We start from the raw sequence: 101,945 nt of genomic DNA, 5'->3' as shown, positions 1-101,945 counted from the left end.
AATTCCATCATTTGTGTTCCTGTTCCTCCCAAACTATTCACATCTTTGTCAGTTCTGTATAATTTCCATTGGTGTCTGAGTTGGGCAGGTTGCCTCTAATTATCCACCAAAGCTACCTTACATATGGCATATGGCATGGATGTGCCATCCGACGAACAGCGCAGGAACTTCTGTCCCAAAGTAGTTAAAGGAAAATCAGCTGTAGGCTGATAGAAGCATCAGCTCTGAACTACTGAGGTGTCAGTCTGATCATTAAATGATGTTTTATTTATAAAGGGTTAAAAAAAAACTGCTGTAAAGATATTTTGAATAAAACTTCCAAACTGTCTATTTAGATTTATTATTTTCTGGTTTTATTAATTGTGAAATAAAGTATTATTCAAAAGTCTGAATACTTTTTCAATGTACAGTTACGTTTGTTTGTCTTCTCTAGCATAAACTCCATGTGGTGGCGCTGTGTCTATTTGTCATGTCATTCAATTCCCACAATACAAGAGAAAGTGCTGAACATAGTTAAAAATAATAAAATACAAAACGATAAAATACAGCATAAAAATATAAAAAAGGCAATAATAAAAATTTGTTTTAGCTTAATAATCAAGGTCACAACAACTAAGTCCTGCCAGTGTTAAAAGCCAGCGAATAAAGATACGTTTTGAGCCTGTTTTAAAATTTGGTAGTGAAGGATCCTCCCAATGTGCAGCAGGAGGTTGTTCCATAAACGAGGAGAAGGCTCCTCTGAGCTTCCTCTGAAACCTTTTGGCTCCTGCAGCAATTTTTAATCCCCTGTTAGGAAAAATTAGGATGACTAAAATGCTGAGGACAAAAAAATGACTGACTCCGTTTGAAGACTGGCTGTTCATGGGAAAAATATTTATTTGAAAGAGATTTCCTAATTGTGGGTGTGTGGTGTTTTACCAAACCAGAAAAATTCTATTCTATTCAGTGTATTTCTATAGCTCCAATTCACATCATGTCATCTCAGGTCACTTTCCAGTTCACCAGATCATCCAGTCAGATTGATTCAAAGTTTTCTATCTAAGGAAAACCAGCTGATTGCATCGACTCATTGACTCTTCAGCAATCCCTCACACTAAGCATGCTTGTAGCGACAGTGGAGAGGAAAAACTCCCTTTGAACAGGAAGAAACCTCCAGCAGAATCAGGCTCAGTGTGAGCGGCCATCTGCTGAGGCCCACTGGGGTTCAAGGAGACAGAAGCAGACATAGAAAAAGAAGCATAGATACAAAAGGCAACTGTCAACCAGCTCCACAGGCGGCCCCGTCCAGGAAACACACAGCCAGGCAGACGAGCTCCGAGCCAGCTCCCATGTCAGAGGATGAAGAGAGCACATCCAGTTAGTCACAGTCAGAGAAACAGGACTACACTGGAAAACAGGCCAAGCTCCAACATCTAGAAACAAAGGTGTTGATGGCAGCAGCACAGCTGATATTTCTCTCCAGGATGGAGTCACAGCCAAACAGGAACAGACCAGATGAAGCTACTATGAGAAAAAGCAGAGAGAGCAGAACGTTAGAGATTGAACTAACAGATTCTGCAGAGTGGGAGAATAGAGATAGAATGAAGCAGAATGATGAAAAAGGGGTTCCTATGTCCTCCAGCAGTCTAAGCCTATAGCAGCATAACTGCTAAATGATATTTTTTTTACCAAAGTTGCTCCTCAATCCGAGGAACAATCTTCTAAATGTTGCTGATGATCCACATCATAAACTGGAGGAAGTAATTTCATGAAGGATTCTTTAACATTATTTGGCAAAAAAGCCGTTCCCCCCTGAACCAGAGGGTGGCAGCAGTGAGTATTGGCAGCCTCAGTATCAGACTCAAAAAGTCAGGAAGTATTAAACTGAAGACAGAAACACAGGAAAGGGGAGCCATGCTTTGCAGAGTGAACAAAGGAGGTGAGAACAGAACAAACACCAGAGGCTGCAGCCTCACACACTGGGCCCTATTTAGAAACAAATGATTTGAAAAGATTGTTACTTAAGTTAAACCTCACGCCAAGGAACATTTCATTAGCATTTGGCAATGATCCAGATTGTGTGAGTTTTAGCTGCATCTGTAACAATAAGGGGCTGAATTTGCTGCTTGGAGGAGGTCCGCGCTCTTAGGGGGGTTTTCTGGTTTTAAATACAACTTTGGATCCAATTAAAGCCTGTTTGTTGTTGCCATGACGCAGATGACTGAGCATTTACACAATCGCTGATTTCATATCTGTCTAAACTGGACATGAACCAAGAGTAGTGATTTATGAAATCAGTTGTTTAAGACTTCTGCTGATAAATTTCTTTATAATTCAACTCTTGGTTTCATTCCTTATTTAAAGCTGCTTGGGCTCCCCCTACTGGTGGCTCATGGAGGAGACTCCCCCATCTTAAATGTTTTATTCATCTTTATTTTTGTTTTTTTGGATCATTGCTCAGGCTGATTGTCGCAGTTTAACCAGTTACTCCAATCGGCCTTTCAGTAACAGGCAGCCATTTATCCAATCCAACTTTATTTATAAAGCACTTTAAAATTTCTCAAAGGACCAGTGAAACAAAATAACACCATCACACAAAAACAAAACATAAAATAAAAGACTAAATTAAAATCAGCACTATGAAATTTATAATAAAATAAAAGTAATTTAAAATAATGTTTCACAGACTAAAACCAACATCTCACACAGTTTAGAAAGCAAAGGCAAAGAGATCAGACAAAGATGTAGAACATTTAAAGTCGTAGGGAAGTCATCTTTAAATGTCAAATCATTCTGGCTTAAACATGTATATACATTTTCTCTTTATCAGAGGATATTGTCCCAAAAGTAAAAAAATTTCTATGAAAAAAAAAAAACCTGTCTAAAATCTGTGTTTTTTCCCTTATCTTCTGCAGGCCAGTTAGTTCTCCGTCAGCCTGAACACCTAAATTCGGCCAATCATATATCAACGGTCATCTGTCAATCAAATGTTTTCGGTCATAGCATCTTGATTCATGTGTCGCAGCTAATATACGCAACGGTTGAAATCAGAATCCTTTCCTTTCCCATTGAGTTGCGTCCCAGTGTTCACGGGGATGGACGTCTGTGTCTTCGGCAGGCGTAGAGCTAACAGAACTGGCAGCGTTGCGAGGCAAGGGCTCAAACATGTACGGCTGGAAGCCTTCTACACCAAACCAAGCTTCTGCCGCCCTGGCGTCCTCTTCCACAACATCTTCATCCCCGCTTTCCTCCTCTAAATAAAAAATGGATGACGGAGGAGACTCATCCACGACCTCCGACACTAAACTCTCCTCCTCTTGCGTGTTTCCGCTGTCCATAGCGTTCCTTGACAGCGTCGTTTCTAAGTCAGCAATTTAGTGCTACTTGGTCCCAATGGAATTTCCCATTGGGAACCTGCTAGCACTAAGATGCTAACTGGTTAGCAAGATGCTTCCCACAAACCGGCCACAACCAAAATGCTTGCGAACCTTCCGCCACAACAATCCCGCCCCCTTGATAATCGACCAATCACATTCACTTTATTCACTCGTGTAAAGTTGGGCACCACTCGGGAGAATTCCGAACTGCAACGGTTGGAACAGCCGCTTCCCTACGACTTTAATTTGCAATGGAAGGTCGTCCAGCTGCCACAGAGAAAGCATGACGCCCCCTAAGCTTCCCTTTAGTTTTTGGCTCCTGAAGAAGCAGCTGATTGGCTCCGTCTCCTTTCAATGGAGCGCTCATAGAGCTCAGAGTGTTAATTTAAAGATTCTCTTTTCTGTTGCTGTTGTTTAATAAAAGTATGTTTTAAGGTCATTTGAGGTGAGAATATTATTCTTTAAGCTTCACTATATGGCCCATTTACCGATTTAATGCGTAATTTAAAAAAATGACTGAAGTAGAATGGACCGCAGCAACCAGCGGACCTCACAGCCAGGGCTAACATTAGCCCGCCTGCTGCAGCCAAAATGTTCAGTTTATCTGACTGTGTTCATTATTGTTCCCCCACTAAATGAAAAAAGTCAGAATTTATTATTATTATTATTATCATCTAGAGATTATATATATATATATATATATATATATATTTCTTTTTTTTTGCCTGCACAATTTGCAAATAGGAAAATACTACAGCATTAGCAGACATGTACTTGTAATTCAGTCTTAATGTGAAATCTTGTTATATTTAAGATGTAATTACCATAACAATGTCATCAATACATTTATATTCCTTGTAAATCCTCAATTTAGCGCTTCTGGCTCATCTGTATTATTCTGCTCCATTAACACATTAATTTTATTGTGATGGATTGTATAATATGTTATATTACCTGATTTATAGACTTCATTGACTTCATAATGACTCTGCAATGTAATGGGCCAATTTATTTATTCTAAGTTAAAGTTAATCTACTGATGCTATGAAACAGCCAGTCTGTGTCAAAGTGATGAATTTATCTTTATTTTAAAAGTCTTAAGTCCAATCCAATCCACTTTATTTATATAGCATGATTTAAATAAACACAAGGTTTCCAAAGTGCTGCACAAAAAAGATAAAATAAATAAAAGTAAATTAAATAAAATAAAAGCACTGCCCCCGCACAGGATAAAAATATGCATGTATGTACATTAAATCAACACTCTACATGGTGTCAAAAGCCAAAGAAAAGAGGTGGGTTTTAAGAAGAGTTTTAAAATGAGACAGAATGGATTGCCGCCTGTGCAGCGGCAATCCATTCCAAAGTTTTGGAGCTGCAACAGAAAACGCTCGATCCCCTCGGAGCTTAAGCCTTGCTTTAGGCACTGTCAGGACCAGCTGATCAGCTGACCTGAGAGATCGGTTGGGAGTGTAGGGGTGCAGCAGCTCAGAGAGGTAAATTGGGGCAAGGCCATTCAAGGCTTTAATAGTAAATAAAAGAATTTTAAAATGAATCCTAAGATGGACGGGCAACCAGTGGGAGTGAAGCTAAAATAGGTGAAATGTGCTCGTACTTGCGTGTGCCAGTTAGAAGACGTGCAGCAGCATTAATCACCTTGAAATGAGAACATCGTTATTCGATGCCGTAGCATACATATTGTTAAAGTTGGGACCGGTCTGACTAGGGAGTACCAATATGGCGGCCGGTGGCTTCACTTCACCCCTGTACAACCAGTGCTCATGAGCAGCTGAATCCAGCAGGACGCCACATGTCATGACTACACTGAATGAGTTAAATTAAAGGTTAATGCTGGAAACTGGTTGCGGCATATAAAGCGATTATAGATGTTGCAACTTTGTGTTGCACATGTTTAGTCCTTGTTATCATCGGTTGCTACTGCAGTGAATCACAAACAGTTTAAACCTTATGCAATGTGATCTGTACAATTAAACATGGATAATAACTAGGTCTAAGGCAATGTTTGTTGGATTTAGGCTCATCTGTTTACAATCTCTACACGTTTTTTGCTCTTCACTCATTTGTATTACGGCATTTAATTGAAACATGGCTCAGATTAGCAGAAGCTCATTAAAACACGACACTCAGTCTGCTTTTGCAAGCCTAAACTTTCCCCCCCAGGTGTTTTACTCACAGCCCACCTGGCTTCCTGTTCCTCATTATTCTCCCTCCGGCTCTGCAGGACTTTGGCTTTAACATCGATTTATCCCTGGTTGCCTTGAAATAATTTCACACACTGAGCACACAGTGAGCTACGGGACGTTTGTTTATTTTAAGTTAGGCAGAGCATCAAACAGAAGCATACACAAAGCTTAAAATATAAAGAACCAGCAAAAACAGAATTTGGAAGCATAGAAAATATCAACATAAATACAAAATAAATTATATTTATAGCAGAAAGCTAAATAAGGTCATTTCGTTTTTAATTAACCTTTTAAGGCAAGCGTATCAAATCTGAAAAATGAGCGGTTGAGACATCTGCATCATCAGTGCATCATCAAACCCTGATTCACACAGACAGACACCTATAGTGAATAGTTGGAATGAATCAAAATTGATGCAAAATATGATCTAATTTAACTGTTATTTTTCAGGAAGTTATAGTTCTAAGTTCAAAATTAGAAAAAAATATTTTCTGTCAATTATTTCATGGTTCGGGCTCTAAAGTGTTAATGCTGGTGATAAATACGTTTAAGAAAAGAAAAAAAGTGTTTTAAAGATGATAAAAACATTAAAAACTATCATATTTTAACCTTCGCAATTCATTTTTCTCATCATCAGTTAAAATAGTAGCTTTGATCATTTATGAAAATGAGCTTGTACTTTGGTTTCCTGCTCCTTTTAGTTGCGTCTCTGCTTTAAGACAACTGAGTCCAAAAATCAGGTCATTCGGACTCTGGAGGACTTGACTGCATGTTGAGGAGAAAGTTCAGCCACTTCATTCAGCTGTGAAATCATCTAAAAGCTGCAGGACACTAAACCTTAAGGACCATCTGCTCTTCCTGATGCTCGTTAGGAACAGGTTTTAAAGGAAAAGTCCGGTCAGCACGGAATAATCAATGGATCATTATTTATACCTAAAACTGTCAGGGTTGGGTTGAGGTTTTGTGGACCCAAATGCAGAGGTGGGGAGGCAGAGGATGATGATGAATGAAGCACTCAAGGCAGGAAAAAATCCAACATAACAAAGACAGAAAAACTAGAAGCTTGGAGACATCAGGGAAAACATAGATGCAGAGCCAGGAAAAGATGAGGAATCAGCCCTGAGGAACTGCACAGGGAGAGTATATACGGGAGACTGAACACAGAGAGGACTAATGAGCTGATTGGGAGCAGGTGGCAACAGAGGAGTCTAGAAGGGAGCTAGGGGAAAGAAGACCAGCACAAGAGGGCAATCAAGAAATGCCTAAGAACTTAAATACATCAGGAAAAAAAAACACAAAATAGGAATTAAACCAATAAAACTAAAAAACAAATAAAAACATGGATCAAAGTGAAACTGAACAATCAAAATAAAACTAAACCAGAAACAAAACCATGACAAAAACTAATACTGATTTAATTATGTAGCGTTAATCACTAAAAAAAAACAATATAATTTTAATCGCAATCACTGAGTCTGGGAGCGGCCATTTTTGCCCATATATAGTAGCCCCTCCCTCCTGCCATCTTCCAGCAGTGACGTCACGGTGCGGTAAGCCTAGCGCCATTCTCCCCGCTTTCCAAGCTAAATCAATGGGAACTACTAGACACATCTGCAATCAACAACAATTATTGAAGATTTCCAGAGGACTTCACCATTGAAATTCACCAGAGCTATAGTGAAACTGACAAAGCCCATGTGCATGGCAGCTGGATGCTGGAATACATCGGGTAAAAGTGAAAAAAAGAGTTATTCCACCTTTCTGATTCCTGATGCTCCACGGACGGGTTGGTCGTTGGATCGCCAACTTGAAGAGGGAGGATTTGCCATCGAACTTCTGGCCAGAGAAAAAACCCGTAATATGTAGCCAACATTTGGAAGAAGAATGTTTTCAAGATGACTTGGATAATAGCGCGTTGTGACAAACACCAGATACAGCACTGGGACTTGATCAACAGCCGATACCGCACCGTGACGTCACTAACCAGTAGGTGGCAGTAGTGTTCTTTGACAAACATGGATGCCTCCAGTAAAGCACATTCACATGAAAATTACTCTGAATTAAAAACACTGATCATTTATTGAACAGGATGTACTTAAAGTACTGACCGGACTTTGAAACATGGATTCACGTCCGATGACAATGAAAACTTTCCAGTTTGTTTCCCGTTTTCATTTCCAAGGCAACCTCACGGTCTCTGCGTTCCTCATGATGTAGTATATCCTTAAAAGGAATAATCATTCTAACTGCTTTCTTGGCTTCCTGTGCTGGGAATGAACATCCCGTGAAGGTCCATGTGGACGGGGACTGGGACGGAGGCCCGGGCGATCTCCTCAAAGGTCCTGGCATTTAGGACGAGCAGAAAAGGTGAAACGTTCGGATCCGAAGACACGACGGAAGACAGAATGACTCCTAGACAAAGAAGCCGTGATCAGAAAGAGAAAAGCAGGTGGTGATAACAATAATCCGTCTGGTTCGTTCAGTTTGCCCTCACCATCGTCTTCCTCCACGGCTCCTGGAGACGCCACAAACGCGGGCTCTGAAGGGTAGCAGTTCTCCTGCTGCCACTCGATATGCGTTCTGGTGACGATGTCGACCTTGGCGATCTATTGGATCATTTTAAGCCATCAGTGTAAGAAGACTGAACCTGATCGACAAACTTATCGAATATAATAGGTCTTCATTAAATAGCAGTAATAAACACATGCTTGATAAGAGGCATGTCTCATTGTTTTACATTTAGGCTACGTTAAAATCGCAGCCTGAAGTGACCTAAATCTGATTTTTTTTGCCCATATGCGACCTGGATCCGATCTTTTTATTTCAGCTGAACAAATCAGATCCGATTTTTTTCCAATGCGTCCCAGGCCACATGGCTCTGTGGTCCTGAATCCGATCTTTTCAAATGCGACCTGTGTCTGAACGGCCAGGTCGGACTCATCCGACCTGAACGTCATTAATACCCGACAAAGGTCACTATTCTGCGTCTTGCTACGCAGAAGCGGCATGAAAAACACCAACCATAGCAGACGATGATGCGGAGAGCAGTATTTAAGTTTGAACATATTGAAAAGATTGTTTTTATGGTTGGAAAAAATCCCTAAATGCGCGCCGGCACTGCCATCCATGTTTACTTCCGTTAACACAGAGCATGCTGGCCTGTGACGTCATTGCGTCGTCTACTGCGCATGCGGGACACTTGCGTTGTATGACTGCAGTTCACACAGGAGATCACAATACAAGTCGCATATATTTGGAAATATGAACGTCAACGCGAAAAAAATCAGATTTCACAAAAACATCGGAATTGAGCATCAAGGCCTGCAGTGTGAACGAATCATTATTCTGCATCATGTCAACCAAATAGAATAAAGATAATAAAGTTGTAACATAATGATATATGACATATATGTTTTTGGACTTTTGCTTCTGTTACTCCTTTTTCTTATTAAATTGCAAGAAACCACTTCATCTTCAGTGTTTGCATTTAGGTCCTGTTAAATCTTCACACTACCAAGACACTATAAATACACCATAAATAATATATATACCATAAAAAATTAGATCCACATAATCACCAACAATCATTGACATACCTTGTTAGGATGAGGAGACCACTCCAGCCTGGAGCCATAGAAGTATCTGTACTTTCTGGCGTTGAAGTTGTAATTAATCCCTGGCAGCTCCATTCCTGGGAAAATGTCTCAATCATTAGATTTGCTGGATATCGTGGTTTTCTTACACATCATTAAGTGTATCTGACCAACCTTTAAAGATGGTGTCAGGTTTGCAGTAGATGGAGCCGTCGTCCTGCATCACCGCCTGCGCTGTCGCGTCCGTCAAAGTCACGAGGTTGGTTCCTTTGGGGGAATCCTGTAACGCGTTGAAGCGACAATGACGGAATGAACCGAGGCTTTCATCCATCGCTGAGACCTGAGTCTTACCTTCTGGATGCTGAGAGGCAAGATGAACCTCTGGCAGAAGGGCGGGGAGAACTCCTTGTTGGCGTTGATGAAGTTGTCCGTCTCGTCTGTCATGTTGTGAAGGTAGAACATGTTGTACAGGTTGCTGTCCTTGTAGGTGATGATGTCGAACACCACGTGGCCGTCCTCCTCGTAGGCATTGATGTGATGGAAGACCACCAGAGCATCAGTGTAGTACTTAAAGGATGTTGCTTTCCTCGTCTTTATATCGATGACATGAAAGAACGTCTGCAGCGAGAGAATATCGGAACGTTACCCAGATATCGGATTTACTTTAGCTAAATGTTGGTAATAATGAAATACAGAGAAAAATTGAAAGTATCAGGAGAGGAATATGCTGGTGAAGATTCTCAGTCATCCAGGTCATAGTTGTTCCATAGTGTCAAGAAGAGTTTGAGGCTTTAAACGGTAGCCCAACAAAGCCTTGTTTTTGCTAAGAAAACATGCAAATACGGACAAACGGGTCCACCCCTTTGGAATGGGGGTCGTTTGCAATCTATATTTCACTTCCAGAATATTCACATTTTTGACAAAGAAGACAGGTGGTTTGAAAGGGGCGTAAAGGAAGCCAAAAATGTACAACACAGCAATTGAGTTGATTCCTTCCCGTTATCATCGTTGCCCCAACCCCTTTATGGGAGAACAGAAGACCTGCCTATTCAGCCAGGCCAACAATTCCCTCTAACAACCCCCTTTCAGAGACAAAGACAGGTATGGGGCATTGCAGGCTAACAAAGAACCCAAACGACCCCCATTCCAAAGGGGGGGACCCGTTCATCCATTTCTATTTGCATGTTTTCTAAACTAAAACCAGGCTTTGTTGGGCTGCTGGATAAAACCTGGAACTAAACGCTATTTCTGACATTTTCAATTGAAAAAGCTTCCTGGATGGAAGAGAAACGTCTTCAAACTTGCATTGTTTTTTTGGAATATCAGAAGAGGAGAACAACAATCAGGTTATGTTTGTTTCTTGTGAAGTGAAATCTTTACCAAACAAGTAAAGAAATCCCCAAATTTATTGTCTACAAAACATTTTCTCTAACTCGACGTCTGCGTGTTTCAAACATAACGATCCCGTTCTGTGAAAATATGTTAAGACTTTTAGGACTTGCATTTTCTTTCTCATCGAACTTGAGGCAGCTGCCCCAGTTGACTCCTCTGAAATAAGCCGTCGCCAGTTTGATGATGTCCAGTTTGAAGGACTGCTCCACAAACACAATGTAGTTCTCAGTCATGCCGAAGCTGTGGAAGTAGCTGGGATAGAGAGTGGATCGGAAAGGAATGGAACACATCTGCTGGACTTTTCTCAGCGCAGGCTTTTTGGGGTCTTTATCTACAAAAAAAGACAGAAAAATAGGATTATAACATATTTACTTAAGACATTTAGGCATTAATGACTGATCAGAGTTTTTATTTGATCATTTTTGACTAGAATGTTACTTTTTATTCTGTCTCGCCTCCTTTTTCTTTATAATAAAGAGTTGATTTGAAGGACCAAAGTATCAATTGATTGCCACGATTGCGAAGCATTACTTTATCTGCTATCAAACAATCAAACGATCACATTGTAGCTATTTAAAGTTTATAATTGATAGTAAAAATCTCTGCTGTTCGTCATGTTTGCCTCTGTGCCAAATAAACTGAAACGAATCTCTGATTACAGCATCATAAATCACTAAACTGGATCTAAACTAGAATCTTATCCAAACGTGCTAGCATTGTTTATGGTTCCTTTATCACTGAGCTTTAATTTCCAGGATGATGTTCCCCTCTGACGTGCTTTAAAATCGAAGCTGAGGATTTATTGTTGAACATCAACCCGTCATGCGCTCGCTGTTATTAAGTAATGGTCTTTCCTGCATTTATGGAACCATAGAGGTGTCGGTGAAGATTCTCAGTCATCCAGATAAATTACTGCAAATTCCTTCACGCCCCTCTCAAACCACCTGTCTTCTTTGTCCAATATGTGAACATTCTGGAGGTGAAAAAACCCCCGACACAATACTGTCAAAGTCGTAGGGAAGCGGCTGTTCCATCCGTTGCATTTCCGAATTCTCCCGAATGGTGCCCGACTTTACACGAGTTAATAAAGTGAATGTGATTGGTCATTTATCAAGGGGGTGGGATTGTTGTGGCAGAAGGTTCGCAAGCAAGTTTGGTTGTGGCCGGTTTGTCGGAAGCATCTTGCTAACCAGTTAGCAACTTAGTGCTAGCAGGTCCCCAATGGGAAATTCCATTGGGACCAAGTAGCACTAAATTGGTTACTTAGAAACGACGCTGTCAAGGAACGCTATGGACAGAGGAAACATGCAAGAGGAGGAGAGTTTAGTGTCGGAGGTCGTGGATGAGTCTCCTCCGTCATCCATTTTTTATTTAGAGGAGGAAAGCGGGGACGAAGATGTTGTGGAAGAGGACGCCAGGGCGGCAGAAGCTTGGTTTGGTGTAGAAGGCTTCCAGCCGTACATGTTTGAGCCCTTGCCTCGCAACGCTGCCAGTTCTGTTAGCTCTACGCCTGCCGAAGACACAGACGTCCATCCCCGTGAACACTGGGACGCAACTCAATGGGAAAGGAAAGGATTCTGGTTTCAACCGTTGCGTATATTAGCTGCGACATATGAATCAAGATGCTATGACCGAAAACATTTGATTGACAGATGACCATTGATATTAGCCTCGTGAGACCATCCTGATCTCGCGAGCTTTCAAGGTTTCACTCGCAGATCAGTCTGGAGACTCTCCGTTAAAGAAAATTTGGAGCCGTTCACCAAACGAACGTCCAATCAGCGTTGGCTTTGAGGCGGGTTGAGGTGTGACGCAACGAGAAGCGCGACAGTTCAGTCTAAAGAACATGGCGGCTTCAGCCGAAGAAACTAGCGTTAGCGTGGCTATCGAGCAAGTTTTATCGGAATTTCAGAGTATTTCTTCACTGAAAGAAGAGCAAAACACTGCTCTGGAGGCTTTTCTCAGAGGAAAAGATGTTTTTGCTCTTCTCCCGACTGGTTTCGGCAAGAGTTTGATCTATCAATTGGCTCCTCTTCGTCGTCGCTCTGTTAGTACGTCATATGCTTCATTGATCTGATTGGTTTATTTGGCCCGTCTATCACCAACATAGGCCAATCAGCTAACCAGTATTTTCGCCCCTTCCCAAAATTACTTCAACGGAAGGTTTCCAGATGGATATGGCAGAGTCAGGTTACGTTGATATATGATTGGCCGAATTTAGGTGTTCAGGCTGACGTAGAACTAACTGGCCTGCAGAAGATAACGGAAAAAAAAAAACACAGTTTCTAAGACAGGATTTTTTTTTTAAATGCAAATGTTTTAAATTTTGGGACAATATGATCTGATAAAAAGTACATTTATATACATGTTTAAGCCAGAATGATTTGACATTTAAATATGACTTCCCTACAACTTTAAAGACATACCTGAAGCATTTCCCGGTACTTTGAAAATGACATACTTTGGGCGTCCGAGGCCAATAATGGCGGTGCCCATGTTGAAGGTGTTCCCTTCTCTGTCGTAGTGAGGGTGAGCCGTAGCCAGGTTTACAGCTATGTGGTTCCTGTAGTTTTCCTGGAGATTCCCAGAAATGATGCACATCAGCATCATGACATAGTTGGAGGATCTTCTACCGATGGATGATGGAGAAACTCACCCTGCTCACAGTTTCCAGGGAGTTTGGGTCCACTTGGTTGATGTAGTTGACCTCGGAGGAGGCGTAGTAGTCCTTACCATAACGGATGATGTTGATCAGGTTGTTGTCTGTGAAATCCGGGATGATGTTGCGGAAATGTGTCATCGCCCTGAAGACGGAGGTTAGAAAACACAATGAGAGGGTGAATCTGTCACAGACTTGGAAACTAGAACTAAAACTGCTGCTCCTCTGCGGCATTTTTAAATGCGGCATAAGAAATCATGCTAATAAATAAAGTTAAGCCGTTAAGCTCTATTTGTAAAGGGGATGTAGTTGATGACAAACACTAACTTGCCCTATAAAGGGTAAAAGATTCAGATTAATTTATAAAAGGTTACTGTGCAGACTTGTATCTGAACGCGTTAAAGTGACTTTAACGTTTTCTCAGCGTCTCTGATGTTTTTCGTCTGGGCGAAGTTCACCTGGCAAAGATGTTTTTGCAGGGATCGGGATAAACCATGGTCCCAAACTCAGACACCACGATCCTGTCGGCCTTGATGTTCCTCTTATACGTCTCGCTCTTCAGATATTTGCTTCTGTAAGTCACCTCCCCTGAAACGGCGACATTTATAGAGTATTGCAGTGAAACGGCGATCCGCCATGGTTACAGCATCCCGGCGGAGACTCACCGCCGCTGAAGGTGAAGCTGTGAATCAGCGACAGACCGTCAAACCAGTGGTTGTACTCGGAGTTTCCCACTGAGAAAAGCCCGGGGCCGTTCCTCAGCAACGTGCCCTGGAGCCACGAGGGGACGCTTCCTGCAGGTCAAAGGTCAGAGACACTGTTTTCACATATCTTTTTATTAATCTTGAAATTGTTAATGAATCTTGTTGTTGTTGCTGACTGGAGTCAAAGAAACGTTGAACTTCTTGTTTTTTCATAAAACCGAATCCACAGGTGCAATAATTTCCTCCTGGAGTGATGACCTCGTTTTTATGTCAGATATCAGCCAAAATGAGGATATTTGCTCATCTTTTTTCTACATCTGCGTCTTAAATGACTCCCCGTACAGTAGCAGCCATTCAAAATGGCCGCCCCAGCCGAATGGCAGCCCACTTCCCTGCAACTCCCAGCAAAATCCCCTCCAACTTCCGGCCGCTATATTTATCTACTCTGACTCCACCCTTTCACTGAATTACAGGGTCTGACCAGCAGATGGCGCTTCTCTTTACATCTTATTGTCCACAAATCATGACAGAAAGAACATTTTTGTACAAAGATTGATGTTTAAAAAGGAAATGAAGGTAGACCAGCCAAGGACCAGCAAAGATCATTTTTGCAGTGTGCTACACTGGCGCATTATTTAGCTTAAAATAAGCAATTTTTCACCTAAAACACAATTTTTTTTCTTATTTTTTTAGAGGGCATTTTTTGCTGTGACGAGTGAAAGAAACAGATTTTATTTTGGTCCAACTTAACCTTAGAGGCATTAATGCTGATACTGGCACTTACATTTTTTTAGTTTATAAACCTAAAAATAAATGTTAACTAGACTAATTCACCCTTTAACTTTACCTTAATTTTTCAATTAGCTTTTAACCTTCTTTTCTTGACTTAACTTTTTATTTTCAACTTAATTTACAGCACACTGGAAAAAATCTAAATCTAGATAAGTAATTTGTTCTTGGATTGAGGACTTAAGAGACATTTTGCCAATTGAACAAAACAATTTACATTTAAAATAAGAAAAAAAAACAATTGCATTGTCTTATGTCAAGTGCATATTTTTAATTATCTTATTTTAAGAGTAAAAATCCTCATTCCATTGGCAAATCATCACATTTACCTACTCAACATAAGGGTAAATAAACTTAATTTAAGTAATTTTTTACTAATTTATAGATTGTTTTAGCAGTGCAAATGTGGGCCTTAGAAAGATATATAAGAATAACATCAAAGTGAAGAGTTCACTTGAAAAAGGATAAGAAATAAGTAAAAGTAAAAATTTTGGGGCTCAGGTTATCCTAGCTATGCTGCTATAGGCTTAGACTGCTGGAGGACATAGGGACCCCTTTTTCATCATTCTGCTTCATTCTATCTCTATTCTCCCACTCTGCAGAATCTGTTAGTTCAATCTCTAACATTCTGATCTCTCTGCTTTACCTTTATCTGGTCTGTTCCCTGGAAAACAACCTAAAAAATAAGTCAAAATGTCTTAAATTAAGTGTATTTGTCCTTAATTTCAGTAGGTAAACTATATAGTTTGCTAATGGAATGAGTATTTTTACTCTTAAAATAAAATATTTAGATCAAATGCACTTGAAATAAGACACTGCAATTGTGTTTTCTTATTTTAAATGTAAATTGTCTTGTTCCATTGGTAAAATGTCTCATTTATCTGCTCAATTCAAGAATAAATGATCTAGATTTAGATTTTTTCCAGTGCATCATCCATCAGGATCCATCAGACACCTGAATCTGCATCCTGACCTCAGGTGACGGTTTGAGGACCAACTCCTGATCTCCTTCCCCCCCTGCATCCTGCAGCTGTACCTTCATCAGCGCTCTGTCTGCTTCCATCCTCAGCTGAACACCTGAGCTGGAGCCTAAAATCTTCACTTCACCGTTTAATAGTTAAATAAACATCATATAAACTCTTAGAACTTAGGGATTAAATCCAGCATGACAGCTCAGACGGAGCTCTCCTCTAAAACCCGACTTGTTCTGACCTTTAACTTCTGCCTTCACAGGCTCTGGAGTCTCCAACCCGTTCCGTGAAATAATCGACTGCATGTTTTGTGTTTGATCTCCCCTGAAGAAAGGAACCCAGGCGCTGGGCAGCCGGCTTCATTTATGCTGCCTTCCTCAGGCTACGTGGTTCGCTTCAAGTCGACATAATCCTGCATTACGTAAGTGGGGCAGATGTGGACTTTGGTCCCATTTTCACTCTAAGAATCTGTTTTCTGCAATAAAACCTGTAATATCGATGAAAGAGGAGAAAAGAAGCAGAAAGTGACTAAAAATGCTGTATTTATACATGATGGATGGTTTTATTTAAATAAGAACATTAGATGTTTTGGTGGATCTTTGAACTTCAATGTGAAAAAGTTATCTGCTCCTCATCATGAAGCCTCTCTCTCTTATCTCTTATCTAAATAAGGAATAACAGGCGGCCTGCTGTAAAACCAGATAATGCTGTTGACTTGACCCAGATGCATCCATTAAATTAGTCGGCATTTTTATTAGATAAACTACATTCTGGTGCTTCCATGTCTTTGTTTCTCCTGCTGATCTGTTTCTACGGCGACCAGCATTCGGGAAAGCGTCCTTTTCTTGGCAGGTTTTTGAGGTTTTAAAGTTGTTTTTCTCCTGCTGGTGTCCGGATGTGAACCTGACACCTGGAATTGGCTGAATGGGTTTATTGCTTCAAAGCTGCTCCACGTCAGATCTTATCCCCGCACAGATTACTCAACCTTAACCCAGAGCCAAGCAGGCGGACTCAAGCAGGAAGTGAAATACTTAAAACAAAAAATCAAAATTTCAGCCAATAGTTTTATTGGAATCCAGGATAAGAACTTATTACCTTTGCAAGGTAAAAAAAATAAGGATATTTTGATGGAAAAATGAAAACAAGAACTTTCCCAAATATATTAAGAAAAATAACCAAAGTGCTTCTACACTGCAAAAAATGTAAATCTAAATAAGTATGTTTTTCTTTAAAGAAGTGCATTTTTTCTTGCATTGAGGAGGAAACTAACACACTTTGCCAATGGAACAAGACAATTTACATTTAAAATAAGAATAAACAACTGTATTATCGTATTTCAAGTCCATATTATCTTATTATCTTATTTTAAGAGTAGAAAATACTATTTCCATTGGCAAATAGTTTTATTTACCTGCTGAAATTAAGAATAAATACACTTGATTTAATAAGTTTTTACTTATTTCTAAATCATTTTTTGCAGTGTAGAAGAAATTCATGAAAAACACTCAAAGAAAGAAACACGTTTTATTTTGTTCCAACATTAATGCTGATACTAATTGTTAACGAGGATTATTCACTTTTTAAATAACTTTTTAACATTTCAATTAGATTTTTACCTTTTTTCTTAAAAATCAAAATCTAAATAAGTCATTTTTTCTTAAAATAAGTGCATTTGTTCTTGAATTATGAAGGTAAAAGAGACATTTTGCCAATGGAACAAGATCATTTACACTTAAAATGATAAAATTAAAATTATTTCAAGAGCATTTTATCTAAATATCTTATTTTAAGAGTAAAAATCCTCATTCCATTGGCAAATCATCTCATTAACCTGCTCAAATTAAGGGTAAATACACTTGATTTAAGGAATTTTACTTGTTTTTGTATCATTTTTTTCAGTGTAGGAAATATATCATTCAAGGCTCATCTTTTAACTCCTCAATCCAAGAACAAATGCACTTATTTTAAGAAAAAAAGACTTATCTCGATTTCAATTTTTTGCAGTACTGCAAAAACCATCTAAAAATGAGAAAAAAAAGTCTTAAATGAAGTGTATTTACCATTAATTTGAGTAGGTAAATAAAATAGTTTGCCAATGGAATGAGTATTTTTTACTCTTAAAATGAGATAATTAGATAAAATGCAATTGAAATAAGACAATGCAATTGTGTTTTCTTATTTTAGATGTAAATTGTCTTGCTCCATTGGCAAAATTGATCTTTTATCTCCTCAATCCAAGAAAAAATTCCCTTATTTTAAGAAAAAAACTTCTTATCTAGCTTTCAATTGTTTCCAGTGTGTAGAAGAAATTCATGTAAAACGCTCAGAGAGAAAGAAACACATTTTATTTTGGTCCAACATAACCTTAGAGGCATCAATGCTGATACTGGAACTGACAGTTTTTAGTTTATAAATCTAAATAGAATCGTTAACTAGGATCATTCACTTTGTAAAATTACTTTTTAGCATTTCAATTAGATTTTTACCTTTTAAAAAAAAATCAAAATCTAAATAAGTCCTTTTTTCTTAAAAATAAGTGCATTTGTTCTTGAATTATGACGGTAAAAGAGACATTTTGCCAAAGGAACAAGATCTTTTACACTTAAAATAATAATAAAAAAATGCATTTTCTTATTTTTCATTTTTTCAGTGTAGGAAATATGTCATTCAAAGCTCATCTTTTAACTCCTCAATCCAAGAACAAATGCACTTATTTTAAGAAAAACTGACTTATCTTGATTTAAATTTTTTTGCAGCACTGCAAAAACCATCTAAAAATGAGAGAAAAAATTCTTAAATTAAGTGTATCACCATTAATATCAGTAGGTAAATAAGATAATTTGCCAATGGAATGAGTATCTTTAGTCTTAAAATAAGATAATTAGATAATATTCACTTGAAATAAGACGATGCAATTGAGTTTTCTTATTTTAAATGTAAATATTCTTGTTCCATTGGTAAAATGTCTCTTTTACCTCCTCAATTCAAGGAAAATTCACTTATTGCAAAAAAAAAAGACTTATTCAGATTTAAATTTTTTGCAGTGCATGACTGGGAGAACGGTGCAGAGATAAAATAAGGAAGTCTGTCACCAGTTGGAGCTGGGAGGAGGGCATCTACTCTCCACCCCACAGCTGGTCAGCACAGGTCACTGGAAAAAAACTAAAGTTAGATTAGTCATTTTTTCTTAAAATAAGTGCCTTTGTTCTTGAATTGAAGAGATAAAAGAGACATTTTGCCAATGAAACAAGATAATTTAGATTTAAAATAAGAACAAGTAATTATATTGTCTTATTTCAAGTGAATATTATCTAATTTTCTTATTTAAAGAGTAAAAATCCTCATTCCAGTAGCAAATAATCTAATTTACCTGCTCAAATTAAGGCTAATAAACTTAATTTAAGACATTTTCTGGTTTTTGCATCAGTTCTACAAGCAGAGGTAATAAAACAAACAGGAGACGACGAGAAGTTTCGGATGAAAAATGAAGTTTATTACAAACGACAACAGAGAGCTGTTAGTAGCCGGTTAGCAGCTGTTAGTTCTGTACAAATAACACTGTTTGATTGGTTAGTAGAGTTTGCCAGGCGGCACCAAGGCGGGGTCTCAAACAGCACCCTCCGCCCTCCCAAAGCTTTTCAGGGGTTCCCCTCCTGACCTGCAGCCTTCATCGTGTGCTATCTTCAACCTAACGCCCTCCAGGAGGCGCTACCTAGCGCTCTGTTTCTTTAAATATTGTGCAACGTTTAATGAAAACCAGCCCTTAGTTTAGTCCTAAACTCTTTTAAAGGGCTTCGGTTTCCATCTTAAACTCTTCATAGTGCACTGCTCTTCTCCTCTCAGGGTGCACTGCTGCCATCTAGTGCCCTTCGTAGTGCACTACAACGCCCCCTGCCTGTGCACTCCGAGTTCAGCTAGCGTTAAATGTCTTGGTTTGGGGCTCTCCTGTTTAAATATTTTTGCATCAACAATCTTGACACCGACATAAAAAACACACAAAGTCATTCTCTAATTCTGAACAGGCAACGGGCTTGTTGGTTCCGGGGCCTCAATAGACGGCAGAGTTCAGGCCGTGTGGGAGTCAGTCTGAAACTTCTTCACTTCCTCATAAGATTTTTTTTTTTTTTAGCTCAGATTAAATCATTAGCTTCCGTTTGAGATAAAATAAAAACTCCTACAGAACTTGAACTCAGCGTTGAACCACATTGAAGTGCATCACACATGACATCATCAACCCGTGGTTTTTTTTATGTCATTCCTTTTTTTACAGTTTGATCGCTAAACCTTTTGAAGCAGGTTGAAATTATTTTGGAGTGGTGATAAAGTCCGATGTTAGAAACGCAGCGTTTGTTGGTTCATTCAACAGTTTTTTTGGCTCTAAGAAAAAAATCTAGTTGCATAAAAGGGGTCGTCTAGCTGCAGCCGCTGGAATGTGATCAACTCCGGATGCTTTTTTTTCTTTGGACAGTCGGATTTTTCAAGTCTATTTTCCACCTTTGCATCAAAAGAGGATTTTTTTGAATTTACAGTCATCAGTTTTAATCTAATGTATTTTATCCGTTTCCTAAACTTCCTGTTGAAAGCAGCCGACATGGTTTATCATCCCTCCTTAAAAGCTTTCCTCCTTTAATTAGCTGGATGAAGGTAGCTTGGATAACACAGGTTGAAAGAACCTGTCCATGATGAGCAAGCATGAAGCGACAGTGGAGAGGAAAAACTCCAAATAGGGAACAAACCTCTGGCATAACTAGATTCAACATGGCGGACTTCTGCCGGACCGGTTAAGATGAGACAGGGAACGCACACTGCAAAAAATCAAAACCTTGAATGGTCATTTTTTCTTAAAATAAGTGCATTTGTTCTTGAATTGAGGAGATAAAAGAGACATCTTGCCAATGGAACAAGATAATTTAGATTTAAAATAAGAAAACACATTCGCATTCTCTTATTTGAAGTGAATGTTATCTAATTATCTTATTTTAAGAGTAAAAATACTCATTCCATTGGCAAACTATCTCATTTACCTACTCAAATCAAGGGTAAATACACTTAATTTAAGATATTTTTACTTATTTCTCGGTCGAGTCCAGGAGGAATGAGGCTTTGATAAAGCTTTAGCTATCTTTGGGTAGCAGACAAGATGAACTCTGGATGCTGATTGGGCTTCGTGGAGGTGCGGGTCGAAGCTGATTAACCTTTATCTCTATTCTCCCACTCTGCAGAATCTGTTAGTTCAATCTCTAACGTTCTGCTCTCTCTGCTTTTTCTCATAGTAGCTTCATCTGGTCTGTTCCTGTTTGGCTGTGACTCCATCCTGGAGAGAAATATCAGCTGTGCTGCTGCCATCAACACCTTTGTTTCTAGATGTTGGAGCTTGGCCTGTTTTCCAGTGTAGTCCTGTTTCTCTGACTGTGACTAACTGATTAATCTATCTCTGTTACAGGGATATGTACCAAAGGCTTTTAAGGTTGCTGGAATTAAACCTCTGCTTAAGAAACCGTCTCTTGACCCAGATGGCTTGGTCAATTATAGACCTATATCCAATCTTCCTTTCTGATCTAAAATCCTTGAGAAAGTAGTTGCCAAACAAGTGTGCGATCACTTCCACCATAATGAACTTTTTGAAGACTTTCAGTCTGGCTTTGTATCTATGCTTCTTTTTCTATGTCTGCTTCTGTCTCCTTGAACCCCAGTGGGCCTCAGCAGATGGCCGCTCACACTGAGCCTGGTTCTGCTGGAGGTTTCTTCCTGTTCAAAGGGAGTTTTTCCTCTCCACTGTCGCTACAAGCATGCTTAGTGTGAGGGATTGCTGAAGAGTCAATGAGTCGATGCAATCAGCTGGTTTTCCTTAGATAGAAAACTTTGAATCAATCTGACTGGATGATCTGGTGAACTGGAAAGTGACCTGAGATGACATGATGTGAATTGGAGCTATAGAAATAAACTGAATAGAAAATACATTCTTCTAATTGTTTTTTCCTATATAAATATTAGCTGTGAGTCGTTGAAAGTGATCTGCAGGAACTACAAAAAAATTACGGATGAGTTATTAGAGGTAACTTAGCTCTCAGAGCTGCAAGTCCCTGAAAAAGTAACCTCTAAGTGTCAGTTGACGTATTTTAGTGGAGGAAAACACCAAAAAAGTTCCCTTTATGTTCTAGAAAGTATCCTATGAGTTAAATGGAACCTGTTGGCCACATTGAAGGAAAATCACAGGCGCTAATATATATGATTGATCAGTTTTTAACATTAAAACAGGTTTAATCTCTGCGTTAAAATAGACTTGAAAAGAATCCGATCCGCCTGCTAAACATTCTGCTCTGCTCACAGGGCGACCTGCGGTAAAACCAACAGGCTGCCAAGCTCCTTAAGGACCGGGGTGTTGTCTGAGAATGGCACCAGAGAAACCGAGAGAGAGAGACGGAGAGAGGGGGGGGGGAGTTCCAAAAAAAAGTTAAAAATCAATCCACTGGACTTTGTTTCCAAGTTTGCAGACGTTTCTCTTCCATCCAGGAAACTTTTTCAATTCAAAATGTCAGAAATAGCGTTTAGTTCCAGGTTTTATATAGTAGCCCATCAAATATTAAATAGCCTCAAACTCAAAAGTAGAGGCTATATAAACGGGAAGGAATAGCTTTGATTCGAGGCTTAATACAGTAGCCCAACAAATATATACTATATAGCTTCTAACTCAATGCTAATTCTGCCATTTTTAATGGAAAAATCTTCCTGGATGGGAAGAGAAACGTCTGCAAACTTGGAAACAAAAGTCCGGCGGATTGTTTTTTAACTTTTTTGTGGAAAGACTGAGAATGTTCCCCAGCAGAGGGAGGTAGAGAGAGAGAAAGGAGGAGGGAGAGAAGGTTACTGCTTCTGGGTTGTTTCCGACGGATGAGGGACAGATGACCTCCACGCAGCGTGGAGTAGCTTTTTCTGGACGTCTGCTCTATTTACAGAGAGGAGGGGATGCATAATCAGAATATCTCAGAATATCCAAACCGACCGAAGCTCAGGCCCGCCATCGCTGCCGGAGCGGAGAGGCGGCGGCGGCGGTTCTCTAAAAAAAAACCCTCCAAAAATCAACGCTAAAAACGGCGTCACCGTAAACACGTCGTCATGGCTACGCTACAGCGGGACACCGATAGTTTCTGTGGAAAAGCACGCCCTCTCTCTCTCTCTCTCACACACACACTCGGTCTCTCTCACACTGATATTAAGACAAACAGCTCCTCTCGTTTGTTTTCTCTACTGAGGTGGAAAACAGAATCTAAATCTCATAATTATGTGGTAATAATCTCCATCCTAGCAGAGGTGTGTGCATGTGTGAGTCCTCAGTCTTTATACACACTATAAACATGGCCACAGCTCAGTTCTGATTGGCTGACGGCTCTTTACATCTCCTTCCATTGGAGGCTTCTCTTCTTCTGTAGATACAGTCCCCGGTTGCCAGGCAACGGCAGCTTCCTGCAGCCCCACCCCCGGCGGAGTTTGCGATGACGACACCTCCCAGCGAGCCCCCCCGAAAGGAAACAGTTTGTGACGGTATCCCAGAGATGGAAGGTGATTGGTCGCTCCGGCTTTGGGGGCGGCGTCTGATTGGACGGTTTTTGCTGTAGTTTGAAGCACCAGGAAGTGGGAGGGAGGCTAACGGTGTTTGGGGATCCGCCCCCCCCCCCAGTGAAGGTGAAGCCTGAAGGACGGCGATGTCGACGGAAGGCCTTCGATTCAGTAAACCCACAGACGCTAACGCTCGCCTACGGAAGAGCATTAGGGCCACGGAAAAAGTTTAAATATTATTTCAGTTTAATATTAAAAAAAAAGTCAGAATAATGAGATTAGAGTCAGAGTTCTGAGAAAAAAGTCGATATTTTGACTTTTTTTTCATATCATACCGAAATAAAATAAAAAAATCAGTAAAATTTTTCAATATTTCAGTGGCCCTAACTGTCTTCTGTAGATTTCCTGCTTTTCTTTGCGTTTTATCCCATGTTCTACCTAAAACATCCGGGAAAACAACTCGCTTTAACCTAAAATACTTTTGAATTCAGGAAAATTTTGTTTGGAATCCAGAAAGAATATAAAAAAAAATATAACTGGAACCAAATCTAATTTACAAAAAATAAAAATCAAGATGCTTCAGACGCAACAATCAGGTTTATATAGAAAAAAATGGCAAAAATAAATTATTTTCTCTCTTTAAGGTTAAATTAATTCTAATAACTAAAGAACTAAGGCACATGTGAGGAAAAGTAAACCGTTTTTATCTGCACTGATGTAATAAAATAAAGCTGAAATAAGGATGAAAGGCGCGCGGCATGGCCGCCTTCAGGCTTCTCGCTGAGTTTCCCTCGGAGCCGGTGACCCTGTCGGCCTGCGGCGGTGTAGAAATCGTAAACCAGATAGTGACGTCATAGTCTGCATTAACGCGCGTCAGTGCGTTTTGAGCACGCTCCGTGGCACCCAGCCCTCCGCCGCCGGCGACTCGCTGTTGGCCGGCCGATAAACCAGGCTCTGACCCTGCTGGTTGGACGACAGGATCTGGACTTTCTCTCCTCGGAACACGGAGATCTCGTCCTCCCGAACCGCCACGAAGTCCTGCAGCACCAGAACCAGCTCCTGAAAGGACAGCGGCGCCTTTAGAGGCAGTTTGACTCAACGGTCACAGAAAACGCAGGAAAGCGTCCAGACCTGGTCGTCCTGTTCGCTGTCGGGAGGAGGCTGCGCCGCGTGGCCGTTAGGAGTGGGCGGGGCCGACGGTGGTCGCCCGGACGACAGGGGGCGAGTCACGGAGATCCCGCCCTCTTTCCTCTGGTACTCAATAGGCGACTGGAGAGCTGAGATTAAAGCAGAGATATTTGATATGAAGGAAATGATCGTTAGAGTAGATCAACTGGATCAGAGCTTCTCCTGTAGAAAAACATAAATAGAATATGACGTCATTTCAAAAACAGTTATAAATCAATCAACTTTGTTTCAGAGTCTGAAGACGTTTCTCTTCCATCCAGAAGGCTTTTTCAATTCAAAATGTCAGAAATAGCGTTTAGTTCCAGGTTTTATAGCAGAGGTCACCGATTAGCGGACTGGAAAAATATTTTTAATTTCAAAATTCAATGTATAACATGGATGCATTTTTATTTCAGTGTTTAACTCTATTTAATGGATTATAATTAAAAATGTCTTCAGATCTTTACTGGTTGATGATTTTCCTCATTCAGACTCGGCTGGTTTTAACTAGTAACCCCGGGTCTATAGAGTGGACCAAAAAACCTGAAAATTGAACCTGAAGAACGGGTCCCCCCCTTTGGAATGGGGGCCGTTTTGCTTCTTTGTTAGCCTGCAATGCCCCATACCTGTCTATGTCTCTGAAAGGGGGGTCATTAGAGGGAATAGTTGGCCTGGCTGAATAGGGGGGGGGAGTATTGCAGGCTAACAAAGAAGCCAAACGACCCCCCCCCCCTTCCAAACAAAAACTAGGCTTTGTTTTTGGTCCATTCTTAAAAACAGAGAGAAAATGCTTCATGATATGAATATGATAAGAGATTTACTGTAAAGCCAAAGGAAAAGGAGAAGTTTTTCAAAATAAAAGACTTTTAACAAATGTTAACATCTGAGGAGACGTTATATTAAGATCTGATTAACTAAAAACTAAATAAAGTTTTATCAAATCAAAGTAAATAAACCGGACCAATGGTTTAACAGTTTGGAACCCAAATCTTCTCCAAATACCTGAGAAAGTTCAGGAGATTAGAAATTATTTAGCAGTTAAAATAAAAGTGATGTTTAAGGAGGTTTGAGAAATATTTCTGACATTTTGAATTGAAAAAGTTTCCTAGATGGGAAGAGAAACGTCTCCAACTCGGAAACAAAGTCCAGTGGATTGTTTTTTACTTTTTTTTGGAACGACTGTGACCTGGATGACTGAGAATATTCACCAATATGACATCATCAACATATCAGGAAGTACCGTATTTTCACGACTATAAGGCGCACTTAAACGTCTTTTTTTTCCCTCAAAATGTGCGGTGCGCCCTATGGTGCGGTGCGCCTTATGTGTGTTGTAACTGCGACTTTTGAGACCACCTCATTGAGGAGATGATGAAAGAGTGGCTGAATGTAAGGAGACCAGGTGTTTTTTTTCCACTCATCACCATCGCTGTTAATATGTAACTCCATGCGTGCCCATCTCACAGCTGATGTGAAAAACATGGGGAAAAAAATTAACGCTGCTCGACATCGGTGTGAACCGGACCCAGCAGGTGCAGCAGAAGCAGCGAGTTTACATGCAAAGTCAATGGTTGACGCGCATATAGGTGCAGCAAAAGGTCCCGCAGCGCATTTTGGTGCAGCAGGTCGGGAGCGTTTAAGCATCTGAAGCGCCGCGCTTCTGCTGCTCGAGATGGAAAAATGGAAGTTTTGCTGCTGGACGCGCCGCATCAACCAATCAGAGAAGCTGATCTGGGAGCTGCCAGCGAGACAGACACAGCGCTCTGATGACATATGATATTAACGCAAATGGAAAAGGCTGGATGGATGCGTGGCTGAGGCAGGTGTATGTGAGAAGACTAGGTGGTTTTTTCCACCCATCACCATCGCTGCGTGCCCATCTCACAGCCGATGTGAAAAAAAGGTGAATCAATGAACGCTGTGCTCGCCGTTATCCCGGGGGTCTGACAAAGGAGCTTCAACCGCTCGACATCGGTGTGAAGCAGCCGTTCAAAGTAAGGCTGCAAGCGGCGTGGGAGCGATGGATGACCGACGGAGACCACAGTTTCAGGATAAGAAGGCAGCGCCGGGCAAGTTACGCCACCGTTTGCGGATGGATTGTAGATGGACTAACGTGTCTGCTGGCTCTGTTGTTCAAGCTTTCGCAAAAGCCGGCATTATTTCTGAGGAGCTGCGCTGCACGGAAAGTGACTGACAGCGAAGAAGGGGAAACTGGCATGTCTGATTTAGCGCAGCTGTTTTATTCAGAAACAGAGGATGATGACTTTGATGGGTTTGATTAATACTTTGTAATAAATACATGAATAAAGCACAATCATTCTCAGTTTTGCTCCCGCTCTATTTTTCTACCTGAAAACTTAATTCAACAGCAGCCTCCGGGCCGGGTCTCCTCCTCTTCACCGCGGTGGCTGGCAGGTGTTTTTTCATCTAAATAATCTAAATCTTGCAGCTATATTTGCTGTGATCAGTGGGAATAAAGTAGTTTTAATATGTTTTTAAGTGAGAAAGTCCACCTGAAAACTTAATAATTGCAGTCAGTTCATCCAGATTATCTATTTCTGTCGGAGGCGCTCAGACCCCCACATACCAGCGGTGCGCTGACAGCAGAAATCTCTTCATCAGCAGCCTGTAGGCTGGGCAGCCTGGGGTTCACCGCGGCTGCTGGCAGGTGTTTTTCATCTAAATAATTTAAACTGCAGGCACCAGGATACCGGCAATAAAAGCGAACATATTCCGTCGGCAGGTTTCAGGATTTTAAGTTAATTTAGGAGTGATCACAGCGCTGTGTCATCTGCGATGTCTCTGTCTCACGGCCAGCTGCCAGGTTTGATTAATACTTTGTAATAAATACATGAATAAAGCACAGTCATACTCAGTTTTGCCCCCGCTGTATTTTTAAATACGCAGTAGAGGTATTTAAAGGTAGTAGAGGACTTGTACCTGTATATAAAAAACACGCCCTATAGTCCGGTGCGCCTTATGTGTGTGTTAAATACAGAAATGGGACACATAACTGAGACTGCGCCTTTTAGTCCGGTGCGCCTTATGGTCGTGAAAATACGGTACCAAACATTTCTGATTTCACACCAAACCCGAGCAAAGTTATCTATTCCGGTTAAAAGGAAAACATTGGGATTTATTGAATTATATTTACATGTTATTGCAGTTTAATATAGATTAATATTTCCACAAATATTTCAAAAAGTTGAGGAAAAAAACTTTAGATACTGGGATTTAAAATAAGAAAATCTCTGGAAGTTTTATGATTTTCTTTTTATTTAGATTCTAGAATACATTTTTTATCATTCCTGTTAAATAAATATATAAAAAAACTAAGATTTTTGGATCCTTTTAAGGAGATAAAAATAAATATTTAGGGTTTTTATGGCTTAAAGATGTTCTCTGAACATCAATAACTTTTTTAAAAGAGTTTTTGAACTAAGACTTTTTTTTGGCTTTTCAGGAAAAAAACTGAAATCAGAGATATTTAATCCCTCAGATATTTAATCCCTCATATCCGTTGAGGGAAATTGGGCTACCTGACAGGAAGTTGTTCTGGGCGTCCAGCAGGGCGGCGATGGTCTCCACCCAGGTCATCTTGATGCTGGCGGAGGACGCCTGCAGCGTGAAGCGTTCTGCTGACCCGCGAGACCACAAGACGAACTTACAGGGATCTCCGTCCACGCTGTCCTGCATGGCCAGGTAACTCACCTGTTGGCGCACAAACGGTTAATGGGCTCTGATGTCATAAACTGGCTGCACGTCCTCCCAGTCGGGCCTGGCCTCACCTTTATGCTGTTCTTGAACTGGTAGCCAGGGTTGTTGGAGCCTTTCCGCAGCAGTTCGCTGAAGATGACGACCTGCTCGAACAGGAAAACTCGGCGCTCTTTGCTGCGCGATAAAACGCCGCCGTCCTGCTCCCAAACGCAGAAGGTTTCCTGCTGCAGCAGCTTCCCCTGAGACGTCAGCTTCCCCTGGGAGAGAGGAGCATGAGGAGTCAGAAAAACCTCACCTTCCAAACATCACCTGCATTCAAGGTACATAATAATTGGAAAAAACACACAAAAAAAGTAATATTTTACTTCTCAATTTTGATTAGTTTATTAAAAATTCTGCTTAAAAATAGATGAAATATCTGACTTTTCTCAGATATCCGACTTTAATCTTAGAATTCCGACTTAAATCTCAGAATTCCGACTTGACTCTCAGAATTCCGACTTTAATCTCAGAATTCCGACTTTAATCTCAGAATTCCGACTTGACTCTCAGAATTCCGACTTTTATCAGAATTTCCGACTTTTATCAGAATTCCGACTTGAATCTCAGAATTCCAACTTTAATCTCAGAATTCCAACTTTAATCTCAGAATTCCGACTTGAATCTCAGAATTCCGACTTTAATCTCAGAATTCCGACTTTAATCTCAGAATTCCGACTTTAATCTGAGAATTCCGACTTTAATCTCAGAATTCTGACTTTAATCTTCGAAATTGTGACAGCTAACAAACATGTTAGCATGCAGCCGTAGCCATGTCTGTTTTAGAGACTAGCTCTCTTGTTTTAATCACCTTCTGCTCTTCCATTAATCAAATAGCATCAGCAGGGACCCTCAGGGACGGAAAAAGTCGCCTAATTCTGAGATTAAACTCATTTAATTCTGACCTTTTTTCCCATATTAAACTGAAGTAGTATTTAAAAATCAGTTACCTTTTTTTTATTTTTTCAGTGGCCCTAATCCTCTCCTGTAAATATTAGATTAATGATGCAGCATCTTTTAAAAGCTGCACCTACTGTGTTATGCCACTAGGGGGCAGACATCCTTTAACAAATCTTATAACTGGATAACAGCACACAATAAATCATAACTTTTTTGGGGCGTTGATTTTTTATGTTTTATGTTTATTTTTCATAATTAGATAAATTCTTCTGTAACCATAAAGTGTTTTAGGCCACAGGGGGGCGCTGCAGGCCTCATGGCGTACCTCATAACCCTGCAGGCGTCCCAGGTTCATCATGTCGTTACAGCGCTTAGGAACCAGCGAGATTAGCTCCACGGCTTTCTGCAAACAAAAACACAAACCGCCTGTTAAATATTGCAGAGGTGGGCGATTCTCCGCCGGCTGATGATTCACCGAATGAATCATTTATTATCTTCCTCACAATGCCGCCTCTTTGTCTTCATCACAGCTTTGAAAATGAGATAAAAGCAAACGTCAGCGCACTTCCTCATGTCTGCGCTCTGAACAAGTGCAAAGCATTTTACACTGCAAAAAATATAAGTCATTTTTTCTTAAAATAAGAGCATTTTTTTCTTGGATTAAGGAGGAAAAACAGACACTTTGCCAAAAGAACAAGACAAATTACATTTAAAATGAGAAAAAAAACAATTGCCTTGTCTTGTTTTAAGTGTAGGTACAAATGCTGAATTAAAATGTTTGATTATTAAAGATCAAACTGATATAAAAGGAAAAGCAGGAAAATTACCATAAGGTGAGAAAACCTCTTAAAGATCATGAGGCAGTTAATATGAGAATAAAACCGTTTATTTGAAACACCAACCGGTCAGCAGAGGGCGAAGCAGATCCATCTCTGGGTTTAAGATTATTTTTAGTAAAATAGTGCAAAAATGAGCAGAATTAAAGAAACGGCTGCAGGATTCACCTCAATCTCCTCACAGTCCAGACCAGCTTTACTCGTATACTTCAGGAAATCCTGAAAGATAAAAAAAAAAAACAATCTGATTTAATCACAGTGTCAGAAAAATCATTATTATTATTTATATATTTCTATTTGATGGGAACGTGCTGAAGATTTTTAAGATTTTTAAATCTCTCTAACAGATCAATCCTTCCTGAAACCAGACAGGGAGTCATAAGGACTTTGTTTTCTTATCTGCAGCTTATTTTCTTTATCTTCAACATTATTAAAAATTCAAGAAAATGCTCAATTTTAGGCACAATTTAATGATTTAATCAAAAAATAAAGACTTAAAGAAGTTAGATTTATTTTAGCTTCCAGTGTTCAATATTGTAGTTTTTATGGATATGAACTCTGGAAAAAAAAAATAAATCTAGATAAGTCAGTTTTTCTAAAATTTGTGCATTTGTTCTTTAATTGAGGAGATAAGATAGACACTTTGGCAATGGAACATTTACATTTGAAATAAGAAAAACAATCTATTTTGTTGTCTTATTTCAATTTATATTATCTAAAATAAAAATACTTGTTCCAGTGCACTGGAAAAACGATCGAGAAAAAAGTCAAAATGTCTTAAATTACTTGTATTTATCCTTAATTTGAGCAGGTAAATAAGATGATTTGCCGCTGCACTGCAAAAAATATAAATCTCAATAAGTTATTTTTTCTTAAAATAAGTGTGTTTTTCCTTGATTTGAGGAGATAAGTAAGACACTTTGCCAATGGAACAAGACAATTTCCTTTTAAAATAAGAAAAAACTATTTTATCGTCTTATTTCAAGTAAATATTATCTAACTATCTTATTTTAAGAGTGAAAATACTCATTCCATTGGCAAATCATCTTATTTACCTGCTCAAATTAAGGCTAAATATACTTAATTTAAGCCATTTTTTACTTATTTCTGGATTGTTTTTGCAGTGTGGAATGAGGATTCTACTATTAAAATAAGATAATTAGATCAAATGCACTTGAAATAAGACCAAGCAATCGTGTTTCCTTATTTTAAGTGTAAATTATCTTGTTCCATTGACAAAATGTCTCTTTTATCTCCTCAATCCAAGAAAAAAATGACTCATCTAGATTTCGATTTTTTCTACAAAACAATTTTTCAACAAAAAAATGAACATTATACAAAAGGACCAAGTTAAAACCAGCAAGTACCTCAGATTTCTAAAAAAATAAATAAAATAAAATACTAAACAACAGCAAATTTTCAAAATAAAAAACTTTTTACAAATATCAACTAAAAGAGACATTATAATAAGATCCGCTTAACAAAAACTAAATAAAGTTTTATCATATGAAGTCAAATCAAAATAATTAAACTGTATTGAAAAAGCTTCAAACTCTGAAATAAAGTCCAGTGGATTTTTTTTTAACTTTTTTTGGAACGACTGTGACCTGGATGACTGAGACTCTTCACCAATATGACATCATCAACATATCAGGAAGAAACGGATGTTAAAAAAACACGTTAAAACCAGCAGGTACCTCTTATTTCTAAAAAAATAAAATAAAATCCAATTGAACTAAAAATCTGTAAAATTTAAATTTCTACCAATAAATTTTACATCTATTCTTTTATTCACATAAATGTCCAAAAGTCCAAACTGACCTTGAGCAGCAGCTGGTATTTAGTGATTCTCTGGATGGGTTTGATCAGATAATCACTAATCGACATCCTGCAGCTGATTTCATGCTGGATCTCCTGCAAAAATGAACATCCAGGTCAATTCAATCACTTTACACTGCAAAAAAAAAATCATTTTTTCATAAAATAACTGCATTTGTTCTTGAATGGAGGAGATTTAAGAGACATTTTACCAATGAAACAAGACTATTTAGATTTTAAATAAGAAAACACAAATGGATTGTCTTATTTCAAGTGCTTCTTATCTAATTATCTTATTTTAACAGTAAAAATACTGATTCCATTGGCAAACTATCTCATTTACCTGCTCAAATTAAGGGCAAATACACTTAATTTAAGAAATGTTTACTTATTTCTAGATCGTTTTTGTAGTGTAGTTAAGAAAGTTTATTATCAAACTCATCACACTGGAACAACAATCTACAAAAAATTCAAAATGTCTTAAATTAAGTGTATTTAGCCTCAATATGAGCAGGTAAATAAGATGATTTGCCACTGGGTTTAGGATTTTTACTCTTAAAATAAGATAATTAGATAATGTAAACTTGAAATAATGACAATGATATAGTTTTTTTCTTATTTTACATGTAAATTGTCTTGTTCCATTTGCAAAATGTCTCACTTATCTCCTCAAGTCAAGAAAAAATGCACTTATTTTAAGAAAAAATGACTTAATTAGATTGACCTTTTTTTCCATTGTGTTTCGTGTCTAAATTTTAATCAGGAAAAACATCTAATAATGTTTGAAGAAATGAAAGAATAAAACATGTTAAATTACCTCAAAGAAGGTTTCGTACTCTATTACAATGAACTCTGACCTCGGCTTGTTCTGGCAGTAAACTATGTACATATGCAGTCGCCGCTCCTGGAAAACAAGACAAACAGGATTTAGGAAACGATTGACAGAAAATCTCCAAATCTTTGATCGTTTGCTGTTAAAACGCAACAGTGGCGAATTATCGGTTTGGTGTAGAAGGCTTCCAGCCGTACATGTTTGAGCCCTTGCCTCGCAACGCTGCCAGTTCTGTTAGCTCTACGCCTGCCGAAGACACAGACGTCCATCCTCTGTAATTCCGATAAAACTTGCTCGATAGCCACGCTAACGCTAGTTTCATCGGCTGAAGCCGCCATGTTCTTTAGACTGAACTGTCGCGCTTCTCGTTGCGTCACACCTCAACCCGCCTCAAAGCCAACGCTGATTGGACGTTCGTTTGGTGAACGGCTCCAAATTTTCTTTAACGGAGAGTCTCTAGACTGATCTGCGAGTGAAATGTTGAAAGATCGCGAGATCAGGATGGTCTCACGAGGCTACGTTGATATATGATTGGCTGAATTTAGGTGTTCAGGCTGACGTAGAACTAACTGGCCTGAAGAAGATAACGAAAAAAAAACACAGATTTTAAGACAGGATTTTTTTTTTAAATACAAATGTTTTAAATATTGGGACAATATGGTCTAATAAAGAGTCCAGTTATATACATGTTTAAGCCAGAATAATTTAAAATTTAAATATGATTTCCCTACGACTTTAAAGAAACAGGTGTAATACAGTTTGTCCGAGTGGAGTTGCCATATGTTGATGTCATAAGAAGGGGGCGGAGCCCTGAGCAGATCTGGTACCTACATCGGCTTAAACATAAAGCTTGGATTGGACGCCAACAAACCTTCAAACCGAGAACATGGAGCCGTGTTTACGGTCCACATCAACCTGACACGCTGAGGGTCATCAGAACGATCTGGGATGAGGTTGCAGGTAATGAGGGTCATTTTGGCGAGGAGCGTTCCAATGATTTAAGCTTAGATAAAGTCTGGTTGTTACTCAGGAACGTCCTCATTGAACAGTCTGGGTTCAGATCTTACATGTCGAATGAAGAGGTCGGCCAGCAGGTCGTGGTTCTGGACGCAGCGCTCCAACTCCACCAAGAAGAAGCTGAAACAGAAAGCAGACGTCAGCGGCCGGTCTCTGAGCGACGTGTCAGAAAACACGGCTACATGGTGTTTCTCCTGAGGGACTGACTCTCTGTGCCAGTCGTAGATCTGCTGGATGTTCCCGAAGACGATCTTGTCTTTGCCCGTCATGTCTTCTGGGATCCCTCTGACCTCCAGCCTGGACATGAAGCCCTGATAGGTCCAAAGAAATCAGCACAGGTTTAACTTTTTGGCTCTTTTGTCTTTTTTAAATGATGGTTTCCCTGATCAGGTCTTCACCTCAACGATCACACCCAAGTCCTTCACATAGTCCTTCTCTGACTGGACCATCTCGTTAACAACAAACCTGTTCCAAAAGCATCGGTTAGAGGTTATCTATAACCATGGTTACGGTCAGAGTTCTGCTTTTCTTACATTCGTCCCCTCAGCGCTTTATTTCTCTGCTCCGAGTCCGACTCATTGGATCCCTGATCCGAATCCAAACCCTGAGGAGAAGCTAACATCAGTACGGCTGCCATAGCAACGACAGGATGGGTGAAAAACGAAAGTGTTTCTCACCTCAGGGTTGTTGGGGTCTTTGATGATTTGCATAGGAGGCGGCAGAGGGGTGTGGCTTTCTTCCTCAGGCTCCTCCTCCCCGCCACTTTGCACAGCTTCGTCCTTCTTCGCCTTCTTAACCAACAAAACACAAACGTTGTTGCTTTGAGTCGGAGAATTCTGCAAACGTGGATAGAATACGTTTAAGGATGTGGTTACAGACCGTCTGTGCGTTCCCGGTGAGGGGCGTGGTCACATCAGGCCTGTTGTCCCGCCTCCTGGTTCTGATCGGAGGCTTTTTCTGTCCGTCAGCTTTTCCTTGACTCAGTCTTCGGACCGGACTCGTCAACCAGCGCTGCAACAGACAGTTAACCGTCAGTCTGAGTGCACCACCCTTTCCCCCCCTCTGCTGAGGTGGAGCTACTAACAGCTGCCAGATGTTACCTTCAGAGTGTTTCCGGTTCCAGAACCGGTGCGTTTGGGACCTGGAGATCCCGCAGCACCGCCTGCAGGTCCACCGACACCACCTACTGTAGGAGAAGTTACACCTGATAGAAATCAGAACCAGTCAGAGATGAAAGTTCGGTTTTTGTTGCTGTGATCATTCAGAGGAACGTTTTCTCACTTTGGTTGCTGGTTTGAATCTGAAGTCCTGAACCGTCAGAACCGTACAGACTGGACTCTGAACAAAGAGAAACAAAATATATAAATTTATCTGGCAAACAGACTGACAGTGGAAACAAACATCAATTAAATGACTCATAATGGAAGTAACTAAAGTAACAAATGCATCATTATATGAATATGATAAAAGCTTCACTTTAAAGTCAAAGAGTCATGATTGCAGAGAAAATTTTCAAAATAAAAGACTTTAAAAAAATATTATCTAAAAGAGACGTTATAATAAGATCCCCTTAACAAAAACTAAATAAAATTTTATCAGATGAAGTCAAAGCAACACAAATAAACCGGAGCAATGGTTCAGTTTGGAACCCAAATCTTCTCCAAACACATGAGAAAGTTCAGGAGCTTAGAAGTTATTTAGCAGTAAAAATAAAATTTCAGGAGGTTCAAGAAATATTTGTGGTTGAGATTCTCAGTCATCCAGGTCAGCGTAGTTCCAAGGAGAGTTAAAAACAATCCACTTGACTTTGTTTCCAAGTTTAAAGACGTTTCTCTTCCATCCAGGGAGATTTTTCAATATAAAATGTCAGAAATAGTGTTGAGTTCCAGGTTTTATCCAGCAGCCCAACAAAGAACATGCAAATTGAAACGGAGGAATGGGTCCACCCCTTTGGAATGGAATGTTAGGGGCTTCTTTTGTTAGTCTGTAATACCTTATACTGGTCTATGCCTCTGAAAGGGAGGTTGTTAGAGGGAATTTTTGGCCTGGCTGAATAGGGGAGGTCTTCTATACTATATAGTATACGACTATTTTGAATTTATAGCCCCCCCTTGAGAAAACTCCAGCAGCTGGCACTGGTCAGACCCGTTCATCCGTTTCTATTTGCATGTTTTCTAAACTAAAACCAGGCTTTGTTGGGCTACTGTATAAAACCTGGAACTCAACGCTATTTCTCACATTTTGAATTTAAAAAGCTTCCTGGATGGAAGAGAAACGTCTTCAAACTTGGAAACAAAGTCCAGTGGATTGATTTTATTGTTTGTTGTTTTTTTTTTACTTTTTTTGGAGGTTAAAGAAAGAAAACCAAAGAGAGAGGAAGTTCTACAGAAGCAGCAGGAATCATTTTAAAAGATGATATAAAACTGAAATACATATTCTAAAACATTTTGAATCTGATATTTTATCCTCTGCTGCATTAGACATTAGATTATCTTAATGACAAAATAACTTTTACTTCTGATTGTTTCTTTTTGAGACAAATCGAAGCTAAACTTTATCCCTAAGTCAGCGGTTATTCTTAGCTTTAGAGAGCGTCCTGTACCTTTTATATTCTTATGTAATAGTTACAGAGCGTTTATTGATCTGTTAAAGGCAGATAAAACAGCAGGTAGGCGTTTCTTTCAGCAGAAATAGGATCAGCAAAGCTTTACGGAAACAAACATACGGATATTTGGCTTAATTTTCAGCATCAAATGTTGCTGTGGAGAAACATTTAAAGGTGGAAGCAGAGATGAGTCAAGAATCCAAACAAAAGTAGCGTTTTGAGTTTTCCATCCCCAACAGGACGTCCTGTCTTCCCGTCTGACAGACCAATCCTCTCTGAAAGCTGTCCGTCCGGTTCTCACTCCAACCTTCAAGTCGTCGTCTTTAGGAATGTTGCAGAAACCAGTGGAGTGACCCTCAGTCGTTCATTAACCAGCACTCACAGCCTCTCAGGTCTCCAACCTTCACCATCAGCTCTCTCTATATGAAACCCACCTCGCTCGTCCCTTCCCACAATCCATCCCAACGCGCCTGAGCAATCCCAGCATGCACCTCTGCCTCGCCGCATGCTTCCAGTCCATTCAGGAGAAGAAAAATAAGAAGAGATGCAGCAGAACTCAGAGAGACGCTCCGTCAGGACTGAATGAAACTACCGGAATGTCAGGGCTGGGGCAGCCGGGGGGCGTGGCTTTAAAAGCAGTGGGCGGGGCTTATGACACCTGTCCATATGAATTATTTATGCCCAACAAATGAATCCAAAGTTTTTATACCGTTTAAAATTAACAACAATAATCAAAGATTTTTTTTTCATTAATTTGATACAAATTAGTTTGACTAAATAAGACAGCAAAATAAGAAAAAATGAAATTATAAAGACATTTCAAACTAATATAGATGAAGAAAAAATAATATGAAGATTAAAAAAAAATTAAAAATTAAAGAGTGAAAAGAAAAGGGAAAAGAAAATTAAACTACAAGTTCATAATTTGAAAATATATTTTTATTTATACATATATGTTTTTGTTTCCTGAGGGTGTAAAAAAACAAACAAAACAAAACAATAGTAGAATAAATCAGATATAGAAAAAGTAAACAGGAGGGCAGATCTGAGACCAGCTGCAGCTCTTCTTGTTTTAGCAGCAGGTGAACATTTACACCAACACACACTTTAACACACACTTTAACACACACTCTGAAACACACACTCTGAAACACACACTCTGAAACACACTTTAACACACACACTAAAACACACTTTAACACACACTCTGAAACACACACTCTGAAACACACACTCTGAAACACACTTTAACACACACACTAAAACACACTTTAACACACACTCTGAAATACACACTCTGAAACACACTTTAACACACACACTAAAACACACTTTAACACACACTTTAACACACACTCTGAAACACACACTCTGAAACACCCTTTAACAAACACACTAAAACACACTTTAACACACACTCTGAAACACACACTCTGAAACACACACTCTGAAACACACACTCTGAAACACACACTTTAACACACACTTTAACACACACTCTGAAACACACACTCTGAAACACACACTCTGAAACACACTCTAACACACACTCTGAAACACACACTCTGAAACACACTTTAACACACACACTAAAACACACTTTAACACACACTCTGAAACACACACTCTGAAACACACACTCTGAAACACACTCTAACACACACTCTGAAACACACACTCTGAAACACACTCTAACACACACTCTGAAACACACTCTGAAACACACTTTAACACACACACTAAAACACACTTTAACACACACTCTAACACACACTCTAAAACACACTCTGAAACACACACTCTGAAACACACACTCTGAAACACACTTTAACACACACACTAAAACACACTTTAACACACACTCTAACACACACTCTGAAACACACTCTAACACACACTCTGAAACACACACTCTGAAACACACTCTAACACACACTCTGAAACACACACTCTGAAACACACTTTAACACACACACTAACACACACTTTAACACACACTCTAACACACACTCTAAAACACACTCTAACACACACTCTGAAACACACACTCTGAAACACACACTCTGAAACACACACTCTGAAACACACACTCTGAAACACACACTCTGAAACACACTTTAACACACACACTAAAACACACTTTAACACACACTTTAACACACACTGTGAAACACACACTCTGAAACACACTTTAACACACACTCTAAAACACACTTTAACACACACTCTAACACACACTCTAAAACACACTCTAACACACACTCTGAAACACACACTCTGAAACACACACTCCGAAACACACTTTAACACACACACTAAAACACACTTTAACACACACTTTAACACACACTCTGAAACACACACTCTGAAACACACTTTAACACACACTCTAACACACACTCTAAAACACACTCTAACACACACTCTGAAACACACTTTAACACACACTTTAACACACACTCTGAAACACACACTAAAACACACTTTAACACACACTCTAACACACACTCTGAAACACACACTCTGAAACACACTTTAACACACACTCTAAAACACACTCTAACACACACTCTGAAACACACTTTAACACACACTTTAACACACACTCTGAAACACACACTAAAACACACTTTAACACACACTCTAACACACACTCTGAAACACACACTTTAACACACACTTTAACACACACTCTGAAACACACACTGAAACACACACTCTGAAACACACACTTTAACACACACTCTGAAACACACACTCTGAAACACACTCTAACACACTCTGAAACACACACTCTGAAACAAACTTTAACACACACACTAAAATACACTTTAACACACACTCTGAAACACACACTCTGAAACACACTCTAACACACACTCTGAAACACACACTCTGAAACACACACTCTGAAACACACACTCTGAAACACACTCTAACACACACTCTGAAACACACACTCTGAAACACACTTTAACACACACTCTAACACACACTCTGAAACACACACTCTGAAACACACTTTAACACACACTTTAACACACACTCTGAAACACACACTCTGAAACACACACTCTGAAACACACTTTAACACACACACTAAAACACACTTTAACACACACTCTAACACACACTCTGAAACACCCTCTAACACACACTCTGAAACACACACTCTGAAACACACTCTAACACACACTCTGAAACACACACTCTGAAACACACACTCTGAAACACACTTTAACACACACACTAAAACACACTTTAACACACACTCTAACACACACTCTAAAACACACACTAACACACACTCTGAAACACACACTCTGAAACACACACTCTGAAACACACACTCTGAAACACACTTTAACACACACACTAAAACACACTTTAACACACACTCTAACACACACTCTGAAACACACTCTAACACACACTCTGAAACACACACTCTGAAATACACTCTAACACACACTCTGAAACACACACTCTGAAACACACTTCAACACACACACTAAAACACACTTTAACACACACTGAAACACACACTCTGAAACACACTTTAACACACACTCTAAAACACACTTTAACACACACTCTAAAACACACTTTAACACACACTCTAACACACACTCTGAAACACACTCTAACACACACTCTGAAACACACTTTAACACACACTCTAAAACACACTCTAAAACACACTCTAACACACACTCTGAAACACACTTTAACACACACTTTAACACACTCTGAAACACACACTAAAACACACTTTAACACACTCTAACACACACTCTGAAACACACACTCTGAAACACACTCTAACACACACTCTGAAACACACTCTAACACACACTCTGAAACACACTTTAACACACACTTTAACACACACTCTGAAACACACTTTTACACACACTCTGAAACACACTTTAACACACACTCTGAAACACACTTTAACACACACTTTAACACACACTCTGAAACACACTTTAACACACACTCTAACACACACTCTGAAACACACACTCTGAAACACACTCTAACACACACTCTGAAACACACTCTAACACACACTCTAAAACACACTCTAACACACACTCTGAAACACACTCTAACACACACTCTGAAACACACTTTAACACACACTTTAACACACACTCTGAAACACACACTAAAACACACTTTAACACACACTCTGAAACACACACTCTGAAACACACTCTAACACACACTCTGAAACACACTTTAACACACACACTAAAACACACTTTAACACACACTTTAACACACACTCTGAAACACACTCTAACACACACTCTGAAACACACTTTAACACACACACTAAAACACACTTTAACACACACTCTAACACACACTCTGAAACACACTTTAACACACACACTAAAACACACTTTAACACACACTTTAACACACACTCTGAAACACACACTAAAACACACTTTAACACACACTCTAACACACACTCTGAAACACACACTCTGAAACACACTCTAACACACACTCTAAAACACACTCTAACACACACTCTGAAACACACTTTAACACACACTTTAACACACACTCTGAAACACACACTAAAACACACTTTAACACACACTCTAACACACACTCTGAAACACACACTCTGAAACACACTTTAACACACACACTAAAACACACTTTAACACACACTTTAACACACACTCTGAAACACACACTAAAACACATTCTAACATACACACCAACACACCCTAACACACACACACACTTTAACACACACCCAAACACACGCACTCTAACTCCCCCACAGACAGGATGTTGAACGGCAGGTTCCTGTAGGAGAATTGCTCCTTCAGGTTAAAGTTTAACCCGGCAGCAGTGTGACCTTTGAACCCTGTGGAACAAACCAGCAGCGATGCAGTTAAAGTTCCTGCGTCGCTGCAGGACTTTTCGTTTTCTCAGAAGATTTTATTTCAAACTCATATTTCCTGTTTTTTTATCATTCCTAAAAACAAACACCTTGAAGTGGAAAAAAAACAACAACTTTTAGATGTTTATTTATTTTACACGACATGTTTAAAAAAAGCTTCTGTTTTGTATTTAACACGGATTTTTCTGTCTGAAATATTAGATCCTGTTTGTCTGTGTGAATGATTAATGGGAGACATAGTTTGAAACTTTTAGTTTGTTGACGTTTGTTTTAATAAGTTTGTTGTAAAAGTTTTCATTACCTGAGGGATGAAAGGATAATAAGTTAATTATCTCAGTTAACATCAGAAAGACAGTTTAAATTTAAAATAAAAAAAACACAATTACATTGTCTTATTTCAAGTGTATTTTATCTAATTATCTTTTTTTAAGAGTAAAATATTCATTCCATTGGCAAACTATGTCATTTACGAACCCAAACTAAGGTTAAATACATTTAAGACAACTTTACTTATTTCTAGATTGTTTTTGCAGTGAATTAATGAGAAGGACCTCGCTGCAGCAAACAGAAAGGGGCGGGGACGGACCTTTCCGTCAGTCCCATACCTTATTTGGAAATGGGACTATTGCATTCCGGAAATGAAGGGGGCGCTATTTTCATAATCACTAGTATAAATGCCTTAAAGATGCGGGGTTAAGAGGAAAGGAAGAAGAAAGAAAGAAGTTTGAAAAGTTTTTGCACTGGTGTTCGGCACACGATCCATAATGCAAAACCCACAAAATCAACAAAAGGTAATTTTACCTTCTTAAAATTTGTTTCACATAGTAAATTAATACGCTTTTCTAGATTCAGTTTTTTAAGAAAACCTTCAATTTGTCCTTTTTAAAAGGTCCAGAGAAGAACTACAAAAGGAGAGAAAGCGGAAAAAAGTTGATGAGAGGGCAAAATGTGAGGTAAGCTGTAGCTAAAATTCATCACTTTGTTGTTTTAAGTCATAGAATTTGTATTATGTCCATTCACAGTGTACTTTTGTTCTATGCTTATTTTTTTAAGTCTGAAAGAAAATCAGGATAGAAGAATTAAAAGGGTTGAAGCAGTTTTGATGTTATTTTGACTTGCATTCATCTTTCACTTAGAACATATCTGTATTTTTACAGACTCTGTGTGCTGATGACCACACCTATGCCAAAGGAGCCGAGGCACAAATTGAGGTTCATTTTTTAAATTTACACATAACTAGTAATTTTGATTTGTGTATCTTTATGTGCAAATGAGACTAAAACCCTAAATGATTTTTTTTTAATTAAAATTCATTATTTGGACAACTTTTTTTATATCATTAGAGATGAAAGGATAAGATACTGAGAGATATAAAGTATTAATTATTGTTTAATGCTCTTCACCATGCAGGTAGAAAGGATACCGCCAGTCTTACAGGTAAGATTCATTCATAATCATATGTATCATCCATTCTTCCTGTATGACAGTCTTGCAATGCACCTGTTTTTTATTTTGTTTGTTTTTTTATTTTTTTATTGTCAGATGCGGAGGAGAGGAGAGTACCCTCGTTACTACTGTGATGGCATACCTGGACTTTGCCCTGAGTGCCAACATTGAATTCAAAGAAAATAAAAGTTGCTTTCCACAATCTGTCACATATTGTTAGTTTTTTTTGTGACATGCCATTTGAAATCGTTACTGATAAAGAATATTTACCTTTTGACTTGTGCAGTCCTCCTTTTTCATAATGTGTTCTTTCAATATTATTTACATTTTTTAAAGTTCCTTTTGTTGTAGCTCAGTTGATTTACATCATTTAGTTTTCATAGAAATGGTGTCGTTTCCACAAAGTTACATTGTGGCTGTAATTTGTTGGAGAGACAGTAGAACCAATAAAGTAGTTGTAAATATATTGTAACAGCGTTGTTTAACAATTGGAAAATTTTAAATGCAAGCAAAGCTAATAACTTGCAATATACAATGTTTCCTATACATTTTTGAACAGTGACTGGAATCAATACAAACTTTCTTTACAAACCTGACATACAGACAAGTTGTTTATGTTTTAACAGTTAGAATCAACTTGTTTTATGTAATAAAAAATAAGTTGCAGAAACATATTGTTCAGATACAAACATAAGATTAAACGAGCAAAGCGAAGGTGTAATCAGGGTGGAGGTGATGGAAGCTCAGGTGAGGAGCAGTTGCACACATCAAGCTGGACTTTATGAAGGGTGAAGGACTTGAGACCGGCGCCATTAGGCTGGGAGGGAGGCACCTGAGCAGGTGATTGGCTGAGCAGGTGAGATGAAGACAGACTTTATTCAAAAAGGTTTTCATGTAGAAAAAAGATAATTCTCTGGTGGTTACCAGTACAGTGTCTACTGCCGGGATCAGAAAGTTGAAGATTATTGTCAAATGAACTTTCTAAAACCTACTTTCTGTGCGAGTCTTTCCAGGTTGAAGCTACATTTAAGGTTTTAATTAATCACTTTGGGTTTTGCTACAATTGGATATTCATGTTTTTGGAGTGCAGTTCATGAATTTATTGCAATTGATAAAATTACTATGGTATTTCTAAATGGAATAGTGGGACACCAATCAGTTTACTAGTTGAGCTGGAGTCCTTATAGGAGACATTATGGTCAATAATGATAATAATTGAGCCAGGTCACCTGCAACCAAGTATATTCTAGTTACCGAATGGCACTTGTTAAAAGTTCAAAAGTCCTTTGGTTTGTTTGTAAATTATATTCACAATGAGAATAATAAGAAAAAATATTTGGCAAATAAACAACAAAAGTGCACCGTGAATGGACGTACTAAGTTGGCCAAAATTGTCGACTAAATGTTTTACAGACCAAACCTCTTTTCCATCTAGTTCTTATTAAATAAGCCAAAGGCTATTATATTTTAGATTTTAACTTATTTATTTTAAGAGTACCATTCACAACATCAAAATATATTATTTGAACTTCAGCACCAGCATGTATTTGTTTATATCTGTTTTCTTAATCAGCGATGGACTGGGGATCTGTCCAGGGTCAGCAGCCTTCATGACCCCACTTGAGGATAATTCATAAAAATTAATGGGTGGATAAATGTGCTCTTAATATAATGTACATTTGTCTCCAAAATATTGATTTTATTTCTCCATAATGATTCCTTATTGTTGCTTATTTTAGATTGTTTGTTACTAATATAATTTTAAATAAAGATTTCAAAATAAAAAAGGGACATACCACGTGACAGACATGCCACGTGACATATCACGTTTTGTAGCCATTTCTTTACTGTTTAATTAGTATTTTTAATGTTGAAAGTGTTCTTGGGTGTTTTGAAAGGCGTTGTCAAATAAAATACGTTATTATTATAATTATTATGAAACGGTCGGTACAGGAAATAGTGTCACTAGCGCCCCCGTCAGTTCCGGAATGAAATGGTCCCATTTCCATATAAGGTATGAGACTGACAGTGGTCCGTCCCCGCCCCTTTCTGTTTGCTGCAGCGAAGTGTACTTCGAATTAATATATACTCAATATACACTGGAAAAAATCAAAATCTAGATAATTCATTTTTTTCTTAAAATAATTGTATTTGTTCCTGGAAGAACTAACTAGAAATCATTAAAAATGTCTTAAATTAAGTGTATTTACCCTTAATTTGAGCAGGTAAATGAGATAGTTTGCCAATGGAATGAGGATTTTAACTCTTAAAATAAGGTAATTAGATAAAAAGCACTTGAAATAAGACAAAGTAATTGTGTTTTCTTATTTTAAATGTAAATTATCTTCTTGGCAAAATGTCTTATCTCTTCAATCCAAGAACAAATGACTTATTTTAAGAAAAAAAGTCTTATATAGACTGAGATGTTTTCCAGTGCAGTTACTGTAACCGTGGTTGTAATCAGATTACTCACCCCTGCCGGCGCTCACAGTGGAGGAGGAGTTGGAGGAAGGCGCGGTGCTGCTGGCGGTGGTGGAGGAGGAGGAGTTGCAGACAGAGGAGGCGGCGGCGACGCCGGAGGAGGTGGCGCTGGGGGAGGTGGTGGAGGCCGGGACCAGCCCCTCCATGTCGGCCGCGCTGTGGGAGTGCGACAGGCAGAGGGCGCTCATGGGCAGCAAGCCCTCCTGTGAGGAAACGGCATCCGATGAAGAACCGGCGGGTCGTCGGCAGCGACGGGGATGTTTCCGGTCGGATCCCTTACCTGCTGAGGCGACTGATCCGTGGTTCTGACCAGGCACCAGCCGGGTCGGTCGGCCGAGCGCTCCACCAGCTCCACCGTCTGACTGCAGCGGACGCTGAGTTCCCCGGGCCCCGCAGAGGTGAAATCCAGCAGGACCACCACTAACTCACAGCCTCCAGACAGCTGCAGACACACAGAGAGGCGTGTTAGTGTCAGCGTGGATCCCCGCCATCAAACCGCATCATCTGATGATGCTCCTCAGCTGATGGACACAGAGAGGCGTGTTAGTGTCAGCGTGGATCCCCGCCATCAAACCGCATCATCTGATGATGCTCCTCAGCTGATGGACACAGAGAGGCGTGTTAGTGTCAGCGTGGATCCCCGCCATCAAACCGCATCATCTGATGATGCTCCTCAGCTGATGGACACAGAGAGGCGTGTTAGTGTCAGCGTGGATCCCCGCCATCAAACCGCATCATCTGATGATGCTCCTCAGCTGATGGACACAGAGAGGCGTGTTAGTGTCAGCGTGGATCCCCGCCATCAAACCGCATCATCTGATGATGCTCCTCAGCTGATGGACACAGAGAGGCGTGTTAGTGTCAGCGTGGATCCCCGCCATCAAACCGCATCATCTGATGATGCTCCTCAGCTGATGGACACAGAGAGGCGTGTTAGTGTCAGCGTGGATCCCCGCCATCAAACCGCATCATCTGATGATGCTCCTCAGCTGATGGACACAGAGAGGCGTGTTAGTGTCAGCGTGGATCCCCGCCATCAAACCGCATCATCTGATGATGCTCCTCAGCTGATGGACACAGAGAGGCGTGTTAGTGTCAGCGTGGATCCCCGCCATCAAACCGCATCATCTGATGATGCTCCTCAGCTGATGGACACAGAGAGGCGTGTTAGTGTCAGCGTGGATCCCCGCCATCAAACCGCATCATCTGATGATGCTCCTCAGCTGATGGACACAGAGAGGCGTGTTAGTGTCAGCGTGGATCCCCGCCATCAAACCGCATCATTTGATGATGCTCCTCAGCTGATGGACACAGAGAGGCGTGTTAGTGTCAGCGTGGATCCCCGCCATCAAACCGCATCATTTGATGATGCTCCTCAGCTGATGGACACAGAGAGGCGTGTTAGTGTCAGCGTGGATCCCCGCCATCAAATCGCATCCTCAGCTGATGGACTCTAACTGAAGGTCAATGACCTCACTGATGCTGGAGGCAGATCTGACAAGAAAGTCTGGAGATCCGACACCATTAGGCCAAATACTGACACCAACAACCATGCAGTGGAAAATGAAACAACATACTGAATAACTTCTAACCATTTAAGATCTATAACTGAATCAATCCAAGATCAGCAGTGATTTCAACGATTCTCTGCTCTTAGTGGTCTTTGGACGCTATCATGCAATGATGGATCACCTTTGACCTCAGAACATGGAGGAGAAATGGGGGAAGGTGTGGTGTATAAAATTATAGGAACACTGGAAATAATGAATACCTAGATAAGTAATTTGGAAAAAAAAATAAGTGCATTTTTTCTTGAATTCAGGAGATAGAAGAGACATTTTGCCAATGGAACAATATAATTTATACTTAAAATAATAAAACACTATTGCATTGTCGTATATATTATTTAATTATCTTATTTTAAGAGTAAATACACTTAATTTTTACTTATTTCTAGATCGTTTTTCCAGTGCTGAACTCAATGCACTGCAATAATGATCTAGAAATAAGTAAAAAATGTCTTAAATTAAGTGTATTTACCCTTAATTTGAGTAGATAAACGCGATAGTTTGCCAATGAAATCAGTATTTTTTACTCTTAAAGTTATATAATTAGATAAAATGCTCTTGATATAAGACAATGCAGTTCTGTTTTCTTATTTTAAATGTAAATTGTATTTTTCCATTGGCAAAATGTCTCACTTCCTCAATTGATGAAAAATTGCACTTATAAAAAAAAAAAAAAGACATATGGAGATTTCCATTTTTTTGCAGTGTAATTCGAGCAGGTAGATAAGATGACTGAATGAGGAATTTTATTCTTAAAATAAGATAATTAGTGTCACAGTCTTGGTTCTGTTTAAGTTTTCTTTTGAGTTTTCAGTTTCATGGTTTTTCTTTGTTTTCTAGTTTTATTGGTTTAATTCCTATTTTGCCTTGTTTTTCCTGGATGTATTTGAGTTTTTAGGTATTTTTTGTTTGCCCTCTGCTGCCCTCTTGTGTTGGTCTCTTTTTCCCTCGCTCCCTTCTAGACTCCTCTGTCCAAAGCTGCTCCCAATCAGCTCATCAGTCCTGTTTCTGTTCAGTCTCCCATATACAGGTGCTGGTCATAAAATTAGAATATCATGAAAAAGTAGATTGATTTCAGTAATTCCATTTAAAAAGTGAAACTTGTATATTATATTCATACATTACATACAAACTCATATATTTCAGATGTTTATTTTGTTTAATTTTGATGATTACAAATGACAACAAATGAAAATCTCAAATTCATCATATCAGAAAATTAGAATATTGTGAAAAGGTTCAAAATGGATGGCCCCTGGTGCCACACTCTAATCAGCTAATTAACTCAAACCACCTGCAAAAGCCTTTAAATGGTCTTTCAGTCTAGTTCTATAGGCTACACAATCATGGGGAAGACTGCTGACTTGACAGTTGTCCAAAAGACGACCATCGACACCTTGCACAAGGAGGGCAAGACACAAAAGGTCATCGCTAAAGAGGCTGGCTGTTCACAGAGCTCAGTGTCCAAGCACATTAATAGAGAGGCGAAGGGAAGGAAAAGATGTGGTCGAAAAAAGTGTACAAGCAAGAGAGATAACCGCACCCTGGAGAGGATTGTGAAACAAAACCCATTCAAAAATGTGGGGGAGATTCACAAAGAGTGGACTGCAGCTGGAGTGAGTGCTTCAAGAACCACCACACACAGACGTATGAAAGACATGGGTTTCTGCTGTCGCATTCCTTGTGTCAAGCCACTCTTGAACCACAGACAGCGTCAGAAGCGTCTTGCCTGGGCTAAAGAGAAACAGGACTGGACTGCTGGTGAGTGGTCCAAAGTCATGTTCTCTGATGAAAGTAAATTTTGCATTTCCTTTGGAAATCAAGGTCCCAGAGTCTGGAGGAAAAGAAGAGAGGCACTTCATCCACGTTGCTTGAAGTCCAGTGTAAAGTTTCCACAGTCAGTGATGGTTTGGGGTGCCATGTCATCTGCTGGTGTTGGTCCATTGTGTTTTCTGAGGTCCAGGGTCAACGCAGCCACATACCAGGAAGTTTTAGAGCACTTCATGCTTCCTGCAGCTGACCAACTTTTTGGAGATGCAGATTTCATTTTCCAACAGGACTTGGCACCTGCACACAGTGCCAAAGCTACCAGTACCTGGTTGAAGGACCATGGTATCCCTGTTCTTAATTGGCCAGCAAACTCTCCTGACCTTAACCCCATAGAAAATCTATGGGGTATTGTGAAGAAGAAGATGCAATACACCAGACCCAACAATTCAGAAGAGCTAAAAGCCACTATTAGAGCAACCTGGGCTATCATAACACCTGAGCAGTGCCACAGACTGATCGACTCCATGCCACGCGGCATTGCTGCAGTAATACAGGCCAAAGGAGGCCCAACTAAATACTGAGTGCTGTACATGCTCATACTTTTCAGTTGGCCAACATTTCTATAAATCCTTTGTTTTTATTGGTCTTCAGTAATATTCAAATTTTCTGATATGATGAATTTGAGATTTTCATTTGTTGTCATTTGTAATCATCAAAATTAAACAAAATAAACATCTGAAATATATGAGTTTGTATGTAATGTATGAATATAATATACAAGTTTCACTTTTTAAATGGAATTACTGAAATCAATCTACTTTTTCATGATATTCTAATTTTATGACCAGCACCTGTATACTCTCCCTGTGCAGTTCATCATTGCTGGTTCCTCGTCGTTTCCTGGCTCACCACGTGAGTTTTCCCCTGAAGTTTTCTGATTTTTGGTTCCATGTATCGTGTATTTTAGTTTTTAGATTATAAACTAAATCTATAAAACTCTTCTCTGCCTCCTCGCTTCTGCATTTGGGTCCTCAAAACCTCAACCTAACCCTGACAATGAGATAATATGCACTTATCTAAGACGATGCAACTGTGTTTTTTCTTATTTTACATGGAAATTATCAGGTTCCATTGGTTAAATGTCTCACTTGCCTCCTCAATAAAAGAAAAAATGACTTATTTTAAGAAAAAAATTACTTTAAAGTAGATTTCCTTTTTTTTTTTTTTTTTGCAGTGCATGAATGTGAGAATGGTGAACTGCAAAAACGATCTAGAAATGAGAGAAAATGTCTTAAATTAAGTGCATTTACCATTAATTTGAGCAGGTAAATAAGATAATTTGCCAATGGAATTTGTATTTTTATTCTTAAAATAAGATTTTTAGATAATATGCACTTGAAATAAGACCATGCAATTGTATTTTCTTATTTTAAAGGTAAATTGTATTGCTCCATTGGCAAAGTGTCTCACTTACCTCCTCAGTTCAAGAAAAAATGACTTAATTTTTTGCAGTGTGCAAAGATAATGTAACACTGCAAAAACATTCAAGAAATAAGTGAACATGTCTTAAATAAAGTGTATTTAATCCTAATTTAAGTAGGTAAATTAGATGATTTGTCAATGGAATTAGTGTTTTTATTTTTAACATGAGATAATTAGATAAAATGCACTTTAAATAAGCTGTGCAATTATTTTATTTTAAATGTAAATTGTCTTTTTCCATTGGCAAAGTGTCTCACTTGCCTCCTAAATTCAAGAAACGATGCATTTATCTTAAAAAATTACTTATTTAGATTTTTTTTGCAGTGTTATGCTTGTAACTTTGTCAGTTTTACATTTTATAAAAACTATATATATTCTTCACTGCAAAAACGTTCTGAAAATAAGATAAACAATTCTTAAAATAAGTGTATTTAACCTTAACTTGAGCATTTTTACCCTTGAAATAAAAACATTAGATAAAATGCACTTAAAATAAGAGACTGCAGCTGTTTTTTTCTTATTTTAAATGTAAATAGTCTTATTCCATTGGCAAGTTGTCGCACTTTTTTGCTCAATTCAAATAAAAATGCACTTAATTTAAGAAAAAATGTTTCACTTATGTATAATTTTACCAGCTGTTTCTGTTTAGTATTTGGTTTTTACCATACCATACCAACTTTATTTATAGAGCACTTTAAAACAACCAAAGTTGATACAAAGTGCTGTACAATTTAAGAACACAACATAATAAAGTAATTTAAAAACAGTTTAAAAAAACAAAAACATACAATTTAAAACTAGATCTCACTGGTGTTGAAAGCCAAGTAAAATAGATGGGTTTTAAGACGAGCTTTAAAAATGGGCAAAGAAGGGGCCTCTCTGACCTGGAAAGGTAAGTCATTCCATAATTTGGGGCCCATAACAGATAACATTCTGTCTGTATTTTATCTTTTTATTTCTATTTTCCATGTTTCTGGTATAAAATAATGTCATTAAAAACCGCTTAGTGTTAGATTGTTTCTATGCAGCAGATTAAACACATGACTGATGAGCGACATATGAGCCATGCTCAGCCCACACCCACGCTCTGATTGGTCCGAAAACATGACGAGAGCTATAGGTTGAGGTCACCATGGTTACGGCTGCCACTGTGTTGAGTAACCGGAGCACATGGGCTCCAGCTGGGGAGGAAACACTTTCCCTGTCAGGCTCCACAGGGAGCGGAGGGGAGTTCCCGGATTAAATGCAACCCAGCTGTGATCCGCTCAGAGACGCAGACGGAAAACAGGCGAGGAGCGGCGGTGAGCTGACAGAGAAACGCTTTGCACTGCAGGAAATCTGAGGAGGCGACTCTAAATAATCTGGAAACTATTCAATATTTAATGCCATTACATTTATATTTCATATTAACCCTTTTAGACACAAACTTTAACTTTAAATTCTGTTTTCTTGCTCCTCTATTATAAATTATTCAACTTTAGATTTTAAAAGTAAATAAAGTAAACCACGACATCCACAGCTGTAAAAGCTGCTATTAGCATACATGTAAACAGAGTTTACATGTATGGTTAATACAACTATTCCCAATTTGTGCACATTAATTATGTTTTAAATATGTGTGTCTTAGCCTGCTGGGAATCAGATTATTATTGGATTATTATCAGGATTATTTTAAATGTAAAACAAACAAGATAATCAGCTGAATACCTGCAGCTTGTTTCTGTCGTCCCTCTCAGCCTCTACTCGCTCACCTTTCCGTCCCTGAACACAACCAAAGGACCGCGTCCTGCCGGGTCACGGTGTCAGAGGTCACGACCCTAACCCCACCCGTGCCAAACCCTCAGTAGGTCCCAAAATCAAACGTACCTCATCAGCTGAGCAGAGAGCGTCTCAACAAGAAGTGCGAACTGTGGAAAACCCCTCAGACTCCCACCCTTACCCTCACACCCAGCCAGCTGCGGCAGCGATGAGGTCATAGCTCTGCTCCGCACGCCGCCCCTCTCCGGGTCTGATGTGTGTTTCTACCTTGTCGCTGTCGGCGGTGTTCTGGGATGTCCGGGACGCGATGGAGACGGTGTCGGGCTGACTGCTGGCGTCGCCCAGGCTGTCTGCGTCCTCGCTGGTTTCCCTGACGAACACAAGGTTGTTTCCTTTAGTACAGAGTTATTACATGCCTTTAATAATTAGTTTAAAGCATTTTCTCCTCATTTAGGAGATTATTTAATCCCATCTTACTTTCTTTTATGTTCCTAACAGAGAACTTTGCTCTTAATCTGACACCCTGTCCACTTTTAAGGCGAGGCTTAGACCTTCTGATGGCCTCTTCGTTCCTTTATCAATATTCTAATCCTTTTATTTTCCCCTAAACTCTCCTTATAGCAGCTTTTCGGCGTTTCAACCAGCAGAGCCTCATAAAACGTGACGGATGATTTAATAACTGATTACAGAGAAGAAGCTGAGATTAAATCTAGAGATTCAGATGAAGGTTTTAATTTAAGGTCTGACCTGCGGGTGATGCTGCGCTGTCGTACCAGCGTTGGGTTGGGGGTCTTGGGGAGGGGGATGGGCTCCCTCAGCGCCCCCCGCAGGTGACCCCGCCTCTCCTGGATGACCTGGCGGATGCTGCGAACCCACTCCTGCTTCAGCTCCAGCGATGCAGCCTGAAAGGTCATGGATAGAACATCAGAAAGCGTTGATAGGTTCGCTCTGGGTGAGGCCCCGCCTTCCAGGGCGGGTGGAGGCGTACCTTCAGGACCGTCTTGTTGTCGGATGTTGGCGTTCTTCCAACCCACAGGGCGAATTTACAGGGATCGCCCTCGATGTGCTCCGTGACCCCCAGCTCTGAGGTCTGACACACATCACGGTTTTCCTTCGTTAGTTAAAAGGTTCATCTCCAAAATTTAAAAACTGTTAATAATAGATCAACCAATAATAAAGAAACAGATCTGAGATTAGTTGGTTTCTTTCAAAAGGATTTAGTCTAAGAGGATAAAATTAATAAAATGGCTGCTTCTACTGTTAAAACCTTAAAATACCACACACTGTAAAAAATCGACATCTAGAGAAGTCGTTTTTTCTAGAATTGAGCAGATTTGAGTCACTTTGCCAGCAGAATAAGACAATTTACAATTAAAATAAGAAAAAAAACAACTGCAGCCTCTTACACTGCAAAAACCATCTAGAAATAAGTACAACATTTCTTAAAATAAGTGGATTTACCCTTAATTTTAATTTGTAAATAAGTATTTCTACTCCTAAAATAAGACAATTAGATAATATTCACTTGAAATAAGACAATGCAATTGTTTGTTTCTTATTTTAAATGTAAATTGTTCGATATTTCAACATCAATCTCATTATATTGGAAAAAACAGAAGTTATTTCATCTCTTAAAAATCAATTTTACTAAATTTTCATGAACTTCTTCTTGACTTAATGAGGCTGAAATGATGTTTACCCTCAGCCGGCTCTTGTAGAGATATTTGGTGCGTCCCGATGAGTCTTTGATCTCCTTGCTGAAGATGAGCGACAGCTCGAACAGAAACAGGTGTCGGTCTCGACCCTTTCGGATCAGAGACTTGGGCTCCCAGACCAGGAAGGTGTCCTGCAGGAGGAGCTCTCCCTGCACCTCCAGACCTTCCTCCAGACCTGCAGCGTGCATCGCATTAAAACTCATTCAAAGAAAGAACTTTGAGTCAAAGGTCACGCCTCACCTTCCAGCATGCTAACATGCATAGCGTCGTTAGCTCTCTTCGGGACGCTCAGCATCACATCCAGGCCTTCTTTGATCTCCCCTTTGCCTTCCTCGCAGCAGGCCAGCAACTCCTGCACACACAGGAACACACACATGAACAGGGACCCCGGGGCCTCTGAAGGAGAAACGGGCCCCTGCTGATGTCTGGAGCTAAAATAAAATGTGATCTTAGTCTCATCAGGAGTTCGTTATTTTGTCGTCATTAGTTTTACTCCTCTATATTCCTACTTAAGTTCTTTTACATCCCATTTGTTCTCTCTGGTTATTCTCTGCTGCCCCCTAGTGTCCTTTCTTTTCCCACGTAGCTCCTTCTAGGTACGTCTGTCTCCACCTGCTCCCTATTATCTGCTGCCCCCTAGTGTCTAGTGTGTTTATTTCTTCCTAGTCTCTCCTAGTTTTTTTGGTTCCAGATGTTTGCTGGATATGTTTTGGGCTAAAATTAAATGTGATCTAAGTCTCATCAAAGCTAAAAGCTCCATAGGATTTCATTGGAACATCATCTTTATGTTGAGATAGTAGGACATTGACTCCTTCCTGGTGTCCCTCCCATTCCGCTGTCATCCACATAGCGTCCGATGGTTGTCATGGAAACCCGGTAGCTCCAAGATGCCCGTGTTTGCTGCAGTTTTCTAAATTCTTTACCCTGTTACAAACCCTGGTTCCCTGCTCTGAAGTCTATATGATTATAAAGTAGTGAATCTGAATCTATTTATCTATTTTTATTGTATTTTGAAAAGGCTCAAAGCTTTTTTGACCCAAAAACATTTCCCAGCAGCCCCAGTTTAAAATCCCTTCCCTGCTGGGCTGCATCCAATCTACCTGCTTCCAGGCAAAGATGGCGTCCTACAGCGAGCTTTTATTTGCTTTATTTGATACAGTGATGGAAGAATTTCCGACCTGATTTGTCTCGTTGTCGCTCTGAAGGAACACGTGTTTCTGGAGCTGCAGTCATCGACACAGATGTTCGGTTGCATGTTTTCCCAACAGAAACAACATTCAGCAGCAAAACATAATTCAGATTCTAACTGATTTCTAACCAGCTGGATGGGAAAATATGTTCTTAACCCCTTAAGAGATACTTAATTTAAGAATTTTTTACTTATTTCTAGATCGTTTTTGCAGTGTAAAACAGCAGTACACTGGAAAAACAATCTAGAAAAAATAATTAAGTGTATTTACCCTTAATTTAAGTAGATAAATGAGATAGTTTGCCAATGGAATTAATATTTTTACTCTTAAAATAAGATATTTTTCTTATTTTAGATGTAAATTGTCTTGTTCTATTTGCAAAATATCTTTTTCCTCTTCAGCTGAAGAACAAATGCGCTTATTTTTAGAAAATAAGACTTATCTAGCTGTAGATTTCTTCCTGTGTATCGACTCCTCCTGCCTTTCTCTGCAGCTGAATCCTAAATGCTTTTAGACTGAACAACATTTTCATTAGTTATTCCAGAGACAAACACTGCGTCCTTTGGGTGGTGCTGGATTGGAAGTCGGGAGAATCTTCAGAGGTTTGTTTTGCAGACGGAGGAGAAAACCAACTTTTCTCCTTTTTTTTTTTTTAAATAACAGTTTGCTTCTAAAGCTCTGCTGCTGAGGGACGGTTTGTTTTCTCACCTTCAGCAGCAGCTGGTACTTGGTGATCCTCTGCACCGGTTTAATTAGAGCCGAGGAGATGGAGTTGGCCAGGCCGTGTCTCCTCTGGACCTCCTGCATTAAAAGGAAGAAGAGTTAATATTCATCAATAAGCGTTTCCTGCTTACAGTCAGAGCCAGGCAGTAGGACAGGCTGAACATCTGCACTTCTGACATCGTTTCTCAGTTTGTTTCCTCAAACTAAACTACGATGGACATCATGTGAAACTGATGTCCCTCAGGGATCGTTATTTTTTCTTAAAATAAGTGCAATTATTCTTGGATTGAGGAGATAAAATAGACACTTTACCAATAGAACAAGAAATTTACACTTAAAATAAAAAAACACAATTTCATTGTCTTATTTCAAGTACATTTTATCTACCGTAATTTTCGGACTATAAGCCGCGAGTTTTTCCCCATTTTTCGACCTTATATAACAATGCGGCTCATCTATGAACTTTTACAGCTAACGGCCACTCTGGTAATACGGTACCTAATCTATGGATTTGACCATCCACCATGTTGACGTCACATTTGCTTCAACAAACAAGTAGCCTCGCGCGCGGGAATGCGGACGTCCTCCGGAAGCAGACTCCGAGAAAGACGGGCATTGCGAGCGCAAGACAGTTTGTGTGACGACCTCATTATGGAAAACAAACGTTGAAATGCATATCATGCAGCTTTTAGGTTAAAGGCAGCCATTTTGGCAGCAAACGAAGGAAATAGAACCGCTGAACGTAACGTTGGAATCAACGAGTCAACGGGGAGACGTTGGAGACGCCATAAATAGGAGCTTCCCCAAACAGTTGCCCCTTTCCCGACAATCCTCTCTGTGCACGAACCATTTGGTTATTAAACATAAAAAACCTGCGGCTTATATTCAGGTGCGGCTTATAGTCCGAAAATTACGGTAATAATCTTATTTTAAGAGTAAAAATCCTCTTTCCATTGGTAAACTCTCTAATTTACCTGCTCAAATTAAGGGTTCATATCAGTAATTTAAGAAATTTGTACTTGCTAGAATGTTTTTGCAGTGTATAATAAAGTATATAAGTAAATTTGTTGGGAAAGCTGACCTCAAAGAATCCGACTCCATGTTGTTGGATCAGTAAACTGGAGTCCGGTTTGTTCCTGCAGTACGTCACGTACATGTGGAATTTATCAGCCTGAACAAATAAAACGACACAAAGATTCACTTTAACTTTTAAAAACAGAGCGACCAACGTCAGCGTTGAATTATATTGATTATTTACCCAGGTGACAAAGCAGTGGCCCACGTCTTCTGGAAGCTGCTCGTAGTTTTCCAGCTCCTTCAGGAAAATACTGGGAAACACAAACAGAAACATGGATTCTGGCCTCCAGCTGCTGCAACTCTGATTCCAAAAAACGTTAAAAAATCAATCCACTGGACTTTGTTTCCCAGTTTGAAGACGTTTCTCTTCCATCCAGGAAGATTTTTCAATCCAAAATGTCAGAAATAGCGTTTAGTTCCAGGTTTTATCCAGCAGCCCAACAAAGCCTGGTTTGAGTTTAGAAAACATGCAGATAGAAACGGATGAACGGGTCCCCCCCTTTGGAAGGGGGGTCGTTTGGTCATAAAATGCGACAGATGGACCCAGTATTCAAGGTGAGACAGTCAGCAGGAAAGTTCACAACGTTAATTAAAGCAAAACAGAACGGAAACGTGGAGTAAAAATGTCAAGCTATGTCTGTTCTCAGGCCCCGTCCACACGAAGTCAAACCCTGGCCTAAACGCACAAATTTTTCACCAAACCAGCCTCTCATCCACACGAAGCCGGCGTTTCGGGGGTCTGTAAACGATCTTTTTTTATTCAGCCTTCAGAGTGGGAAGATTTTGAAACGCCGTTTTCGCGTTTCCATCTTTAAGCTCTGACCGCATTTTTTTTTTACACGCATGCGTCATAGCGTTGCCTCTAAACACGCATGCGCGACACAGTATCACAACAACAATGGCGCCATACTGTGTTGAATGGTTGCTGCTCATGCTACTCACCCTGCTGTCGGGCTTACAACAGAATCTTCTTCTTCTGGAATATCTCCAGGAAGAACAGAGCAATATCGACCACATAGTTCAGCACCTGAATCTGACTGAACCACCAAAATGGACCCGCAGGGCAACCATGAATAAATATTAGTGCGCATGCCCAACATTTCGTCGCCTATTTTCGCTTTGGCACCACAGCGCCACTTACAGGCCTGGCATACATTTTGCAGCGTTTTCATGCATTCGTGTGGACGATCACATTTATTTTACGTCTCCGTCTTTACGACAAACGTTCTGGAAAATATTAGTGTTTCGTGTTCGTTTTGACTTCGTGTGGACGGAGCCTTAGCCTCACAGGCTGCAAACAAAGGTCATGACAGATGAGAATGAGTCACTCAGCTTCTTTCATGGCATGAAGGGGAGGACTGATGTTATTAGGAGATCCATCTGACCAGAGGAAGATAGATTAATCTAACAAGGAACGGCCTTCATGAACTAAAGTTGATTTTCCTCTAAATGCTCAAGTGTGAGAAAGTTCTTTAAGCAGGGGGTGGGTTGGTTCCCCTAGGGGGAGTGTCTGTTGGGATGTTGTAAAGTATAAATGTTTGTACTGAGGATACATCAGTCAGACGTAAAACCCTCCCACTCTACTGGCCTCTGAGAACCAGGACATGAACCATGGAATAAACTAAACTAACTGAACCGACAGACAGAAATCAAACGATGATCTGGCCCTGATAGCTGGGCTGGACTGAAGATAAAGCAGAACCTACAGGTTGAAGGTCAATCAAGGCCAGCTATCAGGGCAAATCGTGACACGTTTGGCTTCTTTTGTCAGCCTGCATTGCCCCATACCCTAACCCTAACCCTAACAGCCTGCATTGCCCCATACCGGTCTATGTCTCTGAAAGGGATGTAGCTTTAATAAACCTTCAATGCAGCGATAGAGTTGATTCCTTCCCGCTATCATCGCAGCTCCAACCCCTTTAGACGAGAACAGAAGACCTCACCTATTCAGCCAGGCCAACTATTCCCTCCAACTACCCCCCTTTCAGAGACATAGACAGGTATGGGGCATTGCAGGCTAACAAAGAAGCCAAACGACCCCCATTCCAAAGGGGGGGACCCGTTCATCCGTTTCTATTTGCATGTTTTCTAAACTAAAACCAGGTTTTGTTGGGCTGCTGGATAAAACCTGGAACTAAACGCTATTTCTGACATTTGGAATTGAAAAATCTTCCTGGATGGAAGAGAAACGTCTTCAAACTTGGAAACAAAGTCCAGAGGATTGTTTTTAACTGTTTTGAAAGACTATGACCTGGATGAGTGAGAATCTTCTCCTGCAGACTCTAACAGATATACCGGTCGCCTCACTGGTTGGTTTATTAATATATTTTAGGCGCACCTGTTGTGGAACTCGTAGATGTCCTGGATGTTTCCGAACACGGTGTCGTCCTTGTTGGCCAGACCAGGTGGGATGTCCTCGGAGCCACTGGTCATCTCCCACAGGTATGTCTGCAACCAGAATGCAGGAAACTCAGGACTTTTTCTGCTGGTTGTTGGGCGTAAAATCATCGTGAAATGGCTAATTCTTTCAAAGCATTTATAGAATTCGGAATATCAACTCATTTCCATTTGTCTTTTAGTACTAAATTTCTCATGGACGATGGTGGAGCGACGCTCCAGACTTTTCCAGACTCACCTCTATGCACTCCTGTAGATCTCGGACGTAGACTCTCTCCGTCTGAAGGAGCTCCGCCATGATGTACCTGAGCAAACACACAGACGTCGTTAAAGGAACGCGGTCGTGCCGACGGCGACGCTCCTCCAGGCGGTACTCACTCCTTTTTGCGAGCGGAGCGTCTCTTCTCGTCGCTGACCTGGTGACTCGGGTCAGACAGGTTCACCTCAGGGTCCGAGTCAGACAAACTGTTGGGGATCAGCTCCAGCTCTAAATCCTTGTTATCCTAAAACAAACCGACACCATTTAATGGAAGTTAAACCTTCAGCTCGATGTGTAGAAAATGTACACTGCACTGTACCCTGATATAAGTCAACATTTCTTAAATTAAGTGTATTTACCCTTAATTTGAGAAGGAAAAATAGACTACAAAAAATAAAAGTCTAAATAAGCCAATTTTTCTTAAATTAAGTGCATTTCTTCTTGAATTGAGGCGGTAAGTGACACTCTTTGTACTTGAAATAAGAAAATGCAGTTGTGTTTTCTTATTTCAAATATACATTGTCTTGTTACATTGAAATATTATCTAAATATCTTATTTTAAAATTAAAAATACTAATTCCATTGGCATCTCATCTCATTTACCTACTGAAATACTTAATTTCAGACATTTTTACTTATTTTTAGATTGTTTTTCCAGTGCAGTTGTGTTATTTTAAATGTAAATAATCTTGCTCCATTGGCTAAATATCTCTTTTTCCTCCTCAATCCAAGAACAAATGCACTTATTTTAAGAAAAATTGTCTTTTACATTTTTTACAGTGTAGGATCATTGGAATGTGAACTTACCTGAGAACTGCTACCCAGTGCAGCCTCCAGCAGGTGGCGGTACTGACCCATCCTGACCGTGAAGTCACGGTATCGTTTGTCCACCGCAGAGACGCAGCGGCGTAGCTCAGCGCGGTGGGCGTGGCCTTTGGCCAGCATGCTTTCAGCCAGCTGGATCAGCAGGTGAACCTTTTCCTGCGTATGCTGAGAGAAATAAAAAGGTTTAGCTGATAAAAAAACATTTTCTTATGGAAGAAAATTAGGGCCACTGAAGAAAAAAAAAGTTAACTGATTTTTTACATTTTATTTCAGTCTAGTGTAGTAATTCTGACTTTAATCTCAGAATTCTAACAGCTAACAAACATGTTAGCATCGAGCCATAGCCATGTCTGTTTTAGAGACCAGCTCTCTCATTTTAATGACCTTCTGCTCCTCCAGTAATGAGGGGACCCCTCAGGCAGGTAAAAAGTTGCCTAATTCCATCGTTTATCCACCAATGTGTCACTGGCCACCTCAAACAACTCACCTATCTGTCAGTGAAGCTGAGAGCTCCACATCTCTGCCTTCATGGGGCCCATCTACATTAAGATCCACAACTCTGAGATTAAAGTCAGAATTCTGAGAAAAAAGTCAGAAATTTGAGATTAAAGTCAGAATTCTGAGAAAAAAGGAAAAAAGTCAGAATTCTGAGATTAAACTCAGAATTCTGACTTTAATATCGGAATTCTGAGAAAAAAGTCAGAAATCTGAGAAAAAAGTCAGAAATTTGAGATTAAAATCAGAATTCTGAGAAAAAAGGAAAAAAGTCAGAATTCTGACTTTAATCTCGGAATTCTGAGAAAAAAGTCAGAATTCTGAGATTAAAGTCAGAAATCTGAGAAAAAAGTCAGAAATTTGAGATTAAAGCCGGAATTCTGAGAAAATAGTCAGAATTCTGAGATTAAAGTCAGAAATCTGAGAAAAATATCAGAATTCTGAGAAATTAGTCAGAATTCTGAGATTAAAGTCAGAAATCTGAGAAAAATATCAGAATTCTGAGAAAAAAGGAAAAAAGTCAGAATTCTGACTTTTTTCTCATGTTAAACTGAAATAAAATTAAAAAAATCAGTTAACTTTTTTTTTTCCAGTGGCCCTAACTCTCTTCCGTATTTTCTAGATGCTTTTAAAATTCCAACCAAATGCTTTCATGATAACAAAGTGAAATTTATAATTCTAGGTCTAAATCTTTGGTTTAAAAACATTTTTTTTTTTCCAAATCTTAAGAGTTAAACCTTTGCAGAAATGCAGAACTCTCTGTGTTGGTTGAGCAGCTCCTGCGTTTCGGCCACGGAGGCTCCCGCTGAGGTGTGCGTGGCCAGGTAATGGTCACCTGACTGCTGCAGCCATTCAAGAGCCTGGAAATGAAAACATCATCAGGTTTCCTTTTTGTCTTTAGATCATTAGAAAAGTTAAAGAAATGAAAAAAGGGGGGTTTGAAATACATGTTGTAATAATAATAATGCTTCTAGTCTTATGCTTTTGTAAACTACACTGTAAAAAATCAGAATCTAGATAAGTATTTTTTTCTTAAAATAACTGGATTTGTTCTTGAGGAGATAAAAGTTATATTTGGTAAATGGAATCAGACAATTTACATTTGAAATAAGAAAAAACAATTACATTGTCTTATTTCAATAATTAAGTAAAAAATAGTGTAAAATGAGTAAAAATACTCGTTAAATTGAAGATCATTTAATTTACCTGCTCAAATTAAGAGTAAATACACTTAATTTAAGACAATTATTTCTAGACTGTTTTTCCAGATGTGTTCTTACACTGCAAAACTGATCTAAAAATGAGTAAAACATTTCTTAAATTAAGTGTATTTACGCTTAATTTTAGCAGGTTAATAAGATGATTTGCCAATGGAATCAATATTTTACTCTCAAAATAATATCCAGGCATATTAAAATAATGAGCAAGCATGAAGCGACAGTGGAAAGGAAAAACTCTGGAAGAACCAGGCTCAACATGGCAGTTTTCCTGCTGGACCGGTTGAGACAGGGAGGAACGACTGAGTTGTGGATGCTCTTATTTTAAGAAAAAAATGATTTATTGAGATTTAGATTTTTTGCAGTGTAGGCGCCGTCTATGATATTTTAGCTCAGGTCTCAGATACGATGTGTGCATAATGGAGTCAGTCATTAGGAAAACGCACTGAACAAGTTTTAAAAATATGTTTAGATAACAGAGAAATTAAACCTGTGATGGTAGAAACGCCCCCGCAGAAGAATCAGAAGGTTAAAAACCCGTTTGGACCGGTCATCTCACCTGCTGGGCGTGGTTCTGGAACATCAGGTACTGCTGACACTGATCCAGTCTGCGTTTCTTCAAAGTCCAGAAATGAAGAACTCTGTTTTCTCTCTGCAGCAGCTCACTGAGGATACCTGAGCACAGACAATCACACCTGAATACGGAATCCAATCAGCCGCGGCCGGCGTCCCTCTGGGCTCTGTCCTCGTTACACTTTTTATTTAGACGTAGATACGCCGCTCTGGCTTTGCGAACCTTTCACTTGCTGCTCCGGGACTCTGGAGTGTCCGGTAACTTCTGTGACCCCCGTAACCGCGGAGACCGTGACGTTGTGACCGGAGATGTTGGCCATGGTGACGCTGTTTCGATGGATGTACTTGAGGAAAACCTCGGCGTTCCGTCGTGCCAGCGTGCATGCCTGTTGCATTTATACGTATGGTTAATACATCTATTCCTTATTTGTGCACGCGCACAATCAGATACTATAGAAAACAAACTATATAGAGTATATAGTATCTTTTAATGACTTTTATTGTCTTTAACTCATGTACTTCTATACAGATTAACCAAACCTGACTTGTTAAACTGGTTTTTAGCATTTCTCTTTTTGTTTCCCTCCATCTTGCTTGGTATGGTGTCGCTCACCTTGAGGAACGCCTCCTTTTGCTCCATGTGTTTGCTAATGAGCGGCAGGAGCTGCTCAGGCTGCCTTTCTCCTCCTGCACACCAGTCCTCCTCCCTGCGGTACTCCTGCTCCAGACTCTCAAGCACCCCACACACCTGAGAAACAGGAGCAAAGATCAGCAACGAGCCTCTACTTTAGCTCCTATGTAGGAAATATATATAATAGCATCTCCTCCTGGTGGTCAGACATGGTATAGCAGTTAACACGCTGGAAAAACGATCCAGAAATAGGTAAAAATGTATTAAGTGTATTTAACTTTCATCTGAGTACAAGATTTCTTAAATTAAGTGTGTTTACCCTTAATTTGAGTTGGTAAGTAAGAGGATTTGCCAATGGAATGAGTATTTTACTCTTAAAATAAGACAAATAGATAAAATTCACTTGAAATAAGACAAAGCAATAGTTTTTTCTTATTTTAAATGTAAATTATCTTGTTTCATTGGCAAAGTGTCTCACTTACCTCCTCAATTCAAGAAAAAAATGCACTTATTTTAAGAAAGAATTACTTATTAAGATTTTAATTTTTTGCAGTGTAGTTAAATACGATGATCTCCCAATGGAATGAGTATTTTTTCTCTTAAAATAAGGTAATTAGATAAAATGCACTTGAAATAAGACAATGCGACTGATTTTTCTTATTTTAAGTGTAAATTGTCTTGTTCCATTGGCAAACTGTGTAATTATCTACTCACTTCAAGTAAACACTTTACAATTTTTGCAGAGTGGGCAGCATTTTGACAGATAAAAAAGCTTTTTCATATATATATATATATTAAACGCATCATGTTTATATATTTCTTTTCCAATTTTTGGTATAATTTCTGCTCAAAGGTTGTCGATCTGTCACACTGGAAATAATCTAAATCTAGATAAGTCATTTTTTTCTTAAAATAAGTGAATTGTTCTTGGATTGAGGAGATAAGACGCATTTTTCCAATGGAACAAGAAAATTTAGATTTAAAATGAGAAAACACAATTAAATTCTCTTATTTCAAGTGCATTTTATCTAAATATCTTATATTTAGAGTAAAAATACTCCTATTTGCAAACTACCTCATTTACCTACTCAGATTAACGGTAAATACACTTAATTTAATTAATTTTTTTACTTATGTCTAGATTCTTTTTACACTGTAACATTCACACGCTGCAAAAACGATCCAGAAATAAGTCAAAATGTCTTAAATTAAGTGTATTTACCCTTAATTTAAGCAGGTTAATGAGATAGTTTGCCAATGGAATGAGTATTTTTAATTTTAAAATAAGATAATTAGATAAAATGTACTTGAAATAAGAGAATTTAATTGTGTTTTCTCATTTTAAATCTAAATTTTCTTGTTCCATTGGAAAAATGCGTCTTATCTCAATCACAATGCAACTGATTTTTCTTGTTTTAAGTGTAAATTATCTTGTTTCATTGGCAAACTGTCTAATTATCTAATCAATTCAGTAAAAATGCACTTAATTTTAGAAATAAAAATGACTTAACTAGTTAATTTAACTAATTAATTTTTTCACAAAGTGGACATTCTGACAGATAAAAAAGCTTTATTTTTTATCTTAAATGCATCATGTTTAAATATTTTTTTTCCAATTTTTGCTATAATTGCTGCTCAAAGGTTGTCGATCTGTCACACTGGAAATAATCTAAATCTAGTCATTTTTTTCTTAAAATAAGTGAATTTTTCTTGAAATGAGGAGATAAGACGCATTTTTCCAATGGAACAAGAAAATTTAGATTTAAAATAAGAAAACACAATTAAATTGTCTTATTTCAAGTATATTTTATCTAAATATCTTATTTTTAGAGTAAAAATACTCCTATTGGCAAACTACCTCATTTACCTACTCAGATTAACGGTAAATACACTTAATTTAATCATTTTTTACCCATGTCTAGATTCTTTTTGCAGTGTAACATTCACACGCTGCAAAACGATCCAGAAATAAGTAAAAATGTCTTTAATTAAGTGTATTTACCCTTAATCTGAGTAGGTAAATGAGGTAGTTTGCCAATAGGAGTATTTTTACTCTAAAAATAAGATATTTAGATAAAATATACTTGAAATAAGACAATCCAACAGATTTTTCTTATTTTAAATGTATATTTTCTCACCAAACTCCTCAAATCAAGACAAGATTCACTTATTTTAAGAAAAAAGGACTTATTTAGATTCCTATTTTTTGCAGCGCAGCGTCGTTATTTCAGTTAGCTTAGCGACGGGCGGTCGGTCCACCTGCTGTGACGTCCGGTAGAAGGCGGCGGAGGCGTTGACCAGTTTGAGCCTGTCTTCTATCCTCAGCATCAGAGTCTGCCAGTGCAGCGCCACCGTCTGGGCACAAGCCCTCACGGCGTCTGGGTCGTAGTGGCCCGACCTGTGCAGAGACGCTGCATTTAGGACGAGGAAAAGTCTGGGATTTAGAAAGAACGATTCAGCCCGATCGTACCTGACCAGTAGCTCGGCTCGCTGCTGCAGAGCTAGCGCCACCTGGTGAGTTCTCTGCAGGGACTCGGCATGCAGCAGAGCCTGAAAGATAAGACCGCACCCCCAGCAGGAGGATGAATCGCTTAGTTCTGTCTTGTCATTGCAGTAAATCTTAAACTGCATTTTATTACCCATGATTTTTTATATTTTTGTGCTGCAGAATAAAGTCTTCCTGTTGCTTTTTTACATAAGATTTAAAGCTCCCATTAAATATTTATTGTAATTTCTGATCAATGCACTGCAGTAACCTCAATGGTCTGTTGGAGGCGCTCATGCTCCCTCTGCAGCTGCTCTGCTTCAGACAGACAGCTGGAATTCAGCATGCAGGATGATAGCTTCATCTCCCCCTCTGAGATCCAGCCCAGCACCTGAGAGGAAGCAGCAGACACAGGGAGGGAACGGTGGAAACGTGAGCGGCGTGCGATGGTGCGATGGTGCGCGTGCGGCAGTGAAGTATGTTACCTGTTTGACCTGGCTCTGCAGGTGCCTCAGCTGCAGGTTCTGCTCCAGATATGTGTGAGTGTGATCTGCAATCTGCTGCAGCTCCTTCTGCTGGTCCTGCAGGAGGCGCTGCAGCTCCTCCACCTGAGAGGAGAGGCTTCCCTCCACCTCTGACAGCTCCACACCTGAAACCAAACGCTGCGGTTCTTGAAAAGCACATTTTGGAAGCAAAGTGCAGAATGTTAATGCAGCAGCTACATGCTCACTCTGAGCTGAGTGTGTGTGTGTCTCTCCGTGGTGAATTCAATACGGCGTTTCCATGGGGATCAGCTGTGTGCTTCAGAGAGCAGTTTCCATAGCAACCCCGTCCCCCTTTCTCCCCCCCCCCTCCCATTATCCTCTCTGCCCCCTTTTTCCCCCTCTAACATCGTCATGGTCAAACCGAGGCTTCAGCATTCGGGGAAAACGTCTCTCTGATCCCCGACCGTCATTTATTTAATTTAAATAAACATATTTGAACTGAAGCAGCTTTGAGTTCAGCACAGTCATCACTCTGCTTTGACCTTTTGTCTCACATCATCAAATCCTCGCTGCTCCATGTTAGAGGAAGAAGGAATTCCTAACATGAACGCGAGGGTCAGACGCCCGGTTCATTGAAATCAGGGGCGGATTTAGGAAATATGGGACCCAGCAAAGACAGGAAGGGGGCCCCTCTGAAGAGCCCCATTCTCCAGATAGAGAAATGTTAATAGAATAGACATCCATTATCTGTTCTAGGTTGTGTCCCTCTCTTCTTGTCCCTTTTCTTCTTGTTTTCCTCTCTATGTTTTGTACTCGGCTGACTTTTCATGCTGTCTCTAAAGGAATGAAAGATTTTTTCCAAGCACTAAGCTCACTTAGCTGATTGCTCCTTCCTGTGTTTCCAAAAAGGCCAAAGTAAATAACCCAGTCCTTCTTTTCACTGTAGACAAGCCATGATCTGCTTATCTGTTCTCCATTTTTCATTTATATGAAATAATAGCTGCATGAATCATGACAGCAGACAAGATAGAGGAGAGCAGGAGGCGGGGTTACCAATCTACTCGCTCTGGAGAGCAGAGTTCGGCACAAAATTTAATTGAATTGCACTCCAGTGAGCTTCATGTTCCTCTTCTACTCGTTTGGTTTCTGGATAGACGAGTCCGAGTCCCACCTGGTTTTTAGACGTACAATTTGAGCAGGTAGATCGCATCAGAGCGTCTCAGCTAGCTAGTTTCGTCGTACAGTGTGAGCTGTAGCTGCGCGCAACGATTGAAAAAAATCGCACAGTATATGCCTGGTTTAAAACAAATTATCTGAGTGAGGGACGGACGGAGCATGAGGTCGATAGATGGATCGGTGCGACGTCGGCGGTGATGCGGTCGCTGTATCAAACTGTCTATGTGAAGAGGGGGCCGAGTCGGGGGCGGGGGGCAAAGCTCTTGATTTACTGAACGATCTACATTCCCACCCTCACCTATGGTCATGAGATCTGGGTAATGACCCAAAGGACAAGATCGCGAATACAAGCAGCCGGAATGAGTTTCCTTGGCAGGGTGGCTGGGCGGACCCTCCACATCGGGTGAGGAGCTCAGTTACCCGAGAGGAGCTCGGAATAGAGCCGCTGCTCCTCCACGTCGAAAGGAGCCAGCTGAGGAGGCTCGGGCATCTGTTCCTGATGCCTCCTGGTTGCCTCCTTTGGGAGGTTTTCCAGGCATGTCCCATTGGGAGGAGGCCTGGTGGAAGGACCAAGACACGCTGGAAGGACCATGGCCTGGTGTCCCCTCGGGGTCCCCCAGAACAGCTGGAGGAGATGTGCATAGATCGGGAAGTCTGGGCATCTCTGCTTAGACTGTTGCCTCCTCGACCCGGCCCCAAATAAAGCGGAATAAAATGGATGGATGGAGGTTTGATATGACGGAGGCAAAATACCCTTCATGAAATCTAACCATTCGTTGTTTGCTGAGGGATGATTAAAGTTGTTGGTCAGTTTCCTGGGGCGGTTTAAGCGTTATTTATCTTGACTCTCTTTACTCACGGTGTCCCCCAAGGCTCTGTCCTTAGAACCATGTTTCTTTGTACACAAACCTTCATGTTTCATTTATCGGGATGTACGTCTGTATGCAGATGACACAACATTTGCCCTCTCTGTTCATTCATCTGGAAATCTCAGAGATCAGGACCCTACCTGACGCCTGGACCTCTGTGATATACTGCTGAAGATCATGTCCTTGCTGGATCACCTCATAAATCATGTTGTTCATAGCCAGCCTTCGCTCCATGTGCCTGCAGAGCAGTCAGATAATCGATTAAAGCACGTCGAGCGATGATGAAGCAGAGAGATGCCTCCCTGTCCGGTTTACCTGTGAATACGCTGCTGTGCCAACGTTAACGCTTCAGGAGTCGCCTCTGCTAGACGCGACTGGCCTAGGGCTAGTTTGTCCTGGGCCAGCTGGTCCGGGTTCGTCTCAGCTAGCCGTGGAGACGTTAGCTTGTCAGCTGAAAAATCCTGGGACTGTTTTTGGAGATCCTGTTTCCAGGCATCCATCTCACCAGTTACCTGAAAATGAATACATGCAAAAAGAATCCAGCTTAGATGTTTCACACTAGGAAGGGTTGTAGAATAATGCAGAACCTATGCTAACCTCTAGAGTGCACTGTTGCAGGATGCGGAACTGCAGGTAAATGTCGAGTCGGATCTTCTTCTGGTGGAAAAGCTCCTCAAGTTGAGCGTGGGACTCCTCCAGCTGCTGCAACACTGACTCCACATGGGCCACAGAGCTGCCCTGGGGCCTAAAATGCAGAGAAATGACACAACTCAGGCATTTAGGAATTTAGCTTCAAGTCGTAGGGAAGCGGCCGTTCCATCCGTTGCATTTCCGAATTCTCCCGAGTGGTGCCCGACTTTACACGAGTGAATAAAGTGAATGTGATTGGTCGTTTATCAAGGGGACGGGATTGTTGTGGAGGAAGGTTTGCAAGCTTTTTGGTTGTGTTATCGGAAGCATCTTGCTAACCAGTTAGCATCTTAGTGCTAGCAGGTTCCCAATGGGAAATTCCATTGGGACCAAGTAGCACTAAATTGGTGACTTAGAAACGACGCTGTCAAGGAACGCTATGGACAGCGGAAACATGCAAGAGGAGGAGAGTTTAGTGTCGGAGGTCGTGGATGAGTCTCCTCCGTCATCCATTTTTTATTTAGAGGAGGAAAGCGGGGACGAAGATGTTGTGGAAGAGGACGCCAGGGCGGCAGAAGCTTGGTTTGGTGTAGAAGGCTTCCAGCCATACATGTTTGAGCCCTTGCCTCGCAACGCTGCCAGTTCTGTTAGCTCTACGCCTGCCGAAGACACAGACGTCCATCCCCGTGAACACTGGGACGCAACTCAATGGGAAAGGAAAGGATTCTGGTTTCAACCGTTGCGTATATTAGCTGCGACACATGAATCAAGATGCTAAGAATTTAGGTGTTCAGGCTGACGTAGAACTAACTGGCCTGCCGAAGATAACAGGAAAAAAACACAGATTTTAAGACAGGATTTTTTTGGGGCAATATGGTCTAAAAAAAAGAGTACATTTATATACATGTTTAACCCAGAATGATTTGATACTTAAATATGACTTCCCTACAACTTTAAATATCCAAACCTGGAAGGAAACGCAACAACGAATTAAGATAAAGCTACGCAATAAAGTGATTTGTATGCTACGTTCAGACCACAAGCAGCAGAAGCAGCTAGTTTTCATTCAAAGTCAATGGTTGACGCAAAAGGTCTTGCAGCGCGTTTTGAGCAGCAGGAGCTGCGCCTCACGAGCTTCTGAGGTGCTTCAGAAGCAGCAGCTGTTGGAGTTGGAGAAATTGAACTTTAGCTGCTGGATGCGCTGCATCAACCAATGAGAGAAGCTGATCTGGGAGCTGGCAGGGAGTCAGACACAGCACCGCTGATGCAGAGCGCTATGATCACTCCTCTGAAACAGTTTATTAACGCCTAAAAACAGATAGGATCTAGAATATGTAGAACAAACAGACAAAATTAATGTTCAATATTAAAGAAACAGCAGAGCCTGTGTTAAATATTGTAGAAACTATGAAAACTACGATTTCTGATTCCTGAAAAATGCATTCCTCATTTCAATTTAAAAAATAAAGATTTTTTCACAAGCTGAGGATAAAAACGTAAAAATCCCTCCAGTTATGATTTTTCTCCGATCGGCCGCCAGTAAATCAGACTAAACTTTTCCTGTTTTTCATGACTCCCTTCTAAACTTTACAAACGTCTAACTCAGAGGTTTACATTCACCAAAGTTTTACAGATTTTTTTTTTACTTCAGAAAACCTAGACGATTCAATTCTATTCAGTTTATTTCTATAGCACGAATTCACATCAGGTCACTTTCCAGTTCAACCAGATCATCCAGTCAGATTGATTCAAAGTTTTCTATCTAAGGAAAACCAGCTGATTGCATCGACTCATTGACTCTTCAGCAATCCCTCACACTAAGCATGCTTGTAGCGACAGTGGAGAGGAAAAACTCCCTTTGAACAGGAAGAAACCTCCAGCAGAACCAGGCTCAGCCTGATGATGTCATAGCCATGGAGGCTTCCAATAGGCTAATGACTTTTAAGTGAAATTCAGGCACAATTGTGGACATACACTATATTGCCAAAAGTATTTGCTCACCCATCCAAATTATTGGAATCAGGTGTTCCAATCACTTCCATGGCCACAGGTGTATAAATTCAAGCACCTAGGCATGCAGACTGTTTTTACAAACATTTGTGAAAGAATGGGTCGCTCTCAGGAGCTCAGTGAATTCCAGCGTGGAACTGTGATAGGATGCCACCTGTGCAACAAATCCAGTCGTGAAATTTCCTCGCTCCTAAATATTCCACAGTCAACTGTCAGCTGTATTATAAGAAAATGGAAGTGTTTGGGAACGACAGCAACTCAGCCACGAAGTGGTAGGCCACGTAAACTGACGGAGCGGGGTCAGCGGATGCTGACGCGCATAGTGCGAAGAGGTCGCCAACTTTCTGCAGAGTCAATCACTACAGACCTCCAAACTTCATGTGGCCTTCAGATTAGCTCAAGAACAGTGCGCAGAGAGCTTCATGGAATGGGTTTCCATGGTCGAGCAGCTGCATCCAAGCCATACATCACCAAGTGCAATGCAAAGCGTCGGATGCGGTGGTGTAAAGCACGCCGCCACTGGACTCTAGAGCAGTGGAGACGCGTTCTCTGGAGTGACGAATCGCGCTTCTCCATCTGGCAATCTGATGGACGGGTCTGGGTTTGGCGGTTGCCAGGAGAACGGTACTTGTCTGACTGCATTGTGCCAAGTGTAAAGTTTGGTGGAGGGGGGATTATGGTGTGAGGTTGTTTTTCAGGAGCTGGGCTTGGCCCCTTAGTTCCAGTGAAAGGAACTCTGAATGCTTCAGCATACCAAGACATTTTGGACAATTCCATGCTCCCAACTTTGTGGGAACAGTTTGGAGCTGGCCCCTTCCTCTTCCAACATGACTGTGCACCAGTGCACAAAGCAAGGTCCATAAAGACATGGATGACAGAGTCTGGTGTGGATGAACTTGACTGGCCTGCACAGAGTCCTGACCTCAACCCGATAGAACACCTTTGGGATGAATTAGAGCGGAGACTGAGAGCCAGGCCTTCTCGTCCAACATCAGTGTGCAACCTCACAAATGCGCTTCTGGAAGAATGGTCAAAAATTCCCATAAACACACTCCTAAACCTTGTGGACAGCCTTCCCAGAAGAGTTGAAGCTGTTCTAGCTGCAAAGGGTGGACCGACGTCATATTGAACCCTATGGATTAGGAACGGGATGTCACTTAAGCTCATATGTGAGTCAAGGCAGGTGAGCAAATACTTTTGGCAATATAGTGTATTTTAAAGAGACGCCTCAAACAAACCTGACATCACAACTCTTTAAAAAAAAAAAAAGGAAAAGTCGAATAAATCTGCCAAGAAGACAGACGGAGAATTTATCGCATCCGCAGGTTTGGTTCATCCTTGGATGTAATTTACAGCTTAGTCACAGCAGATATGTATGCAGGGAAGAAAAGGTGTTAGTGAGCCACGGCAAAGCATTACCCAGTTAGAGCGGCCAGAAATTTACACCATAGAATCTGTCCGTCATCAATCTACAAAACCCCGCCCACCATATGTCGTCCATTAACCCTACACTGCAAAAAATCATTTAGAAATAGGTCAACATTTCTTAAATGAAATGATTTTACTTTGATTTGAGCAGATAAAATAAGATGATTTGGAAATGGGGAATTTTTACTCTTAAAATATTAATGGACAATATGCACTTAAAATAAGAAAATTAAATAATTTTTTCTTATTTTAAATGTAAATTTTCTTGCTTCTTTTTTATTTATTCATTTTAATTTTATATATATTTTGTTTTTCTTAATTTTATTTTATTTTTCATTTATTTTTTATTATTTGTAATCTAAAAAATAGATAAATAAAATAAATCAAACAAAATAAGTAAATAAAAATAAAAAAATGGTCTTGTACTATTGGCAAAGAGCCTCACTTATCGTATTAATTCAAGAAAAATGAAATTATTTAAAGGAAAATTGACTTATTTAGATTTCTATTTTTCCCAGTGTAAAATAATATAATCTAGAATCCACACACCCAGATCTACGTTCTATATACAGTAGATCTACACTGGCCTCAGTGGGTACCTGAGTTGCAGGATGAGGTCCTCTCCTTCCCGGATGACACTCATCGCAGCTTCCTGTGGGTCAGGGTTAGAGCTGGGTGTTAGTGTGGGGGTTAGAGGTCAGAGGTCAGGGAGTGTTAGGCGGTTAGGTCAGAGGTGTGGGCTGGCTGGTAAATGGCAGGGAGGTGCACCTGTGTGTTGGCCTGCTGCTGCTGCTGCTGGCTGATCAGAGCCTGCAGGGCCTCCACGGTGTCCGGACACACCAGGAGGTCTGAGGAGAGCTGCTTCTGGAGGCCCTCCATCCACACGGACAGCTGAGGAGCAGCGAGGACGAAGAGAAACGCTTTTTAGATCGTAGAGATGAGAGGAAATCAGTGTTTGCAGCGGTGAGGTGTTACCTCCTTAGTGTGGGTGTAGAAGGACACGGCGAGGTCCAGCAGCAGCTTCCTCTGCTCCACCCGCTGGATGAAGGCCTACAACACATGTTAGTGATGTAAACAGCTCCGACTCCCAGCATGCAATTCACCTCACAGCTGGGCTCCATCTGTCAGCTCACCTGCATGCGGAGCTCCAGGTCTCTGGCTGCCTGGTAGATCTCCTCCTCCTCGCACTCTCCAGACTGGGCCAGCTGGTCTGCAGCCTCCAGGAGCTTCTCAGCGTTGGTGTAGGTGTTCTAAAAGAGACGCGCGTCTGAATGCCTGATCTGCCTGATAATCTGTATAGATTATGGAAACGTGATGCGGTTCCGTGTCTAACCTGAGCGACCTGCTGGAAGTCGTCGTGGCGTTTCTGCAGCGCCCGCGCTCGGTGGAGAGACTTCCCCACGCCGGTGTGTTTGTTGAGGAAAACCTCCCCGTGCTGCTCCACCCAATCCAGCACCTGCAAGAGAAACAAAACCTGACTCAGCGTCTAAAAAACATAGATCTAAATGGTGACTTTGGTTAGAATAATGTCACTATTAATCTGCATCTTAATCTAATTAAGAATATAGATTGAAATGCATCTTAAAATTCACTACAGATAAAAGAATTTGATTTTAAATTCAATTTAAACTGGATATAAATTCAAATTAAACTATTATCCAGATCTGGTTTTTAATTGTGATTCGAACCTGATTTCAATTTGGTGTCAAATCCGGATTCAGATTAGATTTAGATTAAAATATCTAAATAGATTTAGATTCAGATTGATAGTGGGGTTTACATACATCTGTCATTTCCAATTTAAATCCAGATTCTGAGATATTTTTTAACTCAAATAAGATTAAAAATGGATATGAAGAGTAAATATAATCCAGAATTTAAATGTGTAATTCATCTTTCTGTTTTAGAAAATGTTCAGTTTAAATTTCACATCTACATCTACATTATAAAAGTTTAATTTTCCTTAATCAACCAAAGGTTTATTTAATTCTAAAGGACAGAAAACATATTTTTAAATCTTAATTTGGACCTAAATTATTTATTTGAAAATGTAAAACATAAGCTGGACTTAAAAAACGTAAATATAAATGTGACTTCATGTCGTGGATTATAATCCGTATTGAGAAATAATCCATGATGCTATTTCAAACCAGAAGCGGCGTAAAGAAGTGGAGTCAGACCTGTTTCACATCTTGCTGAAACACGCAGAGCTGCAGGCGCTGGTGGAGGCGGAGCTTCCTGTGCTGCCAGGCTCCCTCCACCTCATGGTGACCCTGAGCAGACAGAACAAATTCCCTTTTCTGTCTGTCTGCACTAAATCCACTCTGACGGTGGAACTACGGCGAGCCTCACCTGCATCACTTGGTGCAGGACTCCCATGATGGTGTGCGTGGCAGGGGTGAAGTCCGGTTTGATGGCCGACTCATTGGACTCGCTCGTAGAGTTGCGTTGGAGGACGTCCATTAAGGCTTTGCCACTTTCACTCACCTGAAACCGTCAGTCGTCTCAGACGTATTCATGCCGTTACACTGATACATGCGGGAGGATTTCCAATCAAATACCTGCGTGTAGTTGGCGGATATCTCCTCGTTCAGTTCCTGATGCTTTTTAGTTGCCGCCTCCAGCTCCGCTGTTGCCGTCGGTAGGGATCCCTCAGAACACATTTTAACCCACCCCTCCACCCGGAGGAGAAACTGGACACAGAGAGACACTTTTGCAAACACTTGTTTCCCCGTTTCCCAGTTTGTTTATCGTTTTATTTGACCAGCCGGCCATAAAGACATCAGAGCGTAAAGGTACCTGCTCCGCCCCTTGGTGGAAACCGGTTGCCATGGCCAGCATGTTGCTGCGCTCCTCCAGGGTGGTCGTCAGGGACTTCCAGTCATCCTGTAACCGTGACGACACCAAAGCGATCCGCTCTGCGCCGTAGTGACCCGCCTCAGCGAGCCTCGCCGCCACGGTGACCACGCTGTCCACGTTTACGCTGCCGTTCTGCGCCAGGGGACACGGTGTGTTAGAGAAGACAGTCAAGAGGACGGACACCCACAGGGAGGCTCAGACTGACCATGCAGTTGGCGGTGAAGTGCTGGTGTTGCGTTTGTAGGTCAAGAGCGTGCTGGTGGTTTTGCCCGACCTCTGTGACGCTCTGCAGAAACAGCTCTTTACTGTGGGCGATCCACTCTGACATCTGAGACACGGAAGCAGCAGCAATAGAGGCTCGTTAGACAGACGCTCTGGATTTGCATGCAGCAAAGCTTCACTTAACATGAGGATGCAAAACGTTTGCTTCGAGGTTTGCAGGTCACGGCGCTCACCTTAGTGCCGTCCTGCTCAAACAGGTGCAACTGCAGACCCTGGTCTAAGTGCAGCTTTTTGTCGCTCCAAATCTGGAGCAGGTGGGTACGGCCGGTCTGCAGCCGGTCCAGCAGAGAGGAAACCTTTGGGGCCACGCTCTGGAAGTCTGCCCCCCCTGACAGCCAGGTGCCGCCGCCGCCGCCGCCCTCGGTGGATCCATCACCGTGTGAAGGACCCAGGCGCATTCGCTGGAGCAAACTCTTCCCTTCCCTGTCCAGGGCATCTACTGGCGCCGTGGCGATTGTGTTACGGAGGCGATTGTGTTCCTCTAAAAGTCTAAAGAAGAGAAAGCCTTGAATTTGTTGCTCAATTTTTTTCACTGATTGACTCTGAAATATAAAATTCCCAGAATATTTACTTGCGGGCTTCGTCTACGTCCTTAGGCTCTGGTATGCGGCTCAACCCGGCCTCCAGCTGTTCCAGCTGAGCCAGCAGTTGCGTGGCAGCCCCTGAGAACTCCTCCAGGCCCAGACGAAGCTCCGTCCACTCAACATGGTCGTACTCCAACGAGCCACCAAGATCCGCCGTCAGCTGGGAGGGGTCGATGAGCCGGGAAAGACCCTCCACCGACACCAGGCTGGTCTGGGGAAGGAGAGCAATTACTGCTTCTTTACAGGAATCTCTAAGAACATTTCAGGCTATGATGACCTTAACTATGAGGCGGTAGTTCTTGCTGATGTTTCATCTCTCGGTTAAAGTCCTCAACTTTAGATGAGAGTTGAAACATCTTCCGAGAACGAGCAAAGGATGTCTAGTTCACTTTGATACAAAAACTCGTGATTGAAGACGTTAACCAACAGCTGGCCGTACCTCGAAGCTAAACTTGGCGCTGCCCAGGTTAGTCTTGTGTTTCTGCCAGAAGGTGTCTGGTTTGATGAGGAGCGCTGTGTGGATGTTGGAGGAAAACGACTCCTGCAAAGTCCTCAGCACCGGCTTCACGCTGTCCCACTTACTGCCACGCATGTCCACCACCACGGTGAAGCCACGCGCACGCACGTCCTCGCTGATGCACGGACAAAGAAGAACAAACGAAATCTCTTACACATTTTCTTCTTTAAATGGATCTCTAAACTAACGGTAGAGCACCTTTACAAAACAGATATCTGTAGAAATGAAATGAATACCTATTGAGACATTTCGGTAGTAAAGCTTAAAGGAAGTATTCCCCCTCTAGGTAAGTTCTTAATAATTCTTTTTGGAGTCCTCCAAATCCGAGGCCATGGTCTTGAGCCAGAAAAGGGTAGAGTGCCCTCTGTGGGTTGGGGAGGATGTACTGCCCCTAGTGGAGGAGTTTAACTATCTTGGGTTCTTGTTCATGAATGAGGGGAAGATGGAGCGGGAGATCGCTAGGCTGATTGGTGCGGCATCTGCTGTGAAGCGTGCGCTGTACCGGTCTGTTGTGGTTCAGAGAGAGCTGAGCCAAAAAGCAAAGCTCTGGATTTACCGGTGGATCTACGTTCCTACCCTCATCTATGGTCATGAGCTTTGGGTCATGACCGAAAGAACGAGATCCTGGATACAAACAGCTGAAATGAGTTTTCTCCGTAGTGCATCTGGGCTCTCCCTTAGAGACAGGGGGAGGAGCTCAGTCATCCTGGGAGGACTCAGAGTTGAGCTGCTGGTTCTCCACATCGAGAGGAGCCAGTTGAGGTGGCTCGGGCATCTGGTTAGGATGCCTGCTGGACGTCTCCCTGGTGAGGTGTTCCAGGCAAGTCCCACCGAGAGGAGGCCCAGGGGGAGAATCCAGGACACCATGGAGGGACTATGTTTCTCTGCTGGCCTGGGAAACCTTGGGATTCCCCCGGAGGAGCTGGACCAAGTGGCTGTAGAGAGGGATGTCTGGCCTCCCTACTGAAGCTGCTACCCCCGCAACCCGACCCCGGATAAGAGCAATAAGATGGATGGATGGATGGATGGATGGACGGATGGATGGATGGATGGATGGATGGATGGATGGACAATAAAAACTAATGAGCTGTACCTGGGTATGGTTGACAGGTAGGTCACCAGTCGGCTGAGATCTTCCTGTTTTATTCGATCATGATTGGTCCGTGCCGGAAAGGTCAGAATCGGTCCGCCTCGTTTGTCTCGTCCACCTGGAAATCACGTCGAACTTTGACTTTAACTTCTTACAGCAGAACAAATCAGAACAAACCAGTGCTGCTTTTTTTTTTGTCTTACCCGATACAAAGGCCACTTTCTCTCTGAGCACCGTCAGGACATCCACCGCCCGAACAGTCTCTGCTTTACCAGAACCTGAAAGACAAATGTCCGCCTCTTTAGCTTCTGTTTGCTACAGCCAGTATCAGCATCTAATGAAGCGGAGCTTCTGTCCTAAGAAACATCAGATTTAACCCATCATGGTTCCTCGCCAAAGCATTCTAACTTACGGCACACATTGGACTGTATGTTTTACTATAATATGTCACAGAACAACACAAAGAAAAACATAACTTTGTAGAGGAAGTAAAGTTAAATATGGTTTAGACATCAGCGTCCTGAAGACCCAGGATAACAGCAGAGGGTCAGGGTTCTAGATCTTTAAGCATCTCCAAGAGCTCTGTTTAATCTGAACATTGGAGAGAGAATGGACCAACTGCAGACCTACTAGGACACGGTTTGGCTTTATGGATCTAAAATATATGAATGTTCAAGTTTTATCATTACATTATGGAAAATAATGAACTTTATCACAATATGCTAATATTTTGAGAAGGACCTGTATATGGGAGAGAGAAACAAAGACCAGGCTTATCAGCAGATTGGGAGCAGGTGTGGACAGAGGAGCCTAGAAGGGAGTTAGGAGAAGGAGACTGACATAAGAGGGCAAACAAGAAATATCCAAGGACTCAAATATATCCAGAAAACAACACATAATAGGAATTAAACCAATAAAACTAGAAAACAAAGAAAAACATGGATCAAAGTAAAACTGAAAACTCAAACATTAAACAGAACCAAAACTGTGACAAAATGAAACAAATCTAACAGTTTTTTTTTTAAATGTAAGGAGTAGAAAGTAAAAAGTTGTCTAAAGAATAATTACTACAGTTAACTATAGATAGCCAACATTTCTACTTAAAGTCGCAGGGAAACTGCCATTCCAACCATTTTCCCCGAATTCTCCAGAGTGCACGACTTTACACGAGTGAATAAAGTGAATGTGATAGGTCGATTATCAAGGGGGCGGGGTTGTTGTGGCTGAAGGTTCGCAAGCAAGTTTGGTTGTAGCTGGTTTGTGGGAAGCATCTTGCTAACCAGTTAGCAACTTAGTGCTAGCAGGTTCCCAATGGGAAATTCCTGTCAGAGTCTTGGTCTGTTTGTTCCTGTTTTTCCATTTGTTGTCCTCTGCTGCCCTCTTGTGTCCTCCCTTGCTCTGTTTTTCTGTTCTGCCTGCACCTGTTTTCAATTCCCTCGTCAGCTCTCTCTTTGTCTCTGTCCCCTTTAAAAGCCCTCCCTCTTCAGTTCCTGATTGCTGGATCCTCGTCTAACTTCTGTCTGTGTTCCTCGTCTCTCCCTGGCTTCTAGTTTTGGTTTTCCCCTGATGTCTCCTTGGTTCAGGTGCGTTAGTAGTTTTCTGTTGGACTTTGATTCCTGCTCTTGGATCTGAAAACTTCAATAAACCGACTTTAATTCACCTCTGCCAACTGGTCTCTGCATTTGGGTCCTCCATACAAACACCGTCTCATGAAAATTCCATTGGGACCAAGTAGCACTAAATTGGTGACTTAGAAACGACGCTGTCAAGGAACGCTATGGACAGCGGAAACATGCAAGAGGAGGAGAGTTTAGTGTCGGAGGTCGTGGATGAGTCTCCTCCGTCATCCATTTTTTATTTAGAGGAGGAAAGCGGGGACGAAGATGTTGTGGAAGAGGACGCCAGGGCGGCAGAAGCTTGCTTTGGTGTAGAAGGCTTCCAGCCGTACATGTTTGAGCCCTTGCCTCGCAACGCTGCCAGTTCTGTTAGCTCTACGCCTGCCGAAGACACAGACGTCCATCCCCGTGAACACTGGGACGCAACTCAATGGGAAAGGAAAGGATTCTGGTTTCAACCGTTGCGTATATTAGCTGCGACATATGAATCAAGATGCTATGACCGAAAACATTTGATTGACAGATGACCGTTGATATATGATTGGACGAATTTAGGTGTTCAGGCTGACGTAGAACTAACTGGCCTGCAGAAGATAACGGAAAAAAAACATATACATGTTTAAGCCAGAATGATTTGACATTTAAATACGATTCGCCTACGACTTTAAGTAAGGTTAGGAAGTATTTGTACTTTGTTACTTGACGCCTCTGGACGTGGACGACCACCAAGACTGAAGCATCCAAGAAGTTTATGCCTGTAGAGAGGCTGCATAGATCTATGATTCGGGTGAGATACAGTCTAGAAACCAGTTCTTTATTTGGCATTCTGTCCATGAATCTGTCAGTTCGTTTCACACAAACCCTGCAATGGATCATCTGCTCAGAACAAAACCACAGTTTAACTTTCTGGATAAGAGGAAAAACTACATTTCTGTAAAAAATACTTAATATTGCACAGCATCCTAAACTCATCATGAAACACAAAGTTTTGGGGAGGCTTTGCTTCAGCATTGATAGGAAAGAAAAGCTAAAATGGACGTTTAGCAGCTATAGAGACAAAACCCAACAAACCAACAGGTGGAAGTTAAATAAAACTGGTTTTAGAAAGTATTGACTTCCAGTTTTAGCTTTATTAGCTGAATCCATGGAGGAGTTTGAGTTTTAACTGTGACAAAATGGAAGCAAAAAGGGTTGGACAACCTGACACCTGCTGCAACTAAACAATTTATAGCAGCTTTTAGTAATCAGGCTTAAAGTGAACTCAGTGTAGCTGCCAGACGGCCTGAATCAGCAGAAAACTGCTTTGGCTGAACAAATGGAGAGCAGAGTCCAACCTTTAACCATTCTTACAGCCATAAGCTTTTAGAGCATTTCTGGGGGTGCTGAAGCACCCTTAAATTGATGCATGGCCCACCTGAAATAAAATGTATCTGTTGAAAATTTAGCTGCAAAAACATCACCTGCAAAAAATTCACCAACATAAACTGGAAAAAAATCAAACCCTAGATTAGTAATTTATTAAAATAAGTGCATTTGTTCTTGGATTGAGGAGGTAAAAGATACATTTTGCCAATGGAACAAGACAATTTCGATTTAAAATAAAAAAAAACACAATTTAATTGTCTTATTTCAAGTGCATTTTATCAAATTATCTTATTTTAAGAGTAAAAATACTCATTCCATTGGAAAATCATCTCATTTACCTGCTCAAATTAAGGGTAGAGAAGAGAAATTTGTACTTATTTCTAGATTTCTAGAGTACTTAATATAGAACAGTCTAAAAACTATACAGTACTTTGATAAAACTAAAGAAAATGTATATAAAAACTATGGAAGAGCATGAAAAAAATGAAAAAGGTTAACTGATTTTTACAATTTATTTCAGTATAATATGGGAAAAAAGTCTGAATTTTGAGATTAAAGTCAGAATTTTGAGATTAAATTTAGATTTCTGATAATTCTCAGAGTTCATCAGTACGCTTCTGTTCCAATTGATCCAGATTTATTCTGCGTGTTCCCTGGTCTTTGTAATAGCTGTTAGTTTAACTTCTATGTTACATATAGAGATCAATATGTTATAGTGCCCCCTACTGACCACGCACCAACATAATAATATTGTTTTATGGAGTCAATTAGACATTTTAAAAAAATCTGTTTGTTTTATAAGGAAGTTGAAAAATATTTCAGTAAGTTGTAGAAGTGGTGAACCTTATGAAGCACCTTTCCACTGATACAGACTCAGAGCTGCTTTTAAAGCCTCATTAAAGCGTTTTTTTATGGAGTGAAACCAAGGAGAAAGAACGGCTGATGTGTGTTTGTGTGCAGACAGGCCTCCCATATGTGTCAGATCATCCTGCACAGCAGGAGGAAGCTAATCCAGTCCTCACACACCGAGGACATTAAACGCCTCCCATTAGCCGCCCGACAAGCACAGATAACCTCAGAGGGAGAAACCTGCAAACATGGCGGGGAAGTAGGGCGTCTATCCACCTGGGGCGCCGTGTTCCGTCTGTTCCAAGTCCAGACCCGACGGGTCTTTGATCTCTGTCAGAAACTAAAAACCTTCAACAGCAAAAATGACCTTGAGATGCAGGAAGGTTTGAAGTCTGAGTGCAATAAAAAAAGAGGATGTTGTAAAACAAAGAAAAGCTGAAATGCTCTCAAGTCAAAATGCTTTTAGGCTTCAAGTTTCAGCGATTAGCTGCCTGCAGCTCCTGAGATCTGACCTAAATCTGAACCGGTGGATTCCTTTAATGGGAAACCAGTAAATGTTATACTGGGAACCATTTTCCATGTGAAGCAAACTGGGCCAGTTTTCATCTGGTCATCAGGAGCCTGAGTGAAAACACAGCTCGGTTGATCTGCCTGTCTGAGAGCTAGCTGGAAGATTTACTGACAAGAAAGAATGTTTGCATCTAATAAAATATCTTCAGATCTTTTTCTGATAGATCTGCTTTAAAACGTTCATCATTACTGTTGGTTTAATAAGAAGCTGCCATAAACTCCTCTCTACCAGTTAACATGGAATATATGAAGCTACACATGTTAATCCCAAACTAATTTATGTGTCAAGGCAACTTGAGATCAGCTCATTAATGAACAGTGAATATAGTTAACTATGGAAGAGAATTAGGGCCACCGGAAAGAATTAAAAAAGTTAACTGATTTTTTATTTTATTTGAGTTGGAGAAAAAAAAATCAGAATTCTGACTTTTTCACTTGAATTCTGACTTTAATCTCAAAACTCTAATTTCTCAGAATTCCATTTTTTTCCGCAGAATGACTAATTTCTCAGAATTCTTAATAATTTCTTAGAATTCTATTTTTTTCTCGCAGAATTCTGACTTTAATCTCAGAATTCTGTCTAAATTCTCAGAATTATATTTTGTTCTCAGAATTCTGACTTTAATCTCGGAATTCTGACTAATTTCTAAGAATTCTAGTTTTTTTTTTTTTTTAGAATTCTGATTTTAATCTCAAAATGCTGACTAATTTCTTGAAAGTTTAGTTTTTTTTTTCTCTGAATTTTAATTTCTAAAAATTCTGACTTCAATCTTAAAACTCTTACAAATTTTTCAGAATTCCATTTTTTTTCTCAGAATGACTAATTTCTCAGAATTATAGTTTTTTTTTTCTCCGAATTCTGTCTTTACTCTCAGAATTCTGAATAATTTCTTAGAATTCTATTTTTTTCTCGCAGAATTCTGACTTTAATCTCGTAATTCTGACTAATTTCTAAGAATTCTAGTTTTTTTTTTTTTTTTAGAATTCTGACTTTAATCTCAAAATGCTGACTAATTTCTTGAAAGTTTAGTTTTTTTTCTCTGAATTTTAATTTCTAAAAATTCTGACTTCAATCTTAAAACTCTTACAAATTTCTCAGAATTCCATTTTTTTTCTCAGAATGACTAATTTCTCAAAATTCTGTATTTAATCTCAGAATTCTGACTAATTTCTCAGAATTCTGAATAATTTCTTAGAATTCTATTTTTTCTCGCAGAATTCTGACTTTAATCTCAGAATTCTGACTTTAATCTCAGAATGCTGACTAATTTCTTATTTTTTTTTTCTCTGAATTTTAATTTCTAAAAATTCTGACTTCAATCTTAGAATTCTGACTAATTTCTCAGAATTCTAGAAAAAAGGCCAAATTATGAGATTAAAGTCAGACTTCTGATTTTTTCCCCATATTAAAATCAAATGAAATAAAAACCTCAGTAAACTTTTTAAAACATTTTCCAGTGGCATTAACCCTCCTCCATATGTTAACAGAAACATTCCATCGTGAAACCAAGACGCAGCTGTTCTGGATCAAACTGGATTTATTAAATCAAAGACAGATTCACATTAGGCTGCATGTTCCTGCTGTTCAAGTTATTTTCATCCGAACTTAAATCTGTTATAGAAATAGAATAGATCTGCCACTATAGATCAGGCCCATTTTCTCCAATGATCTAGAATTTTCTTCTATATCGATAGGGTATAGATATTATTAAATTACTCAATGAGTTTAATGGGACATTTTTTAGAATTTAGTAACTATTGTTAAATCCTGCCTACATCGCCCCCTAGTGGCTTTAGTTCTCAGATTTACTGTAACTTTGAGGATTTGATTTCAACAATAATATAATAACAAAAATCCTCACAGTTTATTTAATTAAAGCAAATTATTTAAACCCTTAAATCAATAATAGAAAACATACAAATGAAACATTTTACTGAAAATTTGACAGGTTAGTATAAGTTATAATTTTTTTTATGTTTTTTACTATTTTGCTCTTTTTCCAAAACATCTCTAAAGTCTTTCAGGATCTCTGACTCTAAAAATAAAATAAATAAAGTGTCTGTTTGATTGATCAGATATATTAACATGCAAAGTGTGAATATGTGATATTTTAAATGCAGAATTAAACACCCAATCTATTAAGATTATAAATGAATGTAAACTGAAGCGATGAGCCTAATATTTTGTGCAGCTTTAAGTCAAACTATGTTCCAACTGGAGTTCACCACTGGTTCTACTGGTTAGGGGTTTTCTCTAAATTTACTTTGTCACCATTTATTTCCATTTAGCTCTTCTGCTTAAGATGCATTTCCATCCCCTCAGGTTTCTCTTTTCAAGCTTGATCTATTTATGAAGATCTATTAACCGTCTTCCAGCGGTTGCTGGATTTGTCTTGGAGCCTTTAAATCTTTACCTAACAGAAGGCGTCTCTCTTTGTCCCCCCGCTGACTTTTATTTTTACCCAGAGATGAGCAAACAGACACTAAACAGCTTCCTGAAGAGCTTCGTCATAGAGATAGTTCCTGGTAAGAGTTCAGACTTTAAATAATGTTTCTAAATCAGGAATTTCAGAAAATAAACACGAGTGAAAGAGTTCAATGTTAATTCATTAAATTTAAAGAAGGGCATCAATTCATAAAAAAGTTTATTTAAATTCTATAAATCAAAGTTTTCTGCCCAACAGCGATGATGAGCTGCATGGCAGCGTTCTATACTAGTGATGCACCGATGCCATTTTTGGTCCCGATACCCGATAACTGATACCTGGCTGTGTAGTATCAGCCCATACCGATACCATCAGTTTGAAATTGATGTGTTTATATGAAGAACTTTATACTACTTGGATGTAAAATAATCGCCATCATGGCTTCATGTCAAGCTGCTGCCTACCTTTGTGAAGCAGGAAAAAGACTAAAACAAAGTGAATCCAGTAGAACTTTTTATTGCCTACCTGGAATGGGCGACAATATTGAAGAAACTTTTGACTCTAAAATGATATCGGTGCCCTATTGGTTGGTACTCGCCGATACCGATACCATTATAGTGCTGGATCGGGCCCCGCCCCATACTGGTATCGATATTGGTGTCAGGTTTCTGTTTCTGTTATGTTTTTCTTTTGAGTAGTCTTACTTTACTCCTTGTTTTCTAGTGTTTAGTTTTCTTTTCTCCATGTTTTCTAGTCCTAGTTATTTGATTATCATTTTGTTGTTATTTCCAGTCTTCCAGGTTTCTATTTGTTGCTCTCTGCTGCCCTCTTGTGTTCTCCTTCTTCCCTAGCACTTTCCCTCTCTTGCTCTGTGCACACCTGCTCCCAGTTTCCTCATTAGCCCCCTCTTTGTCTCAGTCTCCTTTAAAAGCCCTCTCTCTTCAGTTCCCCTTTGCTGGGTCCTCGTCAAACACCATCTACATGCTCAAACTCCTTCGCTCTGTGCCTTCCTCCTTATGATTGTGATTCCCCTGATGTCTCCATGGTTTCTGGTACGTTTAGACTAGTTTTCATATTTTGGATTTTTGGATTTTTGGACTCCTGGTTTCATGTTTGTTTGGACTTTGTTTTCCTTTTAGATTTTTGGATAACCTGCCTCTGTTTTCTGTTAAGTCATTATTAAATCCACAAGAGATTCACCTCTGCCTCCCTGCCTCTGCTTTTGGGTCAACTAACCATAGCCAAATCGTAACAATTGGTGCAATCTCTCTCTTTCTATATATATATATATATATATATATATATATATATATATATATATATATATATATATAAATATATAAAACTTGCCAAAATGCTTTGTTATCTTTACCGTCCACAGGCTACAGCCGTGTCCCGAATTCGTCGTTTTTCAGCCACTTTTGTTGGAATTTGCATTTTCGCATTCTCTAGCTTTTTCTCTGCCTCGAGCTTCTATTCCGGAGCGTTCTGGAAGCAGTTCCACGAAAACACGCCGAACCCGTAATATCTGATATAATATACTATATCTGACAAAATGCTTTTAATAAACGTTTTTTTTTTAAATAAAGCATTTTAAATGCCAACCATCATCACATTTAATAAATTTTAATGCCTGAATTTAAGAAAATAATAATTTAATGACCTTTAATGATTTTTTAACGATTAAAATGTCCATAAATATGCATCCAATTCAATGCAGATTTGAGTCAAATAGTTAAAAAAATCATTTCACACACAAAAGGGGGCTAAAAAAAATAAAATGATGTGTCCCTTTTGTTTTTCACCTAATCATATTGTTTCTGAAAACCAACCAAGCGGCATCACTTGACTTCCTCTGCATCCAAGCTGAGAGTTAAACTCATCAGGCTCCAACGGAGCGATTACAGATCATTGACAGCAAATAGACGTGGAACCATTTTTAGATTCTCGTCCCTTTGACATATTTCATAGATGCAGCTTCAAAGGCAGGAAAATTGGACGATTTTATTTTTCACAAGGGAGTAAATTGAACCATGATGGGTTTCGATCTGCTCTAAAAAATAAATAAATAAGCAAACAGCTTGTAAGCCCATTTCTCAGTCACCTTTCACCTTTTATCGATTCCTCTGCTAATAAATTTATATTTCTATGCAGCTTTTCTCCATAATTCGCTCTAGTTTGTTTGGGATCAGATAATTATACATAAAAATCTTGGTAAAAGCAGCAATAATTTGCCTAAAGAGTCTTTATTTCTGTGATAAATGTTGGATAGAAGCTCAGAAAGGAGCACTTCTCCATCCCGGCTGCTAAAGTTAAACTTCTCACCATCCCTCATTTGCTCTGCGAATTAGCAGAAAGAAAAAAAGAAAAAGATGAACGCCTTCCTGATGCACTGATCCCACAGACGTGTTAATATAGAGCAGAAGCTAGCAGTCTGCAGCCCCTAATGACAGAGCGCTGGGTGTTGGTAATCTGCTGGTGTGCAAACATGACTTAGGCCAGCATGTTTCCGCCGCTCCAAACTGTCAGGAAGCGGATTGATTCCTAATCAGCTGCCAATCAGACCGGCTGCATGTTTAGGAAGGGATTTCCATTCACATCCACCGCTAACTCTCCCTCCCTGTGAGTCCAAGCATACCCTAAAATAGAAGCAGATGAAAAAAAGCCTTTGGAGAAACTTGCTGTCAGCCTGTCAGGGCTCATCAAAACTGATTACGCAACCAAAACTAATGAATACATCCCAACACAATGTCCTCAGTCTCTGAAATGTCAGCCTGGAGGCTCTGAAGACTCACTCTGCCTCTGAGAGGCCGGGAACCGAGCGGAGCCGCGGGGGCCACATCCTCAGTGACCTCAGACACATCTCTGGCATTTCTCTGCTGCCATTTGGATCATAATTACTATCAGGCATTTCCACAGACACCCTGGACACGCATGTTTGGATTCAGTAATGCAATCTATCAGATTAACTACAGGCCGTCCACACGGAGGGTTGCTGATATTGGTTAAAATCGTGGAAAAAAGAAGCAGGAGAAACAAGATGGTTCAACTCCCCAAACATCCTACTGTCTTCATAGGAATAAACACAAGAATAACCCGGAAATATGTTATTAACTGTGGAACAGAATTAGGCCCACTGAAAAAAATAAAAAAGTTAACTGATTTGTAAATTTATTTTAGTGTAATATGAGAAAAAAAATGTAATTCTGACTTTTATCTCAGAATTCTGACATTTTTGGAAAAATGACGGAATTGGCCGACTTTTTCCGTCCCTGATTGCCCCTTGTGATGCTATTTCATTATAGCCTCCTGAGACCTTCCTTATCTCGCGAGCTTTCAAGGTTTCACTCGCTAATCAGTCTGGAGACTCTCCGTTGAAGAAAAATTGGAGCCGTTCACCAAACGAACGTCCAATCAGCGTTGGCTTTGAGGCGGGTTGAGGTGTGACGCAACGAGAAGCGCGACAGTTCAGTCTAAAGAACATGGCGGCTTCAGCCGATGAAACTAGCGTTAGCGTGGCTATCGAGCAAGTTTTATGGGAATTACAGAGTATTTCTTCACTGAAAGAAGAGCAAAACACTGCTCTGGAGGCTTTTCTCAGAGGAAAAGATGTTTTTGCTCTTCTCCCGACTGGTTTCGGCAAGAGTTTGATCTATCAATTGGCTCCTCTTCGTCGTCGCTCTGTTAGTACGTCATATGCTTCGTTGATCTGATTGGTTTATTTGGCCCGTCTATCACCAACATAGGCCAATCAGCTAACCAGAATTTTCGCCCCTTCCCAAAATTACTTCTACGTAAGGTTTCCAGATGGATATGCGGAGCAAATCCATCTGGCGGAGTCAGGTTAATTCCATTAATGGAGGAGCAGAAGGTGATTAAAACAAGACAGCTTGTTTAGTCAGAATTCAGAGAAAAAGTCAGAATTCTGAGATTAAAGTCAGAATTCTCACTTTTTTCGCATATTAAACTGAAATAATATTTAAAAAATCAGTTAACTTGTTTTTATTTTTTCAGTGGCCCTAATCCTCTTCAGTAATTAACATTATATCACTTCACAATAAAAGATTTTGCTTTTCTGAAGAGAAAATTACTTTTTATCCATAAATGCTTTTGGCTTTTAAACAATGACTCCCACCAAATGTCAGATTAAAAGTTCCATAAATATACTTATATTTAATAGGGCTACCTATTATTGTCATTTTTTTATTTTCAAAGTCTGTTAGTTGCTCCAAAGTAAAAGCATTCTACTTAAATGTAATTCAAAGTTCTTTAGAAATAAAAATAAAAATATTTTATTTAAAACAATAAAAGGCAGTATTGTATTTCAAAATAAAATACCCTTGTTTTAGCTTTAGCTAATTTATTTTAATTTATTTCACTTAAAAAGTTCAGGCTTGATTCCTCTTAATAATTCAGATAATAAATGGACTGAATTTATAGAGCTTTCCCAGTCTGACCACTTAGTGCTTCACGCTGTTGCCACGTTGACCCAGACACCAACTGAAACATGGACATTTATTCACCAATACGCAAATCGATAGGCACCATGGCGTTAAGTGCCTTGCCCAGAGGCACACTGGCATGTGACAGAACAGCTGGAATTCAACCTATAACTTTCAGCTTCTCTTTCCACTGAGCCACATTAATCTGAGTTACAGTAGATCTAATCCCAGTAGATCTAATCCCCTCATTTTCAGTTTTTATTTCTGCTTGCTGCACATTTAACATCCGATCTTTTATTATGAAAGTCTGTCATTCTTTTCAAACTACCCTAAATGAATTTCGTGTTTATTCAATCAAAGCTTCCTGGATGTTTTCAAAGCAGTTTTCATGCAACTAATTAAATCTTCTGCTGTGCTTCAACATTTACATGTCCTAATGGCATTTCAAAATAAAAGCCACTCAGCTGCTAATCGACCAAATCCATCAGGGCCCAGAGAAATAATAAAACCATTTCACTTTTGCCTTAAGATTTTCCATTACCTCCCAGTTTAGATTTCCACCTCATGAACAAACGACTAACTTACTGCCATGAACTCCCCTCTAGGAGCCGTTGGATCTTAGAGCCCGCTGTACATCCGTAATGTTCTACCCTTCGGTTATCATCCATAAACTCCCTCAGCTGTTTGCGTTTTTTACAGCCAATTTAAAGCCTGTTTGTAGGCAGTGACGGCACATTTAACTGAAGCAGCGTCTGAAGGAGCTTCTCCGCCTCGGGGAGCGTCGGGTTGTTACCGACTGCGGCTGTCGGCTTCAGACACTGATTTGGAGTTTGATCAGTAAAGACGGCTGAAGTAGCTCAGAGACTTGTGGATGGACAGCAGTGACATTTGTTCAGCTTGGCTCCACCATTTAGACTGTTTATATAAGCTCTGCTGTTATAATCAGAGAGCCTGGGAGCTCCATGATGACGACACTTTGATTAAATATGGAATCATTCTGTGGGAAAAAGGTGGATTCTATGGCTCAATATTCCAAGGATTCTTCATTCAGGATGTTGGTGTCTCTGATTAGATCAGTCTTAGTGTTTCCAACATCAAATATTGTTGGTGTGGAGTAAAAAATGTTGAGGTATGTCTGTTCTTAGCCTCACAGGCTCCAAACGAAGGTCATGAGATGTTTAGAGAAGATCCGTCTATACATTAACCTAACAGGGAACAGCCTTCATGAACTCAAGTTGTTTTTCCTCCAAATGTTCAAGTGGGAGAAAGTTCTTTAAGCATTGGGTGGGTTGGTTCCCCTGGGGGTAGGGCTGCAACAACGAATCGATAAAATCGATCAAAATCGACTTTTAAAAGCGTTGGCAACGAATTTCATCATCGATTAGTTGTGTCGCACGAATAATGCGTCATCCGCCGCCGTCGTCATTGCCGTGGGGCGCCTCCCCCATCCCAACCCCGCTCCTGCAGGAGTCCCTCTCAGCGCTGCAGTCAGAGCCGCAGGATGTTTACCCTCAGCGTCCAGACTGCAAATGAAGCGCGCATGCGCCGGGATTGACGGCGCAAATTGATCACAATAATTAAAACAGCCTGCGCTTTGTGAAGGGAAAAAAGTCGTAACATGCAACTTTTGTAAAAACAAATTAACATGGCACGGAAGCACCGCTGTGATGATGCAGCACCTGAAAAGGAAACACGTTGGAGCCTTTGATGGCAGTGAAGAGAGCTGATCAGCAGGGTGAGCGGCCATGTTTGTTTGGTTTTAAAGTGGGGAAACGTAACGTTAGTTTCTCAGGTAGCTCATCTGATGCTTTCCTTACTGTGTTAGTAGGTTACAGACAGTGATAAGGTTGGCTACTTATTTTACTTTTAATTTCATTTGAATTAGCTTAAGCAGCGTTTATATTTTCTTTATAAATAAATTAACTTGCAAATTATGAGGGCAAGGCTTTTAAAGTTTATATCTTCTGGCAAAGATAAAGTAAAGAAGATCCTGCAATTTATGGAAGTAAAGCAGAATAAAATCCAGCAAGATCAGTAATATGTCAATTAATTATCTGCCACATTCCCATGTAAATATCTGTCTTTGGAGGATGGGTTTTTTAGCACCCCTAGTTCTCTCATTTTTATTCCAAATACAATTTATAATTTGAATCACAGGGCTATTTTTATCTCTATGGTTCAGTTTTTTCTCAAGTAGCAACTTTAACTGCTATACTTTCCTATCTTAAAAGGCAGAACTCTTCTAGTCTAAAAAAACCTCATTTGTTGAAATGGGGGGACCTATTGTTTGAACCCCTTAGGGGCTTTAAAAACAAAAATGTCTTTTTTTGCACTTTATGAAACAAAGTAGCCTATATTTTGTGGATGTACAGCTACATTTCTCATGTAAGTTTGCGTAGTTTCAACTCAAACATTTATTTTTCATATTGCACCAGTACAGTTAATGAGCAACCTGTACTTGTGTGCTTGTTTGTTCTGTTTAAAATGTTTATTTTGGAATAAAGAGGTTAATATAAAAAATATTTTTTGTCCAATTCATCGATTAATCGAAAAAATAATCGGCCGATTCATCGATTTTTAAAATAATCGTTAGTTGCAGCCCTACCTGGGGGAAGTGTGTGTGTTGGGATTTTTGTAAAGTATAAATGTTTGTAGGGAGGTTGCTTCAGTCAGAGTTCTATCTCTCCGTCTGAGGATGTTAAATAGATTTGAACCTTTTTTCTTGCCAGAAATGCCTCCACCTCAGCATTGGTATTGGTTGGAAATGGTAAACCAGTGTGTAATCTGAAAAAGTCTCAGCTTTATGATGGATTTTCTTCAATCCCCTCGAACCCAAACCTTACATACTGAAAAAGATGTCCTCAGTAACGATTTAAATCCATCCCTCCAGACATGTTGCCTATCAGTGACGTTCCTCTGTGCTGCTGGAACCACCAACAAGGTTCAACCATCTAGAAACACACTGCCAGACTGTTGAGGTGGTCCTCCTTGTTTTTTTATCCTATCTGCATTGGGTTATGCACCAGTCCCGCAGCATGATGCTTCCGCCACCGTGCTTGGCAGCTGGCAGCGTGTTGTTAGGTATCAAAGTCTCGCTTTGAATTGTCTGGTTGGGAAGAAAACAGCTTTAGGTTTTCCTCCAACGACAATAAAACTTTTCTCCATGAGACATTGGGCTGAGGTGAGGTTTGATTTCAATTCTATTCAGTTTATTTCTATAGCACCAATTCACATCATGTCATCTCAGGTCACTTTATAGTTCATCAGATCATTGTGACAGTGGAGAGGAAAAACTCCCTTTGAACAGGAAGAAACCTCCAGCAGAACCAGGCTCAGTGTGAGCGGCCATCTGCTGAGGCCCACTGGGGTTCAAGGAGACAGAAGCAGACATAGAAAAAGAAGCATAGATACAAAAGGCAACTGTCAACCAGCTCCACAGGCGGCCCCGTCCAGGAAACACACAGCCAGGCAGACGAGCTCCGAGCCAGCTCCCATGTCAGAGGATGAAGAGAGCACATCCAGTTAGTCACAGTCAGAGAAACAGGACTACACTGGAAAACAGTTCATATGAGGAATCAGGTTCAATACTAGGATCCAGCTGAATATTCCAACAGGAAAACAAACCCGGAAACCAGTTCTAACTGGTTCTTGGATGTTAAAACGTAGGGAGGATGCTTTAGAGTCAAACCAGAGGCAGGAAACCGTCTAACTTTAAGGAACTCTCCTAATTCTGCCAAGAAGCATCATCAAAGTATAATTTTTGTCATAATTAGCAGAAATACACTATCTAAAAAAAACAAAATGAACTTCAAACGTTAAAATTAGAATGAAAAAACTGAAAAATGTTTGTTTTAATATTTTCTGACCAATTACTTCCTGCTTTTTTTCTTTTATTGTGAAAATAATCAACAGCTTTTTACTGACTTTGATTCTTCCATTGTTCTGTTTCCTCATTAATACCTGAAAACAAAAAAACTTTCTAAATATGTTTTGATTTTATTTTCCTCTCAATCTACTGACCTGGAATCCAAAATAGTTTTTTTCCCCTTTATTTTGTTTTACATGAATAATCTCCGAGTGAAAAACAATAACTCATAAAGAGGGAAACAGAAAGACTGTCTGCTTTAATCAGCTGATAATGAGTCCTCTGACGCCTCATTAATTAGACGCCACCGGTCCCTTCCGCCCTGATGTAAAACATGGCTGCTTCTCTAATCAATACAACCATTCGCCCAAATGTTTTTGACATTTTTGAATTTATACAAAGAAACGGAGTTAATTAGAGACCCGACCTCCATCCTAGAGCTCAACCTGACTGGATTACAGTCATTTTATTCACATTTCATCGAGTCACAAACAAACATCAACGTCTTTAATTCAGGTGTTCTATCATAAACCAACCTGGTAAATATTGGATCTCTCCATTAATCTCGACATGAACTCTGACCTCCCTCTCTCTCTCTGCAGAAGTTAGAAAAATCCCCGCAGCATGATGTCACCACCACCGTGTTACAGCTTATATGGTAAGAATCCTGGACTAATGGTTCGGTTCATCCTTTTAATTAGTAAAGTGAGTTAAAACCAAACATCATTTGGCTTCAAATTCACAATGATTCATTATTTTGTGTTGGTTTAGTTCTTGAAATCCATAGAAAATAGCCTAAAGTGGTAAAGAATGCGATGTGCAGGAGGGCGGTTTACCATTAGGCAATACTAGGCAGTCGCCTAGGGGCCCAAGTTCCTGGAGGCCCCTTCAACTCTGTCTAATACAACTATTCCTTATTATGGATCAGTCCCTCCCCCCTTCAGTGTCCACCATATTGGATCAGTCCATTTGCTGCACATGTTCAGAAAGGTCCAAACAGACAGCAGCAAACCATTTGAAAACAAACCATGCAAAGAGCAGTGTTGCCAACTTAGCGCTTTAGTCGCTATATTTAGCCACTTTTCAGACCCCTCTAGCACTTTGATTTCTAAAAAGCTCCTAGCGCCAAATCTAGAGACTTTTTTCTGCTACTGGAGACTTTGGAGACAACATCTAAAAGCAGCGAACTCTGCTCTCCAGAGCGAGTAGATTGGTAACCCCGCCTCCTGCTCTCCTCTATCTTGTCTGCTGTCATGATTCATGCAGCTATTATTTCATCCAAATGAAAAATGGAGAACAGATAAGCAGATCATGGCTTGTCTACAGTGAAAAGAAGGACTGGGTTATTTACTTTGGCCTGTCCCATTCAGAGGGGCCCCTGCCTGTCTTTGCCTAGGGCCTTAAATTTCTTAAATCTGCCCCTGGCAATGTGAGGTTGACTGTACATCTATACTTCTTCTAGCAGCAAAGAACAGTCTGTACGTTGCATAGATACCTGTAAGGTGTGCACACCGCCCTACAGTCATTATGGGGGGGTAAATCTGCACAGATGCATGGATAGCAGAGGCGATAAACGCTTCCTGTAGTCGGTCCTTTATTTATTAAATAATTCAATAGAAATCAGTCTGATTTGTCCTGTTTTCTGGGTTTGATCCTGATATAAATCTAGATTATAATGGACTGATCCACTGTGACAGCTGATCAGGACCCCCCCAGGACCCCTAAAGGGGGGTTCTGGGGGGGGGGCTGCAAGTTCTGCCTTTACAAAAAAAAAAAGAAATGAATACACATCACATTACATCACACACATGCTCAGAGAGCCAGTGGGGCCTTCCCACAATCCTCCTTGATCGGACCCTCCACCCCCAATACACACTCACTCACGCGTGGATGTGCACATGCACGCGCCTCAGTGGTGCTGAAGGGACACACACACTCACACACACACACACACACACACACACAGAGTCCATGAATGGGCGGATGTTGGAGCATCATGGCGACACTCTCGCATGCACGCGCCCATACGCACGCGCTCACACCCCACCTGCGGTCGCCAGGCCGTCCTGGCCCGCTTCTCCTCCTCCTTCTGCTGGATTCATCCTCCTCCTCCTCCTGCTCCTCCTCTCTCCTCCGTTATGTTCCGTCGGTCGCTCCGCTCCTCTCGCCTCCTCCCTGCCTACCCCTCCATCCCCGCAGCCTCACATCAGATCGGGTCGGTACCAGCAGCGGGCTCCGGTGCGCGGCTCGGAAGCGTTCCTCTCCTCCCGGTACCGATCAGGCCGTCAGTGCTCCTCCTGCTCCGCCTGCTCCTCCTGCTGCTCTTACGTTACCGTGATCCCGCGCAGCATCGCATCACATCACGTCACCGTCAGTGGGAGCGTTCCTGGTGCCGTTCCTGGTACCGTGGAGCCCGGGCAGGCAGGCAGGCAGGCCGGGTCTCCCCTCTCGGTGTCTCCTGCGGCCGCTCGGTGCGCTCCAGCACGCAGGCGCATTGGAGGTGGAGAGGCGCTGCAGCATCTGCTGCGCACCGACACACACACACACACACACACACACACACACACACACACACACACACCACCTGCAGCCGTTACTACACGTTACCAGCGTTACTATCAACATAGGGAGCCTTTATAGGAGCTTTGAGGCTCATTTTTAGTTCATTGCTCAGCAGGATGTGTCAGTTTATTTCCTGTTTTATTGTAAATAAGTTACTTTAAGCAGAGAAATAAACTATAATCAAACATATGAGGTTAATGTGACACAAACAAGGTGCTGAGATCCGAACTGAAGGATGGAAACAGCAGAGAAAGCTTTAGGAGAGCAGAGAGGCTGCTGCCTAATGCGCTCTGCTGCAGCTGCACTGCCATCTACTGGATAAAGATGGAAACAACAGGCAGATATTTGACTGTTCGAGGCGCTCTATAGAGGATTAGACCCATAGGGAAGAGATGAGGGCCGAATTTTGATTTTTTTTTCCTCAGAATTTAGATTTTTTTTCCTCAAAATTCTGTCTTTTTTCCTCAGAATTCTGACTTTTTTTCTTAGAATTCTGACATTTTTTCTTACAGTTCTGACTTTTTTTCTTAAAATTCTAATTTTTTTCCCTCAGAATTCTGATTTTTTTTTTCTTAGAATTCTGACTTTTTTTTTCCTTACAGTTCTGACTTTTTTTCTTAAAATTCTGTTTTTGTTTTCCTCAGAATTTTGATTTTTTTTTCCTCAGAATTCTGACTTTTTTTCTTAGAATTCTGACTTTTCTTTCTTAGAATTCTGACTTTTTCCTCAAAATTCTGTCTTTTTTCCTCAGAATTCTGACTTTTTTTCTTAGAATTCTGACTTTTTTTCTTACAGTTCTGACTTTTTTTCTTAAAATTCTGATTTTTTCCCTCAGAATTCTGATTTTTTTTTCTTAAAATTCTGACTTTTTTTTCTTACAGTTCCGACTTTTTTTCTTAAAATTCTGATTTTTTTTTTTCCTCAGAATTTTGATTTTTTCCCCCTCGGAATTCTGACTTTTTTCCTCAGAATTCTGACTTTTTTTCTTAGAATTCTGACATTTTTTCTTACAGTTCTGACTTTTTTTCTTAAAATTCTAATTTTTTTCCCTCAGAATTCTGATTTTTTTTTTCTTAGAATTCTGACTTTTTTTTTCCTTACAGTTCTGACTTTTTTTCTTAAAATTCTGTTTTTGTTTTCCTCAGAATTTTGATTTTTTTTTCCTCAGAATTCTGACTTTTTTTCTTAGAATTCTGACTTTTCTTTCTTAGAATTCTGACTTTTTCCTCAAAATTCTGTCTTTTTTCCTCAGAATTCTGACTTTTTTTCTTAGAATTCTGACTTTTTTTCTTACAGTTCTGACTTTTTTTCTTAAAATTCTGATTTTTTCCCTCAGAATTCTGATTTTTTTTTCTTAAAATTCTGACTTTTTTTTCTTACAGTTCCGACTTTTTTTCTTAAAATTCTGATTTTTTTTTTTCCTCAGAATTTTGATTTTTTTCCCCTCGGAATTCTGACTTTTTTTCCTCAAAATTCTGACTTTTTTCCCAAAATTCTGACTTTTTTTCTTAGAATTCTGACTTTTCTTTCTTAGCATTCTGACTTTTTTTCTTGGAATTCTGACTTTTTTTTTCTTACAGTTCTGACTTTTTTTCTTAAAATTCTGATTTTTTTTCCCTCAGAATTTTGATTTTTTTTTCCCCTCGGAATTCTGACTTTTTTTCCTCAAAATTCTGACTTTTTTCCCAAAATTCTGACTTTTTTTCTTAGAATTCTGACTTTTCTTTCTTAGCATTCTGACTTTTTCCTCAAAATTCTGTCTTTTTTCCCAAAATTCTGACTTTTTTTCTTAGAATTCTGACTTTTCTTTCTTAGCATTCTGACTTTTTCCTCAAAAATTCTGTCTTTTTTCCCAAAATTCTGACTTTTTTTCTTAGAATTCTGACTTTTTTTTCTTAGAATTCTGACTTTTTTTCTTAGAATTCTGACTTTTTTTTTTTCTCAGAATTTTGATTTTTTTTTCCTCAGAATTTTGATTTTTTTTTTCCTCAAAATTCTGTCTTTTTTCCTCAGAATTCTGACTTTTTTTCTTAGAATTCTGACATTTTTTCTTACAGTTCTGACTTTTTTTTCTTAAAATTCTGATTTTGTTTTCCTCAGAATTTTAATTTTTTTTTTTCTCAGAATTCTGACTTTTTTTCTTAGAATTCTGACTTTTCTTTCTTAGAATTCTGACTTTTTCCTCAAAATTCTGTCTTTTTTTCTTAGAATTCTGACTTTTTTTCTTACAGTTCTGACTTTTTTTCTTAAAATTCTGATTTTTTCCCTCAGAATTCTGATTTTTTTTTCTTAAAATTCTGACTTTTTTTTCTTACAGTTCCGACTTTTTTTCTTAAAATTCTGATTTTTTTTCCCTCAGAATTTTGATTTTTTTTTTCTTAGAATTCTGACTTTTTTTTTCTTACAGTTCTGACTTTTTTTCTTAAAATTCTGATTTTTTTTTTTCCTCAGAATTTTGATTTTTTTCCCCTCGGAATTCTGACTTTTTTTCCTCAAAATTCTGACTTTTTTCCCAAAATTCTGACTTTTTTTCTTAGAATTCTGACTTTTCTTTCTTAGCATTCTGACTTTTTTTCCTCAAAATTCTAACTTTTTTCCCAAAATTCTGACTTTTTTTCTTAGAATTCTGACTTTTCTTTCTTAGCATTCTGACTTTTTCCTCAAAATTCTGTCTTTTTTCCCAAAATTCTGACTTTTTTTCTTAGAATTCTGACTTTTTTTTCTTAGAATTCTGACTTTTTTTCTTAGAATTCTGACTTTTTTTTTTTCTCAGAATTTTGATTTTTTTTTCCTCAGAATTTTGATTTTTTTTTTCCTCAAAATTCTGTCTTTTTTCCTCAGAATTCTGACTTTTTTTCTTAGAATTCTGACATTTTTTCTTACAGTTCTGACTTTTTTTCTTAAAATTCTGATTTTTTTTCCCTCAGAATTTTGATTTTTTTTTCCCCTCGGAATTCTGACTTTTTTTCCTCAAAATTCTGACTTTTTTTCTTAGAATTCTGACTTTTTTTTCTTAGAATTCTGACTTTTTTTTTCTTACAGTTCTGACTTTTTTTCTTAAAATTCTGTTTTTGTTTTCCTCAGAATTTTGATTTTTTTTCCTCAGAATTCTGACTTTTTTTCTTAGAATTCTGACTTTTCTTTCTTAGAATTCTGACTTTTTCCTCAAAATTCTGTCTTTTTTCCTCAGAATTCTGACTTTTTTTCTTAGAATTCTGACTTTTTTTCTTACAGTTCTGACTTTTTTTCTTAAAATTCTGATTTTTTCCCTCAGAATTCTGATTTTTTTTTCTTAAAATTCTGACTTTTTTTTCTTACAGTTCCGACTTTTTTTCTTAAAATTCTGATTTTTTTTTTTCCTCAGAATTTTGATTTTTTTCCCCTCGGAATTCTGACTTTTTTTCCTCAAAATTCTAACTTTTTTCCCAAAATTCTGACTTTTTTTCTTAGAATTCTGACTTTTCTTTCTTAGCATTCTGACTTTTTCCTCAAAATTCTGTCTTTTTTCCCAAAATTCTGACTTTTTTTCTTAGAATTCTGAGTTTTCTTTCTTAGCATTCTGACTTTTTTTCTTGGAATTCTGACTTTTTTTTTCTTACAGTTCTGACTTTTTTTCTTAAAATTCTGATTTTTTTTCCCTCAGAATTTTGATTTTTTTTCCCCCTCGGAATTCTGACTTTTTTTCCTCAAAATTCTGACTTTTTTCCCAAAATTCTGACTTTTTTTCTTAGAATTCTGACTTTTCTTTCTTAGCATTCTGACTTTTTCCTCAAAATTCTGTCTTTTTTCCCAAAATTCTGACTTTTTTTCTTAGAATTCTGACTTTTCTTTCTTAGCATTCTGACTTTTTCCTCAAAATTCTGTCTTTTTTCCCAAAATTCTGACTTTTTTTCTTAGAATTCTGACTTTTTTTTTCCTTACAGTTCTGACTTTTTTTTCTTAAAATTCTGTTTTTGTTTTCCTCAGAATTTTGATTTTTTTTTCCTCAGAATTCTGACTTTTTTTCTTAGAATTCTGACTTTTTTTCTTGGAATTCTGACTTTTTTTTTCTTACAGTTCCGACTTTTTTTCTTAAAATTCTGATTTTTTTTTCCCTCAGAATTCTGACTTTTTTTCTTAGAATTCTGACTTTTTTTCTTGGAATTCTGACTTTTTTTTTCTTACAGTTCCGACTTTTTTTCTTAAAATTCTGATTTTTTTTTTCCTCAGAATTTTGATTTTTTTCCCCCTCGGAATTCTGACTTTTTTTCCTCAGAATTCTGACTTTTTTTCTTAGAATTCTGACATTTTTTCTTACAGTTCTGACTTTTTTTCTTAAAATTCTGATTTTTTTTCCCTCAGAATTTTGATTTTTTTCCCCTCGGAATTCTGACTTTTTTTCCTCAAAATTCTGACTTTTTTCCCAAAATTCTGACTTTTTTTCTTAGAATTCTGACTTTTCTTTCTTAGCATTCTGACTTTTTCCTCAAAATTCTGTCTTTTTTCCCAAAATTCTGACTTTTTTTCTTAGAATTCTGACTTTTTTTTCTTAGAATTCTGACTTTTTTTCTCAAAATTCTGACTTTTTTCCTCAGAATTCTGACCTTTTTCTCAAAATTCTGACAAAGTCTCAAAGAGACTGCAGCACTGCTCTCCGGTCAAGAAGATGCCGATTCCGGCTAGTGAAGCTCTTCCTGCGGTGGAGGTTCATGAGGGCAAACCAGGGAATAAAGTAGCAATGGATCAGCTGTTTAAGGGGAAGGAAAGCATCCTCTCTGCTGTACCTGAGCTTTTACCCCCGGCTGCTCTAAGACTCACCTTCCAGAAAAGCCCATTAGTCTTTGTGTACTGCTACTTAGTTAATAAGCTTGATTAGTTTAAATAATAAAAAAATCGCAGAATTCTGACTTTAAGATAGAGGAGAGCAGGAGGCGGGGTTACCAATCTACTCGCTCTGGAGAGCAGAGTTCGCTGCTTTTAGATGTTGTCTCCAAAGTCTTCAGAAGCAGAAAAAAGTCTCTAGATTTGGCGCTAGGAGCTTTTTAGAAATCAAAGTGCTAGAGGGGTCTGAAAAGTGGCTAAATACAGCGACTAAAGCGCTAAGTTGGCAACACTGCTCTTTGCATGGTTTGTTCAGCAAATGGACTGATCCAATATGGTGGACACTGAAGGGGGGGCTGATCCAGTGAGGATGTTATCATCACTGATTCAGCAGAGCCTCTCGGCTGCATTGGCCTGAGTTTATTCTTCTCTATCCTCATATATGAACCCAGTCACCACATCATTCCAATAAGTTTCCAGAATGATCTACAGTGTTGGATCTCATCTCTGTTGGAGGCAAATTGTTTAGGGGAAGTTTGTTTGCAAATGTTCAATAATCTCACTTTGAACACTTTAAAAAAACCAAACTAATTGCATTAATGGACTTAGCTCTTCTACTGAACACTTCCTGGTACGCGGACAGGAAGGTAATGATTATCTGCTCTGCCTTCCATAGAGGAAATGTTTTTAGCTCTTACTTTATCAACAGGACCATGAATGATTCCTCTCATCTTGAGCATCATCAGTTCACACTGATGGTTTCTGGGAAATGCTTTGTCTCCATCAGATCTCAAACAACTAGAGTTCAATCCGATTATCTCCCACAGGACTGAATATTAGCCGCTCCTTTTCAATATTCCTATTAAACGTATCCATTATTTAAATTCAACTTTATGGTTTTTAGCTGCAATAGTTGGTTTTTAATAGAAATGACCAAAATAGATGATTTTCCAACCTCTTTGACTTAAACATGGACATTCATTATTCAAAGAACTAACTGAAAAACAAACAACAGTATGGAAGAGGATTATAATATTTAAAACAAGAGAGCTAGTTTAGTCTATAGGCATGGCTATGACTTGATGCTAACATTTGTTAGCTTTCAGAATTCAGTCAGATTTCTGAGATTAAAGTCAGAATTTTGACTTTTTTCCCACATTAAACTTAAATAATATTTAAAAATCAGTTAACTTTTTTTCTAGTGGCCCTAATCATCTTCTGTACAAATGTGTCAAAACGAGAAAAGCCAAATATAAAAAGTGGGATTAATCTGATCGTATAACTGAACACAAGATACAAAGGATCACCATTAGCTCGCTGTATGAATGTATTCAACATTTAGTAAAAGATTAAGATAAATTGGTGAAGAATGATTTTATTAACTGAGGAAAATATGGGAAACCAAGAACTCAAAGAATGTTTGTGGATAAAGATAAGTTAAAAAAAATGGAAAGATGTCGCTGTCTATCTGGTCAGTTCTGCAAAAAAAAAAAAAAAGATGATTACAGTTTTAAACGTGTTTTTTAAAAGCATAAATCAAGATTTTGTTCAAACTTTCTCAAAACTTTAATCTTTTTAATCAATGGAACTATTTGAAAATATAGAAAAAGTGTTGAATAACAATAAATATAAAAAACACTTTAATTATCATCTTTCTATTTATGGCAGTTTTCTAACTGCATTTGAATGCACCATGAGATTCCGTCATAAAGCGCGGTGGAACGGGAAGCTTTTAGAAACAAAACTAAACGTCTCAACACAAAAATATACATGATTTGCTTCTCCTACAGAAACGTTTCTTAAATACGGAAGAGGATTAGGGCCACTGAAAAAATAAAAAATGATTTTTTTATTTTGTTTCGCTATAATATGGGAGAAAATTCAGATGTCTGACCTTTTTCCTATATTATATTGCAATAAAATTTTAAAATTAGTTAACTTTTTTTATTTTCAAAGTGGCCCTAATCGTCTTCCGTACTTAAATAAATATAAAAGTCATTTTCTTTGAATTCGCGTTCAAATCCAGCAGGTAGAAATCGCTCCTTTGTTTTTTTTTTTTTTTTTTTTTTCCAATGAACTTTATTTAAATGAAATTAGTATACAACAAACAGTATAATGAACAATACAACATTCAAGCAATACAACCAGGGGTGATTAGATAAGAACATGCAAAGACGTACATATCGAGATTGTCCTTTGAGCCTTTTGATTTGTAGAGTCTGTTATTGATTTGACATATAGAGCCATATCTTTAATGAACAAAGAAAAACAAGGTGTCCTATTAGCAAACTTGCATTTATGAATATAATATTTAGCAAAGAGTATTAGTAAGTTTATTATAA

At 39.6% G+C, this 101,945-nt stretch overlaps 2 protein-coding genes and 1 long non-coding RNA gene across 4 annotated transcripts; 1 reads left to right on the top strand and 2 right to left on the bottom strand.

The window, feature by feature from the left end:
• Positions 1-7,533: 7,533 nt before the first annotated feature.
• Positions 7,534-16,106, bottom strand: bco1l (beta-carotene oxygenase 1, like). The gene is made up of 11 exons (XM_038267701.1): positions 15,910-16,106; positions 13,870-13,998; positions 13,663-13,792; positions 13,202-13,349; positions 12,972-13,119; positions 10,656-10,876; positions 9,505-9,771; positions 9,328-9,433; positions 9,157-9,251; positions 8,055-8,166; positions 7,534-7,972 (listed from the first exon to the last, which is right to left on the bottom strand). Exons 1-11 carry the CDS (start codon positions 15,971-15,973, stop codon positions 7,803-7,805), a joined length of 1,590 nt encoding a protein of 529 aa, XP_038123629.1. The 5' UTR covers positions 15,974-16,106; the 3' UTR covers positions 7,534-7,802.
• Positions 16,107-23,931: 7,825 nt separating this feature from the next.
• Positions 23,932-94,742, bottom strand: LOC119771608 (kalirin-like). Of its 2 annotated transcripts, none has more exons than XM_038267698.1 (57): positions 94,289-94,742; positions 77,312-77,386; positions 77,112-77,226; positions 75,941-76,133; positions 75,489-75,712; positions 75,091-75,406; positions 74,841-74,963; positions 74,576-74,767; positions 74,338-74,469; positions 74,129-74,263; positions 73,957-74,049; positions 73,110-73,232; positions 72,910-73,026; positions 72,752-72,826; positions 72,545-72,667; positions 72,376-72,428; positions 68,306-68,453; positions 68,024-68,220; positions 67,849-67,946; positions 65,664-65,827; positions 65,450-65,569; positions 65,164-65,243; positions 64,953-65,091; positions 62,676-62,810; positions 62,286-62,448; positions 62,049-62,164; positions 61,010-61,132; positions 59,760-59,942; positions 59,072-59,196; positions 58,932-58,998; positions 58,635-58,744; positions 56,478-56,547; positions 56,301-56,390; positions 55,205-55,297; positions 53,547-53,658; positions 53,291-53,481; positions 52,580-52,681; positions 52,339-52,493; positions 51,859-51,961; positions 45,294-45,455; positions 45,006-45,216; positions 34,833-34,889; positions 34,652-34,755; positions 34,431-34,562; positions 34,229-34,342; positions 34,085-34,155; positions 33,950-34,016; positions 33,759-33,862; positions 33,602-33,671; positions 32,520-32,606; positions 31,706-31,798; positions 30,053-30,103; positions 29,374-29,451; positions 28,181-28,366; positions 27,932-28,103; positions 24,357-24,502; positions 23,932-24,284 (listed from the first exon to the last, which is right to left on the bottom strand). In XM_038267698.1, exons 1-57 carry the CDS (start codon positions 94,341-94,343, stop codon positions 24,099-24,101), a joined length of 7,119 nt encoding a protein of 2,372 aa, XP_038123626.1. In that variant the 5' UTR covers positions 94,344-94,742; the 3' UTR covers positions 23,932-24,098. The 2 variants fall into 2 exon arrangements, with proteins under 2 accessions (XP_038123626.1, XP_038123627.1); XM_038267699.1 differs by having other exon boundaries at positions 34,229-34,339.
• LOC119771613 lies at positions 41,752-42,745 on the top strand. Its single transcript, XR_005279166.1, has 5 exons — positions 41,752-41,877; positions 41,976-42,039; positions 42,244-42,297; positions 42,497-42,523; positions 42,629-42,745. It is a non-coding gene; the product is annotated as an uncharacterized LOC119771613 (long non-coding RNA).
• Positions 94,743-101,945: the final 7,203 nt, after the last annotated feature.

Source organism: Cyprinodon tularosa, unplaced genomic scaffold, assembly GCF_016077235.1.
Source record: "Cyprinodon tularosa strain WSP-4 unplaced genomic scaffold, ASM1607723v1 ctg681, whole genome shotgun sequence".
In the NCBI taxonomy this organism is placed as follows: Eukaryota; Metazoa; Chordata; class Actinopteri; order Cyprinodontiformes; family Cyprinodontidae; genus Cyprinodon; species Cyprinodon tularosa.
This window is presented reverse-complemented; position numbering and strand designations above follow the sequence as displayed.

What these genes read in the sequence shown, in the direction of transcription:
- bco1l (XM_038267701.1), bottom strand. Translation starts at nt 15,973, where the DNA reads ATGCAGTCGATTATTTCACGGAACGGGTTGGAGACTCCAGAGCCTGTG. An exon ending in ACCTGACACCATCTTTAAAG is followed by an intron (nt 9,252 to 9,327) that starts GTTGGTCAGATA and finishes ACATTTTCCCAG; the next exon opens with GAATGGAGCTGCCAGGGATT. An exon ending in GGTCTCCTCATCCTAACAAG is followed by an intron (nt 8,167 to 9,156) that starts GTATGTCAATGA and finishes ATGATCCAATAG; the next exon opens with ATCGCCAAGGTCGACATCGT.
- LOC119771608 (XM_038267698.1), bottom strand. Translation starts at nt 94,343, where the DNA reads ATGAATCCAGCAGAAGGAGGAGGAGAAGCGGGCCAGGACGGCCTGGCG. An exon ending in ACAACAAGACGGTCCTGAAG is followed by an intron (nt 52,494 to 52,579) that starts GTACGCCTCCAC and finishes ATGACCTTTCAG; the next exon opens with GCTGCATCGCTGGAGCTGAA. An exon ending in ACACCGCCGACAGCGACAAG is followed by an intron (nt 45,456 to 51,858) that starts GTAGAAACACAC and finishes GTGTGTCTGCAG; the next exon opens with CTGTCTGGAGGCTGTGAGTT.